Raw genomic sequence first — 125,542 nt, forward strand, 5'->3', positions numbered from 1 at the left:
GAAGTTTTCCTTTCCACACTTTAAATAGCCAGCACCTTTCGGTCCTGCCTTCGTGTCTCCTGTTGGCTGCGCCCCGACAGCGGTGTCCGCAAGGTAACACCTCTGCTCCCGTTTCCTTCTTGCCCCGCTCCCCCCGTACCCCCTGGGTCTGCCTGGATGAGAGGTCACGGTGCGCTTTCTGCCTGTTTAATCATTCTCTAGCGTGCAGGGGTCCTCCCAGCCCTTCCTTGTGGCTGCTGTCAAATGCCTGCCAGTGTTTCTTCTTCATGTCCGAAGTGTTTTATGGGGGAATATAATGGGGGAGGGAGAGAGGTGGAAAGTGCTGCTTTGCCCTTTTTTCCTCTCCCTGGATGCAGGAAGAGTCATTTGCTGCCAGAGCCTTTTCCTGCTCTCCTGGCAAGGGAGTTGCAGGTGGGAATGAATGGCAGCATTGGGCTGGGGCTGGGGATCAGCCTCTGCAGAGCATGAGCAGGCTTGTGGGCTGGCGCTGTGCAGAGGAAGGTGCCCTCCTTGGCATGAGGTCCTCAGTGATCCCAGCTTTGGCAGTGGGTGTTGCTGGAAACCACAGTCCTCGCCCTTTGCCCTGCAGCCAGGGTGGAATCCTACCCATGAGGAACACGCTTAAGCCACCCCCAAGACTCCTAAACGGCTCCAGCAGAGCTGGTGCCACCCTTACTGCCCCAGCTGTGCTCTGGGGCACCAGCTGTGCACCAGCAGTCACTTGTGCTATGCCCTGGCTTTCCTGGGAGGAGAGGTGGCCTCTTGGAGGATGTTGGGGCAAAGTGGGACAACAGGACAGGGGCTCACCTACTCTGTGCTGATCTACTTCTCTTAGCAGGGATCTCTTTAGAGATTAGAGAAGCTCTTGCAGTACCAAAACTTGCTGAGAGTGGTGTTGTGGGGAGCCTCTGCAGGTAATGGGTAGATGTTTGCAGGGGCAGACCCTGGGAAATGAGACATCTCAGATGGACCCCCTCTTTTCCTGCTGTTAGGAGGACAGCGCCATTCTGAAAACTCACATTTCCTTGCAGCCTAGTAGATTGCCAGCAACTGTTGCCGCCACCAAAAAAGTTTCTCTCTTATTTCAGTTTGTCCTCTTCCCAAGTCTAAGACTTCTGTGTGTTTTGCGGCTTTCATTCCATGGTCTTCAAAACCAGACTGCAGTAAGCAGCAACAGGGGAGAAGAGAAACCCTTATAATATATATGGTCAAGTATCTGATCCCGCTCCAGCCCCAAGTCTGCTCCCTGTACCTGCCATGGTAGGAGCTCCAGCCTGGCTGAGCCACTGGGTCTTCCATGTACAGAGAGGAATGATCCAGTGTGCGTGCGCGTCCTCTCCCCGCTCTTGCCTCCTATAGCCCAAATTTCTACCTCATTGCATGGCTTCTGCTGAATGTAATGAAGGAAACTCCTTCTGAAGGTGGGATGGATTACAGAGTCCCTGGCATTGTCAGCAATGGCGAAACGGTGCCTGCATGCCCCGACATGGAAAAGGAGAAGGAGGAGGAGGATGATGACCAGACCCTGGACAGAGGGCAGTGGAACAACAAGCTGGAGTATGTCTTGTCTGTGGCTGGGGAGATCATCGGCCTGGGAAACGTCTGGCGCTTCCCCTACCTCTGCTACAAGAATGGTGGAGGTAAGTGCAGCCCCAGGGGCACCTGGCAACCTCCATCCCTCTGTGGTCCCTCTTGCCTCTGCAGCCCCCATGCCTGGCCCTGCACAGCACTAGCTCAAGCCTCCCAGCAGCACCCAAGTCATGAGTCTGAAGAGAGGATGCCAACCTGGTGCTGCCATCTGGGCCACAAGCAGGAGTTGTTTTGGTCTGGTGGGATGTGGGTAACCAAGCAGTGATGACCTAAGGTCCCTGATGGTGGTAGCTGTGTTTTCCAGCAGCGTGTGGTCCTCCTGGTGAGGTGGGCGTCCGTCTGCAGGGGGAGGCAGGAAGAGCAGGGATAGGGCTCTCTGAGCAGTGTGTCTCACCCCAGGCACTTCTTCCTTGAGGTGCACCAGCCACCTTGTACAAATAAGATTCCCAGTGGCATAGCAGGGAGTGAAATGAGAGGCCACGGGGCACTGATGGCGCTGTGAGGAACTGCAGCATTTCCTGGAGGATCAGGGACCCTCCGAGGGGCTCTCAGCTACAAGTCCTGGTCTGGTGTGTGACCATGGAGGGATGTCCCCTGGGTGCTGGAGCCAGGTGGCAGGAACAAGGCAGAGTGAAGAGGTTTTCCTTGCCTTTCAGAAGCACCATACCCTTCCTGTCCCCCTGGCATCCCCCAGAGATGGAAGCATGCGGGAGAGGGGACCCTGCCGCATGTCAGGGCTGTGAGGTGTGTGGATGGATGCTCTTTATGCAGAGAAAGGAATTGAGGCATTGGTGTTACCGCTAAGGTGCCAGCACATTGATGCTGCTCAGCAGTGATCAGTGACTGATCTCCCCAAGAGGCTGCCCTGTGGCTCGGCAGCGGAGCTAGGCTCACTTTTGCTTGCTGTGGGCTTTTGCAGGTGTTTATGGCTGCCTTTTAAGGGAGAAAACTGTCTGAAAACCTGAAAGCTCGAAGCTTCATTGGAGTTGGGCTCAATGGCATGTGGAGAGGGGGAGCTGCTCCCCTCTCTGGTGATTAATTACTAATTGGGCTCTCTGGAAGGGCTGGGGAGAGGGAACATGGTGCTTGGCTGGGAGCTGATGGGGAGTGAGCACTGGTGACCCAGGGCTGAAATCCCCTGGCTTGAGCTTAGGGTAGTCTCATGGGCCTCGCTAAACTGCATAAAAGAGGATTAACTGCTGTTTAGCTGAATTCACGCTGTGTTTTGCTTAGTGCTTGTTTCTTTTCACCAGGTGGTTGGGCATTTATTTCCCCCTTGAAAATGGAGGATTTTCCATATTTTCCTTTTCCATGGGCAACATTTCTTGGCTGATTGCTGAGCCGTGTCTGCTCCCACTGCTCCCCTCTTCCTGGGCATCATCCCATCGGAGGGAGAGGGACCCAGAAATAAGCCTGCAGCAAAGCCCCACAAAGCTGCAGAGACTATGAGGAGTTTGAAGTCTTGGGCAAATATTTAATCTCTGGTCCTTTTCCTGTGAGGCTGGAGCAAGGATGGGGCACGGGACTCCTGTGCAGAGAAGAAAGCATTTCTTGTATGACATCTCCTGGGGCATAGCAGCGCAATGAGGCTGTGCTGGACTTGAGGCTCCTTGCTGCTTTGTGGAGCCTAGCCTGCTCCAGCTTGGTGTGCTGTATTAAATCCCTGCTGTATTAAATCCCAGTTTTAAGGGCTGCCAGACATTTTGTCCCATACTCCTTCAGGAAGGCTGGTCCAGGCACTTTCTTCTCTGGTGCTTCAGTAATGGGGGAGGACCTTTATTTAATTTCCAGCTCTAGGTCAGCCATGGCCAGCTTAAGACCTTTGGCACTTGTACCAGCATTACTGATCGGTTGAAACAGTCATCCAGTGGGTCAGAGCTTTCTCCCTGCTCTGAACTGTGTGTAGGCAGCAGTGACAACCTCTCTCAGCTCTTGTTCTGCTTGCCTAAATATCAGGCTCTTCCCCAAAAAGGTATCTGCAAAATCTGAGTTATGCACAGAGGTAGAGAGTCACTTTTTGGTTCTTTAAGGGTATTTCTGTGTAACAAAGGAAGGGTAGTTCCTGACTCATTTAGCACTCTGTGTCCGATGCTAAGGCCCTCTGTAGTGGAGAAAAAAGAAAAAAAAAGTTTAAAAAAGTTCGTTTTGCTGTTGTTTGCTCTTGCTTTCACCTCCTGTATCAGGGTCAGGCCCTCTCTGGGCCCCTCCGATTGGGAAATACCAGGGAAGCCTGACTGGCGGTGTGGCTGCTGCTACCGCAGCCCCTCCCCAGTGCTCCCCAGCCCAGACAGACCCTAGGGCCCACTGCTGCCCGGTCCCTCCCTGGGATCCCCTGGCTGCAGCTCAGTTAAACACAGATTGTGTATGAGAATAATATCTCTTGGAAATAGGCTCCACTTTATGGTAACGTGATTGCATGCTAGCTGGGAGCTCATAAAATCATAGACTGGTTTGTGTTGGAAGGGACCTTAAGATCATCCAGTTCCAACCCCCCTTCCATGGGCAGGGACACCTTCCACTAGACCAGGTTGCTCAAAGCCCCCGTCTAGCCTGTCCTTGGACACTGCCAGGGATGGGGCAGCCACAGCTTCTCTGGGCAACCTGTGCCAGTGTCTCACCACCCTCATAGTGAGGAATCTTTTTCTAACATCTAATGTAAATCTGCTCTCCTTCAGTTTAAAGCCATTCCCCCTTGTCCTGTCACTACAGGCCCTTCTGAAAAGTCCCTCCCCAGACTTCCTGTAGCTTCCTTTAGGTCCTGGAAGCTGCTCTAAGATCTCTCTGGAGCCTTCTCCAGGGGGAACAAGCCCAACTCTCTCAGCCTGTCTTCTCCTGTCTCTAGGGGAGGTGCTCCAGCCCTCAGAACACCTTCATGCCCCTCCTCTGGACTGGCTTGAGCAGGTCCACATCCCTGTTGTGCTGCAGACACCAGAACTGCACACAGTGCTCCAAGTGAGGTCTCACGAGAGCAGAGTAGAGGGGCAGGATCACCTCCTTCAACCTGCTGCTCACTCTCCTTTTGATGCAGCCCAGCCCGTGGCTGGTTTCTGGGTTGCAAGCACACACTGCTGGGTCATGTTGAGCTCCTCATCAACCAACACCCCCCAGTCCTTCTCAGGGTTGCTCTCAGTCCAGCCTCTGCCCACCCTGTATTTGTGCTTGGGATGATGTTGATACAACCACTTCCCCTGCTGTTTGCCCCACCAACTTGTATTTACTGGTAAAGGGAGAACATGTGGGTAGCTGCTCATTGCTCCCCCAGGGCTGCCTTCGGCATCCCTTCAGCTGCCGTTTGCCCACAGATTGCAGCCAAGATGCTCTCCCTGTCTTTTGCTGGTTGCATTTTTTTTTTGCAAGAAGGGCAGGGCTGTGGCTCTCTACATGGCTGGGATGAACATGAGGTAGGAATTCTGGCTGGTCTCTAAAGCTCCCCTTCCCTGTCCCTGCCTCTGTGTGCTAGCTAAGCTTTTTTAATGAAATCTCTTGGTTCTCAGTTCACTTGTGCATCAGGATTGTTATTTCTCGTACACCCCCACTGACATGCCCCCAGAGCACTTAGCACCCCCCAGGCACAGAACAGGCCTAGGCAGGGAAAACATGGTTAGTGGCTGGCTAGGTTGCCACCTCTGACCCTGCATGCCCCTCTCAGCCCACTGCTGCTATGTGCTTGGGGATAGCCTTTCCTCACCAGCTCTCCATCCTGCCCTGTGTCACTGTCTTTGCAGCAGGGCTTGAACAGCTTCAGCGATGCATGAGTGCAGCAGGGAGCATGGACCATCTTTCAGGGCTTTTTACCCTGTGCTCTGCAGGGTAAAAAGCCATTACTGCATTTAACATTAGTCTCGGGTGATCAAAAGGCTGATGCATTTTCCCTTTCTCCACCTAGTTTCATGATAGGGCTTGAACGGGAAGGCAGCCCTGGCTGCTGCCGTGATGTATATACATTACTTGCTTTTCAGTGAGCAAATAATTGAGCAAACCCACAGCCTGGGTGAAGGTGTCAGTCTTTATGTGCTCCTCAGTTCCTTGGTGTAGTCATCCATGGGCTAATCAACTTACTCAGAATAATCAATGTGAAAGGAATCACCAACACGATTAAAAGTTACAATGGCTTTACAGTAGGCTGTTCTTCTCTATTTCTATACAGCTATCGAGAACTTGTTTCACTCTTTTCTGCACAAATAGCAGGCCTAGACACTTTCCTTTTCTCTCTGTCTTTTCCAAAAGATGAGTCTCTCATGCAATTGCATTATTCCAGGAGATGAAATATGACAAAAATCCCTTTTTCCTAGCATCCAATCTTCCTTCCTCTGCAGCCCCCATCCCTCCCATGCTGTTCCCCCTGGGAGCAACCTGCCCAGTGCCATGTTGGAGATGGCCTGACTTCAGTCACCCCACAGCACTTACTTTTTCCTATCCACTCCTTGAATCTGCTAGGTGCCTTCTTCATCCCCTACCTCATCTTCCTCTTCACCTGCGGGATCCCTGTCTTCTTCCTGGAGACGGCGCTGGGCCAGTACACCAGCCAGGGAGGGGTGACAGCCTGGCGCAGGATCTGCCCCCTCTTCGAAGGTGAGTGGGGTGAGCTTGGGGGGGCGACCACAGGAGCCCAGGGGAATGAGCAGTGATGCCTCTCCCCATGTTCCTCCACACATCCGCTGCCCACCCTTGGGGAACCCAGCATGGGAGGAACTTATAATACTCTTTTTTTAAGTCAGTGCTGTGTCATTTTCTGGAGTTTGCAGGTGGCTTAAAACCTTAGTGCTGGAAGGTGTCAGCTGCCTTAATAAATTGTTAGCACTCAGATCCGCTTCTAACACTGTTTCAGAACAGTCATCCAGCCTCGAGCCACTCACTGTGATTTCTCTGAAAGTCTCAGTTGCCTCCTCCCCGTGTACCAAAGCTTTTGGGTACCCCTCCAGCACCTCTCAGAGAAGGTGTGTGGTGTTAATGTAAAAGCTCAAGCAAAAGTGAAAAGGGGTGAGGAAACAGAATAGAAAGTGAATTTTGGTAGAAGAGGTGTTACTCAGCACCGTGGCTTTCAAGCATAACCTGCCCATCCCCTGCCCAGATTCCCTCCTGTTGCCACCCTTTGACCACAGAAGTCTGTGGTGGGGCAGCAGGAAGAGGGGTTCCTTGGGGCCCCTGATGCAGCATGGTGGGCTTTGGGGAAAGGATAATGGCTTTTGTCACCCCATTGGCACCCATCTACCAGTGCAGTCAATGCAGAGCAACAGATAAATGCGTCATGTGAGCACCTCCCAAGGGGAGTCCTGTTCCCACCCCAAGGCGTGTGGGTCACCTGCCTTTGGGGTTTGCTTTCTGCAGGAATTGGCTATGCCTCCCAGGTCATCGTGGTACTGCTGAACTTCTACTACATCGTTGTCCTGGCCTGGGCCTTGTTTTATCTCTTCAGTTCGTTCACCATCGACCTCCCCTGGGGCAGCTGTGATCATGAGTGGAACACAGGTGAGTGTAGAGCTCCCTCCCAACCTTCCACTGGAGGTTTCTTACCAGGGACTCCTTTTGTGCATCTTTGGGAACATACAGAATTTGTCTGACTCAATGTCAATGAGTGTTGATGTTGGGGATGGAAAGGGAGGTTTTTTCAGTTCATCTGGTACTGCAGCCATGGCTACTTATGCTCCCTCTCTTTCTGCACCTCTCCCAAAGGGAACTGCATGGAGCTCCAGAAGGCAAACTCGACGCTCAACGTGACCAGTGAAAATACCACCTCCCCTGTCATCGAGTTCTGGGAGTAAGTAAAGGAAAGTCCTGTACCCTCCTTTCCTCTGGGACATATCTTCCCTGGACAAGGAACAAGCCCTGCAGCAGTATGTCCTATTAACCTGTCCTTGTCAGAAGAGGAAGCTGGGCAGGTCAGAGTGAAGGCTCTCAGGGGCAGCACTATCTGTCTAGGGTAGCATTGCTGGGCTGATGGTGTTCATCATCAGCTGTGCTGGCATGTCTCAGAGCTGTCTGACTTTGTCCTCTGACGCTGTATACCTGTCCCTCTGGACCTTTTGGGCTTCTCAGTCTCACTGACCTTAGTGATGGCTAGCTGACTGTGCAAAGCCTCACCTCACTGATGCTCCATCTCCTCTGGCCCTTGATATTTCATTTATTGTCCTTCTATCCCTTATGCCTCTTCCCTTGTTCTTCATTACCAGCTCTGAACTCCCTTATACAGTTGTTTCCTCCTCAAATATAGGTGAATTGGCTGCATGTTTCTCATCCTGAAGCTTTGTTCAGACATTGCCTGGGTGCAAACCTCAACAAAATTAGTGGCACTCCCTCAGGGTACGGTAGCCATTACCCTATGGTTTTGATTACAGCTTGTGTATCTGCTGGATTATCTGTTGCTCTTGCAGTCTGCCCCATGCAGTTCTTCACATGCCTGAGGGCTGCATCCAGTGTAACCTTCTTCAGGACATGGGTGCCAAGACTATAGGTGAGAATGGGGTGAGATCTGCGTGATCCACAAAGCAGCAGCTCTGCAATGGGGTTTTTGTCTGCATATTTTGCAACCTATAATATGTTCAGCTGTTGAAGGAAAGACCTTAAAGCCCTGAGATACATTGCAGGAGTCTGTGCTGGTGATGCAGTAGGTGATGCGTTTCCTTTGAAGCCATGGTACTGTGTCATACTATCATGTTCTCAGGAGGCTCTGGCATGGTGGGTGGTGGCTTTTGTATGTGGGCTAGTCTTCATCTTAAAAATAGACAAAGAGGTGACGTTTTTACTTTAGAGTGACTAATATGCAGCTGTCCTCAGGAGAGAAGCTCCACAAAATGGAAACGAAGTGCTAGGGTCAGCTTCACGCTGAAATTTGCTTTCTCATTCTCATTATTTTCTCCCCTTGTGTTAGTTACCCTGAGGCACAGAGTAGCTTTATTTCTGGCATGAAGGCATAGGCCTGTTTGCTTGGCATCCTTCATGATCCTCAGCATCTCCTGGGAGAACAGGCCCAGTTAAGCACTGAGCCCTGGCTAAATAGACTGTGCAAGTAACCCCTCTGCTGCCACCATGGATTTCTCTTCTGCTTTTAGATGGATGGAGTGCTTTGCCCTTGCTGCCCTCAGGGTGCTGTCAGTGCACGGAGCACACAGCACCTCCAGGGCATCTCCAGCTCAGCACAGGGATGCTGTTTCTAAACCTTATATTTTGTTATTTTTCTTTATTTCATGTGTGCTCCCTGATCCCGCACTCTCCCTCTGCCTGCTGCTCACATGTGTTTAGATGGTAGTCCACCCTAGCCTGCTTTTCTTGATGCTGGCTGCTGGAAAAGCTGATGTTCCCATCACTGCTGTTCCCATCTCTGTGTTACTGGAGAATAAGCACACAGGACTAGAAACTTCCACTGTCCATTGCTTCTGATGCAGCATCTGTTCTTGCCCTTCTTGGGCGAAGAGGCGGGAGGTCATTGTTCCTTGAGACGCACTGACCTGCCAGTGGGCTGATGGCACGCTTCTGAGGCCTCTTCTGGCTGCAGTACAGTGCCCAGTTAGTTACGGTCCACAGGCACCCATCCCCACTGGTTACAGAGTCCATGTCCTCAGAAGCAGGCAAAGAACAGCAGGACAAAACGTATCTGGAGGAGCAGCCTCATTTTTCCGACCCCTCTCTCATTCCCTCAATCCTCTGCAAGGCTGTGAGGCAGGAAAGGAGGCAATGTCTTACACTGTGGTTCTTCAGGAGCACCACCTTTATTCTGGGTTAACTGCTGTGTTTTGCAGCAGGGCAGGCATTGCTGCTGGGCTCCAAGGTCCAAGGCAGTGCATGTCCCTCTCTGAATCAGGCTTGGGGCTTTGGGACTGCGCTATGGTGTTTCCATGCTCAGGTTCATCTGTGCAGTGTAGGAGATGGAGGAGGGTGAATCCTTACTTCTGTAAGTGATGGGAAGATTTTACATATGCATGACATGGAAAGCTGTTCTATGACCAGGATGAGATCATAAGACCTTAGCCAAACAAAAGTCCATATAACCCAGGATCTTATCTCCACACTGGCTGAAAGAGGATGCCCAAGGTGACATCTTCTGGCTGTGCAATGAGGATTATTGTGGCCTTGGTTGGGTCTTAGTCATGGTACGGGACGCTATGCTGCTCTGCGTCCTGAGATGAAATACGTAGCTGCTCCTAAAGACAGAAATGCACTATAGAGAAGGGGTTGTGCAGCATTGCTTTTTGAGTGGTCCTGATGGGTTCCACATGGAAAGTACAATGTGTGCTGTGAGGTTTGAAACATGTCAGAAGTGTAGGTGAACTTTGTAATGTGCATGGAAAAGTTGTGGGCAGAGCTTACGTGTCCAAGTGCTGCATGTTCTTGCAGAGAGGCCAAGACAGATGAAGGGTGGGAGGAGGACAGGAGAATCAGAATCATAGACTCATAGAATCAGCTAGGTTGGAAAAGACCTTTAAGATCATCATTATTACCCCAGGACTGCCAAGGCCACCACTAACCCATGTCACTGAGGGCCTCACCTACATGGCTTTTGAACCCCTCCAGGGACAGTGATTGCATCGCTGCCCTGGGCAGCCTGTGTCAATGCCTGAGCACCCTCTCGGAGAAGAAATTTTTCCTAATATCCAGTCTAAACCTCTCCTGGTGCAGCTTGAGGCTGTTTCCTCTTGTCCTGTAGCTTGTTACTTGGGAGAAGAGACTGACCCCCACCTCTCTCCATCCTCCTTTCAGGTAGCTGTAGAGAGTGATAAAAATCCCCCCGAGCCTTCTCTTCTCCAGACTAAACACCCCCAGTTCCCTCGGCCATTCCTCATCACACTTGTGCTACAGACCCTTCACCAGTTTTGTTCCTCTTCTCTGGACCTGCTCCAGTTCCTCAATGTCTCTCTTGTAGTGAGGAGCCCAAAGCTGAACATAGGATTTGAGATGCAGCCTCACCATGCCCAGTACAGGGGAACAATCGCTGCCCTGGCTCTTGATTCTTCTGAGGTTTGCAGCTCAGACCTGAGCCTCGTTAAGAAGTCAGATCTCAGCACACTCATCAGGTGCTGTGGAGGTTTGGTGAGAACCATTGTGGTTGGGAACATTAGTGGCCAACATCAGTAACACCTGGATGTTCCTTTGCTTTCCCCCGATGCAGGAGGAGAGTGCTAAAGATTTCTGATGGCATCCAGCACTTGGGCAGCCTGCGCTGGGAGCTGGCCCTGTGTCTCCTGCTGGCATGGATCATCTGCTACTTCTGCATCTGGAAAGGGGTCAAGTCCACAGGCAAGGTGAGTCCTTGCTTCATATCCAGCCTCTTCCCTTGATCACACCTGGAATACTTGATCTGCCCACCTCTTTTACATTCAGAGAGTTCCTGGGCATCTCCTGGGAACCACCCTTTGAATAAGCTGGCAGGAGCCTGCAGGAGTGTGAGGCAGGCTCCGTGTTTTGGGCAGGAAAGGATGTGAGTGCCCAGACAACTTGGAGCATTCACTTCCAAGACATATATCCCCACCTGGTCTCCCTCTGTGACCAGCCCAGGAGATCTTGCAGTCTTTCTATTTACAGGATGGTTGCATGTTCCTTCCCCTTCCACCACACTGTGAGCAAGCGTGTTTCTGCCTCTGTTGGCAAGTGCAGCTGGGAAATCTTCAAATTCATTAGATAGTAATGAAGGTAACTGATGGCTTCAAAGCCCTCTCTGCCCCTTCATCCTGGGGATCTTCTTTTTTGCTTTTCATTTGTCCCACCTCTTCCTACAGTTGCTCGTAGCAATAATAGTCTCCCCAGACTGGTCAACATAGAGGTATTACTTTGAATGCTTCTGGGAAGGGTTGGTGTCATTGCCCAGCTCCATCCCATGCTCCCTCTATTGCAGAGTGTGCCACTGTCATCTACACTCACCCCATCACTTACTTTCTGCTACCACCTCCTCACCCATTCCCAGCCAGCTTTGTCTGGAGCCAGCAAGAACAGATGGAACTGAAAAGGTTTAGTATGTTATCTAAATGGTGTCTTTGCATGCTATGGGCAGGACATCATGTGCGATGGGGTGTAAATTTTAGCTGCATTCATTTCCATCAAGTTGATGGCATGAATGTTAGCAGTTTCTCCTGCTTCCAGAATGGTCTGGGATTATGAAACATGACAGGGAAATCAAGCAGCTTGTGGAGATGGTATTTTCTGGTTTCCATGGTGTAAAATTAGAAGAAAAGAGCAACTGCTTGCTGTGGTGGCCTGGTAAAAGAAAGCAGACGCAGTCTAATAACAGCAAATATGATACTAAGATATAGCAAACATAGTGTGGGAAGTGCTGAGAACAAAATCATTCTATTTTAGATACAAGTTCTAGGTTAGATGTAAGTCCTTTTTAGCAAAAAGGACTAGTGACGATGAGATCTTCTTGAAAACAGAAAACTTCTTGCAGTAAAGCAACAGTGTTCATGGGTTTATTGACCCTTTTTAAATATAAGAATGGCTGTGGGAATACAATCCCACTGTCCCACTGGGGAAGAGATATACCTTAGTCCTGGGGATTTGCCTGTGGAGGGGCAAACATCATGAACTGAAATCATAGAATCGCAGTAAGAATGGTCATCATAAGAATCATAGAATGGTTTGGGATGGAAAGGACCTTAAGATCATCCAGTTCCAACCCCCCCTGCCATGGGCAGGGTCACCTCATACTAGACCATGCTGCCCAAGGCTCTGTTCAGCCTGGCCTTGAATACTGCCAGAGATGGAGCATTTGCCACTTCCTTGACAACCCATTCCAGTGCCTCACCAGCCTCACAGTAAAGAACTTCTTCCTTATATCCAATGTAAACTTCCTCTGTTTGAGTTTTAACCCATTACCCCTTGTCCTATCACTACAGTCCCTAATGAAGTGTCCATCCCCATCATCCCTATAGGCCCCCTTCAGATACTGGAAGGCTGCTATGAGGTCTCCACACAGCCTTCTCTTCTCCAGGCTGAGCAGCCTCAATTGCAGCAGCGATTTGCATCCTCTGATGTGAGGGCTGCCCGACCCTGAGGAGCACTTGCAGATGCAGGAGGTTGTCACAGATGGAACCACTTTGCTGAGGCATGTGGATCAGATTCAAATTAAACCCTGGATGTTGTTGACCAGCATGTGACAGAACAATCACACTGATCCCAGCAAGGTTCCTAGTGATGTAGTTAGTGCTAACAATGCCTGAGAAATAAAAAGATTGGGTCTAAGCCAAGCACTGAGTAATATCTCATTGGATCCAGATGTTCCTGTTGTTAGATAGAAGTTTGGCACTCTTAATCTAGCAAAATGTTCTCCAAATTCAGGCCTCTGGTCTCAGTGCAGATGTGACTGTTGAGTGAAAAGCCTTACATGCTAGTTTGTGCAGGCTGTAAAGCACATAGGACATTACCAAAATGTGAATCCAGACCATGCCAGACAACTACCAGTTTGCATGCTAAGCTCCTAAAACTGATACTGCTCAGAGATCCAGCCAAGAATGTGCAACGTGGCATCCTGGAAGACCGTGCACTAGGGTTCAAAGGCAATGGGTTGTTTTTATGAGTTTTGTTTTTAATCTTGCCTTTATGATCTAAGAAAGATTGGACTTGCATCCTGTCGTTTTCTGAAAGAAGAATTTGGTTGTGTGATAAATACAGGGACGATTGTTAAACCCGCAGGACCTGCAGATTTGATTAACTGTCACTGTAGAGCTCTAAATCAGAGACTCCTTGAAAATTTGAGAATGAAATGAATGATGGTGTTTGCATGTGTTGAAGGATGCTGTCCCTGCATTCCTTCAGTGTTCAGAGGGATGGGATGGATGTGCTCACACAGGCATCTCTGGCAATCATGAGCTCCAGCAAGGAGTGTTTTTCACCAGCCTCTGTGGCATTACCTAAGGCTGCCATGATATATAGAGCAGGGCACATTAAATACATAGAAAACCTGGAGCTGCAGACAGAGATGATAATCTACTAGTGTGTTTTTTTTCAAGAATGGGCTATCTCTCAAATCCTCCTCTCCTTCCCCAGTCCAAAACTGAATCACTGAAGAGTGTGTATCTTGACTTTGGGGAGTACTCTCATTGCAGTGTCAGGTGCTTTGGATGCTTATTCAGATGGAGTACATTGGAGTAGATCCAGAAGAAAATCTCATTATGAACCACCACTCAGATTATAAGGATTACCCAGGGGCAGAGTGAAAGTGGTCGTACTGTCCAGGGAAATCATACATTTGTTCCTAGTAGGACCTCCTCCAATGCAGAAACTGCTCTAGCTGTGGCAGAGCCTGCAACCCCCGCCGGGATGATGGGCTTTAGGTGGATTTTGAAACAGTTCATTCTGGATGGATGGGCAGGTGTGAGAAATAGTTCATTTCACATCATTACATTCTGCAGTTCCTCCAGAGATGAACTTTAGCTCTCTGGAGCATAACTGCCAAAGCTAAGAAAAGAGCTGTAGGGTAGCATTCAGGTGAAGCGTGCTGATGCAAATCCTCATTCAGCACGTCCACACAGGAAAAACCTGAAGGAGCAACATTTCTTTTTTGGCCTAGCATGATACAAGAGACTGAACAGCTTTTTTTCAAGATGATCAGTAAGTCTTGAGGGTGAGGGGGCAATGCAAAAGTATTAATGACATTACTTGAATCGCTGGGGAGGTTCATGAGCCCTGGATATCAGTTTGTGTGGGAAACACAGACGTGTTGTTGTGGCACCCTTCAACAATTAGCCTCAACAGTCCTAAGAGTACCCTGGTAATCCCCAAATTGAGTTCTATATTTACCAGGAGTTGAGACCCTGGAAGGATTAGCTGATACTGGCCTGCAACATTCCCCCAAAGGATGTGGCTTCTTTGCTAGATGGACTATTTCAACTCTATTAGAGTAAGTTTGCATTACTTATGGGGCTAGGTGCTTCCTGGGTGCATTAAAATGCATTTCTTCTACCACAGGCAACAGCAGTGTGCTCAGCGGGGCAGCCTGCCCTGTCCCCTGCCCATCATCCTTGCCCAGGGGTTAGTGCTGTGCTGCCGGCCAGTGCTGTGTGCTCTGGCCTATGCTGCTCGCTGATGTTTGCCTCTCTATCCTCTTCGCAGGTGGTGTATTTCACGGCCACGTTTCCATACCTCATGCTGATTGTTCTGCTGATCAGGGGAGTCTCCCTTCCTGGGGCATCCCAGGGAATCCTCTTTTACCTTTATCCAGACATCAGTCGCCTTGGGGACCCCCAGGTAAGGTGGAGGGGGGACCGAATAGCTGAACTGTGCTTGCATGGATGCTTGTGGCTGTCCTCTCTTCCCTCCTTTTACTTTTCTCACTCTCTTTCTTCCACTTTCCTCTTTCTGTCCCTTCTTTTTCTTCTCTGTGGGCATAAGGCAGGGACTGTGATGTTGGTGTGTACTCTGACAGTCACCATGCTCTCTCGTCCTCAGACTTCACCCATTCTGTTACTGTATTTTCTAGCCTGAGTTGAGATGAGTTGCCTAGAGTACAGGGAGCAAGATTTAGCCCTTCATCGTGACCAGTGCTTGCTGTTCCCCTCATTTCACAGGGATACTCTGCTGCTTCAGAGGGTGCATGGGTACCACTGCACCGTGCCTGCAGTTTACAGTGAAGAGCCTTGCTCCTCGCATGCTTGCTCCAGCTTCCCTGGAAGCATGCAGCGTGTATGGATGATGGGAGCTGTGGCATGCTGCAGCAGCAGTCCCTGGGACCCATCCACCCTCCTTGCCCCCTGGACTTTGTTGAGAAATTCCTGCCTGTCTGATGGGAGGATCAGTGCCTGACTGCTGCTTTTAATCTCTTAGGGACAAGTTCTTCCATGTTAAATCCTGGCTCCAGCTGAGCTGCTGTACCAGCCTTTGTGTGAAGGTGTTTCCAAAGGAGATTAAAGGGTGCCTGTCTGCCTGGAAAATAGGCCAGCAAAACCCTTTGTAACCCCATTAACACTTTCTGGTCTAGCCCCAGTGCTGCCCTAGATATTAATTTTGTGAAAGGGGACACAAGTAGTGTCCCTTTGTAGACAATGGGAGAACATTGTGGGAGGAATGGTTCTGACTGATCCTGCCCCCCCAGTGGAGGAGAGGGGATCCCTGCTCCCTGTGGGTGAGGCTAGCAGCATGTCAGGGGCTGCAGTGCATCCCCGGATCGTGCCTGTGCCAGTGTGACTCTGTCAACTCAGTTTGACTTACAGCTTCCGATTTGGAGAGCTAAACACGAGTGTCCAGTTTCCAGATCCAGGCGGTCTGTTTTTTGTCATGGAAGGACTTGGAGTTCCTGCTCAGCTTTCTGGAAGTCCCTCTCTGGCCAAGGCTGAGCCTGAATGTGGGGTAAAACTCCTCATTTTACAGTGGCTGCTGCTCTCTTGCTCCCTTCGTTTGCCTCTGGACAGGAGGTGGGTAGGACAGAACGCTATCTTGGTGGGAGGGTGCAGCAAAGCTTGGAAGGCTGGTGAGGACAGGTCTGTGCTCGCAGTGTTTGCGGCTCCATTTGTGCTGATGGAGTGCAAGGCACTTCTGAAATGAAATAATGTTTTCAAAAGGTGCTAAATTCACTTATGAAAAGTCCTGTTGTTACTGTGTCACCCAGGGGACTGTATTAAACCATTTCAGGCATGGCATGGTTTTGCTGGTACTAGCTGTGTCCTTATTAGGTCTGTCCTGGCAAACTTTCCCAATTACAGCCTGAGCTTTAGAAGCACAGCTTCCTTCCAGCCTGGAAAATGCTAATGCACTGGTGGAAAGGCAAAGTAACCCTTCAGTGTGAGAGGGTGGCTTATACTAGACTGGGGGAGGAAAACTTGCTCCTCCCTCCCCAACTCCATCATTCCCTGATGAATATTTTACTTCCCTGGGAGAAAAGCAGGGATCTGTAGCAGCAGTTACCTTCCTCCAGCATGCTTTAACCATCCTGCTGAACCAGGGAGCAAGGCTTGAGGTTTCACTTGTGTTTTCCCATCAGAGACGGAAGGGTTAGTATCCCAAGCCCCACACGTGTGCTGTGCACCCCTCTCTCTGTTCAGGGACAGTGTGAGTCCTGCCAGCCTGTCGAGGCCAAGTCGATTGTAATTGATTTGTGCTCAGAGGACGATGAGCTGTAACTGTTTATCCACAATCCTGCACTGCCTGGAAAAGTGGGAGATCCTTTAGCGCCTGGGAAGGGATCCTGGGAATTGAGACAAAATGTGAAAGATACCGTGCTTAGTGTAAACATTATGATAGGGCATCTCAAGGGGAGGTTTAACCGAAGGGCAAACAATGTGCAAGGGGACAAAATCAAATCTCTGTTAAAGTATATAAAAAAAACTAGGTGAAAAGAGGGGATGAATTATTTAGCAGATTCTACCAAGGGAGCAGCAGCAGCTGAGATGTGATTAAGTGTCAGAATATCAGACTGTTGTGTGGAAATCATTGCTTTTCACCTGCCAAATGACCTTGGACAGAACTGGGAAATCCTGTCTACGAGAGCTCAGGATAGCTGATTGATGATGGTGGTCTATTCTGGCCATGAAATCCACAATGCCCTAAATCTTCCTGTGCCTTCATCTGCTAAATCTATGAAATGCTTACCATTCAAATGGTAGATAAAATTCACATGGTAGGTAGATTAGACTATACAGATAAACTGTCCAAGTCTGAATGATGAAGTCCAGTTCTGCTCAAATACAAGCAGATAACAGCAAAACCACTAAAGTGATTATCTATTTTGAACCGTAGATCCCCAACCTAAAAAAATCCCAGAAAGCAATCCCGTAGTATGTTTTTTATTTGTATAGTATTTAATATTACCATGTTAGCATGATAGCCATTGCTAGCCCCAAATTTTCACCTCCCTCCTTGATTACATTTTCTGTGCTCCAGTAAGTTCGTATTTATTTCGTAGACTGGGCTGTGTTTTAACCGAAAGGGGATCATAGAATCATAGAATAGTTAGGGTTGGAAAGGGCCTTAAGAAATCCTGGGGTTGTTCACCATTTCCAGTTTTGATCACTCCACCCTTTGCAGTTATCTTTGTGGCAATTTTGTCAGTTGTTTATTCCAGTAGATAACCCTGGAGATTTATGGATGTGATTAAGGACAGGGATGAGCAGTGTGACCCACTGGTGGGAAGCTGAAACAAGAGGAATTCAGACTAGAAATCAGGTTTAAGTGTAGGAAACCTGTAATTAGAAGAACTTTCTTCAGACACTGACACATTCTCTGTCACTTGATACTTTCACACCATGACCATTTTAATAGACGTATTTAAAGAAAGGATGGATGGGCTTGATGAAGAAAGTGCCACCTGTGTGTTTGGATTTGCTTCAAAGAGAAGAAATGTAACGGTCTCCTTTCACTCTGGTATCAAGTCTCAAGTGATTTTAGCTATGTTTCATTAGATTTAACGAGTGAGAATGGAGGAGTTAAATTCAGCAGCCCCTGAGGACCCAGCTCTGCCCAGACTGTGCCAGGATACCCTGCCTGGTTGTGTGCAGCTAAATTCAGAGCATTTACCTTCATCCAACCTCTGCTTCTGTTGTCCCTCCATCTCTCATCTGCACTGCTTTTCACATAGCCTTTTCATTTTCTTTCACCCATTTCCCTGGTGGTTATTTCTTGGAGCAGTGTTTGCTGCTGCAGAGTCCCCACAGGTTCCTGCTTCCTGATGGATGTGGCAAGAAGGAGAAGCAAGAGTTGAAGGTGCCCCCAGCTCTTTGTGGGGCTGTCTGCTGTGCCTGTGACCAGGGAGGGAGGTGATGGGGCTCATGATTTTCACTGGAGCAGCTCTTGCTGCTGAGGCTGCGCTGAGGACAAGCCCTTTGGGCCACCCTGGGGAGGATGGGAAGTACATGCATCTTGCAGGGCTGTGACCTGGTTAACCATGGGCCCCAGAGCCACTCTGGGGAAGGGATCAGAGCCCCAGATCCTCTCCAAGTTCAAAACCCTCCTGCTGCTGCTCCACAGCCAGCAAGAGCTGCTGCTTCCCAGCAAGAGGGGAGGGCAGCCGTGGGCCTGCTAAATATTATTTGTTCCCCTTATTTATTATTTTCCCAGCAAGCCTTTAACTTGACCCTGTGTGCTCAGTCTGTGCTGTTGCCAGGCCCCTGCTTCCCCTTTCTGAAGGCGACCGTGTTTTCATGCTGGAGGGTGACCTGCTGCGCCTGTATGTGGATGCGTGTGCTGGCATGTTATGCTGGCCCCTCACACCCCGGTCCTAGAGAGGGTCTGTGAGCCCAGGCACCACTGCCTGCCCTGCCTGGGGGGCAGAGGGCAAGTATGGGGCAGCAGGAAGGGAGAGCTTGCAGCTCCTACATCGTGCTGGAGGGGCTGAGGGCTAGCATCCTCTCCTCCACCATGCTGGAGCAATGCATCTGTGTGGGGTGAGCCACAGCTGTATTTACCTTGTGATGCTTACTTCTCCTCCCACACCTCTCACCAGCCCTGCTGGGTCTGATTTCAGTGCAGACATAGCAGGGAGGCATAAAGCCATCGTTCTGTCTGCCTGCAAGCAGCAGGGTAGGGAGGACCACAAAACCTGGCTTCCCAGGCAGCAAGGAGCATCCCTCCTCCTCACATCCTGGGGCAGGCAGCTGTGCTCTTCAGGATGAACCAGAACCCTGTTTATTTTCTTGCGTGTTTAAAGAAACTCCAGCAGTAGGATGCGTAAAACATCCCTATGGGTCCACAGATTCCCCTGCGTGTGAAGGTTACATGAGGTCACTGCTCTTCGGCAGGGCATTGTGAGGCCTGGAATATGGGCACAAGGAGATTAACCAGGGAGCAAAGCCCCCACTCCCAAGGAGCCCATGGGTATATTTTCTGAGCAGCTGGGGCTTGGGGTGGGAATGTGATGCTTGGCCAGTTGTAGGGTGGGCAGAAGGACTGAGAACTGCTTGTGGCATGGATTCATTCTCTGCCTCTTCTCTCAGGAGGTAAATAAGGACAAGTGAAATCATTTGCCTGGCTTGTGCAGCACGGTGGTGGGCTCCTTGCAGCAGCTTGCACTGCTGTAGGATGCGGACTGGGTCTTTGGGCTGGGGCTCGCAGGCCAGTACGGAACGATGGAAAAAAGGCAATAATCAGGAAGTGATGCCCTGGGTGTTGCGAGTGTCTTGAGGTGAAACCCTGGCAATCAAGATCTCCCTTTTCAGCTGGGCTGAAGCCATGTGTTTGTGTGGTGCAGTGGGTGGCTGGTGGGATGTGCCAGCGCCCCAGTCTGACTTGTGAGACGTGATGCTGAGAGTGAAAGAAACGCTGGTTGAACTGCATCTTGATACTTGGGTGGTTTTGACTCTTTACTTTGCTTTACACCAGCTGTGGCTCTCCACGCAGCATGTACCCACTCTGTGCTGTATCATCTTTGCTTGTTGATGGGGACAGTTTAGCGCTTCTCAACATGGCACCTGTGTTTGATGTACGGCATACACCGGGGTTCAATAACGTTTTGCTCAAATATGGCCTTTATTGTTACTTGAAAGTGCTCTGGGATCTTCCTAAGGAAGGATCTGTTTCAGTACAGGGGGCTATTAAATTCCAGTACATGTAATAAAGTGAATATTGCTGAGAAAATTAAGGGGCGCAGGAATATGTCCTCTTATAGGCCATAACCATCTCGGATAACTGCAGCTCAGGTGTGAAGGCTTTGACTAAAAGCAGAGAGTAGGCGGTTATTACAAACTGGTGTAAACAACATGTTCAAGGAAATTGAATTATGAATTAAATATACCGGGTGGCTTAGAGAACTGCAGACAGCAATCAAATCAAAATACCCCTGCTGCCAACGTGCCAGCAAAATCTGAACAGGATAAGCTTTACCAGTCTCTTTGGGAGCGGTGGCTAAAGAACAGCAGCACACTTTTATCTGCAGGGGAAAGAGAGCGCTGCCTGACCCCAGAAAGCCTCTTTAGTCAGAGTGGGAATATTAAAATAGTGAGAGGCTGTTGATCAGCAGCACAGGAGGGGAGGGGGGAGTCTTGGAAAGGCTGAAAACCCATTTCACTGAGTCACTGCACAGAGAGAAATGAGCACAGGCAGCAGGTGGGAGGGAAAGGTTTTGGTTGCTGCTTTCCAGAGTGGTCTGTGTAGCCCCTGTGAGCCCATGGGGCCAATGGGCAGTGCTTCTTATGAGAGGCTCAAGGATGAGGCTGGACCACAGACAGACTGAGGCTCCTTCCAACCCCAGTGATCCTGGAGTCCTGGGATGGGCTGCCACTGGTGGGCCAGGAGCACTCTCAGCATCAGTTGTTGCAGTCCATTGGCCCTAAGCAGTTTGGGAACTGCCCGGGGGGGGTTGGCGGTTGGCAAGTGGCAAGGATGCAAAGGTGGCTTGGTCTTTTGCCCAAGAGCTGCAGTAACCTTTTAAAATGGGAAATAAAGTGCATGCAGCATAACTGGTGCTTACAGTTATGCTGACTAAATACGATCATAAGCTCTGCAAGCCAGGTTTAGCTTTATTTATAGCTGCAGTCACAGGCTGCCTTGCTTCAAAGGGAGTATACGCAAAGGTGGGTCCTGTAATCCCTGAGGTGTCAACACTTTGGGGCTGATTTCCCACACAGGCCAGTGTGCACCCAACAGTGTTGTGTTGGGCAGGGCAGGCAGTGGAGAGGGGAGCCCAGAGACCCCACGCAGGTCTCTGCTATACAGTCAAGGGTATCACTGGGCTTTAGAAATGACCCACTTCATGAGATACAAGAGCTATTGAACCTTGGTGTCTTGATATTTGGCTTCTACTATGGCTGGAAAAGCATTCATTCTTTTCCTGCCCCTGGTCTCTTGGTTGTGTGATTTATCTGATATTTAGCACTGGTTGAGTCTTTCTCCCCATAGCTTTATGCCCAGCGGAGATGCTGAATTCCTGCCTTTTTCCTGTTTCCTGGATGTTGTGAAATTCATAGGTAGTTGGTATCCTTAAGGTTAAATCTGGTTGAAAATTGTCCACTAGGTCCAGTGTTATGGCAAAGATAACGTTTTGATGGCAAAAGTCTTATCTTCACAAGTTGAACTTTAAGGGCTCCAAAATGCATGAGCAGGTGTTATTTGAGGTTGAATTTGCTGAAAAACCAAAGCTTTAGCAATGAACAGGAAAATGAAAAGCAAACCTAGGAAAACATTTCACCCCAATCTGTGCAAAAATGCTTAAATTATTGATGCAAAGGTGTCAACGGGTCCAGCGCCTTGTTGTGCCTACAAAATAGCTGAAAAACGAAGCCTATGGTTTAGGAATCAATTATAAAAAGGGCTTTGATTATGTTTTTTTTCCTAATATTTTTGAAATGCAAAAATTAACAAAAATGCAAAAATAAACCCAGCTCCCCATGCAGCTCCTCCAGAGAGAATAAAGTACACTTAAGTTAATTACTTTTATAATGTCCTAATGCCTCAAAGTAGCTGTCCCAGTCCCACCTCATCATCTCTCCCTTTCTATGCTACAAATCAGAGATTTGATCTGACTCCCTGTGAAATTGTGAGCAGAATTTCCATAGGCTGAAGAGAAGGTGGTGGGGCTGAAATTAGCCGAGTTGCTTGCAGGGCAGTCAGGGACAGCAATTTCACCCAATTGCCACACTGGCTAGGGTGAGGATTCATTCTGTGTGGCTGTCACTTGAGCTAAAACCAGAATTTCCTCCAGAAAATCACAGCCGAGGGGATCGTAACATCCCTTTGTAAGGCCCATCAGCCTAGGAATTGCTCTTCGGTAAGTATGGAAGAGGAAGAGTAGAACCATGCATTGGTGAGGGTGGCCTGAGCAGCCAGGGGTGCTTGTACAGATGTTGTCCAGCTGCCCATTTCCTCAGGACATGAGGTCTTGGCTGACCGGTACGGTTGTGATTTGGAGTCATCAAACCCACTGTGGTCCTTTCCACTGACTTCTATTCTTCTCAGAGGGCATCCTGAGGCAAGGTTGGTGTCTGTCCAAGGGCTCGCCAGCACTGCTACTCGGAGGAAGGAGGGTATAGCCAAATTGAGACTTCTCTCATTAAAGTTGTCATTAAAGAAATTCTCTTCTGCTTTTCTTTCCTGACTAGCTTCTCTTTTGTCTCTAGAATTTGGCTACCCTTCAGCATTGGTTGAATCATCATCTTACCTCTATTTTATAAACCTCTTAGGAACAAAAGTCTTAGAAAGCAGAGGGTTTAATTAATAATCTTTGTCATTGCTTCATTCCTCACTGTTAGTTCCTGCTTTTGCTGTTCTCTGCAGAGGGCAGTGGCAGTGGTTGCACTGGTGACTGCACACAGCTGGGCTTTCAGATCAAATTTGGCATTGACAAATGTCAGCCTTGGAGCATGGGGATGTATTATTGACAGTGAGAGTGAAGCAGAGTTCAGAGGTGCCTCACGGGACTAACAGCATTCTTGTAATGTTTTTAGGAGCTGTCTTTTGCAAACAGCTCTGTTTATTTCTAGTACTCCTCTCCTCCTCCCCAGTTAACTTTCTTTTAAGTTTGGGGACCTTTAAATTAGGTCTTGGAGAGAAGGGGCACTACCAGAAGTTGTATGGACCCATGGCACCCAGTGGAAGACGCTTGCCCAAATCAAGCTCCTTTCCTCTGCTAGCAGACAGTTCCTTTGTCTCTCAATGGGAAGCATTCATCTGGTCTTTTGCTGCCATGAGGCACAGTGCTCTGCATATCTGTCCAAGGAAGAAAGAGATGATGATGAAGAGCTCTGTGTTTGCAAGGGTCCTGGTGCATCACTTCCCTTTGGCACTCTTAGCACCTGCTGGGTGCTTCCCTGAGCACTGTAATTCCTGGCACTGTATAACCTGCCCCTGGAAAAGGCTTGTGTAAATGCTGGGTTTTGCTGACCTCCTCATCACTGGCCATTCTACTGGTTATGACAGCTCTGCCTCTTTGCATCCCTGCAGCGTCTGTGCTCTGCTCTGTGCTGGCCTTGTCTTCTCACCTATGTTTGCGTCTCCCTTGCAGGTCTGGATGGACGCAGGCACTCAAATCTTCTTTTCGTATGCAATTTGTCTGGGATGCCTGACAGCTCTGGGCAGCTATAACAAATACCATAACAACTGCTACAGGTAACTGGAGCATGGCTCTGCTGCCTAGAGCCTTCCCCTCCCTGAACATCAGTGTACACAGCCTGGTGAACTGCTGGAGGCTACTGGCCTTGTGAAGTGCTCTGTTTTCTGCTTCTACTCAAGGCATAAGAAAACTTTTTATTTCTCTCCCCTTTCTACCCAAGGGAACATTCTGTCCATGCCATGGATGACAATTTCCCTCTTCCACACCAGCTGAGACCCAGCAAAGTCAGATTCTCTTCACTAGCTTTGTGACCCCAGCCCACACCACAACCCCCCTAATTATGCAGTGCATGAGTAGCCATAGGAGAAGCAGAGCTGTGAGATCTAATGGCTCTAGATCCTTTCACCTTGTGATTTATCCTTCCTAGGTTCATTTCAACCTAATGTCTTGCACAGCTGTGAGTGCTCTGGGTTCCTGTGTGCTATCTATGGCCTACATGTGAGTCTGAAAATAGGAGTTCTGTTTCTTGTGTACTCTCTCTGTGCTGGACTGCCCTTGATCAGAGATGGGCTAGGTTGCCAGGTAGAATCAGGCTGTCAAGTTGAAGTGGGCAGGTGAAAATAAACTCATTTTGCTGTAGATGCATCCAGCATCTGGAGCTGCATCCCCTGGGGTAAAAGGCTAGTGTGAGTGGAAGAGGTCACCTCTGGGTAAAACTACCTACCTTCCTTCCCACCCTTCCTCTACTGACTGTTGCTACTGACACTGGGTTCTCCTCCTAACTTTTAAATTTGAAACTGTGGTTGTTGCCATGGAAGGTCCAGGCAGACCACTGGCTACATGGTCTTTGCTTGGTGTCTTTCTCTTCACCTTAGAAGTTCACTCGTGTTGTAGGGAAGCCTCTTCGACAGTGGTTGGGCTGGGACGCTTCTTCCTTTTCATGTCCCTTCTCCCAGATGCAATTTTAAGAGAAAAAAATTGTAGGAAAAGAAGAAATAATGGATCTGCCTCCATGCAGCAATGGCCTATTGCATGTTCTAGAGCACTAGACCTTTTCATATCCAGTCTACATGTGTAGCACGGAGATGATGACGGGCTCCTTAGCAGCAAGATTGTAAAGAGGTTCTATAACTGCAGCTGGGAGATCCTATAGAAGAGGGAGAGATATCTGATCACACACAGACCCTTTATGCTGTTTGGCTTTGCTAGGGAATTTATTATTAATTTTGGTGTTAAACCTCCACCAGGTTGTTCCCAGGCATGGATCCAGTTCTAATGAGTTGGTCTTGTGCTCTGCAGCCTTGGTTTGCATAGGAAGACATGACCAAGTTTTAACAGGACAAAGGGACACCAGCATGGTGCCCCACTCACCCCAGGCCAGATGTAGCCTTTGGTGACCAGGAAGAGAAAAGGATGTGTGCAGAAGGGGCTGTTGTTTGTATGGCAGCAGTCCATGATGGCACCAAATAGCACAGACTGTTTCTCTCTTTCTGGGACAGTAGGAGCTCCCTGGATTACTTTCAGGTGAAAATCTGAATAGACCAATTTGCTCTGGCCGCTCCCTGTGTGCTACCCTCCATCACAACAGCCCACCTGCCAGGTGACTGGAGAGCACCTTCCAGCACATGCCTTTCCAAGGAGGGCTTGTCCTGTCATGCATACATCAGGGAAAAGAGGGGGAAACACCAGGAAGGAAGAACTATTTGAAATAAATGGGAATTTGCATAAAATGGCTAAGGATATAATTTGAGTGGAGAGCAGACAGTTTATAGCCACCTGAGAAATGAGGCTCTGACACAGGCTTCCCTTTGGGTTAGCTGAGCTTGATAGAGCATGACTTTCTTTACCAGCTGGGAGATGCATGGGGACTTGCATCCCCCATCCCCATCAGTCTCTCCTGCCTTAGAAACCAAGCGCAAAGGCAGAGCGATGTTGTTAGGTGCTGCGCAGCAGCCCTGGACAATGCAAAGAGCTGTACTTAGGAAGGAATAATCTGAATTTGTATGGCGTAGAGGCTCTGTGTGAACTGCACTGTCTCTCTAGAAATGGTTGCAGACCATGAACAGATCTGGTTAACACGCAGGGAGGAGCATGAAGCCCCAGAAATTCTCAGTGCCTAAAGACTGGCATGGAAAATCACACTGGATTTGCAGCGTAGCATTTAATAAAATCAGAGCAGGCCATGAAATGCCGGGAGGGGTGTGTTCAGTTTGGTTCAAAACGTCTCAAAAAGATGCTGCAAATGTTATTGTTGTCCCCAGGGTTGCAGTCGCAAGAGGACTAGGGAGACTGGAGCGTGAAAAGGAATTGGATAGATAAGAGATGTTTAGTTTAAAGAGTAGATGGATGAGAGTGAGATGAAAACAAAGACAAAAGGGAATAGATCAGAGAAAATACATTGGATGTCTCTATTAATCTTTTTCTCATAATGCAAGGACCAGGAACTATATAGGAGTGTTGAGAACCAAGAAGATTGTAACTAGTCTGAGAAATCTATTAAGGAAAAAGCATGTCCCCTTTGCAGACAAGCATAATCTCTGGTACTCCGCTACAGGAGAGAGGAGAAAGAAAAGCGTCAGGCATGTAGATGTGTAGCATGATTATTTCATGACCCAGAAGTTTAGGTGAGGAATGCACCTTTATGCTGTCCTTGGAGAAGGTTTTCCTTGGGGTTCCTGCTGTGTTGCCCACCCTGGGGCAGCTCCTGGTGCTGAGCTGAGCTGTGGGGATGCTGGGAGAGAGGCCCTGCTGTGGGCACAGTGGCTGGGTGCTGCCCTGGGGGGGCTGCCATGGGGTGTGGGTCATACCTGCGCCTTTACCTGTCTGATGCTGTGCCTTGTCTTCCTAGGGACTGCGTGGCCCTCTGCTTCCTCAACAGTGGCACCAGCTTTGTGGCTGGCTTTGCCATCTTCTCCATCCTGGGCTTCATGGCAGGGGAGCAAGGTGTGCCCATTGCTGAGGTGGCTGAGTCAGGTGAGTGGGGACCATGCTTTGATGGGGCTGTGGGGTGCTGCCACTTGACACCCCAGTGACAGGGGCATGCCTGCAGGGTTCCCATCCTGGCAGGCAGCTCTGCTCTCTGCTTCCAAAAATCGGGGAGAAGTGAATGCACAGTCATTGCAATGGCTGTGGCTTGAGCTTAATATAAGCTGGGTTAGGGTCAGGCAGCTTCTGTCTCTTGGTGGGGTTGTGAGGTGCTTGCATGGCATGTGCCCAGGCTTGTGCTGTGCTCAGAGGCTTTCCCTGGCTCCCAGCCCTTGCCGCAGTGATTCAGCCAGAGCTTGCTGTGTCCCCTGTCCCTCCCTTCCCACTGGGCTCCTCCATCTCCCGGGGAGCCTGGGCTTCATGCAGAGTGCTGGTATAACTGGAGTGAAAAGCTGCATGGTGGCAGGCTGTGCCTTGGCTGGGTGGCGGCCTCAGGGATGTCTGTGCCAACCATGCCATACTACTGCCATTGCCCACTCTGAAGCCCTTTTCCCTGCAGGGCCTGGCTTGGCATTCATCGCCTACCCTCGGGCTGTGGTCATGCTGCCCTTCTCTCCGCTCTGGGCCTGCTTCTTCTTCCTGATGGTTGTTTTGCTGGGACTGGACAGCCAGGTAAAGGCACAGGTGGAGGGCAATTCCCTGCCAGACAGAAGCCACTATCTCTTCAGGACAGGCTTGAGCTTGGCAGAGGAAGGGCAGTGGGGCTGGGGAGCCAGTCAGGATGGGCTGATGGAGGTGAGATCTTTGCTCTTTGCAGTTTGTCTGCGTGGAGAGCCTCGTCACAGCTCTCGTGGACATGTACCCCACCATCTTCCGCAAGAAGAACCGCCGTGAGACCCTCATCCTGATGGTCTCCGTCCTCTCCTATCTGGTCGGGTTGGTGATGCTCACAGAGGTATGTTGGGCTCAGACCCACTGTGTGGTGCTTGCTAGGTCTGGGTGCCCCCAGTAGAGTGGCAGCACTCAGTGGGTGGTGGGGTCATGCTGGGGCCAAGAGCTTGTTTGTGAGGCCCATCCTGCTGCATAATGTCAGGAGAAGGCTGCCAGTTCTTCCCTGTGGAGTTCGCATTTTCCCTTCCAGTCATCACCCCTTATGCCAGCCACAGTCCTGACACTTCTCCAGCTAAGACTGACAATTGGAGCTCTGTGCAGCCCATGTTTTGGTTATAGGTTTATCTTCACACAAGCCAAACCTGCCCTGGAATGAAGGGTTGCAGAGACTCCTGAGAGCAGGGCAGCTGCATGTCTCCATCAGTCCTTAAGCCCAAGGGACATGGCCTTTGCTGTTGGCTAAAAGCCCACAGCAGAGAGAGGAAGGTGCCTCCAGCTCTGGGGAAGATGCTGAGTTTGTTTCCTGCTGTTGCTGGAGCTCTTTTGCCTGTGCCTGATTCCTCTCCCTTCTCTCCTACCCTCCTTCTCTCACCTGGCTGCCCACTTGGCCCTTCCCAGGGTGGGATGTATGTCTTCCAGCTCTTTGATTACTATGCTGCCAGTGGCATGTGCCTGCTCTTTGTGGCCATCTTCGAGACTCTCTGCATCGCCTGGGTCTATGGTGAGTATCAACTACGGGGTGTCCCCAGCTCTCATCTCTCAGGCTCTGATCAGTTCATCCTCACAATGCTGGTCTCTAGCTCATCTTGGCAATTGCTTCATAGTGCAAGGCAGACCTCTAAACCCTTGCTTTGATGTCCCTGGACTCAGCTGGTGGGGGCTTCCTCACACCAATGCCCTGGGGAATCTACTTGGCAGATATCCCCACCGTGTTCCTACATGTCCTTGCTTTTAAGGCCCTCCTTTCCTGAGGACTTGGAGCTGTCTGGGGAATCTTTTCCCAGCCTGTGTGTAGAGGAGTCTGAGACAGTCAAACGTTTTTAAGTGCTCTCTGTCAGCCTTAACATTCACAAGGGATGGGTAAACCCTGGGTTCAGGTCCCAGACTGCGAGATCATAGAATCATAAAATCAACAAGAATGGAAAATACCTTTAAGATCAGCAAGAACAAACTTTACCCCACGACAGCCAACTCCAACACTAAACCATGTCACTAAGAGCTTGGTCCTACTGACCTATTGGGCTGTTCTGGGGCAGGATGATGTTCCTCCAGGACGAAGACTGAAGCTGATCGCACTCCTGGCGAGCTCCCCAGCAGGGCTGTTGGCTATGAGGTACCGCCTCATCTTCCGGGGAGCACCCAAACAGTGGTGAAGCAGGACATCAGACATGTCCTCCTCCCTTGGTAGCAGCAAAGCCTCTTTCCTGTCTCCTTCAGGTGCTGAGCGTTTCTATGATAACATTGAAGATATGATCGGCTACCGGCCATGGCCTGTCATCAAATACTGCTGGCTTTTCATCACGCCGGCAGTCTGCATGGTAAGGGCCCGCAGGAAGACGAGCTATGGGAAGAACATGGGCAAAGCTGAGTGCCTCTGTGGTGTAGATACCCATACATATACGGAGAGATGTGAATATGTACACAGGGTTATGTGATTTGTACTATGGGAACCTCTTGTTCTGTGCGTGGCTTTGGTGGCCAGGTGTGGAGCTAAACAATGGGGAGAGGGGTCCACCTCAGTAGTGATAGAGGTGTTGGGGGGGGGGGGAGCTTCTTGCTGCCATGCCCAGTGCAGCATATGGGGCTCTCCCAGCAAAGCTTGCTTGACTGGTGTCTCCTCTGTTGCTGTCCTGGGGAGCTCTTTGTTATCATGGGGCTCTGTGCAGGCATGGGCTCACCAGGATCTCCCTTGGCTCATGGTGTTGATTTTCTTGCTCTTTTTCCTCTTGGTCTCTTCTATCTCTCCAGGCAACTTTCCTGTTTTCTCTGATCAAATACACCCCACTGACCTACAACAAGAAGTATGTGTACCCATGGTGGGGAGACACCCTGGGCTGGCTGTTGGCCCTCTCCTCCATGGTGTGCATCCCTCTCTGGATAGTCTACAAGCTCTCCACCATCAAAGGCTCCCTCAGAGAGGTGAGGCTGGTGCTCTGGGATCAGGGCATGGGCTCTGCTTCTGTGTTGAAGTCCAGACTTGCAGGGGGATAATCTGTATGTGGCAGGTTAATTAGCAGGGAGTCTAGAATAAACCAATTTAATGAGTGCAATGCTATAAGAGACTTGTTTTTTTAAGTTCTGCCTGGCTGAACGACTGCTCCAAGCTGGCCGTTGCCTCTTGGCACCCTTTGCTTATTGCTTCTGTCTCTTTGCAAGTACCATTAGGAAAATGTTCATTAGATGGAGAGGGTAAAGTTGATCTCCAGTGCCTTGAGTCAGCCTGGTGGGTGCCCTTGACTGAGGCTTGAGGACTTGCTCTGGGGAAGTTCCAGATCCCATGAGCACTGTGGGCAGCTGGGTTCCCCAGTCTGTGCTAAGGTCATAGGGGATGGATCACCAGGAGTTTGGAGTTTCCATTGCAGCCTCAGTGTCCTGGGGCTGCCCGGCTCCCAGAGCTGCTGTGACCCATTGCTGGCTGCCCTCGATGTGCACTGGGAGGCCAGGGAGCTGGCAAACCAGATGTAGCTCCAGGCACGCACCACATCCCTGGCATGGCTCACAGTTTCACGGGGAGGTTTCACACAGTCCTGAACCCCCAGGATCCCACCCATTCTCTGCCTCCTTCAAAGGCTCAGGAATGGGTTGTGATAGCAATGGGCCCCTCACCTCTGCATCCAGCACAGACAGGGAGGAGGGGGCACAGATGCAGGGGCATGGCAGGGGCCACGCTGCATGGTGTAGCAGGTAGCTCCTTATGCAATTGCTGTCCTAGCTGAAGTCAAACCTGTGTGCACAGGGTTTCCCTTTGTAGTCTGTGCTGATGGAGGGGATGACTGGGACCTATTTGGGCACCAGCCTTTCTTTGGACTGCTTTCAAGCCCTGGCCTGAAGTAAATGGAGAACAGTTTCCTAATGTGTCTCAGGTATCTCAGTGCTTGTCCTGGGACAAGTGAATGGTTAGAAGACAAGTTTATCCCCCAAGTTTCTGTAGTGCTGGCAGTCCTTATTTGGGACATCTCTGGCATTTAGGGACCAGCCCTGCAGCCTTACCTGGCTGTCTAGATGGTACCCGTGGCTGGAAGGGAGGGCTAAGGACCTTTTGTCCTTGCAGCTGTGTTCAATGCCTGTCTTTGCCTTCCAGAGGCTCCGCCAACTCACCTGCCCACTTGAGGACTTGTCTTCCAGGCCAGGCGTGAGACAGCCCCTTCCCTCCACCAGAGCTGACCTCCTGATGTTGACAGAGCTCGAATCTCATTGCTAGGACCAGTGGGGCTCTCCCTCTCTTCCCCCAGGGTGGTTTCTCTACAACCTTTACCACCTACTGGATAATGCAAGGATTCTTCACTTGCCGAGGAGAGAGGGATTTCTGGGCTGAGATCCCTTCTCTGGAAGATTCAAAGGGCTGAGGAAGAGGCTGCCATGGAGATGGTCTGTGTGGAGGAAGCAATGCACCTTAATCCTCTCCCTGTAGAGGGCTCTGAAGGAGCAGATCAAGCACTGGTGTTCCTGAGCATTCCCAGCCTGCTGGTGGGCAGAAAGGAAGAGCTGATCCTGGAGTGGAGAGTGTCACAGAGTCTCAGAGGTGTGGCTCTGGTGTGGACTTTGGGAGCTTCTCCATTCATTCCATTAAATCCTTGCTTTTCCCCTCTAGATCTGTTCTGTCTCAGTTTTGTCTCACCAGCATCCCTTGCTCAAGGCATATTAGGCAGGATGTGTGTTAATGAGGCTGTGCTGGGCATTCAGGTCTGGCTCTGTTGCGGTGGCACATCAGTACAGGAGGGTGGCCAGAGGAGAGGAAGATCGGTTAGGATAGGGAGGAAAACACGGAAAGCTAGTTTGAAGGCCCCTGCATGCGTTAGGCCTGGGTACCTGGATGAAGTGGTGAGTGCAATGCCACCTTCTGCTGGAGCCACGCCAGCCAAAACAGTCATCTGGGTGATGAGTCACTGGGCTGCTCCTATGTGGGTTTGTGTTTTCTTCATGCAGGTGAAGGCTCATGGGGAAACTCTCCCTCCTCTCTGCAGGTCTAGGTCTTTTTTTTTTTTTGTGCTGACTGCCTTCCAGGTGCTCTAGAGCCAGCCGTTTTGGTTTTCCTGCCTACAGAGGAAGAGCTGCGTTGGTGAAGCAGGATCTGCATGTTATCACTATACACAGGGCCCCTTGCTTCCAGACTGTTTGGGTAAAAAACAATACAAAAATCAAAGAGCTTGTGTTTTAAGTGCTGTAGCCCCAGCATCCGAGGAGGGCAGCCAGAGGACAACTAACCCCGGGAAGCTGGGTGGCTCCCAGGAAACCCTGAGGAAAGCTGGGGAGCTGAGCGAGTGGCCGGCAGGCTCTCGGCTTCCCGAAGCGCACACGGACACGGGTGGGCACCGGGCCACGGCTCCTGGCGCTGCGGGAAGAGGAGAATTAAAGCAGTCCGCGCAGTTAGCCACAAGGTGGCCCCAGGACCTAACCTACCGCCGCGGCCGGACCAGATCGCCCCTTCGGAAGGGGCTCCGAGCCGCGGGCTCTGCTCGCACGATCGGGATTTGCCCATTCACTAGCCTTGGGCAGGGGTGAAATCTTCCCATGGGTAGCCGTGACCCGGCCATTCCTATTCCCCCTCTCTCCTTGTCCCGTCGAGGTTTTCTTCTCTCTGCAGTCAGCTGTACCCAACAGGGATTTGTGTCCCTGGCTGTGGCATCCACTGGTTGAGACCTCTAGGCAATGCGAAGTTCTTGGGCTCAGTTTTCCCCAGTTTAATGTTGGAGTCTGGTGGCTTAAGATGGAAAACAGGTTGATGGTGGAAAGGGGTATGAACCTCCACTTCTGGAGACTGTGGAACTCTGATGAGCACCACGTACTGAGGGGTTTGCTGCTGGGAGGATTTGTGACGGTGCAGGTTTAACATCCAGGAGGGATATCCCACTGATCTGTGGTCCTCTGGGGCTTCACTGGCTCTTCTTATTGCCAGCCTGTTTTCCCTTTTCCCAGCATGTTTTCCACTGGGGCAGGTTGGTTTCTAGGGTGTGTGCACAACCATGAGTGAACCCCTGCGGTCAGCCCTGCACCTCCCCTGTGGTACTGGCTGGTAGGAATCAAGTGAATGGAGTTCAATACAGAAGGGTTTTTTTCTGTTGGATTTTTGTGTGAATCATATTAGGAGCTCCAGCAACAGAAATTTTTATTCATGTAATTCTAACCTTAAACAGAATTATACTTTAATTTTCCAGTAATATCTATGAGAGGTATAGCCCGCTGGGAAGATATAACCCTAATAGAAAATACTAATTGTCCACAGCTATCTCCCAAATATGGCTGATGTAGAAAGTCTGCTTAGCTGCGTCTAGGCAAAGTGATAGTCTGCTGAAAGGCTCATGTCTGGTTTAGTTTCAGAGTAGTCTGGTGTCCAGCCAACTGGGCATGGGGTTTATCGATCTGGTTATGTATGAGTCAGGAAACCTCCCAGGCCTGTGTTCCTACGTGGCCCAATTGCTGAAAAGCTTCAGATGAGCTAGGCAGGTCAGATAAGCAAGAAAATAAAAGTTTTGCTGGGTATACTTAAATAAAAGTCCTATTTCTGATAGGACTTTAAGATACTGGATAGGACTTTAAGTACTGGAAGATAAAGTACTGGGACCTGTGCCACCTGGCTTGAAATATGAATTAAGTATATTCTGTATTGCTCCTTGAGAAGTTTGATGGACTAAATCTACAATTAATATATTTGAAACTTACAGATGTGATATTTCTCACAGCACTTTTTAAGACTCCATAATTAGAGGGGACTTTGGTGAAAAAAAAGAATGTGGTGGATTTGGGAATAGGTGATTTGTCATGATTTGGAATACCTTGAAAGGGATTTTCCTTGCATTCAAGATAAGCCCAGAGTACTCCTCCTCTTGCAGTCTGTGGAAGGCTCTTGCAGATCTGATGTCCTTTAGAGAGGAGATGTGTCGTTGCTGGAGATTTCTGAGCTTCAAACTCTAAAATCTGCAACTTAACCTGAGGATTCAACTCCTTATTTTCATGAAAATAGGGATGAGAACAGCGGCACAAAATTTTTCACAGGTTGGGTTTGTTTTGGTTTATTTCAAATGAGAAGTTGACATAAAACTAAAGAAGTCCCAGGTTGTTAGTACTTGAAAGGATGACTGAGCTTTCTGTCCATGTGTCCATGAAAACCAGGCTCTGCTTTTCCCATATTGCAGTGCTTACATCAGTGGTGCCTGGGGAAGAGTCTCAGCCCCCTGACTGGGCATAGGTACTGTTGACCCTGCCGTCATCCTCCATGGACAGAAATGTCCACATAGGGCAGGAGAGAGAGCTGTGGAGCAGGATGCATCTGCTCCCATGGGGAACATCCCAAACCCTGGTGCTCCCAGCACTTTCAACCAGAAACCTTGAGAGGTCCTTCTCCTTTTGCCACTAATGGTATACAAGACAGTATTCTGTGGCTATTGAAGAATCATGCAGTGTGGGTCATGTTGCACATTTCACTGACAAGAAAGGTGGAAGTGTGTCTTACAGACCAGTGAAAATGAGTATATCAGAGCAGGATGTTTGGCTGAGCCCTCATCTGCTCATGTGGTCAGCAGCCTGCAGGATGGGGATCTGCATGGTGCAGATAAGGGAAGCGTGTTGGGGGAGCACTAAGATGGATTCAGGAAGTTGTTACTCCTTAGAAGTTACCAGTGACTTGGTTATCCCCTTCTCCATCTGACCTGTCTTTAGTTGCATCCCTTTGGACAGCAACATTGCGCCTCTCTCTCCTTTGTCCTTTGCATCCTTGTGCCTTCTGCATTGGTGGGATTTGCTATTACAGCAAATGTCCTATGTTGACGGGCTCAGCTGCCCTGAGGAAGGAGGGAGGGAAAGAAGGAGCAAACAGGTGTGTACCCATGTACTGCCTTTTTTCTGCAGTCCTCCTTGGTGTCTGATCAACAGCAAACATTGCTTTTAGACTAGGAGAGGCTGTTAGACCACAGATGTCTCCCCAGCATTGCTAATCCTCCCTCCTGACCACTTTTATTGCCCAGTGGGGTCCTAAGCCATTTGCCCTTGTCTCATCCTCTCCTCCACCAGGGATGCTGTGGACTAGTTGACGTCTTGCCCTGTCTGTACTTCCAAAGGTGGAGGGTCCTTACAGCCTCCTTCTCTCCAGGATCGGTGCTGCAGCTGCCAGAGCTCATCATGGTTCTGTGGGGCCTCTCTGGTTCTTGTTACTTTAGTGATGTTCACTTGTGATCAGTTATGGTGAAACTGCCATAGGAAGTCACAGGCTTACTTAAGCAGAAATTAGCCATAAACATAAAATATAAATAATATGAATGCCCAGGGGAAACTCCTCTGCAAGCACAGCATTTAATCAGCAAGGCAAGTTCCCAACCAAAGAAGCGGTGGTGCTGTGCCCATGGGAGAACCAGCATTTCTTTAGTTCTGTTAGCAAAGGTGTCAAAGGGTTGAATTAGTCTGGACAAGCAAGGACAGTTGGGAGACCCAAATAATGGGAAAACCCAACATGCACTCCGAGGAAAGAAAAGGGAAGGCAAAAAGGGAGGCAAGTTCCCAGAGCTCATTCCCTGTGCCGGCTGAGGCTGTGGCTCCTCTCCTTGGGCTTGCTTGCAACTCTGCATCCTGCCTTATAGTCCCTCTGTTAGCCCCTGTGGGAACCTGCCTCTGCCTGGGAAAATGGCAAAGGAGGATGCTGTGCTGTGGGGAGACCTGCAGTGGGATTGTCATGTCCTTCAGCAGCCCTGTCCTACCTACACAGCCGTGCAGCCCATGGTGCCTGCTCAGGGGCTGTCTCTGCCAGTGAAGGTGGCAGTCAGTGGTCAGGGATATGTCACCCCTTCCCTTGCCCACCCCTTCCCCCCTTCACCCCTCAGATGAGACTGAACAGAGTCCATACCCCCACAGCTGAGCTGGTCAGAAGGTGACTTCTGGGTTTCACTCTGAGCCATCACACCAGTGCAATCCCTCATGTGGAGGCAGCTGCAGTGGGATAAAGGTGTCTCATACCCGCAGCAGGATTTGAAACCACTGAATTATTGCCTGGTGGGCCTCTCTGAAGCCCGAGTGCAACTTCTGGTACCTTCTGGGCTGAAAAACAGAAATAGCAGACTTTTTTTCCTGCTGGAGAGTGATTTTCGCGCATTGCTGGATGAAGTTTTCATTTAGGTTGACTTTCTTCTTCTTTTACCTTAATGTCACAGGTCATTTCCCATCTACAGTTCTGTAAAAAAAATGTGATATTCCTGCAAAACACTTCAGTGTAGATAAATCAAGTTTTTAGGTCAGCTCTGCTTACCTAGGCTTATCTCAATCCCTTTTTCATATCTGGATAACCTCTACTGCACCTTTTCCTCAGCTGTGCTGGGTCACACCAGTCCTCTGTGGCATGATGGGCAGCAGCACTGTCCTTCATTAGCAGGGACAGAGGCAGCGCAGGGCCTGTGCTGTGTAGCCAGCACAAGGTGTTCACCTTGTAGTCTTTCAGGACTTCAGTGATGACTCCCAAACGGCAGAAGATGGAGTCTGCCTGCTCTGATGTTGATCCCAACCCATGCAAGGGAAGAATCAGACTGTATTTCTTTGGGTATGGGACCAATCCACTCAGCCAGCCCAGAAGGTAGGTGAAAGCTAGGGCTTTCAAAAATGGCATGTTTGGAAAGTTTAATCCTGAATTAATCCTCTACCCCCTTGGCCTCATTGCCTGAGTAGGGCCTCTAGGGCAGAGTTGGGCTGGCTCAGAACTCCCTGTCCCTGGGGACTTCCACCCTGAGCTGCTCTGCACCCTCTTTGCACTTCCCAGCAATGTGAGCTCAGACCGGCTGCCCCCAGTGTCAGCTGAGGTAGTAAATAACTCCCCCAGAGTAGAAGGAGTCATTTTTCCAGCATCGGCATCAGTGATTTATCCTGATGATCCCACCAGGCACAAGGGTGACTCATGTCACGCTCATCTCCAACATCGCTTGTCCCCAGGGCAATCCGGTGTGCTCTATCGTGGTCTGCTTCACTGGTTTCTGGCATCCATGGAGGATTCCATGGAGGGACAACATTAAAAATGACCTCTATAAAGCACACAGGCACACAAACCTACCACTTCCGCCATGTGGGAATTCAGCTCCCGTGTTGCCCACTGAGGGTGCTGGGGATGCTCATCTGGTGAGCTCTGACACAGGTGAGCAGTTTGGAACATGTGCTGATGTGTCCTAGCTTCCATCCCATGTGCTGCTGTGGTTTGACCACATGGATGTGGGAAAAGTTCAGTAGGAATTTGGAGGCATATCAACAGGCAAAGCAAAAGACAAATCAGTAATGGCAATTAATATAACATTTTTAGATATAAAATCTGAGCTGAACTGTCTTGAGGGAATAGGAAATACGGGAATGTCTACTGCTGGTATTGGTCATAGAAGCTCTGGAATAGCGCATTGGGCTGAGATGCATACAGAGGAAGCTGCCAGGGCAAAGGCACAGGGGGATTGCTCGCTTCTAGTGAGTGTACAGGCATCATAAAATAAAGACTCTGTCAGTATCTCTCCCTGCTGACAGAGCTCGGTCCTTAGGAGCTGTGTTTGCATTCACAGTGCATGGCACAGGCCTGGAGGGGTCTGCATGAGCCTGGGACAAACATCCCACCTCCACCCGCTCTCTGCCTTTTGTTCCACCTGCTTGATGGTGTTGGTGAGCCTTGAACTTGGCTTCTGAAGAAGATTTAGTGTAATGGTCCCTGGAGATGGAGACGATCCATTCTGCACGTTTGCAGGATGATTTGAGGGATGCCGCTATCCCACTAACATGCTGGTGAAGGGTGCATGTTAGCCAGCTTGGGCCATGCTGTGGAGTCTGAAAGGAGAAAGCTCCTTCCTGGTGAGGGTGGAAGGACCTGGAGTCACTCTGCTGGCTGCTGGCATTGATCTTTGCAAACTTTGGGCCTTCCCCCTGCCTGACCATGGCTGCTTTCTTTTCTTGCTTTACTGTCAGGGCCACAGTTCAAGGTCTGGAGAGCAGTATGTTGTAAGGGAGCTGGGGAGAAAGTTCTGCTGCCCTGATGCACCTCCCTTCCCATCGTCCCACCACCTGAACCACCTACATGTGAGCTGGGTGCTAGTTTGGTGGAGGGAGCTGGTGGAGGGGAGGGACGGGAGGAGGAGAGAGGGAAGTCTTCGTCTTAACTCTTGCTGTCTCTCTTTGACACTCAGTGGAAACCCTGCTTGGAGTCCAGTGGAACGGGACGGCTTGCCTGGGGTAGACCTGCACTGGGTTCAGGTGAGTTGGGTGTTTGGTCACTGAGTAGATCTGGTTGGAAGCGTGTGTAACGCTGGATGTGTGTGTCACGCTGGGAGTGCCGGTGTCTCTTGCCCTGTTGCTGCCAACTGCTACGCACCAGCTGCCTACTGTGCTATGGGGAGTGGGCCTGTAAATCTGCAAGGGAAAAGTCTTCCCAAAATTAAGTAAAGGAGGAGAGAACTGAAGGATGGAGAGCAAATAAACAGTTGGATCATCTCAGTGGAAAGGTTTTTCTTTCAATGGTTTGTAAAGGAAAGAATGAGTAATGATGCTGCTAAAGGCTGCCAGGAAGCTGCAGAGCAAGGGGATGTCCGAAGGATGGGTAATTGGTACTGAAGGCTGCAGCAGCAGAGGGAGAAAAGGACTTGGACAGCAGAAAGATTGAGAAGATACATGAAAGTGGGCCAGGCAGGGATGGCGATGAAGGACAGTGATGGCTAGGTGATAATAGGTGTGGGAGGAAAGGTGCTGGGGGTAGGGTAGACTACAGACATCTCAGCTCCTGCAGGCATAAGGCAGTGACTCTCCTTCTGTGCTGTTCTGCAGTTCCTGGCCCTGGCCCAGGGAGCTTGACTTGGGGGCTGCAGCTCTAAACGATGTGCTTAGGAGTGTGCTCCTTGTTCTTCTTGCCTTAGAGGCTTCACCAAATTTGTTCCTGTGTAGGAAGGAGACAGTGAGACAGCACATTTTTTGCATGTGCTAAACTCTGGGGATCTGTGGGCATATTTGTGAACAAACTGAGGCAGAGCACATGGGGGTTTCATAACACTTGATCTGTCTTTCCTTAAATCAACAGTGCTTTTGAAGTAATCACTACTAATCAGGGCTTTCATCTAGTGCCATTGGAAATGCCATTGCCCCAGTTTTTCCTCTTTGACAGCTGCTGATATGAGAGCCTGAACCTTGGACCTGACCTCTGCAGCTCTGCAACAGCCCAACTCTTCTGGATTCCTGGGTGCAGATGTGGGCCTTGAAGAGGGCAGGCTAATGACCCCATGCACCTTATCTCTTCCTTGCCTGTGCTCCTGGGCAGGGCTACAGAAAAGATTTGGTACCCTGGGCTGGAGATCACCCACCTCTTGCAGGGTGTGGGTGGGATGCAGTCCCACTGCACTGCAATGCAGCGTTACAGGAGGCACTGCTAGGAATGGGTTACAGTACTGCTGGAGTCATAGTCCACACACATGCCTCTGCCTGTCGTGATTTCACCTGATGTCCTGTGCACCAGCTGGACACGGCTAAGCCTGCCCAGGGTCAGACAGATAGATCCCCAGCCCGCACCTGAGCAGGATCTGGGGTGCTGGACTCCCTGAACAGGGAGCTCAGTGCATGGATGACCATAAGGCAGGGAGCCTGTGTGGCACTGCTCTGTTGCTCTGGTGATGGCTGTGCACACACACCTGGGCTCTGCCAGATAAACTGTTGGCTCCCTTCATGTTCCATGCTGGGAGGCATAAGGTAACGTGTCATGCCATAACCTCGTCTGCCTTTTGGAAAAGTTGTGCTTGAGTACTCTTCCCCATGGCCCCGGTTTCTCACCACTGATAGCAGATGCCCACAGGCTGTGCTTTTGGGAGGTTAGGCAGGCGTGCGTGCCTGGGGGAGTTTAGCTAAGCAATGCCTAGGGCAGTGTGATGCCAAATCCCTTGCGCTGCTCTCCAAAACAGACTTTTGGAGACATTTGCTACCTCTGCTGTCCTGCCCCAAAGCAGCAGCCCCAGGGAAGCGACTGCAAGGTTCAGGTTTTAGGCGCTGCTCAGGTTAGGATTCTTGTGCAGGCCTGCAGAGGGGAGCTGCTTTGCTGCCCATCCTTCTCTCACCCTCCACCCTCAGGCTGACCTGTGTCAGCAGCCGGTGGCCGGGCCGCAGCGCTGGGGGCTATCAGCCTCCTTCCCCTCCCCTGCCCTGCCTAGGGCTGTGGGTGGCGTTCCTTGTTCTGGGTGAGGTGGCAGCCCTATAGCCACCGTGTCCCCTCGTGTGGACTCTGCCCTGCTCCTGTGGGGCGGCTGCGGGTTGCACCGCAGGTCGCTGCCCCGCCGTGCCCCTGCGGCGCCTGTTTGCAGAGCTGCGCGGCCGCAGCGCAGCTTTCACCCCTGTGCCGTTCACCCGCCCCGGAGCCGTGCCTGTGCACCCCTCGGCTGCGCACAAGCACCTCTGACGCAGCTTGTGCACCTCTGGCCACCGGGTGAGTGGCTCCAAGGGCTCCATAGGGCCAGCCTGGCTCTGCGCCCGTAGGAGACCTGTCACCGTGGTGCTCCCAAAGAAAAAGGTGGATCTCCTCCTGGCTGCGTGCCGCGTGCAGTGGATACAACCAGAGTATGGGCTGAGTGGTGATCTTGAGAGTATACGGTTTGACGCAAAGGCTGCTTTCTGACCTATTTACGCCCTGCTTATGGACTGCATCAGTTAGTCTTTTTTTTCTAGGCTGAAGTAAGAAACCACCTCTGTGTTTCTGTAGCTGAGATCAGGGATGTGAGCCACTGACCGGCAGAGACTGAACTGGCACTGAGAACAGCAGCCTACGCTGCTTTTAGTGAGGGGTTTGCCACTGATCCTCCGAAGAGAGCAGGTGCCATTAGATACTTTGGAGGCTCTTCTGTCCTGACAGCAGAGGACAAGGCAGGAGCCATTGGGTCCCCTCCTGAGCAGGGGGTTGTAATCTGAAGGAAGATGCTCTATAATCCTTGCAGCCTATATCAAAGATGTACATGTCATTAGTGAACTCAGAGTGGCTCTTTATCTCACTGGTGTCAGTAAGCAAACACTAACTGTGGAAGTGTTGCTCTTATTTCATATTGAAAATGTAAGCAGGATCTGGTCCTTGTAACAGCCTCCTGTGCCCCATGCCCCTTGCTGAACAGATGCTTTGAGAATGCCCTGCAGCCCACACAACCTGGAAATTAATTAGAAGGAGTAAAGAAACCAACTAGCTTTCAGCAGCTTGAAGTGAAAGGCATTTTAATTCTGACTGCTGTCCTCGAGTTGGTCAGCTTTGTCATGCTACATATTCCCTTGCCTTTCTCCTTTTTGCAGCTGGAGTGAGCAGCTGTCCAGCAGCAGCAGCAGGTTTGGAAGCAGCCATGGTTGAAGCAGCTACCCTTGCTTATGTAGCTGCTCTTAAATCGTCTGGAAAGCACTTGCTTCTACTGCTGCTGTTTTCCTGTCCATCCTGCAGATACAACCTATTCCAGTAGCAGCCCACACAGGCTGATCTAACAGGGTTTGTTCCTTAAGCTGTACCTTGGCACTGCTGTTCCTCACTGAGCCCCAATCTTCTGTCTGTGCTCCCACAACCACCCCTGCCATTGGCATGCGATGCAGGGTTTCATCTGCCGAGTAAGTGCTGGCTCATTTTGTGCAACCAGAGAATTTTCTGTGTCCTCCTGCTCCTCCTTTTGCAGCACAGCCCAGCTCGCTTTCTTTCTGATTCCACCTTAAATTGCAGTTTACATGCTTGGTTGCTGCTCGTTTCAAAACGAGACCGAGAACTACAGATGCAGTGCAGATGTCTGCATTGTCATCTGCAATTCTGCCTTCTGCAGCTCAGGCAGCACCTGAGTGTCCCAAGTTGCTTTAAAACTGTGCTCCCTCTAGTAAGTGCTATCGGCTACTTTTAAATCCCATCTCTCTTCACTGTTCACTCCATTTCACTGTTCTGTCTTGAAATTGTCCTCTTCTCCTTTGCCTTAAGATAAAACAGCAGAAGAGGTCAAACAGAGGATGTTAACTTCCCAGCAGTAGAAGCTTCTGTGTGACAGTAGTTGGGAACAGGCAGTAAGTTTGCAGGAAGGAAAGCTTTAGGAGCATCTCTAAAGGCTTATTCCTCTGGTGCCAAACCCCTAAGAGGCTCTCTCTCACCTTTCTCTTGTCCTCTTGCTCCTTTTATCACTTGAGCAGCCCTGAATAAGCCCCTTTTGCCCTGAAAGAGGCTGAGGATACCACTATGTTTTGCTTTCAAGGGACACTTTCATTCTCCTCTTTTGCTGATTCCTTCCTTCCACCATTTAGTCACAGCTTGTTCCTGAATAAAGCCGATAAATGCTGTTCTCCTGCATCTCTGCATTGTGCATTCACTGTATGCACACACCTGCTCGTGAGTGCCAATGGGAATTCAGAGTTACCCTTGGCTTTTCTTGCCTTTTTTGCCATACTTGAAGAATCCTATGGAGGTAGGTGTGGGAGACACACAGCCTAGAATTTGTAACCAAGGGGAGACTGGGCTACCTCACTAATGCTGGAGAAGGGAATTTGTTGGCGTGGTCAGTGTTTAAGGCTGCCTGCTCTTTTTCCAGTGCCTAGGGCAATCCAGGTGTATTCATATTTTCTCAGCGATAACTCTAGTGGGGAAAAACATGACTACCTCTATGCACCAAGCCCCATGCCATTTCAAGCAGAGCTGCCTTTTGGCACTGGTCACAGAGGAAGCCCCCTTCTCTCTGTGGAGAGACAACAGGGTGCAGGTCTGCAAAGGGTGCTCCAGGTCTGGAAAAAGGCAACCCCTCAAAGTGCTTAGGGTTGAAAATAAAGCACGGCACTTCTAGAGGAGACTGGAGAGGTCAGAGGGAGTTGAGGGGGCATCTTAACGGTTGGAAAATCTTTATGGCAGAGGGAAAAGAGAGGCTGGGGACAAAGGAGTCGGAGGATTTTTCTCAAAAATTTGGTGCAGGAACAGCAGGAAATGTGCAGACAGGCAGCAAGGGGCAAAGCCTTTTCTCTGAAGACGTGTATTAAGAAGACAGGCATCCAAAGGGAGAAGAAAATATCTGCCTGTCAGGGAGGATGTTACACAGTGAGGGGGCTGCAGCTGCTGTGGGAGAGCCAAATTGTTCCTAGCTGGAAACAAGTTGTTTGAGTCCCCATCTGGCCTAAGAACATATAGGGCAAGGGCACACAGTAGGGTTAGATGTTTAGGAAAAGAGCCAGGAGGTGTGTGAATAGGCTTTCTCATAGAAACAGCAGGCAAAGCAGAAAGGGAAGTAGTGGGGGTGTGTGATGCTGTGTGTTGCCTTGTCTGGGGAGGGAGAAGCTGAAGCTTGTGGCACAAAGGGCCAAAACTTTGGGCACCAGTTTAATCTACCACCTCTTTCTAGTTGCAGAGGTTTGCTTCTATGAATCAGGGTGCTTTCCTGATTATTATATTCCTGATTATATCCCTGCATTTTCCTTTTTAAAACAGAAAAATGAAGCTACAAGTGTTGCATCTCCCCACATGGCCTGTGTTTGTCCCTGCCCTGTTCCCCATTGCAGTGTCCCAGCTTCTGTCCTCTGTGTTGACCTATTCAGGAGCCAGAGGAGAGGTGTCAAAGCCCTGGTCCAGGTGTCTTGAGGTAGAGGCTGGCATTCAGTGCATTCCCTTCCTGAGGTTAGGTGAGAGGAGGCAACTCCTTGATTGTGATCTTCCCCCGCCTCCATGTGTCAAACAAGTCTAACATATAAACAGGTAAACCACAAATACTAGTAGTCATAGGCTGGCTCCTGGACCCACGTTGTATTGAAAGAGTAAAAGCAACGAATTAGCTAAGTCCTCTCCTGTCAGCTTCTCATGACATCCTCAATAAGCCCAAACTTAAGCATCATTGTACTTGATAATGTGCCCCGGACTGCAGCAAATTGGAACGTGCCAAGGACTGTGACAGATCAAACACGTTTCATTAAGTATGTGTTATTTTTTTCTCTCACATTTGACAGTGCGTGGAGCTCTGCTCCTCTCAAAGATGAGGAGGCTGTGCTGCAGCATCTGAATGAACTGATTAGCTAGCTGGCAAACCTTGCACAGGCAGGCAGTGGGGAAAGGGGCCTTGCCTGGACTTTGGAAATGAGAAAAGGCTGGCAGGAGGACCTTGTATTTCAACCTCCCGATCGAACGCAGGTGAGCTAAGTGAAGGGGTCAGTGCTGGGACTGGGAAGACCTCCAAGCTGTTGGTGAGCTGCAGAGCTACTAGCTCTGCATCAGCCAGCTTTTAGGATGTATACCTTGAGTTCTGGTTTGCACCACCTTCTCTAAACGTGGGGTTAGAGGTTTGGCTGAGCCTGTCAGAGGACTGATTCAGCTTCACATCCAAATGTAGACCCGCATATTGTAGTACTTGGTGGGCTTGGGGCAGTGCAATCCGTATAAGTAAATAGGTGCTTTCCAGCATATGGACCATAAAGTGCAAGTTCTGGGAAAAAAAGGAGGTTGCTTCCTAAGTGCCCTGGCACATCTGCATTTGACACTGAAACTGGCTGTGCCCACTGCAGTACTGCATATGTATCATAGAATCATAGAATGATTCTGTTGGAAGAGACCTTAAAGATCATCTAGCTCCTTGAACACTTCCAGGGATGGGGAAGCCACAACTTCTCTGGGCAACCTGTTCCAGTGCCTCACTTCACCCTCATAGTGAAGAACTTCCTCATCATGTCTAATCTGAATCTCCCTTCTGTCAGTTTAAAGCCATTCCCCCTTGTTCTGTCCCTACATGCCCTTGTAAAAAGTCCTTCAGATTTTTCTTTTCCACATATAAGCCTTTATTGGAAATAACTCTTAAAAAAAAGCCTCTCAAATTTAATAGGGGACCAGAATCTTTCTGCAACGTTTTTTGAAGAGGCTGCTTATGACCTGGAGGATGGTCTTCACTGATCCCCGGTTGCGCTCCTCTGTGGTTTATACTCCCCCTGTTCTCCTTGCAGTCCCCCTTACTAAAGGCAATGTTTATGCTCTCATGGGATTCAGCTCTCTGTATTCAGAGTCCATGGAAATCTGCTGCTGATTTCAAAGTGAACAGGATGGGCCCTTCAGAATGGAGGCAGATTAGGGGAACAAAGTCTGTTGTTGCCCTGGGCATTTAGAGAGCAATTGGTGTATCAGGCTGTGAGATCTGGTTTCCTTTCTTTACTTGAATATCAGAGGAAGGAAACATGCCTTGTGCCAAAAAACTGCTACTGAGCATTCAGCAGAAGTTGTCTTTTTGTATGCATGCATCTTTGCCCCAGGGCCTAATATATCCAGAGAGTTAGCATTTAGAAGATCATTTCATTTGCACTGAGCAACTTACAGAACCAAATGAGACACGGTGATAATGATGTTGTTTTACATGGAGTAAGTGCAAGCATAGCTAACCAGTTCTTTCTCCGCCTTTCCCTTTACCTCATTGAAAACTACACCCAAACAAGTGCCGTGGTGTTTCTAGGCTGCCGGGGCAGTCTGATGTTAGAACTACACTTGCTCTTATTCCCAGTTAGGTCAGACTCCCTACTCCCCATGAGATGTCTCATACCCTGCTGCTAACCCAGGGAAAGATGACTGGAGAGGCACAAGGAGGGAGGGAAGTTTGCTATCATGGTCCTGGTGAGCCATCTTGATGCAGAAGGTTGATGGATGGGTTTGGTAGTCCCATCAGGTAGAGGACATCAAGGGTGACGAAATCTTGCTCACCACTGACTTTCTGACTGGGAGAGGACCCAGGCCTGAGCAATTTCCAGAGCTGTGCTTGGACTTTGCCTGGGAGAGAGCAAGCTGAAGTGTTCCAGAGCAGATCCGGGGCAGTGATAGAGTTCAGTACTGTAGATGATGCAGATTGCTGTCCCTGCTGCTCCCTGGAGATAAGGATGTTCCCATAGGAGGCACAGAAGGAATGATAGATGTGCTATTAAGAAACTATCAAACCGCAGGCAAACCTAATCTGTAAGTTAATGTGAAGGAACAAAGCCCTGATTTCTTAGCACTCTCAGATGCTGAGAATGGAAGCAAAGATGCTACTGCTTTGGAGAGGCTTGTTTCCAGCATAGTTTCCTAATGCCAACATGAGAATGTGTGTCCCTTGCTAATGCCAGTCACCCCTTCAAAAGCCAGCTCCTGCTCGGTAATGCAACCAGTGAGATGTAGCTAGAGTTAGGACTTCCCTGGCTTAGTTCATCAACTCCCCTGCTTGTCTTAGGTCTGTGCTTTCTGTCTGGACTCACATGTGCATCCCTCCCTCAGAAAACTTTCTTCTCATAATTAAATGCCCATAAACAATATGAAAATGTTTTTGAAAATAAGATTCAGTCTGGTTTGTGTGAATTCTAGCTGGATTTAAATTAACTAGCCAAATAAAGGACTTTGTGTATGGTAGAAAATGGTATTTTGTAGCAAACAGCCACTAACTTTGCTTAGTTAAGTTGATGCTAAACATATTTCAGGATTTAGTACAGACTGGAGAATGTCTTTCTTATACCACCCTAGAGGCTCAGTCACATTCACCGTGTCTACTCTAACAGTGACTTTGCTCCATATTTCCACGGCTGGGCTTTTCCCTACTAACGTTTTCACTGCAATGGCTTGTCTAATCTCAGCGTTGCTCAGACCTGGAACACCTCACAAGTATAAGGTCATTTTGCTCATCTCATGGGCTTTGTTTCTTTGCTCTGTATTCTTTGCAGGTTCGGGCAAAGGCATAGGATTCATGCTTTACTTGTTTGTGACTGAAGGGAGCCCAGGTCAAATAAGCATGTGTGTGCACTTGCCAATATGGCAGGCTATATATAGTGTAACATGGTGCTCAGGAGGTCAAAAGCGGTGCTTCTTGCAATGCCTTGAAGTAAGATGGTAGGTTGTTCATTCTTGTTCAGACTATTAATATGTAATATTTCTATCCTGCCCTCTGAAACCATTCTAGGAGACAGTTGCTGTATAAAGCACACACAGAAGGGGAACTCCTGCCAGCAAACTCCACTTCAGCTCTTGTTCTCTTCTTCTGAACTGTTGTTTTCAAAGTCTTGTCTGAGTTTCCAACAATGATGGAGGTGCATTTAGTCAGGGTGGGGAGGAGCAGATGGAGGTGCACTAATGCCGGGGATCAGGGAAAAATGAGGAAGAGGACAGTGGGAGAGAAGGGTGAATTCAGGGTGTGTCCAGCAAAGGTTGGTACAGGTGGATCCGTCTCACCTGACCGATGACCTTTCCTTTGTCCCTTCAGCACAGACTTTCTGTCCCACAGACATAACTTGGGGAAAATGCTTTGTGCTGACACTAAAGAAGCCATTTTCCAGAGGATGACGGAAACTCACACTGATACTAGGAACATATCTGTTGTGATGACTGGTCCCATCCCTCCTCTTCCCACATGTCCCACAGCAGCTCCCTGCATCCCATGCTCTCTTCTTCCTCTATCCCACAGAGACATGGCAAGAGCTGTGGCTAAGGAAGGAGAGCCCAATGGGGTCCTTGCAGCTCCCGAAGAGATAAAACAGGAGGAAACGGAAGAGAGAGGCCAATGGAGCAGCAAAATGGAGTTTGTGCTGTCTGTGGCTGGCGAGATCATTGGTTTGGGTAACGTGTGGAGGTTCCCCTACCTCTGCTACAAGAACGGCGGTGGTGAGTTCACAGGATACATGAATTGTCCTAGGTCCGCAGGCATGACAACAGGTACATGTGTGCCCAGATCCATTTCTCCTGTGCTTCATGTACTCCCACATGCCCTCATTCTCTCCTCTAGTAAGTTAGCTCCTGCCAAAGCCAGGAGGAATAAAAACTGAGTGGTGAATCTCCCCAGTGGCCACTGTTTCTCCAAGCACATCTCACAGGTATGAGGGCCAAACTGAACTTTAGTAACTCTTTAAGGCTCTTGGGCATCTTGAGAAACAGGTGATCTTCTGAAACCATCAAATGCTATGAGAGGTCAGAAAGCCATCAGCAACCTTCTTCTGTACAAGTCCTTTTTTCCTACTCTCTATGTCACCCCCACCTCTCTCAGGCCCTTGTTAAAGCGGACAAAGGCTTTGATGGTGCTGGTATCCTTGCCATGGCCTGATGCCTGTTAGAAGGGCATTACTACCTCTTTCCCAGAAATAGTTATCTCAGTGGTCAATCCAGTGCTAGTGAAACCTGTCCCCAGGAAATTTGTTCCCCTTCCCTTTTGCTTCTTGTGTCACTTTCCTTTTCCAATAGCACTGCAATGAGGTCATTACATAGTTAAAAATTAAACTTTCTCATGACAGTAAGACAAAACTGGGAAAGGGGAAGGTAATAATTGACTGTCACTAACTTTTCTTGGTGAATTGAAATCTAACTTTATAAAAGAAAAAGAGGAATAATAAATGACATGTCAAATACAGCAATAACTTCTCTTTTGTTCTCATTCTCTAGAGACACCTTGAAATAATGCTTTGGGACTTGCATGTTCCCCCTGCTTTAAACTTCCTTTCTCTGCAGACCATGCCACAGAAGCCTTTCTTTCCCAAGCTGCTCTGAGCTTTCACCAATGGATGAGCTCATTCCAGGTCTACCAAATTCCTGTCCCCTGTGCTGCTGTTGGAGTTTATCCAAATCAAGCAGGACTCAGTACAGTATTTCCTCTGAACCAAATAGGGGTTGGATAAAGGGATGGTTAAAGAAAATGGAATTGAATTTTTCTCGAACCTGGGATGATTTTTAGCACATCCTCCAGTTTCCTTCTCTGACGTTTTGATGGTAGGCACTGGAGGCACCAAAAGCAAGTCAGACTGGCACAGGTCAGTAACCACCTGTAATGTGCCTGATTGAACACCCCGTTCTGCAGTAACACTTCAGAGAAGTCATGGGTTTTGCATGGAAAATTTCTTCCTGAGCTCAGATGATATCTTTGCATAGTTTATGCCTATGGTAACCGGTTCAGTAGTTCTTGCAATTTGTATGCTAATTAGTGTAAGTGAAAAGGCTACTTTTGTTCATTTTAAATATCTATTGAATAAATTTATATAGTTTTTTTCAATTAAACTACTCTGGAATATCTAAGACTGAGATTCAGAGGCCCACAAGTCTAGGCGTGGGGAAGATCAGGATGGGAGAGCCCTTCCCTCACAGCTCAGACACTGCCTTTGCAGAAAATATGCTACTACTGTAGAAGGTCATTCTTCTCTCTAGGGCTCTAGGGAATCAGATGGCAAACCAATTAGTACAGGACAAGGTACTGTGTTTCCCATGACACTCAAATATATTCTCACCATTGGAAAAGTCCTTGAGAATGCAAAAAAGGGATTTTCCTACCTTTAAATCATAGAATCACAGAATGGTTTGGGTTGGTAAGGACCTGAAGATCACCTAGTTCCAACCCTCCTGCCATGGGCAGGGATGCCTTACACTAGATTGTTGCTCTCCCTTCTCCCCCCCAAACTGGGTATTGCTGTCCTGTCACCTTTCTCCACCTTTTGATGTACTGAGATGGTTATAAAGCTGTAAAGACAGATATCATACCTGTGCTAACTTGCCATAAAGCAACCAAATGTAAACTTGTCCATGGTTGCACTTTCAAATTTAATCAAATTGCTCAGCATCCTGACCTTGTTATTGCTCATAAGCAAAGGAGGTCTGTTTCTGGGGGCTCTTCTCAGGGCTGAGTCTCCTCCAGTGGTACAGCAAACTGGGGAAGAGATCACAACTGGAGTGGCTGCTGGTAACTACTATGAGGAAAAGGGTAAGAGACACAAGACAATAGAGGTGTTTTTTAGAGGTCATTACTCAGAGACCAAACTGGATCAATCTCTGGGACAAATGGTATCAGAGGAGAGGGTCTGAGACCTGCTAAAAGGCTCATCTGTGTGCAGGATAACAAAACTCTCTTGCAGATTTGGCATACAGATAGATGTCTTACAACACCAAAAGCAGCAGCTGCTTCTAGCTCAGCAAGTGCCGTTCCCATTGCCTGCCCTGAAAACCTGGACTGATTCAGTGAGCCAGCATCCCATCCTCTGGCCCCAGGTCCCCTGCAGATACAGCACAGATGTGTTTCCACAAGGAAAGTTGGAAGTTCCTTGTTATTGTAACATTGCTGGCTTAAAAACAAGGGGAAGTTTTCCTAGTTGATACTTGTGATGGGAAGGAATTTCAGTGCAGATGCCTGTGCTGGCAGGGGAGGAGAGGGCTTGGGAAACAGTGTCTACCTCTGCTGAGAAAGGGGGCCCTCATCTTGTTTCAAACAGCTGAGATGCTCTCCAGGCACTGATGGTGGGAGGTACTCATGACCAGAAGTTTACTGTATGGGGTGGCAAGACCTTAACAGTTGTTCCAGTGCGAAAGGCAATGGCCTTGGCCTGTTTGGAGGGGAGCAAAAGTCTGCACTAATGATGGGGAGAAAGACTGTGAGGTGGTAGAACAAAGGTAAGCAAAGAAACTGTGATCTCAGAAGCAGTTTTTAAGCAGAACAGCAAAAACATTGGGTGTTTGAATTTAGTAGAACCAAAAAGAAGGAATAAAAGTTTCAGATAACTGAACAGGGCATTAAACCTATTTTTTTTTTCTTTTTGTTTTGATTTTCTGATGCTTTGTTTTTGTTGGTCATTGTTTCTGGAAAAAAACATTCTCTGTCCCCTGTCTCTTCCATTTCATCAGGGATTGTCTGAGGGCTATTTCAGACTGATTTCTTTTAAGACATTTCTCTATATTTTGATAAAAAAATTGAATTTGAAGAGAGAAGTTAAACTTTTTCATTTTGAAAATGCTGGAGGGATACTCTGTTTCTCTTCCCTATTTCCATTGTTTTGGTGCAAACTGCTTTTCAAATTTGATGTGAAATGCATTTCAAGCAAATTTATATGCTGGCAACTGTATTACTTACCAAGAAATGTCACCAGCCTCCAGGTTTGTATCCTCTAGGCAAGTGGGAGTTAGCTATGACTCCCAGTAAAGGCAAAGCAAATGTGGTTATGTGAAACAAGTGCTCCTTTGGCTTTGCCTGACTCCTGCTGAAAGAGGAGTGAAGCAGGGACTGTCTTTTCTTATCCCCTTCCTTGACTACTCCTAACCTCTAGGTTTTGGCCAAGACCAAATGCGAAAGTACTGCAGCAGCGCAAGACAGACCATGCTTGGTATTTTTTCCAAGTAATGACAGTGTTGGAGACCTTGGGGGTTTTTAGCAGAGGTTGTGCAGTTAATTCAGAGAATTTTTGCTCTTTATCTAGCTGATTCCAGCTGTGACCTGGCAAGGGGTGGTGGGGACGAGCTTTTAAAGAGGTTTCTTAGGCAGCATCTTACCCCTCTCTGCAGGAGCATTCCTTATCCCCTACCTCATCTTCCTCTTCACCTGTGGGATCCCTCTGTTCTTCCTGGAGACAGCGCTGGGGCAGTACACCAACCAGGGAGGAGTCACTGCCTGGAGGAAGATCTGTCCTATCTTTGAAGGTAAGTCGAGTTCCTGGAGTTCCTGGCAGCACTTTCTAACACTTCGTGATGCAGAAACTTTTTTGGGAAATGTTATTATTTCCCCCCCCCTCTTTCTCCTTTATTCTCCCTCCCTTCTTCTCTTTCCATGCCTTGTTATCCCTCCTGCTGACTGATGCATGTGCAGGGGCAGTGCCCTAATCCCGCCATACACAACTGAGGGTGTGGGATGCTGGCTGGTGGCTGTGCTGGTCCAGCTGAGCCACAGTCTCTGCTTTGAGATGCTCAGAGATTGGGCAAGAAGAGGAGCAGGGTGGCCAGCCAGAAGCAGGAGGAGGAGGATGGAAGTGACGAAGACCTGAATGTAGTCCAGGAGAAATACTGAAGAGAAAAGAGAATGAGGAAGGCTGGCTGGCTTACGATGCTTTCCCTGCCCATTGCTGTGCCCAGAGCTGCTGTGGCAGAATTTGCAGGCTGGTGTCCTGCAAACTAGGGTGGAAATCACAGACTTCCCACAGTGGTCTGATAGCCCAGAACTGGGCTGGGGTTGTGGTTAAGGCACAGGTATGAGAACCAAGACTCCTAAGGCCCAGGGAAAGGCTGTTTAATGGCATTAATGAGTTAATGAATCTCACATCCACAATTCTCCTGTCCAGAGGAGAGCTTATTGCACCCATATTTTGTAGAGAGCAATGGGCAGGACCAAAGACCAGAGCTCAGCTTCCAAGTCTGTACTTTTGCCCCAGTACTTGATGTATATCAGCTGTGAGAACACTTTTTGCCTGAGTCTTCCCAGAAGGAAGAAACTCACCTACATTTCTTTTGTTTAAAAGCTAGATCTGGCTTTCCTGCAGGAGAGGCAGTGTAATGCAGGGGCATGGTAGAGATGAGAATAAAGTTTTCCCATCAGTGAAAGCTTTTCTCTCTGTTCACCATAGACCTGTCTAGAGATACCAACAGTGTTTCCTGGCTGCATGCAAAGTCACAAAATCCTTTCTGTTTCCTTGAGGTAGGTCTTCCCTTGTTCTCTAGTGAGCCATATGGTTGGTGCTGCACCCTTCTTTCCACGGCACGGTCTATGTCTTTGGGGTTAAGCCTTATGCGTTGAGAGTTGGTTGGCAGCCCCATCCTCATCTCTTTTGCTTTCCTCCGCAGGAATCGGATATGCCTCACAAGTCATAGAGTGCTATCTGAATGTCTACTATATCGTCATCCTGTCCTGGGCACTCTTCTACCTGTTCAGCTCCTTCACTGCGGTGCTACCGTGGGCCACCTGTAATAACCCCTGGAACTCAGGTACATCTTCCCCTGGTTGGCTTTTAGATCCATCTCAATTCCAAGAAATTACTTGGATTTTGTAGAAAATATTTTTTATTCAGAGCAGTTTCCTTTGTGCACTCAGCTTTTGGCTAAATCAGACCAGACCTGCACTGGAGGATGTTGCCAGTACAGTTCTCCCAGTGCAGGAACCAGTAACACAAAGCTGTAAAGGCACTGTTTTTCTGGTCTAATCACATCCATACAAGCCTCTATACCATTACGATGGCCAGAGGTCTCATCTCCTCATGCCCACAATTCACAGAACTGTGCCCAGGAGAAAAAACCTGGTTTTGGTTTTGTTCAAGGCACTTGGGCTGTGCCTGGGAAGGACGGGGTAGATGCACTGGGAAGAGCTTTGGTGTCAGCTCAGTTCCCTCCCTTTTTCTCTTGGGTCAGACAGTTAATTTATGTGATGTATTAGATTTCTCCACCCTCTTGGGCCATTCACTCACAGCTTCCTCTGCCCCTTCACCCCAGCAGAGGTAATCAGCCTTTTAAAGAGTTGAAAGCTACAGATGTCCTTTTAACAGATAGAAGATTCCCAGCCACAGCTGGGCTTCCCTGGTTTCCCAGCGGATTATCTTTTGCTTGCCAAATGCAAGATGAGGTACATTTCTTGGATGCGTGGCCTCTCCTCTATATTTAGTAATTTCATGCTATGTGACAAGGCTGGGAATGAAGAGTGGAACATGAAGGCATCTGTGTGTAAGCATATGTATGCATGTGTAGGCAGGGAATAGTGAGTGGTCTGGGAGGAGAATGTGGTTTTCTATCCTGACTAGTGGCTATGTCTCAATAATCCATATTTTGCAGCCATCTGGTTTACATTTGGCAGGGAATTGCTCTCTCCTTCCTCTCTTCCCTTCCCAAAGCCCTCTGGCTACTGCTGGATTGGGATTCGTAGCTGGGGAGAGCCAGAGTTTAATGAGATGCTTAATGAGATGGAAGAGTTTAATGAGATGCTCTATAGCATGGGGAGAAGGATCTGTGTGTTGCCAGAGTGAGCATTAGGGTACAGAGGGGAAGAAGCATCCCTCATGGAGGGGCCTTGGAGATTTCCTCTGGCTCATCAGCTTCCTATTCTTTTGGTAGATCTCTGTGTGGACATTCTGAACCGCTCCAGCCTAGACAATGGGACCTTGCCTGCGAATGCCACCTCTCCAATGATTGAGTTTTGGGAGTATGTGATCATTTTCCCTCTGTTCAGGCTCCTCTGTCATCTAAATGCAGAAGCTGTAGGACTATCTGGGTAGAGGGCTGTGCATCTCTCTAGAACCAAGCGAGGTGCCACGTCAGACCCAAATGTGGGGAGCATAATGCACTGAGCTTCCAAGGAGTTTGGCACAGAACCCAGGGGCACGAGGACTAGATATAGCCCAAAGGCTGCTCACACTGTGCCTGCCTAAGGATGCTTGTGTGCACACATGCACAGGCATGTTCCCTTTCTGGCACTGAAGCATCTGGGTGATTGTGGCCACAGAAAGAGGCACCAAGAAAAGATGAGGACTTGCTGTAAGCAGGGGGTACTTGTGATGGGTGTTGTAGACTACTTTTGGCAGGCAAGCAGGAGAGGCCAGGGCAGACTGAACAGTTCAGTGCAGTGAAACAGAGAGGGACAAAGCTGCTTTTCCCCTTCTTCTTGGTGCCTTTTCTATTCCCTTCTTGCTTGGTGCCTAAGGGAAGTGGTCCATCAGACTGCTCAGGCTCATCCCTGGAGAGCAAGGACATGAGGCGCATGCGTGAGATGCCAGAGAAGGACTTGGAGAGGTTTGGTCATGGGGCTGGAGGCAATAAAACAGCTCTGAAGGAGGACCCTGCAGCAGGTCAGACAGTGTCCCAGAGAGGGTCATCACTGCAGCCTGCACGGGTTGAGATGGCTGTTGTGGCCACACTACCTCTCCACACTCAGCTGAGGAAAGTCTCATAAAGAAGAGGGGTGCCAGGGATTCGGCTCCAGAGGTATTTTTTTTCCCCATTTATGGCTCCTAAAGCGCTTCTGAGTGGGCTGACTGTGCTTTGTCCCTTGCAGCCACCACAGGGCACATACAAGATAATACGAGCCCATGAGTTCAGAAAGAGCCTACACAGTGCTGGACCACCTCTCCTGCCCTATTCTTAGGACATACTATTTATTGAGAGCTGTGACCCCTCTGAAATGATTGGGGAGCAGGTAGTGATTTTGTGTTGCATGGGTTTGATGGGCATGGTTTCATGGGCTTGGAGAATGGGAGGGTTTGGATCAGCTACAGGACATGGTGGAGGAGCATCAGCAAGAGCAACAGAGAGGGGAGTCCTGGGCTGTTGTGTTGTGGGTAGTCTGTAAAGTCTTTGGATGGGGTAATATGGGAAAGTTGTGTATGGATGAGTGGGGTCTGGGGTGTTAATGCTTCTCTCCCTGTCCCTGGACACCGGCAGGAAGCGAGTCCTGGGGCTCACGGATGGTATTCACAAACTGGGCAGCTTGCGCTGGGAGCTGGCTCTGTGTCTCCTGCTGGCGTGGATCATCTGCTACTTCTGCATCTGGAAAGGGGTCAAGTCCACAGGCAAAGTAGGAATGGAGACTGTTGTCCTGGTTCATAAACCTCCTTATACCCATCTTACATTACTTCATGAAAAGGGAAAGAGACTGGGGAAGAAGGGGCAGGAGGCACACAACACCAAAGTCAAACCTAAAACCTGGTAGGGCCATACTGATTTGCACCAACTGTGTTGGACCCATGCAAGGAGGAATAGAAGAGTAGGTCAAACAGGCAAAGGAAGACAGAAAGATCTTGGGTCACCTTTTCCCTTGCAGATATGCACGATGGCTGATGAATACTCCCCAACTGCCCTTGTAAGTCATCCACTCACCAGCGTGTTGTCCTGGTGTGGCTTGCTCGTGTTTTTAACAAGATCCTCTGCAGTGGCGAGCTGCCTATTCCTGACAATAATTAAACACTCAAGAAAATAGACAAGCTGCTGCCTGTAACCAGCTCAGTGAATAGACAATAAATTTCTCCTGCTTCTTTATCCTGCACAATACTTGGGGTGGGAGAGGACTCTGTGCTCTCCTTTGTACTCTCCCTGGCTCTGCAGTTTCGGCTCAGCCGATCACTTCCTGCATTTTGCAGGAAAGGCTGGAGCCAATGCTCCCTCCTGATGTTGATCCCATGGATCTGGTGGACCGGTCATCCTTCTGGAGTGAATGAGTGTGTGATGCCTTGGGGTGGGTGTCAGGGATGCCGCTAAGGCCTTGGCTTGTTCAAGACCTCCTTGCTTCCTGGAGCTGCGATGAGATGGGTGAATTGTTAATGACAGTTGGGTCTTGAAGGCACCCGGAGGATGTCTCAATAGCAAAGGGAGGAAAACCAATTTCTGCAATAGACTTCTACCTTCAAAGCACTACCCTTACTGCTGCCAGATGTTCCCTGTAGTACTGGACACCCGTGTTCCAGTGTCAAATCCTATCTCTCACCTTAAAACTTCACTGGGCACCCATTTTAACAGAACAAGACAATAGCTTGCTCTGCTCACTAGGTTTCTCTCAGTCTTTGCTGATGACTCTGGCTGTTGTTATCCACCATTTCTCAAGGAGGAAGAGCCAGACTCCACCTTTATGGGGAGAGGGGATGCTCCACATTTTAAATCTTAAATCTCTGATGCTCCCAGCACCAAAGGAGAGACTCAGTGAAAAGGGCTGAGAGGAACCTGGAATGATTTAGTTACTCCTCCATGCAGATCAAACCAAATCAAACCCAAGCCTCCCAGACTCAATCTTCCAAGATCAGAATGATACGTCTTGTAAAGGTGGCACTGTGGTATTTAAACCAGGAGCATCAGAAGGAAGAAACTCTTCCATGTTCCCAGGAAAACCATTCCAGCTACTACATGCACTGTTTCCTCTAACTTTCTGGTCTGATTTTGCCAAACCCAATCAGCCCAACCAGCTTCATTGAAATTCTTTAGCTTTCTCCTTGTGCAGAGCTTGCCTGGGACCACAGAAGGTTTTTCCATCACCAGTTGTTTGAATACAGGGCTTACTTTATACCAGCTAGATGTCATGAACGTGGTGCAGCAATACAGAGTGGTTTTTTCTATCCTGAGCCATACCACAGGTCAGTCGTCTCCTGTGCAGGTAGTCATATTGAGTTCTACAGGGGAGCTGTCAAAAAAATCAACTCCTCCCTTCCTTTCCTCACTGAGTATGTAATAGGATAAGCAGTAGGGATGTTCCAGGGATTCTGAGTAGGTGCATAATTTTGCTCAGGAGCTGCAGAGTAAACAGGATGTTGTGTTTGACTGAGAGGCTGCTCTAACCTGATAACTCTGCCAGACCCCTGTGTTCATGCCTCTGGGATTTAAGGAGTCCAAACTTCCAGAAACAATAGAAACCTCAGGAGCATAGTTTCAAATAACACCATGAAGACTCCACTTTCTTTAAAAGCCTTTTTCTTTTATTCATTTTGCCACTCTTGTGCTCCTTCCATGTTTCCTTTCCCCGTGCATTCAGCTAATGTGTATAAATGTTCCCCAGAAGTGATTTCTGAAGGCAGATTTTAGTACTTGTGCCAAAAGCGCTCACATTCTCATTCAATTGGGGAACAGCAAAAATACCACGTACTGTGACTTATTTGACCAATTATCACCAAGCAGAAAAAACGTCATTTTAGGCCTCTCACTATGAATCCATCGAGTAAACAAGCCTTCACATTACTTTGATGAATTTTAACAATGAATAAATGTTAGGAAGTTGCAACTTGCTCGTGGATATTTTGCAGATAGACAAAAACCCAAACTGTTACATTAGGCAAGGGGTTAGAGATGATTAATTCTATTGTAATGTTTATTTACATCACACACAAGAAGTGAAAAGAAGGTCTTACAAACATAACAGTCTATATTTTCTTCCACGGCTTTGAGGTGCCCCCATTTACCTGTGAGCTCAGAGGCATGGGAGGGATGAAGGATCTGTGTGAGCACCCCTGGAAATGAGGCCCATCGGAGGTGTCTCACAAAAGTCCCCATTTAATTTGGAGAAGTCTTCCTGGGAATAGGACCATTTTAATAACTCCTCATTAAAACTCAGTGACAGGAAGGGATGTGAATTTCTTCTGCAGCTCTAGAAAGATGAAGAGAACAGCTGGAGAGCAGGGAAATTACACTGACTGGAAAGAGAAAATAAAGCAGAGCAACCAGTGACAGAGTCCTGGGTGAGGACCAAAATGTAGATTAACTAAATCACTGCTGACTTGTAACCTTGATTAATTTCTTTCCCACCCCTCTTTTACACTAGCAGTAGCAGCTATAGCCAACAGCAGCATCCAGGGATGTTTGCCAGGGTGGGGGCCTGCAGACAGGATGAGATGATGCCTTCACCCCCTTCCTGCTGACCCTCTCTTCTATTTCCCTGCACCTGTAGGTTGTTTACTTCACTGCCACCTTCCCTTACGTGATGCTCATCATCCTGCTGGTGCGAGGAGTCACGCTGCCAGGTGCTGCCGAGGGGATCATCTTCTATCTGAAGCCAGACATCTCCAGGCTGGCAGACCCGCAGGTGGGTGCTGGTCAAGCACGTGCTGGCCACAGGAAGGCTTCCAGCACCCTGGACCCTGGATCCGCTGCTAGCTGAGAGGATCTAGCTGTCTTCTCTGTAAGGAGACTGGCAAACACTTGAGATATCCTTAAAATAGCTGAGAGAGGTCTAGTCCCCCTGCACAGCACAGCCTTTTTGCTTGTGTGTCTGCAGCATATGGGCATATTGGATAATTTCAGCAAAACCAGAAGAGTATATGAAAGATTCACCATGTAACAGATGGTTTTGCTGGGTCTTAAATGCACATAATTGAGGAAAGGGTGGGGAAAATACTCTGCTGCTTTTTGAGCATTTTTTGGCCTGGTTAGCATTTTGTTTGGCTCTAACAGCCCCTGCTCAGGAAGTGCAGGGCCGCTGCACTTGCAGAGACCAAATGCACATGGGTAACACAAGCTGTGCCCCAGCTGGGCAGCAGGTTCCCTTCACACATCCCAGGGGCTGGTCCCCCTTGCCTGGATTAGGGGCTGGTCAAAGGGTCTCATTGGAGCCCATGGAAAACCCCCTGGCAGGGAAGATGCTGTGTACCCAGGGAGGACCAGTCCAGATTAGGGCAGAGGATGCAGCCAAACTCAGGATCTGCAAGGTAGCCCAAGATGTAGGAGGTGGGAAGCACCCTTGGGGGCTGCGCAGGGCAGGCAGCAGGACCTGCCTTGGTAGATCCCCCAGAGTGGTCTGCTACGGCACCTTTCTGTAGCAGCAGGTTGCTTTCCTTCCCAATGTGGGCTCAGCAACACTGTGCAGGCTGCCTCTGCCACCCCAGGGTGGTGTTAATGCAGGCCCTCCCCAGAAGAGTGTTTAAATGACACTGCTGCTAATTATTCCCCCTCTAAATCTTTTCAGGAGGCAGCCAAGCAATATGCTTAGCCCGCAGTCTTAGCTTACCTCCCACATCTTCCCAGATGGCCAAAGCCCCAGCTGCTCCCAAACCAGCTGCCAAACACACTGTCTTCCCCCAAATGGCTTTCAGAGGCAATTATGTGTTGTCAATACAGAGTCTGTGGTGCGCTCAATGCGAAAAGCCAGCTGAACAAAACTGGCATTTTAATATCAAAATAAATAACAGGGGGGTGACTGGGGTTGAGTGTGTTTTGGTCATGGTCAGAGCTTATTCACTGAAAACCTCCCTATCTTTCACAGCCTAACTAAAGCTGATGTGGTCTTTCCAGGCTGCTGCAACCCAGCATAGTAGGAGTGAGAGCTCCTGAGACCGAGTTTAGGGAGAATGTGGTGCTTTGGTGTAAAGCAGGGTGTGTGCCCATGGCTGGAGGGCTCCCATGTATGTGCCTATCTGTGAGAGACCCATGTGGATTTAAGCAGCAATGCCTGGGCTGTGATTCTTTTGAAGGCTGCAAAATTGCAGCTGTCTGGATGTTTGCAGCTTGGGCTGCTTAGAGGAGGAAAAAGAGAGTGAGAGGAATGCACAGACAAACAGAAAACAGAAGATACACTCTTCCTGTCTGCCAGCCAACCCGCAGCTCAGGACTGTCCCTGGGAGGGTATGATTCGGCCCATAACACATGGAATAAAAGGACTCCTCCATGGAAGAGAGCACTGAAGCAGTGGTGAACAAGCCCATTCAGCTTTTCCCATGACATGACAGAGCAAAGGGGAACCTGGATGCACGACACCCCACTGGCTTGAAATCTCTCAGCCTGGAGATTTTCTGCCCTTCATCCTGCACTGTAGCCTCAGAGATGTGGGGAACAAGTTTGGGGAGCAGGGAAGGTAATACATCGATCACACAAAGGACTTGATGGCCTGCGTTTGGGATGATTCACCAGTGTGGACCCTGAGCCATACAGGGACCATAGACACCACCGCTCAACTTCAATCAGAGCTGTGCTGCCAGGGCTGCTGTCTCCATGCAGAATGCAAAGGCACAGGACTGAGAAGTGGTGTTACCTTGAGTGAGATGTGGAAATACGGTCCCCTGAAGAGGTTTTTCCTAGATGATTTTCGGTCCAGTTTTCCCAGAGAGATATCCCAGTTTCTACATCCACTAAGCCCCTCTCTGTCTCAAGGGGTTTGTTCTGCATGGATTGGAGGTGTTGTTGCTAGACAGGGCACAGCCATTTGTCTATTTTGTTGCCAGGTCTGGAGACCACTGACCTTCTCTATTCCAGGTCTGGATGGATGCAGGCACTCAGATCCTCTTCTCTTATGCCATCTGCCAGGGGTGCTTGACAGCTCTGGGCAGCTACAACAAATACACCAACAACTGTTACAGGTAAGAGGAGCCCGGACTCCTCGTATCCTTCTAGAAATGTGTTGAGATAAATGGCACAGAGCTGCATCTGAGGCAGGATCCATTCACAGGGGAAACTTTAGGTCATACTGCTTTGACTAACAAGCTGCAGAGGCTGAAGTGTAGGATGGAGAGTGGCTGAGGGAACCTGGAGGCTCCAGAAAATGGCTTTAGTAGTGCTTTCCCCTGTGAGTCAGCCTGGAAATGGGAGAGATTGGAGGAGAGGGAGGTTAAAAAATGGGGAATGTCTCCAGCCACTGTGGAGACACTACGGGCTATTTTGACAGGGGGAGTGCTCAAGGGGTGGCATGGCCAGCTCTGCTGTCACTTGCTAGGCAGGGGAGATGGTACAAAGATGATGGCTAAGCCCCCTGTCTCCAGTGCTTTACTATCATCAGGGTAATATACTGTTAGTGGTATTTCTATCCTATCAAGGACATTAATCGAGTCTGTCTGGCCTCCTCCTGGCCCTTGAATTATAGATCTATATTATCCATGGCATGAGCTGGAGCTCAGTGAAGCTATCATGACCATCATCACCTTCCACAGAGACCCAAGGAGCAGGAAATTTGTTATTCCTTCCTATATTGCTCCAGCATGGATGGGAAAATGTAATGGTACTTGAGAGACATCAATCATCTCTCCTCTTCTGTTTTCCAATAGGTGTTGCCACAGCTGTTGGTCAGGCAATTAATACTTTTCCCTGGCTATCCTGAAATGCATCTGCCACCAATGGAGTGGGGCACTGACACCTTCCTCTAATGCCTTAGGTGCTTGGACTTGCAGCTTAGCTCTGGCTGGCCCATATGCCCCTCTTTCTTGAGTATGTTTACTTTTGCAGCCTCTTTCATTTCCTAATTTGCCATTTTCCTCACTTTCTCTGTGTTTTGTCTTATTCTCTTGACTCCTGTCACCTTTTTTGTTGCCGTGACCCTATGTATACCGTGGCATCCCATTCACAAGCCACTCTTTGTGCCACGTACAGTCCTGTAACTCTTGAACAGTGGGGTACAAGGTAGGTAGGCTGATTTTTGGATCTGTTCTGAGCATTTTACTTCTGATGGAGTTCAAGAACTGTTCCTTGGTCCTTGCTGTTTGACCAGGGAAGCTGAACAGACACGATCCCAGGTAGACCCATTCTGCAGCAGGAAACATTGATTTCTCTCTGGTCTCACCCCTGCAGGGACTGCATCATGCTCTGCTTCCTGAACAGTACCACCAGCTTGGTTGCTGGCTTTGCCATATTCTCTGTGCTGGGCTTCATGGCTCGAGAGCAGGGTATACCCATTGCAGAAGTGGCTGAATCAGGTAGGTTTTTCCATGAGACTTCGGAGCCAAGGCAAAACAGAGAGCCTGAAGGGGAGGGGACTTTCAGAAATAAAGCCCAGGATGTTATCTACATCCTCCATTGCTATGGGTGTCTGCAGCAAGGTCTGCAAGACCAGTGCTCTCCAACACAGCTTTCAACCCTGTGTGAGCAAGGAGCTGTGGTGATATGAACTTTGAAGCAGTATGTGACTCACTCCGTACTGCAGGGTGGTGGTGGCAGGTGATGGTGTGGAGGGCACACATGGTCATTCTGTGGTCTGTTGGCAGGTCCTGGCCTGGCTTTCATAGCATATCCAACGGCAGTAACAATGATGCCTGTGTCTCAGCTCTGGTCCTGCCTCTTCTTCCTCATGCTGATCTTCCTGGGACTGGACAGCCAGGTACAGCAAGAGCCCCTCCCCTCTAACATGGAGCCAGTCCTGCTGTACAGAGTGTGTGTTTGATGTTAGGGCTGAGCTCTGCCCCCACAGTCACCTGGCTCGCTTTAGCTTCATGGTGGCAAGGGAAGCTCCCCTCTGTCACAAGGGTTCCTTGTGCCATCTCAGGTGCTTCTTTACTTTGCTTGGGGGGTACAGTCCTCCCCTTGCCTCCCCATCACTTGGTCATTCCTGCTGTGCAACAGCATGCTCTGTTCAGTCTGAGGCAATTCCTTGTACAGCTCACAGTTCATCCCCCCCATAAGGCTGTATTTATTACCCCTTTGGTCGCCAGCTCCAGAGGAGAGCTCAGTGATATATTGAGCTGTATTTGGGTCCCTAGCAGCTGCAGCTGGCCCTTGGTGGCAACAAAAGAGGCAAAAAGAGAAAGCAAAGAGAAATAAGGATTCGGGTGGATGGACAAAAAAAGAGCAATGAGAGGGAGTGTGTGCTTGGGGAAGGGGAGACACTGATTTTTCTGTCCTGTCTTCTGCAGTTCGTCTGCGTGGAAAGCATGGTAACAGCTCTTATTGACATGTTCCCGGGAGTGCTTCGGAAGAAGGGGCGTCGGGAGCTGCTGATCCTGGCCATTGCAATCTCATGCTACCTGCTGGGCTTATTGCTGGTCACTGAGGTAAGAAAGGAGTAGCTGGGTCATCCAGCCGCACACCAGGAAGCCTGCTAGACTGCGCTGGAGGAGCGGGTAGAGACAGCAAGCTTGTCTTTGATGCTGTTAATTGTCTTTCATTTCTAATGCATTAGCTGGTGTCTCTCACAGCTGGTGCTGCTTTTACCCTGTGTGATGCTAGTGTACTCTCTGTATAACTGAGCCTTCCAGAGAGATGGTCCTGCAGCCCAGGGAGGGTGTCTGACATACAGCTTTGTGCAAATACCAGGCCTGGTGGCTAAAACAAGCTGAGCAACACAAGCAGAAGCTCTTCTAAGGGCAGCGATCATTTGCTGGCTGCTTTCCACCAGAAGCAGAGCAGCAGGAGGGGAGGCTGGGGGAATAATGGCTGCATTGTAACCCTGCCTGAGCCAGTGTGAAGCCTGAGATCCTTGGGACCTGGAGGAGCAGAGCTGTGTTGGTGTGGTACTATATGCACAGTGTTTGCCCTGCTTTGCACCTAATAGCCAAGCACCTCTTCCTGCACAGTGATGTGCTGTGCTGCCCATGCACCCCTTGGGCAGGGGTGTGCTGCCTCTGAGTTGCCTCCATGTGCTGTGTAGTGACAGCTAATGCCTGCTAAACCTCTTAGGCACTAGTGGCTGAATGATCCTCCAACAAGATCCTGGCTCAGGGTTTGCTGCAGGCAGCTCCCGCTGCTATCAACAAAACTTTGAGACAAACTGAGTTAAGGGTTCCCATGGCTATTGCATGCCCCCTTGCAGGAGGGCAGGTCCCATCGTTGAAGGATGTTACCTTATATGTGATGGGATGAAGGGGTAATTGCACTGCTACTCTGGCAGTGTTTAGAGCCTTTCAACACTACTTGAAAGCATCTGCTTGACTTGTATTGGAGGGGCTTTCTCTTTTGAGAAAACACAAGAAGTTACGAGAGAGGAGTCATCCACTGACCTGTAGATGTAGCTGATGGCAGCTGTGAGAGCTCAGCTTGAAGGCAGAGGCAGCATGGAAACCACATGCGTCTACCATTGCAGGGCTTGAACCATGAGCAATATGTAAAGATGGATGCAGCTAGAATGAGGTATCTGAATGTTTTGACCCTACTGGGTGCCAAGTTCTGCACTGCTACATGGTATTTTGAAATGATGCTCAAAACTTTCTAACTGGTTTAAAACAAGCAAACAAACTGGTTCCTGCTCCTATGGACACAGAAACCAGCCTGGCCAGCAGTATCATAAAACATGCATGAAATTCTCTCCTGCCACCAGGTCTGACTGTCTTTTTGGGACAGATGTGGGGACAGACCCAAGAGAATCTCCTTTTCTCCCATTTGCTCTAGGGGCAGTGTTTCTGCTGTTATTCTGCTTGCCTCAGTCATTCTTCCCTGACATGCAGTAGTTCTGCCATGACTATCTCTCCTCTACCTCTTCAACAGGGTGGGATGTACATCTTCCAGCTCTTTGACTACTATGCTGCCAGTGGCACGTGCCTGCTCTTCCTGGCCATTTTTGAGGTCATCTGTGTAGGATGGGTGTATGGTGAGTGGAGGACAAAAGGCTGTGTTGCTTTTTCTCAAGGCAAGGATGGGGGGTTGAGAAGTAGAAATGGATAGAAAAAATCCTTAGAGGGCAAAGAAATGCTGTAATTACCCCCTTTCTTGTCTGATTTCTACTGTGTTTACTTGCAATATTTCTTAATTGCTCCATTTGCAGTAGGAATGGGTTTTCCCTCTCTGAAGGTTCCTCATGTTGAACTATCTTGCTGCTCTGCCCATCTGCCCTTTAAATTAGAAAATGAGCTATAGGGAGGTGACTGCTGTTCTTTGGCCTCTGTTACTGTGTGCTTATGTTGTGCCTTTAGCTTCAACCTGTCAGTTGATTTAACACTAATTGCTGGGATGCAGGCTTGCTGTGTGTTACTTCTGCAATGATACACACTTCCTGTTTGCATGGGCTGTGATGGCAGTCCCAAAAGGAGCAGGAGGGACTGCTTTGGCTGTCAGTGAAGTCTGCAACTGAAGTACTCAGAAGCAGGATTAATCTGAGCTCCATGAACACTCAGAAGGAAACCATCTACTTGCTAGTCTGTACAGAAAGAAGAGTATCCTGTGATACAGAATCATAGAATCAAGTCGGTTGAAAAAGACCCTTAAGATCATCAAGTCCAACCTTTACTATCCTACAGGAGATCTCTTCCTGAGAGCACAGGCTGCAGTTCACCTCCCTGAAGCTCGCATCGAGGATGCCAATTTTCAGGGAAAGTGTCTAGTTGTGTGTGATGCAGAGCAGCTGCTCTCTCTCATTTGTTTCATGGAGCTAAGGGAGCTCACTACCTGTAAGGATCATACAAAGCTGTAGTAAATGTCACCTTAGACCAGACCCTCAGCATCCCACAGTCATGCATCTGCTGGCTCCTAGCTACACCGAGCAATGTGGGTATCCTAACCCAAGATAAAAACTGTAGGCATGAGCATCAGGTTGTGTCTCTTTCAATGGCCAGTAGTGGACACTCAGTAAGGAGTGAAATAGCAGAAAAGTTAACAATGATACTTTCTGTGAATATTCTTCCAGCTTCTATCAACTTATTAGAACCATAGAATGGTTCGGGTTGGATGAGACTTTTAAAGGTCATCCAGTCCACCCTCCTGCCATGGGGGAATGGGGTCTTTCGCTAGACCAGGTTGCTCCAATACCTGTTGAACCTGCCCTTGAGCACTGCCAGGGGTGGGGTATCCACAACTGCTCTGGGCAACCTGTGCCAGTGCATCACCACCCTCATAGTGAAGAATTTCTTCCTTCTATCCAACCTAAATCTACCATCTTTCAGTTTAAAACTGTTGTGCCTTGTTCTGTCACTACAAGCCCTAGTAAAAAGTCTCACTCTGTCTTTCTTACAATCCCACTTTATATGTTGAAAGGCCATGATACTGTCTCACTAGAACCTTTTCTTCTCTGGGGTGAGTAAACCCTTCTCTCTCAGCCTTTCTTCACGAGAGGTGCTGCAGCCCCTTACCATTTTCGTGGCCCTTCTCTGGACCCATTCTAGTAGGTCCATGTCTGGGGGTCCCAGAGCCAGATGCAATACCCTGCTTGCTGCACAGGGGTTCCCAAAGCCAAAAGTAAAATCTGTTTATTTCCTTTCTGTTATTTTTCCCAGTTGACTCAGGTAAGCTTTTATCATCCACAAAATGTTGCAGCAGGGAGCTCCATGGTCAAGTGTTGCTTTGAGGATTCACCCTCTTTGCCTTGTTTCGAATGTCATTGCTAATTTCATTTGGTGCCACTTTTGTCCCGGTTTAGAAGCGATAGCGAACAGTCAGCCCCTTTGTGCTCTCTTTGGTGCTTACAGTTCAATAAACATTGCATTGGCTGTAGTGGAGCTGCTGATGAAGGGGTTATCAGTTTCTCCAAAAGCTTTACCTACAGCAGGAGCCAATTGCTAGTCTGGATGGACTCCTTTCTTACTGAAATGGTAGCAGGTCCAGCTGCTTGACCTCTGTGGAATGCAAGAAAAGCAGATATGTAAGAGAGATTTATTCTAGAGAGATGACCTGCAAGGGAAGCTCACCTGAGAGCTTGCAGTATCACACCATGGCCTGATTTTAATGAGCTGCCTTCTACCCAGTCCCTGTGGAATTTACAGCGGGATGGAGAGTCCCATCCATCTGTGACAAGGCTTCATCATCACCATGCTCAGTTACATTAAACTGCATCCCTGGCGGCATTCAAGGCTAGGTTGAGCAGAACCTCGGGTGACATGGTTTAGTGTGAGGTGTCCCTGACCATGGCAAGGGGGTTGGAACTTGATGATCTTAAGGTCCTTTCCAAAACTAACTATTCTATGATTATGCTTTATTATATAACCTTCTCCTGCCATTTTTATGGTCACACAGGCCACATGCCTTTTTCAACAACACATGGAGAGGAGCAATGGCAGACAACGAGCAGCAGGAGAGGTGACGCTGCCCCAGCAGCCTGTAAGGAAGACAGAGCAGCTGGGGACTGAGAAATGGCTCTTTCTCTCACCATCATGGGTTCATTTACTCCCTTTTGGTTTTTTACCCTCTTGATGTTCTGCTTTGCATCCTTTGGGCTGATTCTGGTCCTAAATGTACTCAGAGGGCCAAGGTGAGGCATCTTAATGGAAAACACAGTGCCTGGTGCCAACTAATGTTTTTTTCCCCAGCCTGAGAGTTGGCAGGGCTGAGTCTCTTGCTTACACTGTGAAGAATGACAGCATTTTTGCTAACATAAATATCTGTTCCGAGTTTCCCCTCTCCCAGCACATACGCCAACCACCCACCACTTGGCAGCTTTCCACTGCTGCCAGGCAGCTGCTCTTGCAAAGATCTGAGGGTTTCCTCACATATTGCTCTGCCTGTGAAAGGATCGTGCAGCATTGGACCTGCTGATTGTGTTCCCTAGAGGGGAGTGCCAGAGGGATTTGGGATTTACCCCCCTCCTTCTCCTCTCTTGCTTTCACTTTGGGATAGGCAGCCCTCAGAGAAGCAGGCATGGTTTTTGAGCACTGGGATTCACAACATGATGCCGCCAAAATGTGCTGCAGGGAGGGTATTTTCCAGGCAGTAACAGCGTGCACAGTAGGATTAACTGTTCCAGGAGAAAGCAAGTGCCTCCCTCACTGCAGGAGAGCAGCAGCTGAAACCTTTAGGGCTGTTTGTGAAGCTAAAGCAAACTGATGCCAGTGGGTACCTGTGGGTGCCCCCAGGGTGAGCCCACATTGTGCTGGTATAAATCTTTCTCTCCCTCTCTCTCTCACAAGCAGTGTGGCTGCCAAAAGCAGCAGCCTCCTCCTGCCTGGATCCTGCCCCTCGGGCTTGCTCTTGCTGTGTGTGCTTTATCCTCTGAGATGCACCAGCTACGGGCAATATATGTTGATTTATGGACCATACCTGGTACCCAAAGGGTTCACTGTTGCAGTGCCACAGTGCCTCTGGCATTTTGCACAGGTTTGGGGCAGGTGTTGATGCTGCAGGTTTGAGACAGAGGGAGCATACATAAGCTTAGCACTATGGCATAGAGCCGGGGTTATTACCTATTGAAATCCTGTGGATGAAATTTGATCTAGATGAATGCAAAACAATGCAGCTTGGGAGAAAAGATTTAAAAGGGAGGGTTTACTTCCCTAGATTCCAAACTAGGAGACCTGTGAAACTCCCTGTTTCTGAATATTGTAAAAATTGAATAGAATCTCTGTCCCGTTTGTTTTGGGTGTCACTTGCAGTTGTTAGTAAAATAAGAAGGGCTCCATAAGGACAAGGCATAAGGATGTATGCAAATATCTAGTTGATTTTATGTGAAACTTATTCACATGAATGTATGTAGCAAAATTATATGAGTTGTCAGAAAAGCATGCAGCAGCTTTGAAAGCATATGGGATTGGTCAGCGCAAGAGAATTGGTACCAGCATGTATGGATAACTACCCTGTGCCTGCATGCCATTCTTCCTTGTCTTGGTATACTGGGGATAAAAGCAAACATCATTGTTCACTCAACAAAAATCTCTTTGGGGAAATCTTTATGGTTTTCTCTGCAGGAGCTTTATCTTATTCTTCTAATATGCTGGGAAGAGAGGGGGACTGCACACATCCTCCAGCTCTCAATTTGCTCAAAACCGAATGATGAGTGATTCAACTGATGACTTCTAAAGCTTGATTACTTTTTCATCTGCCTGTGAAATGTAGAACGTGTAAAACCTCCTGTTCATATACTCTCCAAGGACATTCATGTCAGTCCTCCCTGCATTTCATCACATCACCTACTGACTGCCACAGCAGCCATGGAAATGCAGGACCTGATAATTGTACTAGAGAGAATAAGGGTAAGGATAGGTGGAGACACACCATAACTAACAACGTAAGTTTTGGGTTGCTTTCTTAATGGGGGATTCATGTCTGTTATGTCCTTCTTTTTGTTTGCCATCTTTGTATTTCTTTAATTGCTATGTCTCTTCTACTAGATCCTAGATCCAGATTTGCAGTAATAATTTGGCTTCTGTAAAGCTGCATTATGACTTAATTTATCAGTCATATATTTGACATCACAGTGTGTTTCTGTGGAAACACTCTATGGTACAAGAGACTATGCTATGCTCATATTCTAAACCTCTAGTCACATCATTTATGTTTCTCTCATTTTTTTTTCACCTTGTGGAAGATTCTGGCTTTTTGGCAAAGTAATTTTTTTATATCATCTTCCTTTCATCCCCAGTATATTTTCAGAAATGCTATCTGAAGCCTCATGATATTTACAGCTTGGAAGCTTTAGGGTTCTGTTCCCTGGTGTAGGCTGGGCTCCCACACAAGGCTGCGTGTCCCTTGATATGCCACAGCTTGTTGTATTTGCTGTCTTTGCTTGAGGCTACTTGTTAACTTGCCAACTCAAGATGGGAACCATGAAGTGTTCAAAGAACCTGGCCGCCTGCTCCCCTTTCCCCCACCCCAGCCTAAATACTGCAGGAAGCTGGATTTAAAAGAGCTTTCCTGCAAACATTAGTCATGGGATATAGAAAATAATGCAAAGAATTACAAAAAAGAAAAGCACACTTAATGTGCTTTTGTAGCATTCATGCATTTAAAGGAAACATGGGAATTTAATTCTAAGGCATAAAGAACACAAACCAAAATAAACCTCACCAAACCCCAAACACCCACAAGTGCGGCCAGCCCTCTAAGCACATATATCTCTCAGCCGAGCTTTCTGGTGTTAAGACTCAAAGAAGCAAGGTCTCATCACATTTGCATGTGGGAACCGTGGCATCACCATGAGCTCATAGCTGAATAAACATCCCTAAAGGCAGAGCCCTTCTTTATCAGCTAAGCACAGTATTATTTCATCCCAACGTGCTTAACTGGTAATCCTTTTTCTGGGCAGGCCATCTCTGTTTCTTTTTTTGTCCAATATTGTTGCCTTGTTTTACCTGAGGCAGTCTGATATAGTACCTCTGGTTAGCTCTAATGAAGATAATGTTAGGGCATCTTGTCAATGGCTTTTTGATTCTTCTTCATTTTGCACCTCTTTCTGGCCATGATTAGGTGCTCGATCCTTGAAGATATCCTAAAGCTTACTACAAAGGGTCTCCTGAAGTTCATCTGCGTTATGTCCTCTCCTCAATATACCATTGCATATATTCTCTCTTTGAGCTTTGGGTTTAGAGGAGTCACTGGTTAGGGTCTGGCCAGTGGCAGGACTTTTAGATGCTCTTCAGAGGTATACCCCTCTCTGTTACACTATGGCATTCAGGTGGGCCCCACATACTGTTAACAACATAATCCAGTCAGTGAAACTAATAAGAGGAGAAGGAGTAGATGAGGCACCCACCGGACAGCTCCCATCGGAAAGGACAGCAGCACTTGCAGATGGAGGGTTTGGTTTCCAGAAGAGATTGTCAGGTCTTCTAGGTCTATGTGAACAACGAAGTATTCTGTGGAATGCAGACTCTTGACAGGGGAAATTCCCAGCTCAGTGGCAGTTCTTGACACGACTTCCCTGGTGTGCTGATCTGGTTACAAAAAAATGGTTTTGTTTGGTGCCTCCCACTCTCTTTGTTTCTTTTGGCACTCTGGACTCACACAATCCCATGCGCTCAACCTGCAAGGGCTTTCCCTTGCTTTTCTATAAACCAGGCACCCCTCCTTGCCTTGTACTGGTTCTTACCGACTCTTAGTGGCACATGGGCTGCATCCTCTCACAGCTGCTGCTGTCTGTGGGACAAGGCATTTCTTCTGTGTCAAGCCTTCTGATAAGTTATAGCTAAAGTTAAAAGCCGTCATATGTATTTAACTACAGATGGGCCTTTTCAAAGCCAGGAAGGACCATCACCTGCTGCTGTATTATTGAGACAGCTGTGGTTTTGCCAGGAGTAAACACTGAGGATAAAGAAAGTTGGGATCTGATATGAATAGTGGTTGAAGGAAACAATGATCTGACCTCTGACTTTGTCTCTGTGCTGGCTGGTGGACAAGGTGCCAACCGCTTCTACGACAACATTGAGGACATGATTGGTTTCCGGCCATGGCCCTTGATCAAGATATGCTGGCTGGTGTTCACCCCGGGTATGTGCTTGGTAAGTGCAATTACAACAACGTGGCATGTTATTCTGGGTCCCTGGGCTCTCAGTAGGAAAGGTTGGTTTGTCTTCAAGGTGCTGCTGTAATATTTTCAAGCTGTTATGGAGCACCAGAAGCTTGTCCATAGCTGAGGTTGGTGTTTATTTCCCTTTGTAAAGCCTTCTCTTTTGCTTGGAAAATTAGTTCGGCTTGAAAAGCTACTTATTTACTGTGAAGGCAAAGGGAAATGTGTCCTCAAAGTCTGGAGAGGTTTGGTTAAATTACTTTTGAAAAGAAGACCGGTGAGAGTTACCCTGTTCTGAAATACTTGCTTCAGCCTGTGTTCCTGGGACCTCCTGTGGTTCAGAAATAGTTTTCCACAGCCACTTGTTTTCTACATTATTAAATATCTCCTAAAACTTCTGTGACAACTGTGTTTAAAGAAAACGCACCCCAAGTCAGGCATGTTCTTGCCTCGTCTGAGTTTATGTCCAGTCTTGCCCCACTGACTTTTACATGATTTCTAAGCCACATTTTGCTCCTGCATCTGATGTTGAGTTGGGATTTTTTTAACCTCAGTGGGAACCCAGATGGAATCTACAGCTACAGCTTACAAAAGGTTTCTAGTGCTTTGTCCTCAGGCTCCAGCAGGAGTTGAAAATCAGGGAAATTTTCAAAGCAGCCCAAATCATCTGAGTGCCCTGGTGTTAGAGAGCCCCAGGAGGTGTAAATCTCTGCCTGCATGGTACTTCTGGAGGGCTTCTGCCAGTGAGAACTACAGTTCCTGACTTTGATATGAATAAATTGGTGTCTCAGTGTTGCTGGACCCTCAAAGCTGCTGCCAGCTTTGCTTAGGTTGAAATCTTCAGAAGTCTGAAGGCTTCACACTGCAGGGAAGCCTGGCCGTGGATCTGAGATGACTCCTTTTGCAGTCAGCGTGCACCAAGCTCTTCTGTGCTGCAGCTAGCAAGGTCCATGCTAGTCCATGCAAGAGAGAACACTCACTGCCCCCCAGGCAGTGCTTGCAGGGTGGCTAGGCTGCCTGGCTTGGCTGCTCCCTTTGCTCTGGCTATGTCTGTTTTCTGCTCCTCAGGCTGTCTTCCTGTTTTCCCTGATCAAGTACACACCCTTGAAATACAACAATTCCTACATATACCCAGCCTGGGGCTACATGGTCGGCTGGCTGATGGCACTGTCCTCCATGGTTTGTATTCCTCTCTACGCCATCTTCATCCTCCTGAAAACCAAAGGACCCCTGAAGCAGGTACTGTGATTGTGGTCACTGGGACGTTTGTTGATGCTTTCCCCAAACGGCTCACTGGAAAGGCCCCAGGGAAGAGGCATGTTGACATATTTCTCCTCTGAGAAGGCAAGGGAGGGTGAGGGTGGCCCTTCCCCAGAATGCCCTGTAGCTCTTGCTGGCAATCTGGAGGGACTGAAGAATCTCAGCACAGCTCCCATGGTGATCATCCAATGTTCAGTCTTCCATGAGACATTGCACCACAATGCTCAGCGCAATATATAGACACATGCACAGTGTCTTCAGCGCTGGCTCCCCTGGATGGCAGAGGGCTCCTTCAGTGTGGGCTACAGAGGTCACAGGCTGATTGGTTTGGTTTATGGTTCAGGTAGTCCCATTGGTCATATAAGTAAAGATGGCAGGCTACCACCTCTGTCTGCTTTCTTGTTACTCAGTGGTGCCACCCTTGCAAATCAGGTGCAAAACCATGATCTGTTTTGCCTTTACTTCTTGTCCCTTGATCCTGCTCCCGTTTTAGTCCTGGGTCAGGACCATGTTATTTTCTCTGAAGAAAGTACCCAAGGTTGTTAAACAGGACTTGCTAACAGAGCTGCAAAGGGTCTACCCTGTGCCATGCCCAAGCCTGCCCACTTTCACTGTAGACACTTTCTCATTTTCCTTATCCTACATAGAACTGTGTCTAGGAAGGCGGCGTCATCTCCCATCATCAAGACACCCCACCTGACCCATGCCTGGGTGATGTACAGTGCATATAAATTCCTGCACAATTTCTCTTCTGGTCCTTCCCCATTCTCACTGGTTGCAGGCTCATCTATGGCTGGTTGCAGGGTGGAGCAGGTGAACGTGGGATGGGAGCATCCCTGTGGCTCTGGTGTAGTCTGGCAGTCACATTGAGGGGTGATGGTATGGAGGACTCTGTACTGCCAACATAGCTAGGGATGGGCTGCTTGCAGGATGTCCTCATTGGCTCCATTGCCCCAGGGAAGGTGAATCTATGCCCAGAGGGGCTCTTATCTACAGGATGGGAGATGTGACTTAATAGGGAGTAACAGGAGCTGTGGCAGACCTAGCTAAATGCTCATCTCAGGCTCAGGACAAGATACAGTGTAGTGCCAAGATGGAAATGGTAGCATTGAAAGTCTTCAGTGAAACAGTGAGAGGGGCATAAGCCCTGAAGGCAAGAAGGTGGAGAAGTATGATGCTATGAAATGGTTTCTGCTTAGCAGCCTTTGGCCCTTGGGCCTCCTGGTTGCCATTGGTGGCCATGAAGAGACTACAAGGCTGAGAGGGAGCTTGCAGCTGTAGAGCTCCCACTGTGAGGAACGGCAGGTGAATCTTGTGCCAAGATGCTGTGTTATGGCTTGCTTCAAGTTCAGATCTTGAGTCCTGTCTCTTACAGCCCTCTCCTGTGCTCCAGGCCATTTAGTGGTAAGGCATCTGTCCTTTCCCATGGCTGGTTTGAAGAGTTTGAGTGGGTGAATGATGACACATCTGACCCCCCAGAGCTCAGAGGTTTCATATGTCTAATTGAGGACCCGGAGCTGTCACTGAAGTAATTGCCCAAATGTCCAGCCTGCTACACAAGCATTATTTCTCACCTGTTGCAAAGTGCTTTGAGCCCTTGGACTGAAATGCTGCTGTGAGTAGTGTTAATGCTTATTTTACAGCACATCCGAGGAATTGATTTGGCCAATTTCAGATGGAGTGTTTTTCCATTTGCCCTGGTTAAATGATATTAGCTGTAATTTCCAGGGACTTCTCAGTTATCTTCATACGAGGAAAAGTCCAAGGATGTAGTTTAGGAAGGAATTGGCTGCTAAACCTGGGTTGATTGAGGGGAAAGTCAAAGCCAACCACATGATACCTTCTGGAACAGTTGCACCTGCTTTGAAAACCGGTTTTCTCAAAGTGTACCTGTTCCCTTTTTCCAGTCACGCCCCAGAAATGTAATGAATTAATTTCCTGACACAGATGCTCCCAGGAACAGTGTCTTTCAACTGAATAGTGCAAACCATTCACTGAAAGCAAGTTTGTAATTAGTAATTATGATCAGCCACTGCAACAGACTGATTTCTCATTACACTTGACTGACCAAGAAACACAAAAGTTGTTTCCTAATGTGTCTGATTAAGACAGCTTAAGCTCCAAAGACTGAAAACTCGCAATGAGCTGCTCACAGAGCAGCTGCAGGCAGGGCCCAAATTCAGAAATCATAGAGCAAATAGTTTAGTGAATGAGTGAGGTACGGGATTCTGGCAGACACTTTACTAGGAATGGAAGCACTGAAATTAGTCCAGCAGTTCATGGATGCATTGCCTATTCTGCTTGCAATGCGCTCTGCAAGGGAGGAATGTGCATTGGCCTGAACAGCTTTTGGTGGAAAAAGTTAGTGACTGGGTAAGTCAGTTTTCAGCAAGGGAATGATATGCTGGCTCACACTGCTGGGTGAGTGACTGCAGCATACAAAGCATTATTTGGCTTTGGGAGGAGATGAGGCACTCAGGAAGGGGGTTTGAAATGGTATGAGAAAGACCAGAAATTCACAGCAGCTGTCTCTGTGGACCAGCAAATTCTGCCCAGAGCTCCAAGTTCTGTGCCCTTTTTAAGGATTAACTCCCCCTTCAGCACCCCTGCATTGCAGAAGATGGAGGGAGGTAAGGGCAGGCAGCTGCCCCACAGTCTCTGCTTGCACCATTGCAGTGTGTCTGGCTGGAAGGGGGGAGATGGGGTGGCTTGGGGGCTGGAACCAGTCTGTGGAGGGACTGCTTTACCAGTGACATGCCGCTGAGGTAGGTATCACCTGCCATCCTGTTTTGGACCATAGTGGGACATGCCCAGCACCTGCTGGTGGTCAGACATTTGGAAGGTTCCACAGATCCCACCAAAGTCAGTGAGAAGCACAGCAACTTGGCACAGGGGAAAAAAGGGGTATAGAGCTTTAGCTGCGGTCTCTGGGGCTAATCTCTAGCATCTTTCCTTGCAGAAACACGTCTGTGAGGAGCCACATACATTGCACAGTCAGTTCACAGCTGGGGTTTGAGCCCGTAGGTGGATTAGTTGTCACTGAGGGCAGTTAAAGCAAGCCTGCTCTCCTTCCTCTCCCTTGGACAGCTGCTCAGCGAGAGGAGCAGGGAGCTGGGAGCATTCGCTCTCTAGGTGCCTTTGCCCGCAGCAATGGTTGTGGATCGCTATTGGGTGTCACTTTGTTTATCAGCTTAATTAACAGAGGCTTTCTCTCCACAGCGGTTAACTCAGCTGATTTCCCCAGCGGAGGACCTGCTGCAGCCAAAGAAGCATATGGCGGGGCTGTCTGAACTGAGGCGCCAGGGATGGTCCCCTCCAGTCCAGAAGGTGCTCAGCACCACAGAGAGAGAAACCAACTTCTAAGGCACTGGGGATGTCTCCTCCATACCTTGAACTGATTCGCTCTCTCATTCCCGAGGTGGTTTCTTTTCTCTCCACATCCGAGACAGAAGCATCTGGGACACCCTCTCCTTCCAGCCAGCTGGTTGCACCCACGGGGGAAACTGCTTGTTTTGACACCCTATGAACAACTCTCCCTGTCAGCAGATGAGGAGAGAGCAACACGCTTTTGTTGGAAGTGTCCTCCGGGACTGGCACTGGTGGGGAAGAGAGAAACAACGTGTTAACAAAGAAAGAGAAGTTAAACAAAATAGGCAGTCGTGTTGGGAGGAGGAAAGGAAACCACAGTGGTGAGAGAGAGAAGATTAAAAAGGTGTGCAGGAGTAAAGTTAGGGATGTGAAGGCACAAAACGATGGGGTGTTAGTGCCAGGAATAAGTAAGTTGGTTCAGAAGTACACAAGAAGCTGGACGATGACAAAGGAAAGTGCATTGCTAGGTCACCTACATACAAGGGAGAAGGAGCCAGGAACATATCATAAGCAATGATAAAAGGAAGCTGCAGTGTTAGTACTTATGGCTTCAGTTGTTGTTGAAAGGGAAGAGAAGTGACAGGGTGCTTGATGCAATCCTAGTTACTGATGATGGATCTCAAGGCAGTCTCAGGCTGGAAAAGGGGTGAGGAATAACTACCTAGGGGACTTGCTCTTGGTCAAAACTACACGGCCCAGTGAAAGCACATCAGAGAGTGAAACAGCTGAATACTTGACAGTGCTTTCAGAAAATTCCTGGAGTGCAGGAAAAGTCCCAGAGCAGCTGGTGAAAAAAATGAGCTGCAGCACAGCAGGGACAAATGAGACCCTGGGGACTGCACGCCCACAAATTTAACTGCACTACAGGGGCATTTTGTAGAGGAATTAATGAAGGAGGCCTGATTCTGTGCTGCAGAGTAGCTTTGGGGAGAGGGTGGGAGAAGGATTGTGCTCCCTTGGCTTTGTTGCAGATGGCTTCTCAGGGGATAAGGAAGACATAATCAGGTGCAATAATCATAGCTCCAGCAAGATAAAGCAATCATTAATAGGTAAGATGAGTTCATTGGAAGCAGATTTGTCGAACTAAAGGTCTGTCGTTGCCAGGGTAGTCATGAATGTGAGGCACTGGCTGGGAGGGATTGTGCACGGATGTGGCGTTTGATGCAGTCCCAGACTGCTCTGTCCTGTGGAGGCTGGGGCTGCAGAACTCCTTGCCAAAACCTGCTTGAAGGCCTATCTGAATTTCACAGTTAAAACCACAGGAAAAGCTGGTGGCAGGATCCCCCAGGGAGCTTTGCCATGGTCGAGGTGCATGGCTGTGTTGCAATAGTGGCACATCAAACCCATGTAGGAGAGTGGCCGTTAAAAAGAATCGGAGATGCCACAGACTCCTTTCCCTTGTTCCTCATTCTAAGTAATTGCTTTTCCCTGTGCTGTGTGGAGATAAACCACCAGCACTGAAAGTAAGCAGGAAAATCAGGCCTCATCTGTGCAGTGTGGTACCTATTCCGATTGCTATGGGAACCTTATCTTTTGCAGTTTCCTGTGAGTTTAACTGGAGAATTAGCATAGGGCAATCATTTCCCCATTTAATTTCCTTTCCTTTAAAAACTAAAAAACTGTTGGTGAAATGAACACTGGAAGTCAAATATCAACATTTACATCTCTCTGGCACATTGTCATTTAATTGGAGATGATTTACTCCAAAAGGTAGAGGTAGCCAGCAAACCTCATTCCTGCTCCCTGGAAAGGACTGCAGCACCACATAAGATACCATTTATTTTATGTTTGTTTTTCAAAGAGCTGAATGTCATGCTGCAGCAATAGTCGTGGGAAGAGCTTAACATCCAGAGGCTTCAGTCAGGCCTCATGGTAAGTATATTGGTGTTATTTTCCCCTGCAGTGGGTCTCTACATGCAGTCGGAGCAAAAGCCAGTGGCTGCCACCAATAAGACATTTAACCCCTTTGCTCCTGCTGCCATGCCTCTAAGGTGTAAGGTAGTCCATGCTGCCAGAGAAGTCATGGAGATGTGTTCACTCCTTTTTCTGAGGTTGTCAGATAACACTGCAAAAATCCTAGGCAGAAATAAACCACTTTTTCAGTTTTGAGCACAAACATGGGGTTATGTTATTGAAAATAAATACTTCATGAACTGAATCCTCTGTTGCTTTTGTGTTACCTGAGAGTAGTGTCCCACCTCTGCAAGGAAGCTGCCTATTTTAATAAAGTCAGAGGAGGTATTACTGTCCCCATTGAAAGCAACTACAGAATTCCCAGGATCAGGAAATTAATCCAGGTGCTTTGGATGGGATTGATAGAGTCTCAAGAGGTTCAAGGGAAAGCTCAGTGACCCAGGTACACCCAAAACAAAGGAAAATGCCATCAGTAACTCTTCTGCTATAAGACCCTGCAGCATGCAGGCATAGTTAGAGACCAAGTAATGGTTTACTAAATTTATATGAAGACCTCAGGCATTGCTGCATACATACAATAGATCTGACAGGTCTCCATCAGCCCCTTGAAGTCAGCACTTCTGGAGACCTCCAAGTCTGATGGGAAAGAGCTCCCCTCCTGCACACCACGAGGATGTAAATGCTCTGTTGAAGGGATGGTATGGAGAAAATGGAGATATTATTTTCCCCCTGTAATTGTTGATAACATGCCAAGACATGATGCAGTTGTAGTCCAAGAGAAGTTATGATGTGGCCATACTGTGCTGCTCCTCCTGGTTGGAGTTAAAACACTGGATATGTATGAATGAACAGACATCTGTCAAGCACCTAATTACCACTTTTGAGATTTCAGGTTTGTTTGGCTTTTTTTTCCATTGAAAAGGCCATTTCCACCCCACTCTCCAGAAAGGAGGGACAGTAAAATAGTTTGTTAAAAAACAGATCAGACCCAAATGTCTTGTATTTTCCTTCTCCTTTCTTCATTCTCTGTTTCTTTCCTTCCCTTCCCATTTTTCCTGTTCAGTCTTCCCTCTTTTCTTCCTTTAACAGTGCCCTTCCGGCAAGTTTCTTCTTCCCAAATATAAATGTGTTGTTCTTGAACCTCTTCTCTTAGATCCTCATCTGAATGAAAGTGATTCCTTGTCTGGCTGGACTGCTGCTCCCTGCACTTGACCAGACAGGGAGACAATTCTTGCTTTTCTACCTTTGTCCAGCATGAAGTAATATGTATTTCTTCTCATCATGAGGATATCTTCTATTTTCATGACTCCAGCCCTCAACACAGTTTTTTTGGGTGAAGAGAATTGCAGCAGCATATCCTCTTGGTTTGAGCTAAGTTGGGTTTGAACACGGTAAAAGATTAATGTTCATGAAAGGAGAAAATAAAATAAAATAAACTTTCAAAAATTAAGGATTAAAATGTAAGACCTGGGAGGCTGAGGAGATGTGTATATGCTGCTATCCAGCTCACTCCACAGGGCTGCAAGGAAGGGCTGGGGCATTAGGAACAGACTTTATTCCTGAATCTCTTGCTGGTGCCCAGGGAAGAGAAGAAACATGTCTAACAGTGATGGTGGGGCAGGAGGCGGAGAGCTTGTTTTGCTTTGTTTTGTTTTTAAACCCAGAATAAGCCTGGCCTCCCCAACTGCTCTTGGAGCATGAATCTGGCTCTGTTCTGAATCCCTGACCTATGACTGGAAAGGGAGGACATGTATTTTTGGAGCTGTCTGTTCTGGTTTGTCAAGCCTGTGCTTGGAAAGCTTTGTGGAAAAGAAAGGGATTCCCAGGGAGAAATGCTTTCAATGGCTGTGCAAAGCTAGCTGTGGGCAACTCTGTCCTGTCTCGCTCTTGGTGACATGCCAAGGCCATGCTGTGAAACAGTCTCTTGATTTTTGTCTCCTTTTTTCAACAGGCTGTGAAACAGTTTCCTGCCCAGCCTGGGTTACAGCCAGGACAGACAGGGAGTTTTGCCCTGCTAGCTGTCTAGGATGGCAGCTCTGGACCGGAGGTGTGCTCATGTGTTATTTGCCAGTTGTCACTAGATTTTCCAAAGTATGCTTTATTGAGTGAGGCCTTTGCTGGGCTATGGTGTAGATAGGAGTCTGAAGGGCAAGTGATTACAAGCAGTCTGGTGCCCTTTTCAACTTTGTATTTCAAGAAGAGATGAAGTGAGTTTCTTTTTTCTCATGGAGCAGTAAAACCACCCCCCCAGAAAAAAGCAATCTGTTACTTTCCCATATCCTGGAGAAGGGCCATTGCTGTGTCTTTCAACATTGAATCTTCCTCACCATGCATTAGCTTTGAAGTGGGGATGTCTATGAGCTGCACCTCCGTTTGGTCAACAAGCTGGTATTTATTGACTAGGCTCTCCAGGAGCAGGGGGCTTCGTGGTGGGATGCTGCAAACAACACACAGGCAGGCCCAGGAGATGCTGAAGAAATCCCACCAATGACAAGGCACAGGGATGTAAATCAGAAACCCTGGGTCAGCCTCTTCAGGAGGGTGGGAGGCAGCCTGGCAATGGGAACTGGCCCAGTGCTGGGGCTTAATCTTATAACTTGGGGGAAAACATGTCCAGGCAGTGTTAGTTTTCTCTGTTATGCTTTTGGATGATGTATGAATTCCCCAGACAGCCCCGGTACTGTGGCTCCCACTGGGACCAGTGTGGTGTGTACATCAGCCGTGTAACAGGGAGACAGCAGTGGAGTCCTATGTCCATCTCCCATGCAGTCCTGTCCCAGGGGTGCCTATCCTGTCACCAGCGTTGGGCTCTCCCATTCCAGGCTGCTTTTTCAGGGTTCAGCCTTACACGGGCTGCTTAGCTAAAGCATAAACTACCAGCTAATTAAAACTAGAGCACCCGTTGTCCTGTCCCATAAGTCTTCTTGTCCAGGAGCCCAAGTGTGGGAGAATGTGTCTCCACATGGGTAAGCTGTGTGGTCAGACACAGGTAGGCTTTTTCATAGCCTGTGTGTGAAGGATATTTGAACGCTTGAAGAACATACTGAGTTTATTGATTTTACAGTGACAAGTTGGGGAAATTCCAGGAATTAATTTCTTTTCTTTCTTTTTTTTTAAAGTTATTTGGTGCCTAAAATTTTACGTCATGTAATTTTCAATATGACCCCCATGGCAGCCTCTTTTGCAGTTCAAGACAGGGGTGCCATTTCCCCTGCATCTGGAGGTGGTCAAGCTCAGTTCCACTTCCCCGCTTCTCCAGTTTCCAGGCAGTTGGTGTTGGGCTTTGTTAGGGCAGCGGGGTGCTGGCATGGGGGGTCTCCCGAAGTAGGTGTGCAGTTTGTGATCAAGGAAGGTGGCAGCAGCAAAACCTTTGCCATTTCATCCTTGGGTTCCTGCAAAGCTTCGTGTGAAGAGGAGAAAGGGGGCTGGTCCCTTTCAGAAAGTTAGAGATACTGCTCTGAGATGTTGCTCATCTCCACATGTGTGTCAGGGTATCTGGGGGAGAATTATGATTTGGTATTTTTCTGTATCTCAATCACACCGCTGATATCCATGTCATGATGGAGGCTGGTGAGTAAATACATTGCTGCCAGAATTTGGAGTTTGTGAGCCTCCAGACCTTGACTATGGGTAGAGGTCATCTGTAGTCTTGGCAAAACTTCATGGCACTTCTTTTCTTTTTGGAAGGAAGGGAAGGGTGTTTTACTGAACAGAAGTTGTCAGCAGCACCTTCTGGTTGTTGTGGCCAAAATCTCTTGGACAGGCTGATGTACAGCACATCGAACGACGGCAAAGCAATTTCCCACAGTCCAATTCTATTGATAGAAGCAAATCCCCTGTAGGGCGAAACATGATTGCTGCAAACAAGGCTTGTTTTGATTGTGTGCATCACGTGGGCGAGCAGCAGCAAAGCTGCAGGATGGAGACGTTTTTCCTCATGATGCAGGCACTGTTCCTTCCTCTGTGCTGACAAATGAGACTGTACCCACACAGCACTTCACAGAGGAGCTGGGGCTTTGCTTTTGTCCCCAGCACTCATGTACTTAGGATGGAGCATCTGTGGTGGGTGGTGGTTATGCTGCCTCTGTTGTTAACTTGCCCTGGCTTTCATCTCATACCCAAATCTGTTCTCTTTTTCCTCCACACCTATCACATTTTCCCTGCACAGCTGTTCTTTTGAGGTCAAACACAGCAGCTCTATTAAGGCTGCTTCTTCCCTGTAGAAAAGTATTGCCATATAGTTGTACTGGGAAGTGGCATAAGCTCTATCAGTATAACTGTACTTATGCTGATTTAAAGCATCTACCTCAGAGCTTTTATCAGCATAAGCCTCTTAATAAAGAGGGGGAAAAAAAATCATACGCTCTCCTGGCAGAGCTCTACAAATGAGGTAACTAGACCTAAGGGCACATTTACTTTAAAGTTAGGTTGGTTTAACACAGTATGTGATTTCAGTTAAATCTTCCTAAGTATGTGAAGACACTTCTATTTATGTTCCATTCACACTAATATTAATTTATATTAAGTCCGTCAGGATCAGACTTGAGCTAAGAATTACTTTTCACACTGCTTTGAATGGATTAGAAGCAATAGAGCTGAATCATCACAGTCCCTTGTGAGAGCAGTTTCACCGACAGAAAGATGCTCAGGTTTTTCAAATACATTTATCAAACAACCTGCAGACACAGGCACACTGTTTTCAATGTATGTCCACCTATCACTCAACTGGTCTTCAGAGTAGAATAATCATGTTTGCAAAGTGGGATGCTCTGTTTTAATTTAGACTAACTGGATTTGATTTAGGTGGGCAGTAACTGGTTGCTTACATGTAGACGAGACCTAGGAGAGCTCCCTGCAGTGGGTAGGTATTGTAACCCTGCTGTTACACAAGTCTTTCCAGAAGCCCTTCTACCTGCAGAAATCCCATGGCCGGTGTCTGTGATAGCTTCTCATTCCCAGGGCCTCATGCCCCTTGTTGGTGTGCTGGCCTGGAGGTGCACAGCACAGGGACTTTGGACCCCCAGTTTCACTCAGATACCCCTGCAGCAGGGAGATAGGCAAGAAGACGGGGCAAGGGGAGACGGCCATGCTTAGAGTCTGTTCCCAAATCCCACTATGGACACCAGTGGTATATGGCCTCTGGACCCCTCTAGAACACCAGCGTCCCTGTGTCACCTGGATCCCAGGCATGCTTGCACTATGGGGACTCCAGCCTTTGGATCATCTCTGGAGAAAGCCAAAAGCCCTCAGGCAGGTGCCCTACCCCTGACAGAGCTTAAAGACTAACCAGGGAGGGAGGTGCTGTAACTAAACACCATGCTTTGGAAAGACAACACAGGTATGGCTTTGCCGAGCAGGAAACTGAATCTGTGTCGCAGTGAGGTGCTGTAACTATCAGCAAGATCAGGTGAAGGGGCTGTCTACACATGGGTATCGGGCATCATCAAGCAGCACCAACAGCTTTGCTGTGGCCAGGGAAGGAGTTGTGATCGTGCAGAGGCCAGAGCCTTCATTGTGTATTAGCTGTTAACAAAAACCACAGGCGTGCTACCCCATGTGAAGCAGTGTGTTTCTCTCCCCCCCCCACAGAAAATCCCATGTATACAGTCCTATTTAATTCAATCAAATGGAAAAAATGATCACATAACTAGAAGTACGCTACCCAAACAAACTGGAGGTGAAGGCCCTTCTGAAAGGAAAGGAAAATGCTATTGTGACCTCTTTGAATGCATGGATTTGATTTTAGTGGCCTTCTCTTTCTCTTCTACTTGATATCCCTGCTCCTTACACAACACATCTCAGGGCTTGTCAGACTGATCTTCAGACTGATCTTCATTTTGAGCTGAGGAACTCTTGGTCCTTATGGTCTCTCTTGTTGACTGAAAGCTCAGCACTGATAAATCTTTAGCAGAGGAAACTTTTCTCCCAGGTGCTTCTCAATAACATGAGTTAAGGTGAAGCACACAGGGGAAACAACAGAAAAACACTGAGCTTAACACAACTTGGTGGTTTCACCACTGATGAAGTCTTGCCGCCACTATCTCCAAAGACATTATCTCGCTAGTTCTCCGTGTCTCCAGAGTATTCCTGGGGGGAAATGAATAGGCGAACCAAACTTATCTAAGCCAATCTAGTTTTCTTTTGCAGGTCACCTTTAATCTCCTCCAGGGTGGAAATTCCTTTTCTCTTACTTACTTTTAGTTTTGTTCTTACTATATTTCTTTTACATTTTTTGTTCCTCCACCATGTTCTGCTTTGTTTGCGCTGCTGGCTATGGAAGTGATTTAAAAACACCCAGTCTTTGAAACAGGTGATCTCCAGATGAAATTGCTCCCTAACAGCAGCAGGGGCAAGCGGCATAAATGTAGATTTAAGACCAGTGGTGAAGGCAACTATAAATAAATCACTAGCTACTGAAAGTATTGGACAGGTTTCTGAGGGAAGGATATTTCCAGGAAGCAGTGTGCCCTGGGAGCCTGGCTGGCAGAGAGCTGTAAATGTGAAGGGCAAAACCCCGTGCCATAGGACTGGCTCATCCCATCTTGATTGGGAGCAATTGCACAAGGTGCCCAGGATTGGGAAGAGTCCAGGTTTTGGCAGCTTTCCTGGGGAGAAGAGGTCAGCAAGGTTGGGAGATTATTATGTTACTGGGTATTAACAGCACAGTTGCTGCTGCTGAAGCAATCCTAGACCCCACCAGGGGGGGTTTCAACAGGCTTGTGTAACATCTGTGTGTGGAAGCTGGGAGGACTGAGCACAGCAATTGTCCTGCCTTACCTACCATGTTTTCCCTGCCTATACCCTACTGACCACTGCTTGAGTTAGGATGGCTTGGGTGGCAGGGGTTGGACCAGACCTGAGCTCTGAACCTGCTCAGGGAGGAAGGAGGCAAGCCACGTTGGCCCTCACTACAGGCTGGTAGGATTGCTGAGGCTGTGGAGGAGAAAGCCATGCCTTTAAACTGGGCTCAAAAAGGTAATGTCTGCCAGACATGCTGCTCTGGCCAGCTTTGCTTTTCTTTGGAGGTGGTGGACTTGGTGGATTTAGAGCCAGGCAGCCTCACAGCTAGTAGCATCTCTTTTCAGTGAGTACAGCCCTATTCCTCTTTGGAAATTATCCCTGAGTGATTATACTTTTGCTTATTTAATAATGATTGTGCTAACGATTTTTGAAAATGAATTTTAAACCAAGAGATGGCTAGCCTGATTATTTGGCTGCTTTTACTGCTGTCATCCTGTCCAATAGCTGTTATTCAGAAAACACTTCGCACTTGTGTTTACTCACCCAGATTGTATGGTGGGGTTGGGTTCTTTCGCTGGATACTTCCCAAGCCACCAAAAGCTTTGGAGGTGGCAGCCCAGATGCTTCAAATAAAAATACTCAAGCCAGTGAGTATCTGTTTCAGTATCTGCCAAGCTCCCATTTTCTGGGAACACGCTGGTGAATCAAAATTTAGTCTCATGAATGTTTATTGACAACAACCAAGAGAACAGCTCCAAATCCTACTCTTCCAAACAAATTCTGCTTCTCTCCTAAGGCATGTTCCCAAAATCATTTAGGCTTACTAGTCCGTGTCTAGCTCTAGCCAAGCATGAAATATCCATGTACCCTCTTCTGTTCGTGGTCCCACTTTCCTTCGTTCTGGGAAAAGAAAGGGTTTCTCATACTGATGTTGAGAGACATTCTTGCTCCCCAGTGTCTTTGATACTGTCTGCCTGCTTCTCTTTAACTTGCACAAACGATGTTATACAGGAAACACTTGTTGCTTTCAAATTCTATTTTTATCCCCTCAGTGGAAATGGCTGCTTTCTGGCCTGTTTTCTCTCCAGACAGTGCACAAGGTGGGAAGATGCTTTACTGTATCTCTGATGAAAGTAATGCATGTCTTTCTTTGCCTATGATGTCAACTGGTGTTTCCAGCCACCCGGCTGTGGTTCTCTGGTGCTCCTCAGCCAGGACTGTGTGGGGACCTGTGAAAGCACGCGTAATGGGGTGGTTCCCTTGGGGCTGACATCCGCATCTGCCCTGCAAGAAACCTGCTATCGTCTTTCTGTTTCTTTATTTCAGGAGGTGTCGCATCAGCAATAGGGCTTGAGGAGAGATTGAAGACCAAGAGGGAACAGTGATGGACAGGCTAATGCCAGTCACGGCTTGCTCAGGGAAAGGTGAGTTATGGTGTCTCAGTAGCTTAAGTTTCATTCCTTTTGACAAAAGGAGGCCAGGGACTTTGCTGCTGGATCCCCACTGAAACTACCGTCTGCAGGTGTCTGCTTTAAGTTGGTTTGTTTGGCTGAAGCAAATCTGACCTGGTAACATGGCATTCATTACATTCAAAAAGCTCTCTCCCAGCCTGGGGCCTGTGGTGGCTGCAAACCAAGCCTGGCAGATGAGGGAGAGATGAGCCTCCTACGTGGTCCAGCACATCGAGGGCCATGTGTGCCCATTCCTCAGGAGACAGACCTGCTTTCACCAAGGGCTGTGATGAAGCTATCTGAGACACTGTGAGCCTTGGCTGGCTGGATAGAGATCTGATCTTGCTCCTCAGGACTCAGCTGGCAGTAACTCCATCAGAGCTCCATGATGTGACAGATGATAATGATTTCCCTGCTCTGCGCTACATGCTCCCTGTCCTTGTGCATCTGGACAGCACAGGCTGTCCTGAGTTGCATGAAGGCAGAATGGGTTTTCTTGGGAACAAGGACAGAACAACATTTTCACTGGCTGTTTTTAATCCCAGGCAAGTCTAAAGGAAAGATATCTGAGACAAATGTAGTCTGTCTCTCTTTTAACTTTATTAGCTGCTAAATAAGATGTACTCAAGCTCACAAAGTGGTGTGGAGAGCCCCGGCTTCCTGCAGAGGAGAGGAATTAGGGTGCTCTGTCAGATCCACAGCTCGCTCTCTCAGCATTTGCTTCAGCTCCGAGAGCACGCCTTTTTGTGAGGATGCCTCCAGCCTGTGTGCAGTTCTCCCACTTGGCTCTCAAACCCTTCTGGTTTTGCTCTCAAACCCAGCAAAAATCGTTTTCTTTCTCCATTTTCCTCTCTCCAGCCTCGCCAGCCCTCCTGGTGACACCATCTGTCTCCTTTAATGGCTGAAATAACCTGGTGGGGTCTTACTGCCTCCTCCATGCTCCTCTAGTGCCCACCTAGCCTGAAACTAATGATCTTTAATCATAGCCCATTGGCACAATATTAGCAGAGATGTAGGTGGGACTATGAGCAGCAACCTCAGCAAAGACGTAAGGCAGCATGTTTTCCCTCCCATCCGTACGGGTTAAGGGTTTTTGCAGACAGTCTGCATTAGGTTTAGCTGTGATCAGTTATGGGTGTGATTGCATGCATTAAAGGGGCCACGGTGAACCTTTAAAGAAGGTGAGTTTTGCTGCTGAGGAATGAAATGTGTGGGATTGCTGAGGTAACCGTCAGCATACAGCTGGAGAGGAATTTTCCACAAAGCCTTGTAGTGACAGGACAAGGGGGAATGGCTTTAAACTGACAGAGGGTAGATTTAGGTTAGATATTAGGAAGAAATTCTTTACAATGAGAGCGGTGAGGCACTGGCACAGGTTACTGTGAGAAGTTGTGGATGCCCCATCCCTGGCAGTGTTCAAGGCCAGGATGGACAGGGCTTACGGGTCTTTGAGAAACCTGATCTAGCGGAAGATGTCCCTGCTGATGGCAGAGAGTTGCAACTGGATGAGCTTTAATGTCCCTTTGAACCCAAACCACTCTGTGATTCTACCTGAGGCCCCTGAGGAGCTGGTGTGGGGTCATGGCTGGGGTGAAGGAAGTCTCTGTGGGCCCTGAGATGTACATGAGTGTCCTGGGTTCAGCAGTAGCTGGTGCAGTGCTGTGTTTTTGACTTTTGGCCTTGGAACAACGGTGATAACACCAATGTTTTTAGTTACTGCTCAAATGTTTATTCTGACCAAGGACTTTCTTAGCCTCATGCTCTGCCAGGGGGGAGGGGAAGCTGGGAGGAAGCAGAGACAGGACACCTGACCCAAGCTAGCCAAAGAGGTATTCCATACACAGCACATCATGGCCAGTATATAAACTGGGGGCAATTACCCTGAAGGGTTAGAGCACTGCTCAGTTGGGCTGGGTACCGGTTGGCGAGTGGTGAGTGGTTGTATTTTCTCCCCTTGTTATTTCCTTTATCATTATTATTATTGGCGGTAGCAGCAGTGGTTTGTGTTATACCTTAGTTACTGGACTGTTCTTATCTCAACCCGTGGGAGTTATATTCTTTTGATTCTCCTCCCCATCCCTCTGGGAGCTGGGGGGAGGAAAGGGGGGAGTGACTACGTGGTCCTGAGTTACTGACTGGACTTAAACCACGACAAGCAGAAATCCAGATCACCAGCCGTGTTGCCTCCACAGCACTGAAAGCTGCTAAGTGTACTTTAGTCACTAATTTAAGCACACCTAGCACTGCTTTCACACAAAAGAGGGGCTGGTAAGTGAGAAGGTGTCATTTTTGCTGGTGATCTCTGGGCGGGATTATACTTTAATTCATGTGGGCTCCTTCCCCTGCACCTCTGAAAGTGCTGCTCCTAATGAGGTGATGCTCTCAGAGCCAGCAGCTCCTGCACACTGCCTTTGAAAGAGTTCTCTGTGCTTCCAGTGGATGCAAATTGATTTGGGTCCAGAAAGAAAAAGAAAAGGGAAATAAAGCCTTCATGCAACTCCTTTTAGAGCCAATGGCAGCATTTACATGCTAAGCAACTGGTTATTTGCACTTGGCTCCTTTCCTTGGCTGGTGGCTGGTACCCAACCATTCAAACAAGCACTACCCTCTTCCTCTGCCTCCTCCTTCCCCCCCAAAAGCCTGACCCACAGCCATGATTGCACCTGACCACTAGCACTATGGAACCCTTTGGGACTATTCCTCGTGAGCCCTGCCTGCCCTGTTCCCATTTGCAGAGCTGTGCTGTTGCAAGGGCTGTATGAAAGCAGGAGAGGCTCATGGACAGAGACTCAACCTCCTCAATCCTCTCATGGTTTGCTGGACCTCTACAACCTCTGTATGGTTGCAGCCAGCCCTGCTCATGGAGATGATGGAGACCACTGTCCAGCTGCAAACACAGAGGTCAAGGGGTGTGCAGTGCCTTTAGCATGGCCTCTTATGAACTGCTGCAGTCATCCCTGCAGGAGCTGCTTCAGCAACATGGGTGCAACCAACTCCACAAAACCCACTCGCCTGCTGCCTCTCCCATTTGTGGGTACTAGGCCCTTTGCCCTCCCTCCTGCCTATGCCCTTGGAGCCTCTTCTCTCCCAGCGACGGGTGTTTTTCCAGTGGCTGTGGGTACCCCCCCACCCCACACCCGCGACATGCAGGGTGTTGATTTGACTGGACATGAGCTCAAAGCTCATTAAGGGCTCATCGATATGGGCAATGAGAAGCTGTGTGGGCTGAGGCAGGGGGAGAGGGGCCTGCAGCAGGAGGGGCTCATAGTTCCCCTCTGTGTGTAGGAGCAGGTCAGTATGTGCCTCCCTGGGCTGGTGTCTCCTTGAGCAGCTCAGCGCAGATCCAGAGGACCCCAAGGACCCTCAACCAGCTGGCACTGTGAGGTAGGTGCCTCCACTGAGACAGCAGGTTCTGGTCTTGGGGACATGAGCACTGGGGTTGGAGAAGGGAGTACTGCAGTGGTGGTGGGGAAGAGCCACCTGCCTGCGTGGGCATCACTGTGGAAGGGACACTGTAGGTGCTGACCTCTCCTCCATCCATACTGGGTTGGATGTGGGGCTGAGGGGCTCAGCATCCTGAGGACAAGGCAAGATGAAGGATGGTTTTTGTCTCACATAAGGTGCTGGAGAAGTTAGCAGATGAGGGCAGGCCTACCTGCCTAGTGCTTAATCAATCAGGGCAGTGTGAAGCAGGCATGGCTCATGCTTTACCCTCTGCTGCACCACTGCTTTGCCTAAATGTCTTCTGCCAGTTGCCATTGCCACTGTAAAGTCTCCTTGGTCAAGAAATACACCAGTCGCTGGGACGGCAGCCTGTTTCCTATCTGTCACTACTATGCAGAGCTAACTGGATTCCCCTTGGTGTTAAAAAGTAGCTGCAGCAACCAACCTCTCTTCAAAACCCTCTCACTTCAAGCAAAAGCCTGGGCGCTGGAGTGTGTTTCTGCTATAGCGAAGAAGCAGGGCAGAAGCAATCACCTCCTGCATGCTGCTGGGTGTGCAGCTCCCCATTCGCATCTCAGGAGCTGGCGCTGCCAGGCAGGGCAAGGGAAGGAGAGAGGTCCCAGAGCAGTACCCCAAAGTGATACTGGGGGCCTGAAAAGGGGAAGGTTTCTCACAATGCCTATGGGCTGGGGGGAGATGTAGTGAGCTTAAATGGTGGCTCAGTGAAAATGCTCTAACAGCACTTGGATGAAATCCGAGCAAGTTTCCCTGGGAGGGTCTCCAGTGGGTAGGGCTCAGGGGGGTAGGTGATGTGCATAGTAGAGGGATTGGTACAGCTGTCTGGTGCTGGGACAGCCCTTCCCAGACTTGTGCACTGCCATCCCAAGGATCAATCTAAAACACAGGGTTTCAGGGTCTTGGCACCCCTTCAAAGAGGCCCTGCAAGTTCTGGTGATCTTTGACAGTGGAGCTGAGCTTCCCTGCCTCTACAGCTTCTGGTTTGTTTTGGGGGCTATGCCTGCACTCTTCCCATCTATCTCCAAGAGACTCTGGCCCTGAAGGCAGTGCCTCACTCCCCATGTCAAGCCCTTTCCATCCCTTCTCTGTCTTCACAGAGAGCAAAAATCAGGTCAAAGACATGCAGCTGGAAATGTGTTTTCTTCTGGGGAAATTTAATGGTTGTAAGAGAAAAAGGGCTAATATCCTTATACTGGGGGTGGACTTTCCTGTCACACTGGGTCCTGTTCACTGGGGATGGAGTGAGTGCCATGTCTGGCCGCTGCGGAAATGCTTGTGCAGTAATAGCTGAGCCTGGCCCTGGAGGGTCAGGGGCTGCACCCTGGTATGGACTGGCTGTGTGAGCTGTGGCTCATGTTTCTAACCAAGACAACATGGACAACAGCCTTTCATTCATCTGCCTTATCTCCTGATAGTAAAAGCCTTAGGGAAAGAGCTGCTCCTTCTGCACTGTTGTATTACATTTAGCACGAGAAGTAGGGAAAGGAGAAGAAAGATCTGAGTGTTAAAGTAGTAGAGATAATAATGCCCAACTAGTTGCAGGATGATCCTAGACTGCAGGGGATGGTGTCCTTCCTGGGTAATGAACATGGTTTGGGGGCTATTTTGAGGAAAACCTCAGCCAAGGCACTGCTGGCTAACAAAGTTTATGTGTGGTTCCTGTGGAGGGACCTGGCTCTGCCATGCTCTGTTTTCCACCCCAAGAAAGCATATGAACAAATGGAATCTTGGAGTAGCCTCAGGGCTCTTGGCATGATTATTTCTCTGGTTTCATGGAGAAGGAGAGCAAAGAGTTTGGCATCTGAAAGTGGGATGCACATTTCCTCTCTGGCTTGGCTATGCTGCAGCAAGAAAACGATGTGCTCTGTGTGGTGAGGCTCTAATCTTTCTCAGGGCTTAATACGCGTGCCAGAGTGGCAACAGGCAGTTTCACAGGAGCCACGTTTTGCTTGGTGACTTGATGGAGCTGCAGTGACCCTGCCTAGAAGCAGCATGGGGAAGGTCTGCATTTGATCTCCTTCTTCTCCCATCTATCTTTCCTTTGTGCCTTCAGCTGGATGCAGGAGCAGGGACTTCTGAGACTTGCTCATCGTAGTCCAAGAGCAGCACATGTTGGCCAGCGTGGCTCATCTGTGCCTTGTGGATGGGTCATGTCCCAAGCTGTGAGCTTCCCAGCCACAGGGGACACACAATGGTCAGTCCTTTGCTCCTCTGCCTCTCAGGGTAAGGAGAGATCGCTCCCCTGCCATGCTGGACACTTCAGGGCACTCTCTGCATCATTCTTATGCTTGGTTTTGCTCTTTTCTTATGTTTTCTTTCTTTATTAACTTTTTAATTATTAAATTGTGGCAGCAAAGTCCAAGATGACTTTCTCAGGTGAAGGTCATCACTTTCCATTGCAAGACCAGTTTTGCCCAATTTGCTCGTTGATCAATTACTTCATAAAAAATAAAAGGAAAAACTAAAAAAAACAAACAAACAAAAAAAAACAATCCAAAACCCACCCAAACCCCAACATATCAAATCCAATAAAGCAAATAATCATTGACATTACTTGTAACATCTCTGGAGGTGCATCAAATCCAGCTCTAGGTGTATGAAGTTGTTATTTCCCTTCTGATGCATGGCCCAGACACGCCTTTTGCTCAGTATTTGTGACTCCCAATGAGCTGGGGAAATTCACCCTTTGGAGACCATGGCTGAAACCTCAGGGTGTTGCTGCAGCTCAGGGTTTGACCTAAAATCTTAGCTCAGAGGCTCGGTTTTGGTAAGACAGTGGCTGGCAGGAGCAGTAACTGATGCTGCATTGGCTGAGCTGTGTCACTGCAGCCTCTCTGGGGAAAGGCTGTGCCCAGACACCATGCAGGGCTGTAAAGAAAGGGAACAGGAGGTATAAGGCGTATGAGAAATTCCGGCTGGCGTTGCCCTTTGTGCTCATTTTTGGGTACTTTGCCCCAGTGATGTTTGCACTGAAGTCACTGGAAGGTTTTTTCTATTAGCCTCCCTGGAGTGTGATTGCCCCTTAGCAATCAAGGCAGGCAGCAGACGCCAATGAATGTTATTCCTGGGTTGTGTGTACAAAAGAAGCAGAGAAATACATGAAAAAACACAGCTTCTGTCCTAGAAGAGGAATAGTGTGTTGGGTTTGTCTTTTTTTTTTGCTTAGTGGAACTAATGATACATGATTTTCCCTTCACAATGCCCTTTGTCCCTCCAACTCTCATGACAGGTCCCTTGTGGCAGTGTATACTGCCTCTCTAGTCCTCCACACCATCCCATCCTCAGTGCTCCCGCCTGTCTCCCATGTCTCTGGGCTGCACTTCTTCCTTCCCTGGCCCCATGCACTCTGGCTGGCTCATGCATGGCTCTGGCTGGCACCATGGGGCACTCCTGGGGTCACCGCACAGCCCTTCCTTGGGAGAAGCACTAACCTGAGTCTCTGCTTCTCTCCATTCCCTACTTGAAGAACTTGATACCTCTGAAGGCTTCTTTTTCAGTGTGGGTTAAACTTGCCCATGAGCTCAAAAAGTAACCGGGACTAGGAACAGACAGATCAGTCTTTGTACAAGAAAATGTCCGTGTTGCTTCTGACGGGGCAAAAGAATAATACAACAAAACTGTATAAACTACCAGCATTGTGAAACTGGCGCCTTAGCATGCCAGATTGCACTGTAGAAGAAAAGAAAAACTCTTCTTAATTTAATCAGCACATTTAAAATGGGCAGAAATATTCCCTTAATCTTTTTAATGCTGTACTTTGCTGAGGAGGATGGAGACAGGGATGCCTTTAAGGTGCTTGCTTGTCTTTCGCCATCTCAAAGCCACTGGGGGCTCAGGGAGCTGCCTGCAGTGTGCTTGGAAGCTGACAGGAGAGGAGCAGGACATGGCCCAGCCTCATCCTGCAGTTGCTCAGGCTGAGTCTAGATAGTCTATGGGAGCTGAGGAAGAGCACTGCCAGCTCTCTGCTCCCTGGGGAAGCTTCTCAAGATGAGGTTTACATGAGAGCTCTAAAACGGGCCAGAGGCTACATTATTTGCCTCTCTCCTTACAGGCAGTGTGAGACAGCCCCAGCCACCGAGGTGAGAGCAGCAGTGGTGGGTGAAGCACAGCCCATGGCTGTGAGCAGGATCTGACCCTGCTTCCCCTGAGGGATAAGGAGCCAAGTGGGCATCCATCTGGAACCAGGGAGGGCATCACAGTAGCTGATCTGATTCCACCTGCATGTGTAACACAAAGATTAAGATGTTGCTTGGCAAACCAACCACATGGTAGGCTGCAGCTCAGCAGTTCTTCACCCATTTTTTTCAGGGCTTCAAGACATTCTGGCCTCATGTGGGTATCCTGTTTGTTTAATGGTTTACAAAACACTACTTACGTGTGCCCCTTCTCCTCATCTGGATAGGGTTGTGGTGTGCTATAAACCTCACCTGCCACGTTATCAGGAGCACCATGGATCACCCGGGCATGTTGGTGGAGAAGGGAGGTTGGGCAATAGCTGCAGATCGGACCTGGACATCAGCAGCTCAAATCTCATGCAGGAGAGTGGAAAAAGCATGCCACCTGGCAGCTCTGTCACCCAGGAGTGCTGATTTATTTTCTTCTCACATCCTCTGTGAGCGCTGATTTCTCCTGTAACCAAGCAATCGCCTCTCTTCAGGGGAAGGGAGATGAAAGGTTGGGTGACTGCAGCGGCTGCCTCTTGGGCAGCACGTGGACCAGCTTGTGAAACACAAGCCCTGTCTGCCTGACCGTGCTGGCAGGACAGTGATGCTCCAGCTCTGAGCAAGCTCCCTGTGGCGCCAGCACCCTCAGGCTCCTGTGGGGGCTCTTTTCCAGACCCTCTGGTTTTCATGGATGCAGGAAGCTCAAGCATATTCTGCTGCTGCAGCAAGCAGAAAATCAGCTGAGCATCTGCTGTGCCCTGATCAGCAGGTCATGGCTCTTAACAAGACGCAGGAGCCTTGGGGCTACTTGGCTGTCATTAAAATGGTGTGGATGGAAGGAGAAGTCTAATGGACTGAACAACAGCCTGTGCTGTGTAATTAAACTAATTGTGGCTCTACCTGCATGGGTTAGAAGTGACTTGTGTGGCTGTTACAGCACTGAAAAATAAAAGGTGGAGAGGTGTGAAAGTATTTCTTACATGCGTTTCCACAGCTAATTTTGCTGTTTCATTTCAGGCAATTTTATGCCTTTGAAATTTTTGGTTTATATCGAATTGGAGGAGACTGTTAATATTTCGCACTGAAGCAGGGGAAAGCAAAAGGTCACTGTTGTTAGCAGTTTCAGGTGGTAGCTTTCCAAGTGGAGGCAATACTTTTTCAGGGCTGTTTTCTTATTTGAGGTGAAATTCCTCACGAAAGGGAGGGGAAGGGCTGTTTTCCAGAATGTTTCAGCCTGGCTCTGCACCCGCTGGGGACCACGCACAATTGTTTTTATTGACTTGAGCAGCAAAAGACCAGGCCTTCTGCACGACTCAGTGGAACTCAGGTCACTACTTTACTGCCAGGGATTTATGACCCTTGCTTTTCCTGATTGCTCTGAAAGTCTCGGCTTCAGAATACGATATCTTTAGAAGAAGTCAAATGAGAAATCTGCTATAGTGTCATGTTTAAACTCTTTGACCTTGTTTTCAAGTCCTTGCAAAGCGGAGCCCACCTCCAGTTTGTAGTTCTGCTGTTATTGATTATCATTTCAAGTCCTTCAGGCGTTTTGGTGTGCCCAAAGTGCCGTGTGCTTTTGGGAATGAATAATGTGACATGACAGAGAGCTACTCAAACTGACTGCTCTCTCTAGGCTGTCAGCACAGGGCAGAGCCCTGCGCTTATGCTGGAGGAGATGCATGTGGATAAGTGGAGGGGCTGATGCATTTTGTCCCAGTAGACCGCTTGTCCAGCGTGTGAGCTGATATCTAAACATAGGAGTCAAACACTCGGCCTGGAGCAACCCAGTGACTTCATTTTTCCTGGTCAGAATTGTGTGTCCAAGGAAGGACATGGCACAGCTGGGCTGTGGGACATGACTGAGCCCTTCTTCCCTAGTCATCCATCACTGTAGGAGACAGGACAGTAAGTGGGATGAACCCTAGGTGGGTGCTGTTGACTCTCTATCTCTTCATTGTGGAGAAACCACTATAAATCTAGTTTATTTTATCTGAGCTGGAGATGAAGGATCTCACTTCTCAGGTAAGAAGTAGCTGCCAGTGTGCTCTGCTGCTCCTCTACAATCTTCCCACCAAGTATACTGAATACAAGATGTGACCACCTCAATTGGTCCAGAACTGTGGCAGCAAGAACAGGGAAAAGAGCGAAGGGAGAGCAGGATATATGCCTACTTTTAAGGATAGCATCTTACCTACTGTTTTTTGTCCCAGAAAAAGAGAAGTGAATCAAAATGGCTTCCGCCGAGCCTAATTTGTAATGTCTCCAGGCATAGCTAAACATCCTGACTTAGCCCAGCTCTGAATTCCTCCCAGGGGGTTTGATGCTATTTCTGCTGTTTTGATTTATAAATTGTCTTTATTTTACTTTCCTCCTACATGATCTGTATGATCTTTTTTCTCCCTGCCTTACTGAGGAGACAGGAGCTGGTGCTTGCTATACACAAGATGTAGGACAGAAACGGGATCTGTTAACCAAAGCTTTTCTTTGTCTGTCCAGCAATGCTTTCTTCTGGCATCTGCTTCATGGGCTATGTGAAACAGTCTTTTCTCCTCAGAAGGCTTTTTTGTGCTGCCACTTACTTCTGGGCTTACCTGCAGCCATCCTTGGGCTAGAGGAGTTGTGAAGCTCAGGGCTGCTTCCACAGCTCAGTGGGGTTTGGTTACACTCTTCATCCCCCACCAAGTTTTCTGGCTTCTCCAATGGCGTACCAGAATGGATCACAGTTATTTTCTGGTTCAGCCATTCCCTTCACAGTTGACACAGTTTTTCTAGCCTCAGCAACAAATCTGGTGGGAGAAGGAAATCCATCTGTTGTAACCATGGGGTGTCCATTACAGTAAGCAGGAGCCAATACTGCTGTTGAGCCTGGGCTTGGGAGACCGTCTGTGTTGAGGACGGTTCAGAAATGGGAGTTAATGAGTCCCCCGATCATCTCATGGTGCAAATGGGTACTGTTTGCTTACAAGTCTGACAAGAATAATCAGCTCAAGCAAGGCCAGCTTTAACTGCTAGAGCATGCCACCTCCTAGAATCATAGAATCAGCTAGGTTGGAAAAGACCTTTAATATCAACAAGTCCAACTTCTATCCCATCACTGCCAAGTCCACCATTTAAATTCAGCTCTGTGTAAAATGGACTGAGAATGCCTTCTGCACTGGCTGAGGGCAGATGCTGAGGGTAAAACCAGGAAAAGTAGCGAGTGATACTTCCTTGGAAGAGCCCCTCGACCTCCAGCAACTTATAGCTCAGGGATTTCCTGAACTGCAGTGGCAGCACCTGGTGGATTTTCCTTCCATTATTTTTCCTCTTAATTTCCTCTTTGAAGTCATGTAAACTCTCAGCATCCAGCATGTGCTGGAGTTGGGAGTCTTGCTCCATAGCTGTGCGTTTTGTGGACTACCACCTTTGGTTCTTTTTGAACCTACCACCTCCTCTCCTGGTCTAATCCCCTGTAGTTCTTCCATCAGAAACGGTGAACACTCATATACTAAAACACTGATACATTTATAGGCCCCTGTCAGTCACCTCTTCCACAGGCCAATGGGTTCTAGTTCATTTAGCCTTTCCTCACATGGAAGACGTTCCACTCTTTTGAGCTTCCTTTTGGCTCTCCTCCATGTCTTTTTCTGACTTTACAGGAAAGGGAGAACTGCATTTAGTTTTCAAGACATGAGTACAATACTGTTTCAGACACTGGTGTAATAATGTAGCCTGTTCTTCTTCCAGAACGGTTTTGGTGTCCTGGTTAGATAGTTCTTAGGACCTAAAAGGAATGGAAATACTAATTAGATGTTTAGTCAGACTCATACAAATAATTCTCAGGGCTTTGGAGCCCTGACTTAGTGGGATTCCAATGGTTCACAAGCTGCCTATAGTCACTATCAAGCATCATCTGAATACACCTGGCAATTTGAGTATCAATCACATTCAACATGGTGTACAAGATGGTGCTGAGTAGATCAGTGATTTCCTTGCCAGGCATTGCAGGTGCACAGCTGTGATCACAGCTTTGCCACTGCTATGACAGGAGATTAAGGCACAGAGTTGCAATGTGGGGCATGTCCGTAGTGGGGCTGCTGTTGCAAACTATACTATCACAGCCATACACAATCTCACAAATCTGGTGCACTCAGATTTGGGCCCCAGACCTGGGGGATGCCCTTCTCCACTGTCTCTCAGACATGCTAGCTATATTTCTCTGCTTGGACTGCTCTATGGAGGGTCACCCACAGACTGTGACTTCCCTGCATGCACATGGGTCCTGGAGTTTTTCTTGCAGAGCAGCGTTGGGATGAAGAGGAGGTAAGATGAGAGTTGAGGGGTTTGCTACATGCTGGTAACGACCCGGTCTAAGCCTGTTGCCAGCAGCCTATATGACCAGGTCTCCTTGGAAGGGCAGCTGTGGAGAAAGACAAAATTATCCTTCTCTTTCTCTCTGTTGAAAGCAGACACGCGTGGATAAGCTGCACTGATATGCACCAGTCTATCCAGTGAGTCCACCTCAGACCCAGCAAGGTCTTCCCTTAAGCCAATTACATTAACACAGGATACCTTCTTTTTTCATCTTTTTCATCAGGAGCTTTGCCCAGCACTTCCCATTCTGTTCGTGCTTGGCCAGGGTGGAGGCTGCCCTTCCTGCTCATCCATCGCCAGAACAAGAGTGCCCACACATCTGAGTCACGATGGGCAAGATGGACAACACCTCCGTGGAGCTCAGCTCTCCCTCCGAGGTGAAGCAGGCAGCCCTGGAGGAGTCAGAGCCCATCACCCCTGAGGCTGTGAGCACCAAGAAGAAGAAGGAGATCCCAGACAGAGGTTCCTGGAAGGGAAGATTTGATTTCTTGCTGTCCTGCGTGGGCTATGCTATTGGGCTGGGCAACGTCTGGCGCTTCCCGTATCTCTGTGGCAAGAACGGAGGAGGTGAGAGAAACGCTCAGCACTGTGCTCATCCCTGAGCAGTCTTGTCCCCTGAACCAGCTTCTGTTTGGTGCAGGTCTGGGCAAGGGGCTGGTCACCTGGATGAGAGCTCCATGACATGAGTTATTAAGCTGTCAGCAGGACAGTTCCCATAGTCTGTGGGCTTACTAGCAAGCGCGGGTTGGGAAGAAGCAGGCCAAAGAAACAAGGAGTTTTGTGAAGCTTCTGCAGTTCAAGTTTGCAGGGCTACAGTAGCTACAGAATGTCTGGGACAGCATTTATTTACAAAGATAAACATAAATTCACACAGGCACCCAGCTGGATGCTGAGGCATTCCCAGGGAAATCAGATTATATCTGTTCATAGTGGATTTCTTCTCCATCTAGAGTATTCTTAAGGGATAACCATTTTGCATCTGAGTTTGGGTCACATCTCTGAGGAGTTTTGATTAGAAGCTTTACATGGACCATAGCAGGGCAGTATAGATGTATAGACACGCATGCATGCATACGTACACGTACACAGAACATGAGTGTCATCATCTGTGGAAGGAAATAAGCTTTGACTTACTACTAGTGCTGTGAGAAGGGTCACAATTATTGTCTCTATCTTAATCCTAATGTTTGGAAAACAGAGGCCACAAGAGAAGGCACCAACTGGCAGAGGACTTGCAGTAGCTGTGATGCAGCTGATAGCAGTGCCCTCCTCTGTGGATAGCTAACACCAGCTTTTCCATTCTTTTTATTATTGTGCCACTTCATCCTTCCTTTATCAGCTCTCATCTGGGACTTTGCCAAGCCATTGCAAGGCTAGAGGAAGGCAGGCAGAAGGGGAAACAGTGCTGGGCTAGAAGTCACGAGACCTGAGAGATCAACTCTCTCCCCAGCTACAGGCTTTCTGCTTGTCTTGGATGAAGTCTGAAAATACATTCTTGTGCCTCAGCTCCCCTTCGAGAGTCTCTTCTCACACTGCTTCTCCACATCGTTTTTCTTTTCCCTTTGCCTTGAATTCCCTTTTCAAGACCCACTTTGTCTTTGGCTCTCATGACTTCTCCTCATATCTCCAGCCCACTTCTGCTGTCTGTGCTGTACATGGTACAGGATGCCCTTCTCTTCCCATGCTGGGAAAGAGGTGCGTGGTCTAGCTCCCTGCAGTGCTCTGTCCTTGCAGCTCCATGGCATTTAGGGGGATCTTGACCCTTTCTTTGAAGCACATGGAGTGAGTCCCAGCAGGAGACTGGACAGTTATCCAATTCAGTATCATTTCATGCAGAGGTAGGAGTGTGCAGCTGAGCAGGGTGAGGTTTATGGGGATCAGCCAGGCCTACCTAGGGGAGCCTGTGCCACCATCATTGCCAGAGCTATGGTGCAGTTCTGCCATTTTTATCTAGCCACACTCTGAAACCTGACTGCAATAGCCCTCCTCATACAACATTAGCCCCATGGCTAAGTCCCAAGCACTGGTTTTCAGCTCAGCCTCTCCCCTGTGATTGCTGCGCCATCTCAAACGCACCCAATCTGTGCTGCCTGTGGCTCTGTCTCCTCACACACAGAGGTGGCGGTGACAAGATCTGTAATAAGATGAGGGGTGTTTTGAAGCTAAAACCAGTCCTACATATAAAGTCAGATGAGATCCTAGGACGGAGGGTGTTGTGGAGGTGTGGAGCACTATTGTTAGCACTAGCAGTGGCACACAGGGTGAGCTGCAGGCATACAGAGGGATCAGCTGGCTGCGAGCAAAAACACAGGGCAGAAGAAACATGACAATTGGTGCCTGTGTCCTCTCAAAACCCCTTCCCTGTCTGCCGGTTCGTGCCGTTCGTGTCAGCCTGTACGGCTCGTTCCGCTCACCTCTACCCGGTCTGGCTGTTCGCAGGCATGACTGTTCCCATAGCCGGCAATAATGAGCAGCGAGTGGAGGCTGCTGATGCCGGAGACAGGCGGGAGAGCTGACGCACGAACGCGTCACCGGGAGTCGATGCGGAGCAGCGAGGAAGGGTCGCACGGCATCTGATTCGCGATCGGGTGGGCACTGTCTTGGCTCTGCCTCCGGAGCAGAGCAGACTGTGGGTGGGAGCCTAATTTTAGCATGCTGCATGTGCGCTGCTCAGAGCATGGTCGTGTGGGCTGCTTCCATTACGCACAGGCAAATTGAACTGAATGGAAATATTGCCGTCTCGCTTACCACTGTCACATTGTATCGGCTCACGGGTGATTTGCTCGGCATTGTAATCGGGCACGTAATTAGGGGATATTCAGCCCAGCGGCGTGAGGCCCATCTGCTGTGGGAGCAGGCTTTACCCAAAGTGATGCCAGGGCTCCCTTCTGGCCCTGCACACTGCTCAATGTGCCTAGCTATGACTAATACTCCAGCTCTACACCGATTGTTAATTTCATGCAGTCCTTCTGATGTCAACAGGATTCTACCGGTCTAAATTGACTCTATATGCAGCTCAGAAGGGACTAAAAATTGTCTGTGTGATCCTGAGCTTGAATAACTTGAGAAAAGATGTTTCTTTAAATAAGCATCATGCATTTCTCATTTACACGACGAGACTCCAAGCAATGGCATGTAACAGCTTGTAATGCTCAACTTTTGATTTGTGGGCAGCGTTTGCAGTTTTGACGATTAATCGTTATTCCTTGCACTGCTGTGCATCAGGAGTTGGAGACTGCAGGTGGATTTGGGGTTACACAGTGAGGGCCAGGTGCTGTGTGATCCTTTCCCTGCTTCCAAGAGCTGGTGCCCTGAGAAGGCAGGATCAGCACCATCACCCATGGGCTTTGGAGACAAGTTTGGACTCTCCCAAGGTCACACAGTCATTTGTAGCAGGCCCAGGAACTGAACCAGACCTTTCCGCAGCCCATCCAGGGCTGGAGGTTAAAGACCATCCCTTTCTCTCTGTGCCAAGGATTTAGGCACAGGCATGCAACCTTTAGGTATACATTTCAGAACTGATTTCCCCTTTGGCTTTATGGCACCCAGGGATGCTATCCGTGCCTCCTCAGGGACCTGGCCCTCCAGATTGGAAGTGTCATTGCCAACAGCCTTCAGTTCAAGGCTGCAAGTCTGGTTTTAGATTTTCCCTTATTCCAAGGGATTTTTATCAAGCCAGGATAAATAACCTGGGTCCAAAAGTTTGTTTTTTTCCTTTTCTCAACAGTCTAATAGAGTCTCCCACCTACAAATCCTCCTGGCTTCCTGTAGATGTGAAATAATACAGGATCATCAGGCCTGTGGCCAGTTTTCATTATCTGCTTGCACAGAAGTGAGCAAAGCACTGTGACTGCTGATAATCCTTATCTCCAAACTCTACAATGAGGTACAGCAGTAGCTAGGCCGCATCCGTGTTCTCAGACGAGACCTGCAGGGCTCCTAGGATGCTGGAGCTTGCAGGCTGTGGCAACTAGCAAGGGGAGGATGCTGAGCAGGCAGTGATGCCCAAAGCTGTTTGCTCCTCCGTGCCAGGCTGCTGGTGAAGCCGAGAGCCTGCACTTCCATGCCAGCTTGTGATTCAGACTCATGGTCATCGAGCTGCTGGCCTGCAGCATGTTTTCTCCCCGCCACCCGCTGCCAGCTAGCTCCTCTTGCATGCTGCCTCCCATGCATTCCCTTGCCGGCTGCTGGCACCTGCCTCTCCCAGCTGGGCTCAGCTCCCTGCTTGGCAGGCAAGTGTCCCCAGCTGGGTGTCCCCTGAGCCAGCATCCCTGGCTGTGCCTCGCTGCTTCCCAGACCACGGAGAGCAGCTGCTGGAGCCTGGCTCTGCCAGCTGTAAGTTGGGCTGCAGTGCTCCAGAGTGGCTGTGCTTGCTGGCTCTGTGCTTGCTTTACCACTAGTATCTGGAGAAGAAAACTCAGGCTGACAGCTCAGCCCCCTGGCTAGTGCAGAAACCAGTGCTGGCCCAAGCACGGCCAGCTGCTTCTGCACAGCATCCCCTTTTTCACCGCAGCCAAGAGTTTGTCCTTCTTAGGAATGATGGCATGCTCCAGCACATGCATGAGGAAGCTGGGAAATGAGTTTTGTCCCAAGCCCTAGAAGTCAGGATGATCTGAACATGTACAGCCTTCAAATCACATGGCGAGGCTCTCGTATTCTGTTTGCTCTTCTAATAATGGAGTGCAAGTAATATCTCTAGTAAATGGCTGCATTAACTAATTTATAGTGATGAGATGATTTCCATGGGACCCATAGAGAAAAACAGTATTTTTGCCAGGAACTTACAGGGTAAAACCTAGAACAAGGCTGGGGAGGTATAGAGAGCAAATACAGTCTTAGCCATAGTTTCCTTAAGAGACTAAAATATCTGTAAACAAAGAAAGTAGTGGCCAATGCCAGATATTCCTGTGCCCTTTCAACACAAGCTAAAGAACTGGGAGCTGCTGCAGGTATGACAGAAGATACCAACAAGAAGGAATTACCAGTGTCAGTGCCCAAGTGTTTGGGTTTGTTGTCAGATTGGGTTTAGGATTGCCTAAGTATCTAACAACAAAGTGGGACTGGCATCACAAAGCTAGTGATGCTAGTATATGCATATATATGATTGATACATATATATCCATAGTGATAGGAACAGATCAGAGGAAAGCAGCGGTGATGTCATGGGGAAACTCACTGAACACACCAACTCCAGTTGTAAGCTGTCACCTCCAGGCAAGTCTGCTCCTCATTACCTGGGTGCTGCAGAGCAAGAAACTGCAGCTGGAGGTATATGCTTCATGGCAAAAGGGGTAGCCACCTGGTAACATTGCTTCTTCTTTCAGGGGCCTTCCTCATCCCATATTTCCTGACGCTGGTGTTTGCTGGGATTCCTCTCTTCCTGCTAGAAACTGCTTTGGGCCAGTATACCTCTGTCGGTGGATTGGGAGTCTGGAAGTTAGCTCCCATGTTTAAAGGTACTGTACTGTCAGTTTGTGAAGGTGATGGCACATAACTACAGACAAAAACTCTTTTGGGAAGCAAATCAGCAAATCCCTGGGGACTGGGATGGGGTGCAGGTGAGGGGAGGTTTTTCCCTCTGTCTTCACTAAGCTATCCTTCACCTGTAATCACTAACATCACTGTGTTCTCTTTAAGCAATCTTGTGTGGTAAGAAGGCATTTCATGAGCAGCAGGATTGCAATGGAGGGGCTCTGGCTGCAGAAGACCTGATCCAACCCTCCCTATGGAGGCTTACTTTAATTGCACGGGAAAGCTGTACACGGGGAACATGAACCTCTTGCCATGAACGGAATAACTACATTCTGGAAACTAGTGGTGATTTGGAAATGCCTTTTATGTGGGAAAAATCAGTTCTGCCAGGGAAGTGGCCAGATCCTGTTTTCGTGGAGCTCTGTCCCTAAAGTACCCATAGCATACTGTAAGATAACACCCAGTGGAAATAGGTGGATGAGAGACTGAGGGAATGAGCCTCTCTTGCTGACCAGCTCACAGCGCGACTCTAATACATGCTGTGTTGATGAGCTGATTTGCTTTTTCTGGCGTTGCCACAAAATTTACTGTGGCGCCCACGAGCTCAAATGGGTACCAGAGATCTTGTTTGATGCTCTCTGCCTTCATGGTGCTGCTCTCTGCCTTCATTCACAGGAGTGGGACTGGCAGCTATGATTCTCTCCTTCTGGCTGAACATCTACTACATTGTCATCATTGCCTGGGCTCTCTACTATCTCTTCAACTCTTTCACTGCGGTGAGTCACAGACATGTCTGCCGTGCAGCATTGAGTGTATTTTGGGTTTAGTCCCTGCTTTATGGGAAGTGAGTTTTTTGTGCCACAAAACATGTGCTACCTGCTTGTAGTTTGTGCAATGAACCTTTCTCAGCACCCTGCTGTGTCCTTCCTGAAGAGGTTCATCAGCTCTGAGGTTCATCAGCTCTGGAGGCTGTTGCGCTGATCGGCGCTGATGCTTGTCTTCTGGAGATAATATTCCTCTGAAGGGGATGGCCTCATCCCCTCTCTGGGAGCTGTTCCTACTCATGTCAGTCTTTAAAACTCACCCTGTTGTATTTCTAGAGCTGTGTGAATCTGAGAGCTGCACATTTCCACAACTGATTTTGTAACATGTTCTTATTACCCAGGACTTAGTCATGACCTCAATTAGTCCTCACTTACACTTCTCTTGATAAATGAAATACAAAGGATTTTTTTTTTTTCTAGGAAAAAGATTCAGAAAGCATTTAAACATCTGCTTGTGACTGTCCCTTAGCATGAACTTTGGCATTGATGTTTATAGTGGATTCCTCTATTGCAGGGTCTTTTGCCATACAAGGTTAGAATCATACCCCACAATAACTTCTTGGTGGCTGAATTATTTATTTCAGCCCAGCAGCTGACAAGATCTCCCTCAACTTAACTCTCTGAGCAACCTGCAACCTTAAAGATACCAGCCTTATGGTTCAAATGAGATCTTTTCTCATTTCGTTTAGATATAAACCTGAAATGCTGCTCTGAATGATGTACACCCAGTTTGAATTTTTGTTTGATTTCAAGTGCATATCAAGACTTTGGGTAAAATAGTCTGTTTGGTGTTCCCAGCTCTGCTTCTACCACCAATACCCACTGTAGGATCCTGGGTCAAGAACAGAATTGTTGGTCATGGATTATTAGGTGCACCCTCAGGGGATTCCTAAATGGAAAGAAGTCTACCCCAAAGGAACCCATCCTAAGTTACACCCTGAGAAGGATGTAACTTAGGATGAGGCTTTGGTACATTCAGGTGTCAGACCTGACTGGTGACAGCGCTCATATCTGCACAGGCAGTTCCAGAGGTGTGGCTCAAGAATTTTTAGAATCATAGAATAGAATCATAGGATAGTTAGGGTTGGAAAGGACCTTAAGATCATCAAGTTCCAACCCCCCTGCCATGGGCAGGGACACCTCACACTAAACCATGCCACCCAAGGCTCTGTCCAACCTGGCCTTGAACACCACCAGGGATGGAGCATTCACAACCTCCCTGGGCAACCCATTCCAGTGCCTCACCACCCTAACAGTAAAGAACTTCTTCTTATATCCAGTCTAAACTTTCCCTGTTCGAGTTTTAACCTGTTACCCCTTGTCCTATCACTACAGTCCCTAATGAAGAGTCCCTCCCCAGCATCCCTATAGCCCCCCTTCAGACACTGGAAGGCTGCTATGAGGTCTCCATGCAGCCTTCTCTTCTCCAGCCTGAACAGCCCCAACTTTCTCAGCCTGTCTTCATACGGGAGGTGCTCCAGTCCCCTGATCATCCTCGTGGCCCTCCTCTGGACTTGTTCCAACAGTTCCATGTCCTTTTTATGTTGAGGACACCAGAACTGCACACAATACTCCAGATTCCCAAAAGGTACCAATAACAAAGTTACACTGATGCCTGTCCCCTGCCTCTTCTAAATTTGACTGGGAGTCTTTTGAACCTGAATAGGAGCCAAGCTTGCCTTCCACAGTTCCTATCCTCTGAAATTCAGAGAAAATGGAGAAGCAACAAACTCTTCCCCTGCCTGCCCCTCCTTATAAGAGATGTGTGGACTTATAAGTCTCTGCAAACTGCTTGGTTGAAGGGCTGCTGTAAGTGCTGCTTGACTCGTTGCATCTGCTTGAGGGCAAGCAGCAAGTCCAAAATAAAATCGCTGGGTGGGTGCAAACAACCTGAGTGGCCATTGGGGTTTCCTTGCCTGTATCTACCATAGCCCTTCTTCTGCCAAGCCAGCATGAACCTTAGGAGGTATCATCTGCTACAGTGAACTGATTTAGATGGCAGGTGAAGGCAGCACTTAAATGCACTGATGCCTCAAAGCACTTAAAACACAGATAGTATTTCTAAAGGGGTTTGTGCTCATGGATCAATAGGAATTCTTAAAGCTTTGTTGAGCTGGAGCCTGAGGACTTTTCTGCAGAGGGAAATCATCCAGAATAGCCGTTCTGTGTTTATCTACATGCACTACACTCAGGAAATCCGATTACTGCTCTTGTTGGGTTGCCTTGGCTGTGGCACTACATGGCATGGGTGGGTTGCCCTGTGTGCTCATGCAAGCCCTGATGCTGTAGTCTCATTGCTTGTAGTGCCAGAGCTGATTGTATTAAATCTGTAGCAGTGTGCTGCTGTCACACTGCTACCTACTGTGTAAACATCTCCCAGGAATCCCTTTGTGCTGCTTATAATCAGGGCAGGGATTGTATGAAATAGCTACTATGCTTTAAATTTACTCCTGGGCTTATGTTACAGTAGTTTATTCATGTAGACAAACTGTTAGCTCCCATTCTCAATGCTACATTGCTTTTTAAGCATTGAAGCTTGGTATAAATGAGAGATAAGAAATAAATCAGTGTTTATTCTTTGTGAAGTAAATTCCAGCCACTTGTTGAGTGAAGCTAGCCTAAAGCTGTAATGACTACAAACACAATATCCCCCAGTAGCTATTTTAATTAGTAGCTATTAATTACCATCCGTTAATTGGAAATGGCTTTCTGTCCGGGGAATTGCTAACATTTTATTAGAGCTATTGCATTCCTATAAGCACATCATGATACTGTTTCCTGGAAAATCCGTGTCACAATTTATCATTATTTTGGCTACAAGGCTCCTGCCCATCCAGAGGAGATGCCTGTCCTCTTCACAAGAATAAATGGGGTTTCAGACTGAAAGAAGCCAAATCTTGCTTCTTGCTGCTGCCCTTGGGAGATGTCACGTTAATGATAACCCTGCTCTCGTTGTGCCGGTGCAGGACCTGCCGTGGCAGAGCTGTGGGAATGCCTGGAACACCGATCGCTGCTTCTCCAACTATTCCCTGGGCGACACCACCAACCTCACCAGCGCTGTCACCGAGTTCTGGGAGTACGTCCTCAGCCTGCCTACACCAGGTTTCTCCCCATTGCCGTGGCCATCTCGCCTGCTTGCTGTGGCTGTGCCTGTGCCTGCTGGCACCTTTCCTTGGTCAGCCTTGGCAGAAGGGCATTAGAGCTGACCATTGGCCAGGGTGGGCGCGGGGTGCACTGTGCAGCTGCAGGTCAGATGGATAAAGAGTATAACAGCCTCTCTGCCTCTCTTCTACTTCCTTTACCCCACCACAGTGTCCCTTTATGGATTTACAATCTCTTGTGCTTGTCTGCAACTGGCTCTTCAGCAGCCACCTCCAGGATCTCTGTCCCCAGGGGATGGACTTCCCCTTACCCCAACTTCTCCCATCCCCAGGAGGAACATGCACCAGATGTCTGGAGGCTTGGGGGAGCCCGGCACCATCCGCTGGCCCCTGGCCGGCACACTGGCCCTGGCCTGGCTGATGGTCTACTTCTCCATCTGGAAGGGTGTGGAGTGGACAGGCAAGGTACGGTGCAAGGATCAGGTGTTTCAGTGCTGCCTCTCAATGCTGTACTATAGAAATGTCCTCTGGGCTCAAATTTGTCTAAGTGCCTATAGCTAAGATTATGGGACTTGGGAAGAGATTTTCAGAGATTACTTACACTTCCCACCTTGGGACAGCCCTTTGAGAGACCAAGGCCTCTTCTCGGCTTCCCCTTTTGAAAATCACGGTCTCTTAAAATGTTGCTGGTGGAAATAAAACTCATCAACTCCTTTGAAAGTATTCCTCCTGCCCTTTAGGTATTGATGGGAGACCTTCAGATCAGAAGCGTGTTGTTATTCACTGTATAGCATTTCAGGCTAGCGCAGTAGAAAGGTAATTGCTTAGTTTAGTGAAACAGCGGTGCTGAAATGCTGAGATGTATTATTCGGAGCACAGTGTGGTGTAGCGGGACAATATTATGAAAGGAATAATCTAGAGGAGAGATCAGAAAGAAGCACTTCAGGCATAGGTCACTTGAGCTGTTAACTTCCCTGATGGCTCTCAAATAGGTTTTAGCTACACAGCCACAGCAAAGCCCTGGCAGTTGCTGGTACAGGCCCTGTGATGAGGGGTGTCATGTACCTACAAGTCCCTGAAACAGTGCTGAAAAGAAAGCAGTGGAGTCAAGACTCACATTGCTTGATGCATTGGACTAGAGAAACATGTTTTAGCTCTTCAGTAAGGATGTGATGACTTAAAGGGATTACTTCTGTGGACTAAATTTATCCCTGTGCAATTCCCTTGTCTTTGGGCAATTCATCCAGACTTTAGCCTGCTACTTTTGTGATTAGTGTGTCCTTGCGTGTCATTGGCAGGGGGAAACCTCAAACAGCCAGAAACATCACTAGCATAGGAGCGGGAGACAGAAAACACGTTGCCAGAAGTGGCTGTGTGCGGGCACCCTTTCTCCCTCACAGGGGACACACCGAATGCAATGCCCCCACGGGCAGGAAAGCTCCTGGGCAGTGGTGAGCTGATGACTTCTCTCCTGTGGTGTCTCCTGCAGGTGGTGTATTTCTCAGCCACCTACCCCTACTTCATGCTTTTCATCCTCTTCTTCCGGGGAGTCACACTGCCAGGAGCCAAGGAGGGGATCCTCTTCTACCTCACACCCGACTTCAGAAAGCTCTCTGACTCTGAGGTTTGTATGCTCTTGCCTCCTGGGGGTCTTTGCATTAATCTTCCTTGGTCATTTCAATATTAAGTATTAAACCTCCCCTGGAATAGTTCCTTGTTCAAGCAGTTATGACCCTCACAGACTGAGCAAAGCTGGAGGGCAGGCCCTTTGTGGATGGCAATCTGTGTAGCAGCTCTGGTGTACTCAAGCAGTGTTATCCATAGGACAGGGTGGGGGGTAGTTTCCTTTATTTCCCCAATAGGGGAAACTCCCCTCTGGGCTGGGAATGCTTCGTTTCACTGACTGTCCCAGGGCTGGTGACTTGGGCTTGATCTGGTGGTCCCAGAGATAGGATGATGCTGTGCACTGGCATGGGGGCCTCAGAAGTAGCACCAGCACAGCAGTACACAGCAGCAATTTTCTTGGAAGGCCTTAAACGGTGAGTGGTGGCCAGTAATGTTGCATTGGGTAGTGCAAGCACAGAGGGGACTCAGGAAGAGGATGATGGCTTGCAAAGGCAAAGCTTTTCAGGACACACAGACTCTGCCTTTTGCATCAGCGATACTCTTGTGGCTCCAGCGTCACCAGTCATGTGTGAGTGGAGACAACTAGACACCCATCATTTCCGAAGGGTTCCAGTGAGCCCTCTTGCAGGACACCCACTGTAACTGCACTGCCAGTTTCATTGGCTCTAATCCTGGAAATGGTCTCTCAAGACCAGAGGAGTTGTTTAAATACTATGCCATTAAGAAAGGAACAGTCTGCCCCCTGTTCTTGTGCCTTCTAGGCTTTAAGAGCTTAGGGCACTGGGACCAGCTTTGCAAGCTGTCCTCTGCAGTTGTTTGGACAAGATACTCTGTGTTAAAAAATCCTGGTTGGCATAACATAGCTACAGGTTTCAAGGTGGCTCCTGTGGCATTCCCCTTGCTAGCCCTGCACCAAGGTGCTGCAGGACATGCGCCTGCAGCATGGAGTCACTCCTGCCCCACTCCTCTCTCGGCTTGTTCTCCACAGGTCTGGATGGATGCAGCCACACAGATCTTCTTCTCTTATGGCCTGGGGTTGGGGTCTTTGATCGCTCTGGGGAGCTACAACACTTTCCACAACAACGTCTACAGGTCTGTTGTTTCTTACCAGCCTCCTGCATGGCTCATGGGTGAGGCAGGGGGACATGGGGATTTTGGGGTGCCTGATCGCCAACATTCCCTCGTTGGCAACATGCAGCTTAAGGGGCACACTGTAATCACCGCAGTGGGGCTTCCCTGCCTGCAGGACATGTAAGGTGTCACCCATGCTACCTCTCCAAGGCACAGGAACTGCTCTTGGCAGGGCTTGGTCTTTTGTTTAGTCCACCCTTCCCTCCTGGCTTCTTGATAGGGACCTGCAGGTGGTTTCTTTCCATTCTTTCTCTCTTCCAGAGACTCCATCATTGTCTGCTGTATAAACTCCACCACAAGCGTGTTTGCTGGGTTTGTTATTTTCTCCATTGTTGGCTTCATGTCACACATCACAAAGAAGTCAATCTCAGAACTAGCCTCCTCTGGTAAGCAAAAACCTGGGTTCAGATGTAACAGCAACCTCTGAGAGCAATTTGTTAGTGAACATGGTATGCTCCTAAGCTCCGGACCCCAAGTGTGCAACCGTCTTGGCATCCCCTCCCTCCAAGAAAGTTCTCAGGTACCTGTGGATGATGTTCACCACACTCTGGCTGCAGGAAATATCACCTGCTTCTAATTATCTCCTCCTTTCAGTGCTGAAGTTTCATCCGCTTTTGCTGCAGTGAAATATTTAGGCCATTTGCTTTCTAAATCCTCCCTATGGAGAACAGCTACTGCCTATGTTTTCAGTAGATGTAATCAACATTTGGAATTCCTTTTCCATGCAAAATTTTGAAACTGTAATCACAGAATAATTTCTTACCCGAGATGGGACACTGTCTTTTTGCAGAAAAACATATTTTGAAATCACTGCCTTACCTGAGAAAGCTTTTATCTCAAGAAACTGTGCTTTGTGATGGAAAAAACAAAACCATCAGGGAAGTTATAACAAGCTCTGAATATCAGTTTATTTTGTAGCATAGTGTTCCAGCTCAATTTGGTAGCAATGATTTGATGACTTGCTTGCTTGCAGGAAAGGAAAAGGCAAAGCATTTCTTCAGTGCCTCCCCATTCTACCCCTGTGCACCCCACTGAGTTGACGGGTGAAGGCTCTGGTGTTTCTAACTCCTATATTAAATACCTGCAATTCTTGACTGATCATACTCTCTCTGTTCAACTGCATCCCTTAGATCAGACTTCCCATCAAATGCTTTATAAACATGGGCTTATCCCTCTTTTCATTACTGCAGGCCCTGGACTGGCTTTCCTCGCCTACCCACAGGTTGTCACACAGCTGCCCCTGTCCCCTCTCTGGTCTATCCTCTTCTTCTCCATGCTGATGATGTTGGGTCTGGATAGTCAGGTGAGACTGCACAGGGACAAAGTGGGGTAACATGCAAAGATATCTTCACATATGATGATGGTGTCCCATTTGCATCCTGAGACAGTGCAGAGCAGGGTCTTTTCTTACTCTTCATGGTGAGATGCAGCTGCATGAAACAAATCCTCCTGTGTGGTCATCACCTCTGTGCTTGTCCCTAATGTAGACATATACTGCAAGTGTGGTGGTATCTCACCTCTACTCAATGAACCAGTCCTTTTCGTGCTGCTGATTAAAAATAAGAGTAATGACCAGCTTTGAGCAGCCCAGCAGAACCAGCCTTATAAGACAGTCACCACTTCCTTAGGAGGGGAGAATCTTTGGAAAGCTTATCTCCATTCAGATCAATTTTTGACCCCAGTGAAGTGCCAGCACTACTGTATGGGCATAGCATGTCCCCATCTTGCTGGGTGACTCTGGCAGCTGAGCTGAAAGGCTCTAAGTGAGGCTAGCAGGAAACTATTCATGCCAAAATATTTTGGAGCAAAGAAAAAAAGGAAAAAGATTTATCTCAAGTGATAACTGCTTTGTTCTTGTAAGGCACAGTTTCCTCCATCCCCTAATGGAGAATGAGGCAAGAAAATACATTATTTTGGCTTACTTCTATAGACTAGGTAGAAAGTCTCCATCTTCTTGCTCTCAGGAGCTGGAAGAAGCATGTCCACACAAGGTACTAGCCTCCAACCAGACCCAGTGCTCTGGCACAATGTTGAGAACGGCAGTGTTGCAGTGTTTGAATCGGGCTCCCCCATGGTGTGAGGGTGGTGGTTTGATGCTGTGTTTTGGCATTATTGACAATAAAAGTGTCCCTGAGCAGAGCTGAAGCACCCTGGCCTGGTTTGTAGGTGAGCAGGGGTAGGTCCTGGCAGAAGGAAGGAGCCATGCTTTGGGAAAGGCTGGGTACCCTGACTGCTTTGCCATCAGGTAGGCCTGACGAGATATTTGAGGGTGAAGCAGCTGGATGTAACAAAAGGTCTCCTGCCCCCCTCATGCCCTCACAAAACAAAAGAAATCACAGTCTCTTTGTTTTTACAGACAGTGATAATTTTTTTTTCTGATAATTCAGCATAAAAGTAGCTACCCAGTGAAGCAGTGAATTGCAGCATGGCTCCCTTTTGAGTGCATCAAAACCAAAGCGTCCTTCAAAAGCCTATGCTTCGTCTGTCACATCCTCCCCTGTGCTGGCATGCTCTTCCCTTTCATTGCAAACCGCTGGTACAAAATGGCTGCTCTCTTGGATAACAGGTAGTGCTCATAAAGCCAAGACTACTTTCTAATGAGACTCAGACCTTTTCCTGAAATGTCACATTTGCTTTCCAGGAAAATCTAATCAACCAAATCTGGATTTCAGTTATGGCACACTCCTATAAACACACCATAAAGCTCACCTCTGCATTACCACAGACATTCTTTGGCAAATAATTTCAAATATAAGTAAACGATTCAAAAGAAGCTACATTTACAGAAAAAAAAATAGTACTCTCGGTGGATTATTCACTCAGCCCTGGTAAATAGTCTGAGACATGACAATAAGCCCTCTAAGCACTGTGTGGAATTCGTTTGCTGCATTTGCTTCTGAAATAGCAGTTGAAATTCTCTAGGTCCCTTCTGACTGCCAGTCTCGGAGGGCAAGCTGTCCATGGGGGATATCACTGCCCAGAGAAGGAGGAGGGACAGGGAGGGAACAAAGCATCAAAAGGAAAGCAGGCTTTTAGAAAAGCACAGATAAATACATTTGAAGAAGCTTTCTGTCTGCATGCTGGAGCTCTGATTCAATAAAACACACCATTAACAGCATGGCAGCTTATGTGTGTAAAACAAATAGCCCAGGCTGCAACAACAGCTACAATTACACATGTGTTTTGAGGCATCTAGTTTGAAACCAAAAGAGATGTTTTTGCTATGTGCTGATTAAATATCATTTACAGATGGGGAGCAGCCATTTTTCATTTGGGTCAGCATCCCAGCTCATGAGGCATGGCAGGGCCATAGGGCATTTCTTGCACCCTGCATCCCCAAGGCTGATGGGCAGGGCTGTCCCTTGTCACTATCTCTACAGCAGAGATGCTTGGAAGACAGAATAGCAAAGGAAGATAGGGTTGAGATCTGCATTTGCAATGCAGGGACAAGGCCCAACCCCTTAAGTATGGTGGGAGTAGGTTCACGTATGCCCATTAGTTTTGATAGCAAGCTTTCTGCAGATGTAGCACAACTACCTCTGCCTCATCGCATCTGCAGTTGCTTGAATGGGATGAATGACCTATATCGATAGATATGCACCTCCCTCCTGTGCCCCCACTTGCCTCTCATGTGCCTTAATGCTCACTCTGCGTCTGATCCACCCGGACTTTAGCTCTCTTGCGTCTAGACCCTCTTGCATAACATGCTAATGCTTTCTTTTAACCTACCAGTTTCCAGGTCAGGCGTTTTGTCCCCAGGGGATCTAGCAAGCCTTGTGACTGCAAGCCTGCGTCTGTCCCATGTGAGGCCGTCTCTCACAGGTTATTCAAGAGAATTTCCAGCTGCCAGCAGCAAGACCCCCACTCATGGCTCTCTGCTGCACATTTGCTAGCTGTGGTTGAACCCCCTTATGGGTGCAGACAGGGTGTTATTCGTGGCCCCCAATACTGGAAGAGGTTGGGAGAGAGACTTCCCTTCAGACCAAGATGGCATTTATATTGACTCCCAAGCCCACGTTATCAGACACAGCAGCTTGTGTAACGACTAATCCCCTAGAGGGGGAAAAGAGCAAAAGAGGCTCTGAATGGGAATAAAATATTTAGTAGAGAAACGGTATCATGGGGCGAGGCATGAGGAAGAACAGAATATGTGCTAAATATATTAGCCACATATGCTAAATAAGTGGCTGGAGATGGTGAGAAAAACAAAACTTTCTGGAAAGTAGATTGAAGGCGCCTACTTAATCTCATGCAAGCACCTAAGGATGGTTATGCAGGTTGGGAAAGATGGACCCCAAGGCTCCCAGGCCACAGTCCCCAGGGCTGGATATAGGAGCTTCCTCCAGGCTGCATCACCTCTGAAGCTTGAGGCTAGCATGAGGCAATTTTCAGTAACAGTACAAAGCCATTGCGTGCTTTATGGCTAGAAGCAGTAGTGTGCCATCATTTGGTTCCCCACCTCATCCATTACATAGCAGCTTAATTTTGGTAGGAGGAAAAGAGTCTTCAACTCACTTTGTAACCCTTTTGCTCATCATCCATCTCCCTCTCATTCCTTCTGTGCTTTCCCTGCCTTTGATCCCTCTTCTGCACCAAAGGGCTGTCAGTTTTAATCCCTCCTGCTATCTGAGGCACCTTTTTCTTTTCTTCTCTTCTGGACACCACTCACACCCACCCTCTGCCCCTGACAACCCCTGGCCGCACGATGAACCCTTTTCCCTCTCTGCCTTGCCTGGTGCCGCATGGCTCCAGCGGTGCCTGGCCATGCATCCATGTGGAAGGAATAGCTTCCAACAGTGTCTTTTTTTGTCACTCTGGCTCTTCACACTGTGGTGGCAGCTCAGTCCTGAGTCTTCCAGACAGCGACCCAGGTAGGATGGGCTGAGGAGCTTGCTGTCAATGACTTTAAAAGCAGCTTAACCCATGCCCAAATCACAAAAGATGCTTTAATAGCGCTTGTGTCCATGACATAAAAGGTTTAGCTCATTAAAAACTTGAGTTGAAGCCGTTGAGCTTTGACTCTCTGGGGATATAAAGCCGTGGGCAGAAACATCTGCCTTTGCTTTGCCCTGTTCCAAGTGGAAGCCAGCCCCAGCAGCCAGCGTGCTCCTCCACCATCTATGACCAGCTATAGGCATGTCTCAGACTCCCCACTTTCCTCCCTTATATCTTTGTAGCCCTCTGCTCCTCTTTTCAGTCTGTGAACCTCTACCTCCACCTCCACTCTAGGTTTTTTTCTTCTAGTCTCCCTACTTAAAGCTGAATTTAAAATGCCAGCACATTTTAGAGTGCTGTCACAGGGACAGGGATGTCCCTGACATCAAAGAGCAATGACACCTCTTTCATTTTCATTGCGCTGGCTTGTACCTTTACTAAGGCTGACCAAGGAAGCCAGGAGCCTGTTGCCCTCATAAACCTCGCAAGATTTTTGCTAGAGGCAGAATGTGCTCGCTGAGAGCTGTATGTTGCCAGTTTCCTGGGAGTGAGATATAAAAGTGAATCTCACAATTCATCAAGAAGTAGGAGGGAAGGATGCACTTCACATATATACGTGCCATAGGGCAGAACTAGTAGGAAAACTAATTTGAAGGTTATGCTCATGGGGATGTCTTTATGTGTTATGGTGCAGACAGTGTTAATATACTGTGCCTGGTATAGCACTGCACAAGCTATGCAGGTGTTTTTAGCTCTAGAAAGACCATGTGCTGTGAGGATGGGCTTTTAATGTGCTACATGCATTTAATGTAGTGTGCTTGAAAAAAGTGATATGAAGGGCTGTGTATTATTAAGGACTATTATGATGCACATGCATGTGAGACTGGGCCGTGGGTAATGCAGCTCCTTAATGATTTTAGATCATTGAACAGCACAAGCGCTGTTGCAATAGGCTGAGAAGAGTACACATGGAAAAGGAAGAGCAAGCAAGGTCCTGCACGTGTCCCAGCAGCTGTGACAGAGAGCCTGGCAGCATGCAGGAGCAAGGCAGTGGCAGGGAGGCCCTAGAGGGTTCAGGGAAAGAAAGGAGAGGCTTTTTCCGTGGGAGCAAAAAGGCAGAGATTTATCTCAGCTAATTATAGGTATTTAACCACAGTGCTTATAGCTCCCTCTGTATTCAGTGGAGGGAGAGAAGCATTTTCAGAAGATGGTTCAGACCAACTTTGTGCAGAGATGCATCCTTTTCTTCTAGTGTTTGTAGGGAGCTCTTAAAGCAATGCTGGTTCACAATGCTGGCGTTAAATGTAGGTGAGAGTGATGTCCAGCTAAGATATTTATATATTTATGTCCTTGGTGTATACTTTTTCCCATAGTTCTGCACTGTGGAAGGGTTCATTACAGCCCTGATGGATGAGTATCCTCATCTCCTGAGAGCCAGGAAGAAGGTCTTCATTGCAGTAGTCTGTTTCATCTCTTATCTCATTGGATTCTCCAACATCACCCAGGTACAGCTAGCCATGCTCATACTTCCACTCTTGGCACATTTCTAGTCACTTTGGCATAGCACAGCAACACCAAAAGCTTTGGGAGAAGTGACAGCATCCTAGGAGCCATCCTAATGCTGTAGAAATGGGCTTGCTCAACATTAATACATCTCAGGCGTCTTAAGACAGTTCTGTAATTTTTGCCACCATCATGTCAGTCTGGCTTGGTTTTTTTTTCTATTTACAATAGCAGCTTAAGGCAGAAGAGCCCAAGCTGAGGTAAGATAACATAAAGAAGACGAGTCTGTTGAGGCCCTGAGCCTCTGGGGCTGAAGCTAAAATTCACGTGTGGAGGTTAGGGCTGAGTGGTCTGGAGACCCTTTGTGAAGCAGTGTAGGTTCATGATGAGGCCAAGCTTCAGTAAAACTCCTGGGAGGGCAGAGCACACTAAATTAAGTTAATCCATCTAAACCAGAGAAAAGTAAGACATCCTAGTGAATCTCTGCTTTTCTCCTAACCTTTGGCCATGCCTGAAAAAGACAGCTAATTGTCTGCAAGAGCACATCAGTTTTGCTGCTGGGAACCACGCTGCAGTGGAAACATTGCAACACTACCTCTACTGTCCAAGGAAATTAGCATTAAAGCCAGCAGATGCAGACAGTGGCAATCCAAGCAGTTAGCTGATATTGTCATCCATAATCTATAACTAAACTCATTGACCCTGGTTTTGTTTTCTCAGGGTGGCATTTATGTCTTCAAGCTGTTTGATTACTACTCTGCTAGTGGCATGTGTCTTCTCTTTCTTGTCTTCTTTGAGACCATCTCAATTTCTTGGTGTTATGGTAAGCACAAAAGACATTGTTCCTTTGTTTTCTCCATGGACATGGTGAGTTATTTCAGAAGTCTCCCACAGCCAAGTCAATGAAAACTTTGCAACTGAAAATAGCTTAGGTTGATAACCCGAGCAAATCAGGATCAGAAGACTGTCATCTCACTTCACCACCACAAAGACCTCTGCGCACACTGGCAGATGCCTAGGATCCTGCCCTCTGGTCCTTCAAGAGGACACCAGGAACATGGAAGCTGCTAGCACGAATTTGCTTTTATGTCTCTGTACCCCATCCCCTCCAGATAATGCTTCTCACGCCACAGCAGTGTCACCCTCTTGCTGTGGCTAGCCTGCGCTGTGTTATGAGAAGAGGTGATGACCATGGTGCTGAGAGGGGATGTTTTTTCAACACTCATTTCTTCCTGTAGGTGTGAACAGGTTTTACAGGAACATTGAAGAAATGATTGGCTACAAACCTTGCATGTGGTGGAAGATCTGCTGGGCCTTCTTCACTCCTCTTGTCTGCCTGGTAAGACCTGGGACAGCCTGTCTGCAGGAGTGGATCCAGAAGGGCCTTTTAGTTTGGATGGAGTGTAGGGGAAACACTGTTCTCAACCCAGTATAGGTGTGGTGCAAGGTGGTCCTGGGCAGACTTGAGATGGGTGAAGTAATACCCATCTCCAATAAAAGGAGCCTCTTTCACTCTGCCTGCTGGAAATCACCCATATGAAATGCTCTAGGTGATTTCTTTAACCTAAATAAGGCCATCAGTTCTTCATTTTTCTTTCTGAGATGCCAAAAAATAAGCAAATATTTTGCTGTTTTAAAAAAGCTATTATTGATTCTCAGCTACTCCAGCTCCTGCCTCAGCCACTGATGGACTTGTCAGAGCAAAAGTTAGCAGCAAATGCAGTATAACTGACTGCAGAGCAGTTCTACCTTTGCTGGTTCCTGCGTTTTCGACACAAGTAGTCCAGAGAATGGTGTGAGAAGGCCAATTATAGGAAGATGGAGGTTCCTGAGACCAGCTGTGAGGATCCTGTTAATGTGCTTAGGAGCTGGTGTGAGAGCACAACTAGTCCAAGTGGTTTAGTGAGGAAGGAAATCAGGGATATTCCAGCTCCAGCTTTTTACGTAGGACGATAAGAAATTATATGAAATTACCAGTTGGTGGGCTGAGGCCATCTAGACTAGATTGAGGAGCTGTTGGATTGCTGTGAGACTGTTGGGAACTAAGAGGACAGTGAAGGGAAGAGTGGGTGGATGGACCCCAATTTTGCACGCCTTCACCTGCAATGGTGGTGCTCTTTTCCCAGGGCGTGTTCTTCTTCAGTGTGGTGGAAATGACCCCTCTGACACTGGGAAAATATGTCTATCCCGTGTGGGGACAAGGCATTGGCTGGCTTATGGCTCTGTCCTCCATGATACTGATTCCAGGATACATGCTGTACTGTTTCTTCACCTCAACAGGGACCCTCCGGCAGGTATGAGCAGCTTCATCACTCCTCTTCTACTCTTTGCTTACAGTAATCCCCCCACTGAACTAAGCTTAAAGAAAACCAAGCAGACTCTGCTCTGACAAAGCTGTCAGAGTGCTTCAGGTTGATGCTGCAGGAGCTTTGCACACCCTCTCCTCCAGGACTCACATCAGCCCCAGTGCATAGAATGGCTTCCAGCAACATCGGCTGGAAGGGGACTTACTAGCACTACTGAGCACTAACTAATATCTAAATGGCTGGGAGCACTGCTGAGCAGCATGTCATTACTATGTCTGGCCAAGTGTGTAGACCTTCAGGTAGTCTATCCTTAGGTCCATTGTGCCTCATTGAGCTTTGTATTGCCACCATCACAAAAAGGAAGTCCTCCTCTGCTGAGTATATCTCTTTGATGCAGGGGACTGGAGCCCTGGAAGGGACTGGGAAAATGCTTGAGGTTTCTTAATCCAGGGGAATCCCAGTTTCTGGCAATCCCTGGCTATGAGCATGGTTACTTGGCACTTCCCATTGGAGAGATCAGCATCCCCAGAACATGAGGGCTTGAAGTATTTCAGAGCTAGGACCTGCTAGGGACGGAGACCTGCATGGTGGTAGTTTGCCATGCGCTTTGATAGGGGCACTCAGTGAATGATGGTTAAGAAGCAAGGAAGACTTTCATGTAGGACACACAATACTAGCAACTCCGATCCTGTTTAAAACATTTTCTTAGATAATTTGAGCAGGGTTTTATGTAGCAGTGAATCATGAGTCTCTGTGTGTCAGACCTAGTAATTACTGGTGAGATCTTATTTACAGTGTTGACATTCAGTCTTGAGAGCACTGTGCACAAAGTCCCTGGCTTGGTGTTGTCTGCTGCAAGCTGTAGGAATAAGAAGTCACTGCAGGGGTGCTGATTTATGCCTTTCCCAGCCCAGCTGCAGTAGCAAGCAGATGCCATGTAAATCCCATGGGTCTGCTTCATGGATACTGTATTTTGAATAATGCGCAAGTCAGAAACGTTTTAGCTGGATTTGCTGAGCTGAGATCAGCGTCAAGCTGCCTGCCTCTGAGGTCAAGTTGTAGGTGGATTTAACTTTCCCTCCTCCAGCTCTCCATTTGGATGGGCTCTGATGTAGGAGCTGGTGTCTCTGATCTGCTTCCAGTTTCTGGTCTCTCATCTGATGCTGAGTTTAGGTTCTTGCCATTAGGGTTGAGATCTGCACTGGTGCTCCTGCAGGCTCAAGCCAAAGTGTTATGTCAAGTCACTTTGGTGATATTGGGTTGAAGGCCAGCAGCAATTCCAATAGTAGGTCATTGCCCATGGCAGGGGGGTTGGAACTAGATGATATTAAGGTTCTTTCCAACCCAAACCATTCTATGAGTCTATGATTCTATGATTCACGCAAACCACCTGTACCAGTCAGCAGCGTGAGTGACTGGTGTGCACCCTCTCTCTAACAGCACCGTACGAATCAGGAGACCCAGACCTCCTTCCCATTCTCCATAGACCCAGGAGTGAGCAGCTGATGGCAGCAGTAAGAAAGTAGGAGCTTCTGTATGTGTGTGTGTTGGTGTCACAGAGACAATTTTTGGCCTGTTATATGCACAGATCCTGGATTAGTTTGTAATAGAGCTAGAGCTGGAGGGAAATTAGATGTCAATGCTGAATAAAGTGGTTTTGACAGACAGGAAAGATTACAAGTCGTTTTGATCCTGCTGAGCATGAATGTGTGTGTGTGGAGGAGGGGAAGACCATGAATGGCAGAAGAGGCTCAGTGAACATCTCAGGGACTTCACCCAGCAACAGCCACTTCAGTGGTATTGAACAGTAGAAGGTTGTTTCCCTTTGCTGGAAGGAGCTTTTCCTGACTTGGTGATGTATATTCAGGTCAGGCTCAATCTTCCTCTGCCTTCTCTTCTGCAGTTTTCAGCATCAGTCTCTCCCTGACAGGCAAAAGTGATCCATCCTTCTTCATCACTCCTGATGCTCAGTCCACATCTCCAGTAATTACTTGCCCTTCCATGTTTTCCTACATTCTTGCTTCAGTTTACTTGGCTCTGCAATTTTCATTCGATCAGCTCAGGGTGACAGGAACTGCTGCTAGTGCAAAGGTTTGTGCAGGAGGACTGGTCTCATCTGCATCAGTGGCACAGAGTAACCTTGCTAGCCTGCTGTGGATACTTAGTTCTGCTTTATAATCAACACTAGCTAAAAAATTACAGAAACTGGGAAAGAGGGTCTGCTCAGGAGCCTGTGACATTGCAGCTTTCTCTTGCTCCTACTTGCAGCTGGTAGTGCCTGGTAACAGTTTGCCTGTGTTACAAGTACTGCCTGTAATTCAGATAAACAGAGGAGCGGCTGTACTGTGTGCAACACCAAAGCAAAGGTGACTTGCAGAAGCTTTCATTGGGTTACTGAATGGTGCTGGAGGAGTAACTCCTGCCACATGCACTGTCTCCTCGCCCCCTAAGTAGGGCCACCTCTGAGGCTTGGGGTTAGGGATCCCAATGCTCAGCTGCTGCCATGCCCTGGCTGTCCCACCACTGCTCCGGTCCCCTTGGCTAACACACTCTCTCCATTCCCGGGCAGCGCTTGCAGCAGATGACACAGCCCAGGCCAGATGTGCATGCTCAGAACAACGGCCTCCAGCCAAAGACGTCTTTGAATGGGAGGATCTCGGATGCTGCTGTTTAGGAGAGCCCGGACCTCCTCACCCTGCCCTGTAGCTGCTCACGCCACGTTGTCCCTCCAGCTCCTCCGGCACAGCTCGCTGTCCCTGGCTCTGCAGTGGCTTTTGCTTCTCCAAGAGAGGACCTGGCAGAGGAACCCTCTTGCTCCTCTTCCTTCCAGCCCGGCTTACCAAGGCCCTGCAGGACTGCCACCAGCAACCACCTCCTGCAGCATCCTGGTCCAGGCTCTCACAGAGAAATGGCTGGTTCCAAGGTCTTCTTCCTCCTGACAAGGAGAGCTTAGACTGATTGTTGACCACTTGTAAACCTTTCCTTTGCCTTTCCTCATGAACCTTCACAGAGCATCCCATAGCACACAGCTGTGCTGTCACCCCCAAGAGCCAGGTGACACCAGGTTCAAATCCCAGATGGTTAGTGATTGATCTAGCATAAACCAGCACTAGCCAGCGCATAACTGGAGGGGATGTGGCCCAATGAGGGATTCCAGTGAGGAGTCCAGCATGCTGGTAGCTGTAGAACTTCACCCCACAAGTGGAGAAGGGCATCAGGACAGTGTGTGCTGCTCATAGGTGCTGTGTTTCACCCCTGCGTGGTCTCCAGACATTTCACTGCATCCATTGGGGCTGGTACTGTGAGCCAGAGCCTAGCAGTTTAGGCAACCTTTTCCTTCTGGAGCATCCTGCCCCTTCAGTTGTGTGCAGCAGCCACTCTGTGACCCTAAAATACAGTTAAAAGGGTGCGTGGAGGGCTTTTAGCTAGAAGCTCTCCAAGTCTCGTACACTGACCACTGTCTGCTGCAACCAGCTGTGTGCAGCGGCAAGAGGTGTGCTGTGCGATGGGGTGACTTTCCATCACAGTGCAAATCTCCTCCAACTGGAACAGGTTAGTTCCTGCCAAACACCCTCCCTGGCTGTGTCCCAGGGTGGTAAGCAGTAAGATGCAGCATAGTGTCCATGGGTGGTTTAGGTTATACCTCTTTGGGAAGTGGCAACACCTAAGTCCCAGCTGGTGGAATGCAGCAGCTCCTGGGGGAGCTGGTAGGATGTAGCCACCATGTTTGCATCCACTTCTATGAACCAGTGCTGGCTGGCTTTGGGAAGTGTCTGTACAGACAGCTGCTGATACTGGCACATCCCACCTCCCAAGACAAACATCACAGGGGCCGGGAGCTGTTGTAGATGGTGCTGGAGGAGTGTATAACAGCTCAGAGAAGGCTGGGAAGTATTTCAGAGCAGCAGCATATTTCTTGTTTATAAGGCCTTGAGAAAGGAGGTGACTCATCATAGCACCATGTGCAGGTGTGACAGTGATGCTCCCGTTTGCGACAGCCTCCCAATGACCCCGTGCAGAGATACCCATGTATTCAGAGCATTTGATGAGCTCCTGTCATGCCTAAGCACACATGGTGTGACTTAGTGCAAATTAGCCTTTCCTCTCCCTTGGCACCCTGACAGCATTGCCAGGTCTGCTCACACTTCCAGGTTCAGCTCAGGATCAACATTCATAAATGAGTGCCCTAGAAAACATGTCCCACTCATGCTTCCTACCAAAGGGTCTGCTCTTGTAGGGGACATGCTGAAGTGCCCCAGGATCCCACTACAGAGGCTAGCTGAGGGAAGGATGAACCCCTGTGCAACTGCCCTGCACTCCCATAGGTACTGAAAAATGATGCAGGATGGCTGTGTGCTGTCTGTCCCTGCCTGCGGCCAACCTGCTCTTCCACTAGTGTTCCAGCCTGAGGATCAGTAATGTAAAGAGGAAAAAAGCTGTCTCGTTAAAGCTGAAATCAGTGACCTTTGTGGTTGGGTCCCCTGCCAGTTTGCCAATGCATCACGATTAACCCTGCTTTAGGTGTGTAACCAGTTTGTATTTGTACTCTGGCTCTTAGTGGTTGTGGATGCCAGGGCCTGTCCGGCATCTGATCGTTAGGGTGTTTGCATCAAAAACAATCACAGGTGTTACACAGGCACAAGGAAACACCAAATTTACAGGTTTGATCTTGTAAAGCCAAAAGCGAAACACTGAAAGCTGCAGTCATAGTTCATCACAACTAATCTCAGCCAGTCACAGATATGTCATCTTTCCTTGTCCCATCGTTGCCAACACTAGTACAGCTGAAATTTTCTATCCCACTTTCACCTATTTTTATGAACTAGGAGACAAAGTAAACCACTCTTTATGCACATGTACGTCCTTTGAGAGAGGCATCTGTGTTGAAAATGGATGTTAACATCTGATCTCTGTAGTGATGACCTTTAGTAGAAGCCTACTTTTGCCTCTGCATCCAGGTCACATAACCTCCCTCCCTTTAAATGCAGACTGAGACTTTTGCAGGTGGGTGGTGGGCAAAGGATTCTTGAGCCAATTCTTGAGCAAGGCCTTAAACCCATGGAATACCCAGATTTTTCCAACTTCGTTTGGGCAGCTCAGGTGTCAGGTGAAGCCCATCTGTGTCAGTAGTCATTTCTGAAACTCTCATCTGAAGGGCTCAGTTGCTGGGAGAGCTGTTCAAAAGGGCTGTGCTATCCAGATTGTTCCTCCAGGGGAGTGGAGAAGGAAGGGTCCAGAAGGCAAAGTCCCTTCCCTGGTAGCAGAGGTAATTCCTAAATCTCCAATTTGCTGTGCTGTGATTTTAGTCCCAGCATCTCTCTGACTTGAGGCTTGTCTGTGGCGGGTGCAGAGCATCACTCCAGGTGTAGCAGAATGGGCTAGCCTGCAATCAGGCTGCTTATAATAACAATATTTTATGAGATTTAACCATTTGCTCAGTTTCCTGCCTGTGACCTTCTCTTTTGAGCTCCCTCCTGCCCTGCTCCTTTTCATTCTCCTACCTCACTAGCTCCTCTGTCATCCACCCAGTGGAAATGATCTAACTCAGCTTGCTTCTTCCTGCTTTGTCTCCACCATTGTCACATACAGCTCTCCCTCCTTTCTCTTCTGCTTTCTATTATTTCCTCATTTCTACCTCTATTATTACCAGCCCCACTTCCCTGCTTCTCTCATGTGTTCTTCTTGAGCCTTATTCCTTTGTGCCTATGGCTCGGCTTCTCGCTGTGTGCACGCTCAACCCTTCTGCCTGCTAAAAGCCTGGAGCTTAGGACCCCATGGAGGAGCTCAGCTTTTTGCAGGATCCAGTCCCTAAGAACCAATTTCCATCATTTCCATCCCAATATCAAAATTATAATGGCATTCCAGCTATCTTCTTTACCTCTTTGCACCAGAAAGCACTGTGCCAAGTGGTGTTATCGCTTTATACATTTGAATCCATATTCCACCAGTCTCTGCAGAGCTGTACCTGTTCTGAATGGTTTTGTGGTCTTTCCTGGTTTTGCAGCATTTAAGTTTCCACCATGAATGTTTGGATCTGCAAATTCCAACATTCATAGCCTTGCAGGGAGGAATTTGCCCTTAGTTAAGCTCTGTCTGATTGATCCCCTTATCCAGCATTTCAAATTGATCCCATCCTTACTGCTAGAGCAGCCTTCCCACTTCCATCGTGTGCAGGCTTTCCATCTAAGTGAGAAGACAGGAATGCAGATGGCTCCTCGAGCTCATCCCACACTTCAGAAGTACCACTATGGGCAGGTCCAGCAAAGCTGCCATATCTGCACGTTGACTTTTTGACGTCAGGCTTTGGATACCAGCCCCAAGGTACGTGCCATGCTTGTGCCAGTGGAAGAACCATTTCAATGCTGTTCCCACCATGCGTCCCTTCTGCTGATGGCCACTCTGCTCCTCATTCCTTTTGGCTCGCCCAGCAGAGAGGATGGATACATGCACGGCCAGAGGGTGGGATGCTGCTCTCTTCCCCTTGCTGTGATTCAGAAGGGGACACCACTGCCCTGTGCTCACCTACAGCGCTCCTGCCTGTTCTCCAACCTCTCGCCTCCCCCAGCACACGCCAGCCTCATCCTCCCACTGCAGGCAGCCTCTTGAAATAATCCCCTGTGAAAACTCTTAATTCTAAGGAGCTATTTAGGGAACTGCTTAAACCCCTCTGAAATCCTCTTTTTCTTGATGGCTGTGAAAACTAAAACGAATGCCATTGCCCCCACCCTCTGCTGCAGCAGCGGGGGCCAAGGGTGCAATAGGAAAAGCAGTATTGTTCCATTGCTGCTCAAGCATCACTTCACCCCTGGAGATATGAGTGCGAGCCTCTCCCCTAGGAGAGGGGAGCTCATTCTGCTGCCATTCTCCCAGATGTGCTTCAGCATCTGGCAGCTGGTTGTGAAACACATGCACGACGTCCACCACATGATACCAATGCCATGTGGCACTGTAAGGCTTCAGCTAGCTGACCGCTGCATAGCTTGTAGTCTCTCCACAACTCTATTAAATGATGTGTTGGGCACAGATGCGCTGTGCGTTGAGGGGTTGCCCTTAAAGCTGGCGTCATTCTGAATAAGCAACTTTTCATTATTCCTCTCCTGTCCTGGTGGGATTCTCTCTGTATTGGGGGACCCTGGTTGCATCTGGTGGTGATGGTCAAATGGGGATGGGGTCTGTGCCACTGAGGGACATTTCCACTGTGTTTTTGCTTGTACTGAGGGCTACGCGCTCTCACTAAGCACCAAGGACACTGCCTGCTTTCCTCAGGAGCTGAGCACATGAAACACAGTGTTTAACACTGGATGCCAACACTGGACCTGGAAGCCATGCAGTGTGCCCATACAGTCTGGTTTTCCTCTCCTGATGTCTGATCCTGTCTCTGTACAACTCCAGGTATTGTTCAGAGTCCACCTGAGCAGCTTAGGGGTAGGAAGAAAAAGCCTAGAAGCTCTGAAACCTACTGATGACATCTGGCAGCTAGCCTTTAAAACA

At 48.5% G+C, this 125,542-nt stretch overlaps 3 protein-coding genes across 4 annotated transcripts; all 3 read left to right on the forward strand.

Annotated features, from left to right (window-relative positions):
- The first annotated feature begins 630 nt into the window (after positions 1–630).
- Positions 631–31,114, forward strand: LOC133264807 (sodium- and chloride-dependent GABA transporter 2). Of its 2 annotated transcripts, XM_061444791.1 has the most exons (15): positions 631–754; positions 1,422–1,640; positions 6,028–6,162; positions 6,919–7,059; positions 7,264–7,348; positions 10,694–10,826; positions 14,629–14,763; positions 23,441–23,544; positions 26,337–26,461; positions 26,973–27,085; positions 27,231–27,368; positions 27,923–28,025; positions 28,742–28,842; positions 29,273–29,443; positions 30,606–31,114. In XM_061444791.1, exons 2-15 carry the CDS (start codon positions 1,427–1,429, stop codon positions 30,723–30,725), a joined length of 1,818 nt encoding a protein of 605 aa, XP_061300775.1. In that variant the 5' UTR covers positions 631–754; positions 1,422–1,426; the 3' UTR covers positions 30,726–31,114. The 2 variants fall into 2 exon arrangements, with proteins under 2 accessions (XP_061300775.1, XP_061300774.1); XM_061444790.1 differs by lacking the exon at positions 631–754 and having other exon boundaries at positions 1,403–1,640.
- A 6,439-nt stretch (positions 31,115–37,553) lies between these two features.
- On the forward strand, positions 37,554–77,227 carry LOC133264808 (sodium- and chloride-dependent betaine transporter-like). Its single transcript, XM_061444792.1, has 15 exons — positions 37,554–37,720; positions 46,882–47,078; positions 50,724–50,858; positions 51,993–52,133; positions 53,250–53,337; positions 54,573–54,705; positions 57,556–57,690; positions 59,853–59,956; positions 61,158–61,282; positions 61,571–61,683; positions 62,216–62,353; positions 63,783–63,885; positions 70,332–70,432; positions 71,509–71,679; positions 74,920–77,227. The coding sequence occupies exons 2-15, from the start codon at positions 46,886–46,888 to the stop codon at positions 75,061–75,063; spliced, it is 1,824 nt and encodes a 607-aa protein (XP_061300776.1). The 5' UTR covers positions 37,554–37,720; positions 46,882–46,885; the 3' UTR covers positions 75,064–77,227.
- Positions 77,228–97,380: 20,153 nt separating this feature from the next.
- Positions 97,381–124,607, forward strand: LOC133264811 (sodium- and chloride-dependent GABA transporter 1-like). Its single transcript, XM_061444798.1, has 14 exons — positions 97,381–97,720; positions 102,478–102,609; positions 103,301–103,401; positions 106,416–106,525; positions 106,883–107,015; positions 108,040–108,174; positions 109,165–109,268; positions 109,569–109,693; positions 110,498–110,610; positions 115,616–115,747; positions 116,466–116,568; positions 116,984–117,084; positions 117,872–118,039; positions 120,621–124,607. Exons 1-14 carry the CDS (start codon positions 97,483–97,485, stop codon positions 120,723–120,725), a joined length of 1,800 nt encoding a protein of 599 aa, XP_061300782.1. The 5' UTR covers positions 97,381–97,482; the 3' UTR covers positions 120,726–124,607.
- Positions 124,608–125,542: the final 935 nt, after the last annotated feature.

This window comes from Pezoporus flaviventris, unplaced genomic scaffold (assembly GCF_033815535.1).
Source record: "Pezoporus flaviventris isolate CSIRO_AGI_PZ_B2104156 unplaced genomic scaffold, CSIRO_AGI_Pfla_v1 ptg000002l, whole genome shotgun sequence".
Lineage (NCBI taxonomy): Eukaryota > Metazoa > Chordata > Aves > Psittaciformes > Psittacidae > Pezoporus > Pezoporus flaviventris.

Bases quoted from the DNA above. Each gene is read 5' to 3' on its own strand.
- LOC133264807 (XM_061444791.1), top strand. From the start codon at position 1,427: ATGGATTACAGAGTCCCTGGCATTGTCAGCAATGGCGAAACGGTGCCT. The intron at 6,163-6,918 runs GTGAGTGGGGTG...TGCTTTCTGCAG, and splicing joins GATCTGCCCCCTCTTCGAAG to GAATTGGCTATGCCTCCCAG. The intron at 10,827-14,628 runs GTGAGTCCTTGC...TCCTCTTCGCAG, and splicing joins GGGTCAAGTCCACAGGCAAG to GTGGTGTATTTCACGGCCAC.
- LOC133264811 (XM_061444798.1), top strand. From the start codon at position 97,483: ATGGGCAAGATGGACAACACCTCCGTGGAGCTCAGCTCTCCCTCCGAG. The intron at 102,610-103,300 runs GTACTGTACTGT...CTTCATTCACAG, and splicing joins GTTAGCTCCCATGTTTAAAG to GAGTGGGACTGGCAGCTATG. The intron at 118,040-120,620 runs GTATGAGCAGCT...ATTCCCGGGCAG, and splicing joins CAACAGGGACCCTCCGGCAG to CGCTTGCAGCAGATGACACA.
- LOC133264808 (XM_061444792.1), top strand. From the start codon at position 46,886: ATGGCAAGAGCTGTGGCTAAGGAAGGAGAGCCCAATGGGGTCCTTGCA. The intron at 52,134-53,249 runs GTACATCTTCCC...TTCTTTTGGTAG, and splicing joins TAATAACCCCTGGAACTCAG to ATCTCTGTGTGGACATTCTG. The intron at 54,706-57,555 runs GTAGGAATGGAG...CTGCACCTGTAG, and splicing joins GGGTCAAGTCCACAGGCAAA to GTTGTTTACTTCACTGCCAC.